Source organism: Mauremys reevesii, unplaced genomic scaffold (assembly GCF_016161935.1).
Source record: "Mauremys reevesii isolate NIE-2019 unplaced genomic scaffold, ASM1616193v1 Contig57, whole genome shotgun sequence".
NCBI lineage: Eukaryota > Metazoa > Chordata > Testudines > Geoemydidae > Mauremys > Mauremys reevesii.
In genome coordinates, this window is record NW_024100870.1 from 499 (window position 1) to 144,677 (window position 144,179).

The window sequence follows — 144,179 nt, forward strand, 5'->3', positions numbered from 1 at the left end:
CAACAATACCATGCATTTACTGACAGGAAATAAAAATTATGTTTTGTGTTCTATGTTCTGTCTTGTGGTGTTTGTCTAAATCGTGGCCAGAATTGTTGTGTTTAATATTTTCATAGGATGGTCTGATTTGAAATCTAGCGGAAGTGTTGGATTGAAATGCAGATACTTGTTTTATTCAACTTAGAATACAAAGTGTTTGGATACATCAGAAAAAATGTGATATACTAAAAGTCTAATACATTTTCTTAAGTAAGAGAAAGAAACTACATTGGCCAAATCTTTTAATTACAAATTGTTGTTAAAATTTGCACACCGACGGTCTTTGGAAGCAAAGACATGAAAAGTTAAACCACTCCCCATATTGTACATGCGATCTTCTGTCTACCTCAGATTTCTAGCCAGAGGGCTGGGGATGGTAGGGAAGCTATTGCTGTTGTTCAATGTACCGCTCACAAGACCCCTCATGATGAAGTTACCCGTGGAAATGCTTTGGCAGACTCTGCAGCCAAGCAGCGGCCCTTCCGTGCCTCAGGCTGAACATACTTGTGTCCTAATTGAGCAGCCTTCACTGGCCTCCCTTGAGGATCTGGCTAAGATCCAGGAGGCTGCATCAGAACCAAAACACTCTTGGAGTGCTGCTGGATGCATTTTACATACTGATCATCTTTGGTGTGCCCCGGATGGTCGCCTGGTGGCACCGAAGATGTTACTGCCCTATCTTGCTCGCATATACCATGGAATGGCACACGTGAGCAAAGGGGTGATGGTTGCTGCAGTTAACATAGATTGGTGTGCACTGAGTTTCCCTTCTGTAGCACATTCCTACTGTCAACACTGTGTGATCTGTCAACAGCACAACATTGGTAAAGCTGTTAAAGCTAAGCGGGCAGCACACCCTCCTCCTTGGGGACCTTTTGTAAATATTCAGATTGATTTTATTCAAATGTCTAAATGTTGTGGTTATGAATATGTATTAGTTTTAGTTGATGTATTTACCAATTGGGTTGAAGCTTTTCCTTGCAGGAAAGCAGATGCCAGTACTGTTGTTGAACTTCTGCTTAAAGATTTTTATACATGTTTTGGCATCCCTGTGAGTATCAACAGTGATCGTGGAACTCATTTTACTGGACAGATTGTAAAGGAGTTATGTGCAGCTCATTGCCCTCACCACCCACAGTCTGCTGGGACAGTGGAACGCCAGAACTGGATTTTAAAGAATAAACTGGCCAAGATTTGTGCTGAGACAAACTTAAAGTGGCCAGATGCCCTTCCTTTGGCACTGATGAGTATGAGAGCCATTCCCAATCGAAAGACTGGACTCAGCCCTCATGAAATTTTGACAGGACGCCCAATGCGACTACCAGCTGCACCCCTACTAACCCCAGCTCAGATGGACATTCATTTGATGGATGACATAATGCTTACGTATTGTCAGGCACTAATGAAATGTAAGTCTTTTATACACAGGTGAAGGAAGCGTTACCGAAGGATCCTGTGCAACCTTGCCATTCGTTGGAACCAGGAGACTGGGTCTACATAAAGATCCATCAACGAAAGACTGCCTTGGCTCCATGCTGGAAAGGCCCTTAAGTCCTGCTGACTACCAACACCGCTGTGAAGTGCCAAAGACTGACTGCCTGGACCCATGATTCTTACTGCAAAAAGACCCCTCCACATCAGGAGAATTCTCCTACTGATGATTAGCCTATTTCTCCTTCTAGCTCCACTGTGCTTCTGGACAGCAGGAAAAAGGACAAGGTGACGTGCTCGTAACCTCTCCCTCATCCACTGACAGACCTACTGTGCTTTTGAACTTTTCTAGAAAAAGCAAAACCATTACAGGGTGATGTACTGGTGACCTCTCCCCTGTAGAATGCTGAACCACAACTGTTTTGGGAAAGGAGATGGAACACTCACTCCACTGACATTGCCAAAGTCCAGGAATTCTGACTGAAAAGAACATTAAGAACTGACCCTGGTGAAGAAACAAAGAATTACACACTGGCGGAAAAAAATTTGTGGGACCCATGCTTGGGAATGTGGTATTGATTGGATTTTGGGGTTTATTCTACAGGCTGCGCCCTGTGTTTTGGATAAATCCTTCAGTATGTATTGCCCTCCCTAATTGGATTTTAAATGACATTGCCCTTATCCAGTTTTCAGATTACTTCTACATACCCAAATTGCTCACAAGGGCTGCCATTAGATTAGCACAACAGAGGGCCTGGGTTATTTCCTCTGGAAAGAAGGGAAAATTGACCAGATCCCTGTGAGCTGAAACCATTGGAATATTTTTAAAAGCCAAAAACATGATAAGAAATTGGGCCAACTAGAAAAGGCCACTAGCCTTATTTTTGAAGCTCAGCTATCTTAAGTACAGGCTGGAGTTGGTGAGTTACATGTCATTTCCACCCTTAGTTCTATGACCCAGAAGTTACTAACAGAGATGGTATTGAATATCACTGAGTCTGGGAAGGCATTGCAGTGGGATCTAGTATGTTTAGAAATCCAGGATTTCCTGAATGACCAGCTGATGGCCATTCCGATTGATCTTGAGCACCAGACTTGGCCCACTGCCCTTACAGACACATCAGGGTACCATCTGATCTATGGTCATGGAAACATGCTTGGGCCTTTCTGGATGGAAGTGTGGACATTTACAGTGCTCCTTCCAAGCATATGGACCGGTTAGGGGGTGTGGGCTCCCACATGCGAATCCTGCCGGGTCCATGGGGAGGATGCATGTGGGACTGAATTATTTACCGAGACATCTGGGAAATTAGACCACCTGGTATACCTAACTGATTTATAGACAGTACCCCTAGAATAACACCTGGCATTTTGGATAAGAATAGAGAGTCAATGGACATTTTGGCCGTTAGAACCACCACAGCTCAGTGTATCTATAAACTGAAGCCAGGGGAAGTTGTCACTGTTTATGACAATATTTGCTGAGAGGGTGGAGGTCAAGGAACTACCCTGATGGGACACCCACTTTTTCAAGCTAATAATAGCTGTGTGTACGTTACAGCCACCACATTGCAAGATATACATATTAATCTTACCACTGCTGCAGGCAATCATATCATTTACTGGCCTGCAGATAGAATATTGTAAGTAGCTCTTAGATTTCAGGTATATTTTAATTGGACTAAAGTAGTGCCTGATCGGTTTCAAAATTTGCTTTCATTGTTACCAGAGGTTTAAAGAATCTCTGAATTGTAAGGGCAAATTCACATGCTTCAGAATATATATCAAGCTGAAAAGAATGCCTTTCATACAGCTTATAGAGTGTCTACTTTATGTACTAAGTATGATGTCTTGTGCTTTGTAACCAAAATTGTACAACAGCCCCATTATATTATTCCTATGGGAATGTTATTGTTTGTAGTGTTGTTAGTTAGCTTAGGATTATGTTATTGTTGTTGTAAAAAAACGTGATAATAGCAATACCTTTCATGTTCATGCTAATCATACATTGTCATTACATCCAATCAAAACCCCTAAGGTTGAAACATCTGATGTATAATCTGAAATCCACAAATTAATGCAAATAGAGATTTGAAAATATTTGTTGTACTAGAAGTACAAAAGGGGGGAGTGTGGAAGCAGGAAAGAATTAATAAGGATTTGGAGGATCTTAATGCATGTCAGTCAGTTGCAAGAGTTAGCCCAGCTGTAACCCTAATGACGTGAGACTTCTAGAAGCAAGGATAGTGTGAGGCAGAGGGAAAGAACTGTGTAAAAGTTATTACGACCTTGTAAGTGATAACCAAATATGCAGCCTAGTGTCTTCTAGGAGTGAGCAAACAAGATAGCAGCATGGCTTATGTATAAACAAAATGAAGTTGTTGCTCTTTATTGTCTGTATTATTGCTAGTTATTGTCTGTAACAAAAGTATAAAGGCTTGCTGTAATTGTTTACCAGTTGAGAGACCTGTCCGGGACTGGGGCGACCCGTGTCCTATGGCACTCTCTCCCTCCATTGTAATTACTGGAGAAATCATAAAGTATTTGATTTTGCTGCACCCAAAGCGAGAACTGAGTTTTTCTCCGACAAGGGTCCATATGAATTTAAAAAGAGAGTGAAACATGGACTGGCATATGTAGAGCAGTGGTGGAAACCGAGGCTCTGAGAAATAGTAATAAAAGTAAAAAAGCAACAATTTTGTAACTCATGTTTATGGCAGTGAGATGGCTTAAACAGCATGCTGGCATGCTGGCCAAACAAGTAACAGAAAAAACAGGAGAAGTAGAAGAGGTAACCCGGGCAGTCGAGCACTGGAAAGCCCAAGCTCTTTCAGCAGGGCAACAGGCAGTCCAGACTCATGATATGCTCAAGCAAGTAAAGCAGGAAAATAAAAAATTGGAGACAGCTGTAGAAAACCTGCAGAAGCAAAAAGTGCCATCCCCTAGTGTTCAACGTACTTCAAGTACTGTTACGGTGCCTGAAGAATGGGGACAGAAGTGGAAAAAGGTGGCCCTAGTAAAATTAAAAGATGAAATGGGGTCCACTGCATTGCAACCATCACCTTATGATAAAAACCAGGTTCCAGTTAAACTTAAACTGGAACCTAGACTGGTGCCTGTCAGAATGAGACAAGTAAGTGCACAAAAGGAAAGAGTAGCAAACAATACTCTCACTGAATTGGTAAATCAAATGAAGGAAAAAATGGAACAATTCACAGAGCACATTAAGAGACAGGAGCTGCGACTCGATTGCAGGGGAGTGAATAAAAAAGAATTTCAAAGTAAAAACTGAAATTAAGCGGGTTAACACCTAAATTGATGCATTAACACATGGAGTTGCCCAAAACAGTTACCTGCAGCAAAAAGGGCACTCCACTATCCATTTGGCATGCACACAAAAGCAGCAGACACTGGGAACAAATTCAGGTTTTACAAGAGCAGAAACTACCCCAATCTCCTCTCAGAGCCAGGATAAAAACCAGGGCACAATTCCCAGCTGTGCAGGTTCCCAATTGCTTTGACCCATGGAACCACACTCTGCGCTCATATCTGAAAATATAATCTTCTTTTTCATGTATTTTTACATACCGGTTAAGTTTTGTCTTTATATGTTTTCTTAATTTGCTAAACTTGCTGCTGCTGCTTGTACTTTCAAATACCTTGAGATAGTTAATCTCTCTTGGCTCAGGTCTCGTTACCTTCCTAGGTTGCTCTTCACAAGCCCCCCTTTCCCCCCCGCTGCCTCTCCTCACAGAGGCTCTCTAATTTTGTTTTATAATTTAAAATTTATAGTTTTTACAGAAACCTCCAAAAAATAAAGCAATTGAAAACAGAACAAAACAAGAAACAAAAAGAAAACAAGGTAAAAACTTTAAACCCAGTAAATTAATTATTTTAACCCTTCAGGAATGCAACAGCTGGAATTATTCCTAACTTTCTTAAAGATATGGTTGCCAAGCAACAGAAATGCACTCTCTGTTTCTAATCCTAACCACTAACTAATATTTGAACATGGCCTTTTCTTATTTCCATATAGCAGAGTTTTAAAATAATGTTAAATATAAAGTAATGCAAAATTCCTTGTTATCAAATTAATAGAATACATCTCGCAAATATTAATATTTTTATCAAATTTATGCTACAAGTTTTAAATAAGGTAATAGCTTGTTTATTCAAATGTTTAACCCTTTTACTTTTTATTTTTGGTTGTGTTATTTTGTATACTTATGAATAGAATTCTGGCGCCATTTGTTTTTAATTGTAAGTTTGTGCTGTATGTCATGTGTGTGTCTTGCATCTATGTTGTGTGTGTCACGTGACTATTTTTAAAATTATTTTTATTTTGTTGCAACAAAAGTCAATTTTATACTCTTTTAAAAAATATATGAGATGTGGTACCACAATATTTTAAAATCATGGTTTGGGTGTAATCATAGTATTATTAGCACCAATTTTTTGTGCAAAGTTCAAAAAGGTTTCAGTTACAAATATATGTACATATATTTCTGCCTCAACAAATAATGCAATTGCAAACAAAATAATTCTCTTTTATCAATCACAGTTTTGTTTTTTAAGTTTTTTTTTAATTTGTTCTTCAAAGAAAAAATGTAAGGTTAAACTTCAACATTAAGGTAAAGATAATATTAACAAAATGTCAATTTCTTGTTTGGGCTTTTTATAAACTTGTTTGCACTTTTAAATATAGTTACAAGAATGTCATAATGTTTTAAAATAACAATTTATGCATAAAGCTAACCAAACAATTTCAATAGGTTTCCACATTTTCAACAGGTTTCCACCGTTGGCTCCCAAACATAGCAGAGCATCATAAAAGTATACTCTCAAATACTCTCAAAGTATTTGCATGTATCGGTATTTAAAATTTATTTTGGTTTAATTTTATAGTTGGTTTAATTTTATATGCTTTTCTTTGATGTTATGTTATGTTAATGGGAAGCAATGGTTGTTAAAGTTTGTGCTTCTAAACAGTTAACAAGAGTAAAATTTGGCATCACAAGCAAATTAACTCTTTTGCTGAAACAAAGTATACAGCAAGGGAAAGCAATATACCTTCTCATGAAAGATTGTAAACATTTATTTTAGCCATTAAGCATTACATTTAGTATTAAATATTAGTAATGCACCCCAAATAAAAATGAATGTCTATTCAACAATTGCAAAAGTATAGGTTGTGTTATAAAAGACTTGGTCCCTATTACATTGTTCTTATTACATTGTAAAGAAACTAAGTTAAAACTGTTTATTAAGTTTGGGTTACTAAAAACAAACAAACAAACAAAACGTTACTATGTTAACTAACAAAAGTTGTTTAAGTTGCATCCCACAGACCAAAGACGCCAAAATATCACACCCTGAAGACACCAGTTCATATCAGTATACAGTGAAGAAACCTCCAAGCATCAAGAAAAGAAAAATGAAGTGCTTTATAAATAAGAGACTGGTCAAATACACCTCTATCTACCATATATGGACAATTAATTTAACAATCAGCTAAAAACCACTAGCTGGACCAGGAAAACTGTCATTTAATTTCAACTTGGTTGTAAAAACAATTGTATTATTGCTGTACTACTGTATTATCATTGTATTGCTATATTATAATGTGCTCAGTCCCCAACCTAAGTCGAAGATCTTCTTCAAACAAGAGTCCCGTGTAGGAAAACAATAGCCATTGTAATAAGTAATACTAGTTCTATCTGTAGGATCAATTGAAAAGAATTTTAAAAAATTAAGAATGTGGAGATGAATCACTGAACCAACTTATTATGGACTGTACTCGGCCAATTGCAGATATTAAGATGGATGGTAATGGGCGACCCTTGATAAATGTAACAATCTAGGATGGACTTGTGGTTACAAAAATGCTAATAAATACAGTAGCGGTACTACAATAATCAATGCACTGAAATCTATGTGGCATTTATTGTGGTCTATCAACAGCTAGAGGCATGCAACAGGCTTCAATGGAGCATCGGAGGTGATCCTGATTATCAAAAACAATTGAGCTACAAGTTGGAGCAGCAACCTTGTATGCAGGGGCGACTCTAGACACCAGCGCCAAGCAGGCGCTTGGCGGCCGTTTCCGGAGGCGGCATTTGGCTCGGTGGAGCTCCGCCCGGCATGCCTGCGGCAGGTCCACGGAGCCGGGGCGGCGGACCTGCGCGGGCATGACTGCGGCGGTCCCGTCTTCCAGCGGCTCGGTTGAGCTCCCACAGGCATGACTGCGGCAGGTCCGCTCGTCCGGGCTCCGGTGGACCTGCGGCGGGAGCTCAACGGGCCAGCGGGAAGACAGGACCGCCGCGGGACCGGGAAGGCGGCGCAGCGCTCCCGCTGCTTGGGGCAGCAGTTTCTAGAGCCGCCCCTGCTTGTATGGGAGGGTTGGAATCATGGATAGAAAAGATTTGGGGTAATTGGCATAGACGTTTTACAGACCTTAAATGCCGTGGTGGATTTGTAGAACAAAAAATTATGGGGAGTGATTGCTTAAACAGTTTATTAGAGAATTCTTTTTTTATTATTTTTTTTATTGCATTAGCAGTTGATGCAGAACAGTTTAATGTGAATTATTTGTTTAATATATAAGACATAATCCTTATGAAAATCAATGTTTAGATTAAAAAGTTTCAGTGATTGGATCTGATTTTAACTTTATATTACCTGAAGCTGAATATAAGGAAGTTAAGGACCAAAAGTATCAAGTGTCAACTCAGTGCCACTGAGTATGGATATCAGTTGAGTTAAACAATTGCTAAACCATTCTCATTTGCAAAGATACTTGCAAAACGCTCAGGAAAATGCATGTAAAATGATGATCACTGTATATCACTCAACTGATGAAATTAAACAAATTGTGGAACAAGTCAAAAGTTACAAAACACAATTGGTGAGAGGTATTTTCGGGATGCTCACTTACTGCCACTGGAATTTTAAATAAAATGCTGCTCCCTATTGTATGGCTAACTGAAACATATTGTTAATGTAATATCTGTAATAAAATAATAAATAATAATAATATGTTGGAGCAGGAAAATTTTATTTAAATTCCAATTTGCCCAGAGAGGATTAGATATTGAAAAGAGTCTGTTAAAAGCTCTAAAAATGGTTCAGGAAATGTTGGAAATTGAAGGCAAACCTGTTAAGAATACTTAAGGAACTGTAAACAAATGCATGTCCCTCTTTTTGTGTGAAAGTTGAAAAGAAAGCAACATAAGCAAACTTACATTTTCAGTAATGATTGTAAAAATGTGTTTATATAATAGTTTCTGTTTAAGATTTAGTTACATAATGTTAAGTTACCATTTATAAGTGTTTGTGTAATGTCATTGTTAAAAGCTTGTGGCAATTGTCTCAGTTTTGGCAAACTGAAGACACCTGTTATAGAAATCAAAGCTGGAATACACACAAGGTTGTGATTACGAAAGAGCTACAATGTAGCATAAAGGCCAACTGCCAGCAACAGTTCAGGAATCCAGAGGCTGAGTCTGAGGTACGTTTATACTACCTGCCGGGTCGGCGGGTGGCGTTCGACTTCTCAGAGTTAGACATATCGCGTCTCATCTGGCGCGATATGTCGAACTCAACGCTGCCTCCGTCGACTCGGAACTCCACCACGCGGCGGCGGTGGCGGAGTCGACAGGAGCCACGGACTTGATCCGCGGCGTCTGGGCGGGTGAGTAGTTCGAACTAAGGTAGTTCGAGTTCAGCTACGCTATTCGCGTAGCTGAACTGCGTCTGCTAGTTCGACCCCCTCCTTAGTGTAGACCAGGCCTGAGAGGAGACAGGCATGCAGGGTGAGCCAGCAGAGAAGCCATACAAAGCTACTGCAAAGAGAGTGGAGCAGAGCTGACTGACCAGGAGCTGAACAGCAGCAGTGATTTGATTTTTAAAAGAAAGCAGTGTAGTTTAAGTGCTGTTCAATTTGTCTTAAGGGATTTTGTGCCTTGTTTAGGATTTTTAGATCATATTGTAGTAGGGATTATTAGTTATTTTAATAAAAAAGATACTTTCTTTTAGAAAGAATACTGCCTGGGTCAATTACTTTATCGGAAAGTTATATCCGTGTCCTTTAGTGTTTCCTTAACAACTCTAGGAAACTTTTATCTTGGGAAGAAGAGACTAAGGGCAATAGGCAGATTATAGCAGTGCCCCAACATCCATTTTGGGAGTAACACTGCCTCTTCAAAAGCATGGTATTAATCGATGTTAGAGCTCACACTGCCTCATTGTCAACATAGGGTGTCCTGTCTGATAAAGATGTCAGCCGGTAGCCAAGCTCAGGGTACAGGAAATGTTGGCTAAGCCTTGCAAATGGTCAAATACCGAAGGTAGTTTCTATGTTTTGTCACACTGCCCCTTGTATATCAGTTTCAAAGAAATATTAAAAGTGCCTACTTGCAAAAGTTCCACCAAACAGAAAGGTCTAGAATATTACACATTCATTTTCTTTTTCTCTACACTTAGCCCATCATTTAATAAAACAACTCTTTCTCTGGTATCTCTGTTTCTTTCTACTGCTGGAGAATCTGCCTTCTTCATTCTACTCCTTCTCAACGTGCTGGTGAGAACCTGTAAGAAGGCATGAGCTTTGGAAGCTGTTCTCATCCTGTATTGTTTCCACTGCACTACAGCTGTGCAGCTCTGCTGTACGCTGGGAGAAGTTGGACCCTCAGCAAAGCACTTTATTCCCTTCGTTGTCCTCTTCTTGAGGTGTTAGTAGTCATAGTAAAGCACAAAGAAGGAACACAAATACTGCAGCAGGAGGTCATTAGCCATCATTTTGCAGAGTAACCATTCTTCAGTTATAAATCTGGCATGAGAGGAACGGGAATGGGGGGCATGCAGAACCTGTGGCCGGGGCCATGCAGAACCTCAGGCCACGGTTCAGCTTCAAAGTGCCTCCCACACATGAGCTCGTTAAACCTCACAACGTACCTCATAAACGCACCCATGAGAACTAAGACAAAGATTTATTCCACTGAAGAGGGAAATACCCACACATGACCTCTTGAGAGGTTCAGGGTGGGAACACGCAGGCTTCAGTTCTCTGAGGCAGAGCACAGGCTCCGCTCTATCTTCTCACTCCACTGCAGGGCAGAGATAGACTGGTGTAAAAATTCAACTGTGCTTCAAAGAGCAGCACTCTGTTCACAGGAAAGTTGAATAAAGGAAACAGCAAGGCCAACATGCTCTCCCAATGAGCATCACTTTTGCTGCCTTCTTGACAAATAAAGACTCATTACCATGGTGCCTGAATCAGCCACTTGGAATGTTCACATTAACTCAGGTTTCCTGGCCAAATTCGAATGTGGATATTTACAAGCTACCTTCCTGAATTTCTGGAAAATTTAAATCTAATGCTTTTCTGCTCTTCTTTCCTACTCCTCTAACCTTCCCATAACATGGGATATTTATTAAGAATCCACAGTGCCACACTTCACACCAAACAGGAAAACAACTCCTAGGAGGGCGTCAGTAAGAATTTTCCCCTCCTCCTTCAGCCTAGTAAATCATCGTCATGCAGTCTACAAAGACACAGTTCAGTGATGGCTCCTTTATGGACGTGATCATCAGGAATTCCCCACCTGGTGGGTAGGTCCATGCATCTTTCTAAAGCAGCTGACCAGACACTTCAAGGCCTGTACAAGAATCCCAGCTGTCTTCTCTGGGCTTACTTGGTTTGTCTGGATTTTACTAGGGCCACCTATTTCCACTTCTGTCCCCATTCTTCAGGCACCGTAACAGTACTTGAAGTACGTTGAACACTAGGGGACAGCACTTTTTCTTCTGCAGGTTTTCTGCAGCAGTCTCCAATTTTTATTTTCCTGCTTTACTTGCTCAGGCATATCATGAGTCTGGACTGCCTGTTGCCCTGCTGAAAGAGCTTGGGCTTTCCAGTGCTCGACTGCCCGGGTTACCTCTTCTACTTCTCCTGTTTTTCTGTTACTTGTTTGGCCAGCATGCCAGCATGCTGTTTAAGCCATCTCACTGCCATAGACATGAGTTGCAAAATTGTTGCTTTTTTACTTTTATTACTATTTCTCAGAGCCTCAGTTTCTACCATTGCTCTACATATGCCAGTCCATGTTTCCCCACTCTCTTTTTTAAATTCATATGGACCCCCTTTACTGGCAATCCAGATGGTCCAGGAGTTAGCAAACTCCGTAGGGAAAAAAAGGGAGGATCAGGGGTTCCCTAGCTCGAGGTTTGCTGCCATGTTGGATTGCGATTCTTACCACGGCAGGTTAAACACTCACCAGATCAGCGGTCGGGGTCACCAGTGTTGTCAGAAGTGTTGTCAGAGTGCTACCAGTGTGGTGCTCTGCTTTCTCCAATGTTGATATCACTCGGCTGTGTGCGTGTGTTCCCTCTGTGTGCTGCCCCAGATCTGTGCAGATAGCTCACACAGCAGACCCGACGAGAACCCCCAATAACCACAGAGTCCAGTAAGATGTAAAGTCACGTCGACTAGGTTTATTGTGACCTCGGACACAACTGCAGTTCCCTGTAGGTTTCTTAGCCTAACTCAGGGCATACTACGAGAAAGTGCCTCTTGGCAATGGACCCGGCTCAGTCAGTGGCGGGACTTTCCACTGCCCCCTCGGCCAGACAAAGACACTGCCCCAGGGATGCATTCTTATACACAGATACAAACAAGATACACATCACACCTGACGTATGAGGTACAATCCCTCCACGTAGCAAGGTACAACCCCTCACGTATTAAGGTGCTGCCTTTCACCTTGTACATGTTAGTACGATCAAAACAACTCTATCCATCATATTACCCTTTTGCCCCGTCATTGGGATGGGCCAGCCTGTTCTTTGTTATCTGTGTGGAATGTGCAAGTATGTGAATGTTCTGATATCTAGTGTTCAGTACCTTTTAGGTGCGTATCTTCTTGCAGCATCAGCCCTTTCCTTGCCAGCTTCTGTGAGCAGGGCCTGCCTCTGGCTCACAGCTTAACTTTGCTTTATGTTAGCAAAGTCTTGACCATTACTTTAGTTTAGGCCTCAGGCCTCATACCAGGCCTCTGATACCAAGGTTTATATCTCAGGGCCTCCTCTTACTACATGGGAAGAGGGGAACATGACAGATGGCTTTGATTACGTATTTTCTTTTTATTTCATTACCTTTATTTAGCATTGAGTGAAGACACTATTGCATGTCTTGTCTCGGCAGCAGAAGAGAGATACTGACGTGGTTAAACCAAAAATTCTGTAACTGCTGCTCACAGCCGGAGATGGGTGTGCACGTGCCACCCAAATAAATATTGCTACTAAAATGTTCTGATTACAATGCAGGGACACAGCTCTATCGACTGCATTAATTATTATTGTTAATTATTATTTATTATTAGGATAGAAATGTACACAGCCTGGTCTATTTGGAGCAATTTTCAAATTTGTCAGGATACTATTGATTTTAAAATCTTATTTTATTCTCTAAATTTTAAAGCATTTAAATGAAGTATAAATCAGCTGAATTCACTTTGGGACAATGGTGCAACAGGACTGGGGCTCCCCTACTACATTCTGAAATTGCTAAAAGAGCTAAAATTACTGAGCTGAGATCACTGAGTGCTCTGTTTACTAGTGGAGGAGCCTGAAGATATATAGCTAAGTGGCTGGCAGAGCGGAGCAGTTTGCAGGAGGTTGGAGCAGCCCACGGGCAGTGAGCAGGCGGAGCAGTTTGCGGGGGCGACTGGAGTGTCTCACGGGACGGCTGGAGGAGGCGGATCGGCTGGTGGGCGGAGCAATTCATGGTGAAGGCTGCAGCAGAACTCCATGGAGAGGTGGGGCAGTCGGCCTCGGACCACGTAAGGTGCCTCTTAACACCTCAGTGCCCCACCCTTCCTTTTCACCCAGGCTGGGGGGGGGGGTAAAACTCTGCAGATGAACTTTTGAACTCTCGGGCGGCACTGACCAGGGACAAAGACTTTTGGCTTGTTGGACATTGGGGTGATTGGACTTAAGACCCTGAGGGGAAAAGGACACTGCCAAAACTTACTTGGAGGTGGGTCTTTTGCTCATGGTTTGTGTTATGAATCTTGTTGTAGTGTTTCCCCAACATGATGCCACATAGTTTCCCTCCTTATTAAAAGGATTTTGCTACACTCAGACTCTGTGCTTGCGAGAGGGGAAGTATTGCCTCCTAGAGGCACTCGGGTAGGGTGGTATATAATTGTCCCAGATCACTGGGTGGGGGCTCAAGCCCATTTTCACTGCATTATTGAAATGGAACCCCTGGATACTGAACCCAGCCTTGTTGCTACTAACTCAGAGGGGCAGAAGGGTTCCATTTATAATAAAAAATAATAATTTGTTTTAAGGCTTGAGTTCTCCTGCAGAGATTAAGTGTGTTATCTTATGCTATCTCCTTACGTGCCCCCCTTTACCAATGGCCACGACCCCCCTGGGGCTGCGAGCAAGGCCACGACTCCTGGGGAGGTGGGGGGTTGGGGGAAGAGGGAGGCGGACAAAGGTAAGGAGGCTGAAACTGTGGCTGCAGCTGGGGAAGGGTCTGGGGCCAGGATTGGGGTTGAGTGCGGAGCCACACCCAGGCTGCGTTTGGGGGCGAGTGCTGGGGGAGAGGCCGGGTGTGGGGCCAGGAGCTGGGGTCGTGGCTGGAGATGAGTAACGTTCCCTCCCAGTGCCCTGTGGGGGCTGGCCTGGGCCCCATTGTGTCCCCCCAAACATTCCACCATGCCCCCTAAGGAGGCATGGCCCCCAGTTTGGGGACCTCTTCCTTAAAGGGTAAAGAAGCTGTAAATTCAGCTTCCTCTCAGTCAGCTAGCTCTTGGAGGAATTCGGCAATGGTCTCTTCCAAGCTAAACTCCACAATAGGGCCAAGGCTTTTTGCTGTCCAGTTTGATGAAGGCTTCAGTGTTGTCCTTTTCCTTTATCTCCCTTGCTGGTCACCTTTTGCCTGAGAACCACTGTCAGAGAAGGTTTCTATGGATACCTTTTCAAGTTTTTTGCTTGAGGGTGGCCACCCTTGCCTCTGTATTTTAGATACAGTTTTATTCATCATGGCGTCTGAATCATTAAACTTTTTTAGTGTTGCCAAACCTGGAAAACAGGACTTTCTGTGAAACGATCTTAAGCAAATGATGTAACAGAAGGGGTTAAATTCCAGGAAATGTTTTTCACCAGACAAAAGACACTATATACACACACGCACAGGCACATCCGCAGTATAAGTTTTAAACAAACAATTTACTACTGGTACACAATGATGATGATTGTGAAGCTTGGTTGAGGTGGAGGAGTAAGAGGGTTGGATATTTCCCTCCCTGCTAAATGCTGAATTAGCAATTGGCTGAGCCCTCAAGGGTTAACTCTCACAACACTCTACAAGGCAGCGGGAAAGGAGGGAGGGCAGAGAGAGCCATGTGTCCCCCCTGCTATATGGAATGTGGGGTAAGTGGGGTGCAGGAGCAGGGAGGAGGGGGAGACACCCTGACATTTGCCTCTCTTTATCCCCCTCGCCCCATACAGCAAGCAGGAGTCTCTGGGAGCAGCTCCAAGGCAGAGGGCAGGAGCAGCACGTGGCAGTGGCGGGAGGGACAGCTGAACTGCTTGCAATTGATAGCCTGTAATTGATAGCCTCCTGGGCAGCTTCAGCACAGGGAAATTAAGGGAGTGGGGAGCTGATAGGCGGGTTGTTGGTCCATTCTGGTTCCAAGCCCCCACCAGCTAGCTGCAACGGGCTGCTCTTTCTGCAAGCAGGGGACAAAACAGGCAGCTGCGAGCGCCATTAGAAGGGAGCATTTCCCAACTTTAAACGAGCATGTTCCCTAATCGATCAGCAACTTAACATTGAAACAACATTAACCAGGATGACTTTAAGTGAGGAGTTCCTGTAAAAGGCCAGACCACAGCCAGACAAATGGGGGAGCAGGTGCTAGCCCAAGAAAAGGCAGACAAAGGGAAGGACTCCAGAGAAGAGGTTCTGAGGTCAGTGACTCAGGGGAGCTGGACCTCTGATGACTCAGCAGTCTATGAAAAGAGCGGGAAAAACTGTGGAACATGGGAGGGGTAGCTGGCGGTGAAACGTTTGTAGAGACTTGAGCTCAAGAATGGTAGAGCTTATGTTCTGTTAATGTGGCTAGTGGAACTAATGACAGGCCCAGGTGGGGTAGAAGATCTTGCTTATTTCTTTTGATTTGTGGGCTATATCATTTGGTTTGGACTTTGGTTACCTCAGAAAGGGGATGGAATTGAATGTGACCTGGCTGGAGGGCCGAGTCCCCATCCTAGACAACCAGAGTGTGAAGGAGGAGATGGGCTGAAGTTGCTGCAGTGCTGGGCCCTGTCATGAGGAGGTGTCTCTGGAAGACTGAGTCTTGTAACAGCACTGCTGTTCTTGAATGTTTCCTTCACATTTTAAAACAGGAGAACAGAGTGAGGAAAACCCTCCTCATAGCCACCTGCTGTTTCAGGGAGCATTGGAAGGCTTCTGACAAGAAGTACTTATACCCTGAGCCTGACAGCGGATATCTCGATCAGATAGGACACCCTGCACTGAAAATGCTGCAGCATGAGTTTGAGCATCAGACAATGCCACCCTGTTAAGATGGGGGGCTGTTCCAGAACTTGGAATAGACAGAGGGCAAACTATACAGGTGGCTGGGTAAGGAGGAGAGGAGTATGTGTAGTGTGGTTATGACCTAAGTTGGGGGTGCTCAAGGAAGTGAACTGTTGGCTCCGTGAGGACAGGCTACTCACTGCAGTGTTGTTACTGAGAACAGTTTTAGCAAAGCCAAGTTTTCTGTCCTAGCAGAGAGAAGCATCTTACAGCATTCCTAGTGCAGAGATTGATTCACTGCAGTTATCCTCAAAAGAACAGGAGAACTTGCGGCACCTCAGAGTAACCAATTTATTTGAGCATAAGCTTTTACATGCTACTTCATGGGATGAATGCAGGGGAAAATACAGGAGGAAGATATCTATCTATCTATCTATGTGTATATACACAGAGAACATGAAACAATGCGTGGAGGGTCAGAAGGGGAGGCCCCGAGATAGGACAGACTCTTCTGCTGGGCTGAGAGAATAGCTGGAAAGATTCACAATATTGCTGGGTGGGTTAAGGATCCACTGTTGTGGCCCCTTGTGGTATGTAGTTAGTTTAGCTAGTTGAGTATCCTTTTCCTCTGTAGAGAAGCAAAGTGTGTGTTGTAAATGGCTTCTCTAGTTTTTGTAAAGTCCAGCCACGAGGAAGTTTGTGTGGAAGGTTGGTTTTTGATGGGAGTATCCAGTTTGGAGAGTTCATTCTTAATCTTTCCCTGTTTGCTGTACAGGATGATGGTCAGGTGGTTCCGCAGTTTCTTTGAGAGTGTGTGGCACAATCTGTCAGCATAGTCTGTGTGATACATCGATTGTAATGGATTTTTTACCTTCAGTCCTTTTGATATGATGTCCATCCATTTGCATTTGGAAAGAAAGATGATATCTGTCTGTATCTGTGCGAGTTTTATGAAGTTGATGGATTTCCACTCCATACGGCTAAATTCAGTGCCTTGCATAATGACAGGTTTCAGAGTAGCAGCCATATTAGTCTATATTTGCAAAAAGTACAGGAGTACTGGTGGTACCTTAGAGACTAACAAATGTATTTGAACATATGCTTTCGTGGACTACAATCCACTTCATCGCATGCATGTAGTGGAAATACAGTAGGAAGATAGATATAGATATATAAACACACAGAACCTGAAATAATGGGTGTTACCATACACACTGTAATGAGAGTGATCTCTCTCCTGCTGGTAATAGCTCATCTTAAGTGAAAAACTTTTTGTAGTGGTAGTCAAATCTTTATGTAATGACTCATACACTCCCGGTTTTTATTTAAGCCTAATGTAATGGTGTCCATTTGGCAAATTAATTCCAATTTAGCAGTCTCTGGCTGGAGTCTGTTTTTAAGTTTTATTGCTGTAATTTTGCGACTTTTAGGTCTGTAATCGAGTGACCAGGGAGACTGAGGTGTTCTCCGACTGGTTTCTGAATGTTATAATGTGACGTCTGATTTGTGTCCATTTCTTCTTTTCCGTAGAGGCTGTCCGGGTTGGCCAATGTACATGGCAGAGGGACATTGCTGGCCCATTATGACATTTATCACATTGGTAGATGTGCAGGTGAATGAGCTTCTGACAGTGTGGCTGATGTGATTAGGTCCAATGATGATGTCCCCTGAATAAATATGTGGACAGAGATGGCAAAGGGCTTTGTTGCAGGGATAGGTTCCTGGGTTAGTGTTTTTGTTGTGTGGTCTGTGGTTGCTGGTGAGAATTTGATTCAGGTTGAGGGGCTGTCCGTAAGCAAGGACTGTCCTCTCTCCCAAGATCTGTGAGAGTGATGGATCATCCTTCAGGAGAGGTTTTAGATCCCCAGAGCAGTGCCGCTGATTGGAAGGGATATGTTGTCCCAAAATGTGAAATAGTTATGGGTGAGGTAAAAGCCACAAAGTTCGGCCCCCATGTTTGCCGTGACTTAGAACAACGCTTCCTCAGCTCTCGTCGCCTAACGCCCCTGCTTTCCTTGAGCTTGTTTCCTTGCTTGGAGAGCATTCCATGAAGATGGCCTGCTGGAAACTGGGAAAAGAGATGATATGAGAGAGAGTTGGAATGTCCCTTGGCTGTGGGTCCCCAGGAAGAAATAGGATCCTGCTTGATCTTTTACATCCTCTCTCCCTCCCCTTGGGCACCAGTCATTGCTACTTACTTTAAAGGCGGGCTGGACCCATGGATTTCCATGAGGAGCCTGAAAGAGAAGGAAAAGCAGAGTTAATGTCACACAACCTAGAAGTATATTAGTCTGCTAAACATCAAGTGTTTTGGGAGAGGGGTTCCTTCTCAAATGTTGACACATTCACTTGGTATCATTCTCTGCCTAGAAGACCTACAGGCGCTCACGCAGCTCCCTTGATTCTAAAGTGGTGTTAGAAAAAGAAATCACCTTAGTGACTGAAGTGCTGAATTCCTCATTCTCATCTTCATTAATGACTGTACATATTTCTCAGTTATCCCTGCCCATAATAACTCAGCAAAAGATGGTTTGCTCTTTCTTATACTATTTACATCTCATGTGTACCAAACACCCTTAGTGATTTGGTAGTAAAGCATCACTTCTCTTTAGAGCAAAAACCAATCCTGGCAGTGTAAGGAAGGAAACAATGCTGAGAAAAGTGAGGCTGGTTTGATACTAATTATGTTGCATCTCCTGCAAGCAGACAGATCTCCCTTGTCTGTCTCCAAATGGCCACTGGTGGTAGCTGCCTAGCATGGGAATAGAGTACTGCTGTGGAGGGCATGTCAAGCTGTGGGGTTGGATGTTTGCAAGCTCTCTTCCACCTCCCCCTATAGTATAATGGCAGTGGGTCACACAGTCAACATTTCATCCTCTTTGTCTTCTCTGAAATATAGTTCTAGTTTATTGTGGCTGCAAATGCAGGATGTGGCCTCCAAAGAGGCACAAGGAGTTTTTAAGAAGCACTAAATGTTTCATAATCGTTCAGCAAACTGAATGCTGCTGCTGCTGCTGCTAAAAAAAAAAAGACATCCTCTGAAAAATGCAAGAAGGTGCAGCAAACTGCACATTCAGTCATCCAGTTCAATCCTCCCCTAGAGAACTGTAGAAATCACTTACCTCCTGACCCTCTGAAAGGAGAGGAAGTAATATGGCTGATCTTTGGCTGTGCAGAGTTGCTGAAAAAAGAGAGAAGGCATTCATTAGATGGGGAAGACAGCTGCTACCGAATTGAGGAGATCGGGGGACATGGTTTGAGCTCAATAGCTTGTCCTTCAGAGGGACTTGAGATTAAGAGTGGACCAAGCTGGGGTGTCTGTAAAATTAACGGCAATTATTGCATTCTCACATGGTGCTGCTGGCCAGTTCCCAGCCCTCTCCATTCTTCTTTCCGAACCCCACCATTCAATGGGCTAAAGTGAGGCATGAGAGGGTGTGAGTCATGGAAAGTCCACACCACATTTAAGAGTTGACATGTTTTTATTTCTGCTCCTCGTCATCTAGAGCTCACTTGCCACATTGTCCCTTTAGGGGCACCCTCTGACTCTGTGCAAATTCGGGGTGATCACAGCTCCCCTCCACCCTCCCTGGCCTGTAGCTACAAGCTCACAGACAATCCTGTAATCTTCCCCAGCGGATATTAATTGAAAGATTCCATAGTTGTTTCTTGGATGCTACCAGTTTTGTTCAAACTCCTCCACCTAACTCTCCTTTTCAGTTCTTAGTTATTCAGGATAGTAAAGAGCAGGGCAGATCCAACTGCAGACATTGGCAGTTAACTTGTTTGCCATAGCAATGACTGAACCATCGAAGCATTGCACAAACGATATAATAAAAAAAAGACATTTCCCACTCAGCAAAGGAAAGGGATAGGAGAGAATAGGACTATCACTACACAGATAGTAGCAGGATGAGGTTGGGGGGGAGGAAAAGGACTGTTTGCATTGCAAGAAGATGTTAAGAGGAGGAAGAATGGTTGGGGCCTGTTGGTGGTCAGAGAAAACCCCATCTTTCTTAAAACAACTGCAGAGAATTTGTCTTGTGAGTGCATTTTTTTAGAAGGGTGGCAACCGTATTCCATGTCTGCACTCAAAACCTTGTACGTATATGTACATCTACCCACTTGCCCTCCCTCTCCATGTGCACACAGACAAAGAATCCTAATGCTCACTCTCTGGCAGAGGTCCACTCTCTTCCAGCAAAGCTCTGTACTGGCTGTAGATCTGTGCCTCTGACAGACCGGGGCAGGAAAAGGAAGGTCACTTCTTAAAGAGGCCCAGGAGGAGCACTCATCCTAAAATAAAATGAGCGGAAAGGAAATATTAGCATGAGGGGAGCAATTCCCTTCTGTATCTTCTGCTTCCCCATATGATATGATCCATGTTAACAACACCACATGATCCCACCTCCCAGTAAGAGCCCTGTTAATCCAATTTCCTTCCATTATCAAAGGAAAGCTGTATTTTATTAACTAGCAGAAATATCAAAGCCTATTTTGGAAACCCATCTCCTAAATATCTCAAAAGTTCATTTCCAATGGCTGCCTAACCCCTCCATGGCCTTCAGCCATCACAGCAGGTGCTTTGTTCCATCACACCTTAGTAACTCAGTCAGAGATTAGGGGTCTATTACAGGAGTGGGTTGCTGCGGTTCTGTGGCCTGCAATGTGCATGAGGTCAGATCACGATGACCCCTTCTGACCTTAAGGTCTGTGTGCTATTGTTGTTGCTCTTGGTCACAAAGGGAGAAAACTCCATCTCATCAGGGAGGAGGGAGGACATTACTCAGAGGCATTGAATCTTAAGGAATATTCTCCTTACAAGTGATTATTAGGCTCTTTAAAGGAACTGTCTGTTGCTCCTTCCCCAGACTGGACAGTAGAAATGGCTTGATAAAGACCCTGACAACATAGTAGTTGTCTTCCTCACCTTGAGCCTGCCCTACAGTCTACAGTGAAACACAGACAGGGAAACTGTCATCAACCTAGAGATGCGAGTACTTCATTTTCTGTCCCTGACTCCTTCTTTCTCCTCTTTGAAGAGGAGCCTCATCACTGAAAAGCAGGTCAATGCTGTGGGCCTGAGCCCTCCCAGAGTATTTTAAACCCAGACTTGACTGGGGTCTAGGCAGAATAGAGACTGCTGCATCCACACTTTCCGAATGGTGGGAGTTCGGCTCCCCGAAGTGCTGGATACTCAGGGGAGGAGGAAGCTGATCCCAGAATTACCTGCTGAATGAGGCTTGATATGCCTTTGTGGCATATAAGGAGCCTTCACTGGGCATAAAGAAGGCAGTGAGGGGCCAGAGGGATGCAGCAAATTTACTGCAGAGATGGTGTCTGGCCCTCGATGGAGCCTTCATCCTAAATAAAATGGAAACAACAAAATATTAGTAAAAGCAACAAAGAATCCTGTGGCACCTTATAGACTAACAGACGTTTTGCAGCATGAGCTTTCGTGGGTGAATACCCACTTCTTCGGATGCAAAATATTAGTAGTGAGTTCCCAATAATAATAAAGTATCAATAAGCACAGAAATTTAGGGACAGTGCTATAAGGAAAACAGGGAAGAGTAGAGGAGCTAAAACATTGCTGACTAATATTGAGCAGGAAACCCCATTGAAAATAGTGGCTTAATGCACCTTTCAGGTTCCTAGAAAAAGGATATTGAGGAATGGGATCTCTGAGAGGAACCCAGACATTCAGCAACACAACAGTCAAGAGATTAAGAAGGAGACAGATTAAGAAGGAGACATGAATCATTCTATACTAAGAGCTGCCTGCAGGGTTATCTGGGAAGCTGTCAGCCTCTGTGCCATTCGGAGACTGTTGGCTTAACTATGCGACTTTAACACTCATCTTTCCCGACCGCCCACACGATATAGTGTGTGCAATGCAAAACTCTTTTCTTACCAAGAATCCAGCATTGATTTGATGTAATCCATCCTCTTCTGATGGTACTCCGATTGTAACTGGATAAAAAGAGACATTCACACTAGACATTAATCAAATTTTCTAGGGAGTTAAACGGCAATCTCTGAGAAAAGGAGTAAATTGCCTAGAAAAGGAATTGAGGTTCCATCACTGGAGATGTTGAGAAATGACTTAAATTAGTGTATTCTCTATTTTCCACACTGTAGATGATCTTGTAAGAGAGTTCCCTTTCATGTACTTTCTCGATACTGCTTTGCTTTGTACTGAGTTTATTTCTTCAAACCATCAGAAAGGGCTGTGTTTACTTCTGATGGTCCATGGAGAATAGATAAAGAAGAACGGAGTTAGTTGAATTGATGGGAGATTCATATAGTGGAGAATCTTAAATGATGTGGGTGGGGGTAGGAGGGGTAGAGTGGATGATCAGCCAAATTCCACCCAAACCTGATCAGCAAGGAAGCTACTCAGGAAAGGGTACATTTCTCATCATGACTGTCATCTTGTTCTAATATGACTATACTCTACAGGAGCAAAATCCATAGATGCTCTGGTGATTGGTAATACATACAAACCTTTGATCACTAGCTAGGAAGGGATTAGAATCGACATTCGAAGGACTTTCCTCCAGGTGATTATCACCTCATAAATGACACAGGTCAGGAATTTATCCAGCAATGATGTGATTTGTGCAGCTGGTCCTGGTAGTCAAACTGTTTCCATATCTCTCATACAACAGAAATATGGAAATCCTTCTCTTCAGAAGCCCCAGTGAGCAAGTGTGACAATGGACTGCTCTGCTAGTTCCTTCAGGAGAAGTCCACAATTAGGCTGGTAGCCCTTGGAAAGGCATGTAGCTTCTTTACCCCACACACCAGCTGCTTTTTCAATTCAGTTAATGTCCCACAAAATAAATGACAAACCAGCATTTTCAACCAAGAGTGAAATAACTCCTCTGCCTCGCTGTGGCCTTTAACTCTCCCAGAGCCCTTATGTAAAGAAACGTCATCATATGCAGCCCTAGGGACTGCATTCCAACATGTGCTCTTTGACCAGTCCTTTCCCAGATGTACCCATCATGCACCACAGAACTGGATAATACACAGGGTGCTGCCCTCGGATCATCTAGGAGCTACTTTAGGTATCTCATGAGTATGTTTGAAATCCCTAACCCAGGAAGCGGGCAGAACTTCTAAAATAGCTACAATTCAGCAACCCACTAATCAGCTCTTCCTGATACAAAGCTGAGAACTGACCTGAGCTGAATGCACTGATGGCTGGTCTTGGGCCAGGGGACTTCATAATGAGGGTGTGCCATGCCAACCAGGTCTGATCTCCATAAAAGGGCAATGGACATACAGCCTAGCCCTGCCTACACAAGCCTTTGTGATCATAGAGCCCTCTCTAGAGACTAGTCCAGTCAAAGCCCAATAGGAACTTACAAAAGGGTTGGTGTCTTTAAGAAAATATTGATAAATGTCCTTAAAGACCGAACTTTTCAAGAATGACTTTTTTGATACTAGGCAAAGTGCCTGCACTCAGCTAGCAACTAACTTGCTTCCAAGATTCTTAAAAGTGGCAACAATTATTAAGCCAGAATGTACACTGTGGAGTAGGTAAAAATGATCTCTGTTTTAAAGATGGATAAACAGAGACTCAGTGATGATATTAGGATATTTATCAGCTATGAAAGAAATCACTTTCTGTTTCTGTGAATAAATATAGATGATATTAATAACATTTTCTACACTAAGGGTGTGATTGAAAGTTCACTGGAGTCCATAGGGTCACCATTGAATGAATGCAATTGGTTTGGAATTAGGCCCTTAGATAACAAAACATTGTGCTTTCAAGGACCTCAAAATGCCAAAGAATAATTAATTCATAACTTTTTAAATACTTACCATTATCCCCGTTTTCAGGATGAATAAAGTGAGACACCTCAAAGGTTGAGGATTGCCAAAATTAAAGTTAATCAATGCCTGAAGTGAGAGAGGAGTTTTGATTAATCCCTAATCTACCCACCAGAGCCAAAATGAGTGAGAATTCCTGCTGAATCTCCAGATGTAGTACAGCCCCACCACAAAGACCCACCATGTGGACATTTTCTGAAAGCCACAATCTGATTAAAGTCAATGGGATTTTGGATTTTATTGTCCAAATGTATCAGTGAGCAGAGAACACTGACTGACTATACTATAGTTTTAAGAACTCCCTAACTAGTCTGAGACCCCTGTGAAACAACAACTCAATTAGTATATAGCTTACACTGCTGTGTTACATTGGCCATCTGAAAAAATTCACTTACTTCTATCACAGGCCTGTCTGCCAAGTCTCACACTGATTGAAATATCCCTCAGCGCCAACCAGTTCTCCCAGAGGCCAAGTTGAGCACTGACTTGAGCTCAGTGCCCCAATAGCTATGTGTGAGCCCGGTGATGCCATAATGAAAGCTGTACCACAATCGCCATGACAACTAGGTGCTAACTCCTACCAGGGGAATATATTGGGTCTTGTGTATGTGTGCATCCCTGCTTGGTCTGCCCACGTTTTTGTCATTATCTTGCCCTCTCTAGCCCAGAAAGAGGATAAAAGCCCAAATGTTAAGGAGATCTGAGAGTGATTCTTCTTTAGTTCAAGTGACCGAGGCCCTTTTTTTGAATTTATGATCCTGAGAGCTTAGCACAGGGAGCATAAAGTATCTGGCTTCTGTTGTGTCTGTCTGCATTTAGCCTCCGATTTAGTAACATCTGGGACCGTAGTTAATTCTAGCGGAGTTTGGAAGAGGAGCTTGAGAATCAGGAGAGCTGGTTTCCCATTGTAGTTATGCTCCTGGTTGTCTGTGACTTGCCAAAGTTACTGAACAACCCTGCCCCAGGGATAGAATGGGGATAAAAGCACCTAGTCTCTTCTTTTTAGGTAAAGCAGTGTGTTTTTCATTCCTAGGATGCTTTGGGGGAGGGCCAAATAATTATTTTGTGCTCTAGAGTGCATTGAGAGCACAGTTAAATTGATTTGGATCACTGGTGAGAAGTAGGGAGAGGGGTTTGGCCCAATCTATGAATCTTCTCTTAATTCTATTGATTACTTCAGAATGCCCAGTTCTCTCTCTGAGGTTTGACAGGTTCTTGTCCCAAGATCAGGCCTAGTATGATTAAAATTACTATTTAGTTGGGAACCCTGATGTGCACAGTTGCAACACTTACATTTTAGGAACCCTTCCGCATTTACAGTAGTTAATACTTTTAGCAAAGTCACAAACACTCTAACCCAGCAAGGTAGATATAGGTGATACAGAATGTACATCTGAACATCCATATACTCACACCATCCTTGGAAAACAACCTGATATGCTAGCCATCACCTTCCTTATCATCACCAGTGGCTATCATCCTAGTATCTCCCAAGGGCTACATTTCTCTTTCCTCCTGCAGGCAGGCTGGGTAACAACTTTGATCATATGTTATGCTGATGCCACTATGTGCCATGTATATTCAGTGGGAGTTTCGTGCCTCTTCCTTATTTGAATGTCCTCACTCTGCTCACGTTGGGTTGCCCTTCTCCTCTAGGTTAGTTTATTAACGATCTCAGCTTTTGTAAAGACATCAATTCATTGCCATGGCACTGTTTTGGTCAGACTTCTGCAGATGTTCTATCCTAAGATATCCAAAAGCTGGTGTTAGCTCATGTTCGTGTGGGTCGCTGGTTTTGTTATGGACCGACTTCTCCCTTCAAACTCTGTTCCCAGTTCCCCCAGACTTAAGGGCAATCCTTCAGCCATTTATCTGAGCCAGACTTTGAAGGCTTCAAGCCTTATGCTAACTGCTGCAGCCAGTGTCTTGTAGGCTAGAGGCCTGTAGGTTTCTTGTGTTACTGCCAAAGAAAATAAATGCTAAAGCTGGTTCTATGGGCTACAAGAGGGAGAGTGAATTTCCTTTTTGTGATTGCGGTGAGTTTGGGGGAGTTGGAGGAGTTGCTTTTTTTAGGAGTGATTTTTTTTTTGTGGGAGGGGAAGTTGAATTAGTTTTGTCTGTTTTGGTGATGAATTGGGTGTGGTTGCTAGGAGAGGCAATGGCATTGTCTTTTGTTACTCCAGTGTGTAGGGCTGGGAGCTGAAATGGATTTAATTGCTAGGACATGTTTGGCTTGCATTAGCCCCAAGAGAAACACACATGAAAAGCTTCGATAATAAAACATCTATAATCAAAGCCTCTACAATAAGCACGTTTTTATGTCCTTTGGGGCTAATGCAAGCCAAACAGTTTGGGGATCCTTCATTTGTTTAGGAAGAAGGGCTGTCAAGAAATTTTAAAAATTAGTTGCGATTAATTGCGGTGTTGAACAATAATAGAATACCATTCATTGAAATATTGTTGGATGTTTTCTACATTTTCAAATATATTGATTTCAGTTACAATGTAGAATACAAAGTGTGCAGTGCTCAGTTGATATTTTCATATTTTCTAACAAATATTTGCATGGTAAAACCCAAAAGAAATAGTAATTTTCAATACCTCATACAAGTACTCCTACAAGTACTGTAGTACAATCTCTTTATCATGAAAGTTAAACGTGCAAATGGCACTGTTGTAGCTCTTTTTAAGGAGTGTCATCAGAATGAAACCATGTCCTCTGGAATGGTGGCTGAAACATGAAGGGGCATACAAATATTTTGGATATCTGGCACGTGACTATCTTGCAACACTGGCTACAATGGTGCCATGCAAATGCCTGTTCTCCCTTTCAGGTGACATTGTAAAAAAGAAGTGGGCAGCATTATCTCCTTTCAATGTAAAAATAATTGTTAGTCTTAGGGATTGGCTGAACAAGAAGTAGGACCGTGTGGACGTGTCGGCTCTAAAGTTTTACATTGTTTTACTTTTGAGTGCAGTTATTTTTTGGAACATGCCTCTACACCTGTAAGGTGCACTTTCATGACAGAGATTGCACTAGAATACTTGTATGAGGTGAATTGAGAAATGCCATTTCTTTTGCTTTTCGTTTTACAGGGTACATATTTGTAATAAAAATATTAATAGAACGCGTGCTGTAATCAAAATCAATCTATTTGAAAATGTAGAAAACATCCAAAATATTTAATAAATTTCAGTTGGTATTCTATTGTTACGAGTGCGATTAAAACTGCGATTAATCACGATTTAATTTTTTTGAGTTAGGATACGAATTTCCCCTTAACAGCACACTAGGATCACCTAGTCCCAACGGTTTATCTGGTATCTTCTGGGTCCTGGCGTGTTCTTCTTTTACCTGTAAAAGAAATAATAGAAAAATCTTCTCACTTCTCTGGGGAGTCCAAACATTCAATTAACAACTAGGTACACAGTTATATTTGCAATTCTTTTCAGAATTTTCCTCCTATTACTTTAGTTGAGAGACGTGAAACCATTTTGATGCCCCCTTTTTCTATCTATCTATCTATAGATAGATAGTGGGACTGGCTTTATTTTATCTGTCACTCTTGTGGGTGCAAGATCCATTTAGTTTTATTCTCTTTTTTAATATTGATCACATTTCTCAGGGCTATTTTATTAGTTTCTTCTTTTTTTTTACCTAGTCTAGCCTAATGAATACATTTTCATTTTTAATTTGATATCTTTCACTTTCAATTGATTGTTAATTTGGGGTAATATTTCTTAACTAAACTAGTATCTTTTAACAATCCCCAAAAAATTTTCTCAAGATGCTTTTGGAGCTGTAATGGTTGTGCTCTTTGTGTTTGTGCCTTGCGTTTTTTTTGTTTGGTTTTTTTTTTTTTTAAATAGGGGGCACGTTATATTCTTGTTGTCCCACTTTTATTCTCTGAATGCTTTGGTTAGTATACAAGGTACATACCTGTACCTATACATGACATTTTCTGTTTTAATTCTTATGTCACTAGGTTTTCTAACATGAAAACACACTTCCGTCTTCCAAATAAACAAAGGTTTTATCCCCTCCTAGTGTAAAAAGTAAATTACATTCCTCTTATTCATCAATTCACATTGGATTTTTGGTATCCCATTCCTCATTTTAAAACAACATTACGCATCTTCTTTTCCAAAACTTTCTTTTATTAAATATAGTTTGTTATTTAAACAAATAATGAAAGAACAATTGTAACAATATACACAACTAGTAAAAATGTGTAACTTTCAAGAGAACCTTTATTTACTAAATCAGTTGTAACATTGAGGTTTTGTTTAATATCAATACTGATAACACCATAGTTTCCTATGCTCTTTAACAAAAATCATCCTTTTAAATCTTTTGTCCCTATTTGGAATCTCATAAAAAGAACTTAAGGGGACTAAACTTCTATATCCATTGATCCCAAATATTGTCTTCCAGGATACTGGGAATCATATCTGGGACACTTCGATGAGAGCAAGTGGCCTCCCTATTCAGATAGCACCACTGGCTATAAACACCTAACTCAGAGACTATGGCGGGAATGCAGATTATAACTCTAGTTCCTATCCTCTCACTTAAAGGATTGTGGTTTTTGGTTCTCGTCATGACCACAATTATGTTTTCCACAAAAACACCCAAACTGTTATCTGTCCCGTTAGAAATCTGCCATGTGTTATACAGATATCGCTTCTCAGGCGGGTCTACCTCTGTTTTCCACAAAAATAGTAAACATTTCTTTTATCCTGGGAACTCTATCTATTTTTAGACTCAGCATTTCATTGGTTATCTGCTATATCATCCTACTTGTTTACATTCTGTTGGCTAGCTGCCTGTCAGCCCATGTGGGCCATTATCTGTCAATCATTGTTTACCACTTTCGTAACCTTTAGCCTAGATTCATTCAGGTTATGACCTTTTTACCTACATTCAGCGGCTGTAACCTTTAGCCTACTTTTGTAATGTATGCGCTCAGCAATATCATGTGACCTGCAGCTTACAATTGTATATGACCTGCAGCTTCCAATGGTGGACTGACTTTTGCTTATTCCAAATAGAAGCTTGGGACACAAAATGGAGTCTGAAGAATGTCATCGGTATCAGATGCGGGGGGGGGGGGGGCCGAATTAATTGGTGGGCCGGGGAAGGGGCAATTTTCAGAAGCGTTCACCCCAGCCAGGGCTGTTGCCTGTAAATATCGTGTGGTCCTGGCTGCTTTTCCTACCTACCTGATCTGAGGGCCCTACAGATATTTTCCAAATCCACTGATTGACAACACCTTTGAGTTCTGGGTTTGAAAAACCACAAAGCTTTTATTCAACCAGATTAAACATGCAGAGTTTCTTATGACGTTAATTTCTTGAACAGTTTCCTATCACAGAAGCCAGTTTCCAAGGTTACCCAGACACAAAGCTTTGTAATATTAGGGGATTGTGTTGAATAGAGGGAAGGAGACAAGGAAACATTAGACAATTAGCAAAATATTTCCAAAGGAGGCAAACGTTAAAGACTTAATTTTCAGAATTGATCCTAGTTACCAACTTGAAAAAAACTGAAAATGTGTGGGGGTTTTGTTTTTAAATTGACAAAATTGTTCGTAATCTGCCTTCTAATGGAACCTGGGTGAAATACTGGATGTTGGGAGGCTACAACACTCCCTAATGCAATGAACCGATAGCTAACTCTGTGAAGATGAAACTGTGAGTAAAAAGCTGCAGTGCACCACTAATCCAGGAGCAGACTGTCCCATATGTTTACTGGGAAATCTCGTGGGATGCCCCTGCCAGCCAACGCCTTTGTCTATTTTTTAAAATTCTCCTCTGTGTATTGAAGGAGAGGTCTGTCTCTTTAAAGCATACAGAACCTCCATTCTCTTCTTCCTGCAGGGAATGTGCCGGGAAGCAAGAGTTGCTGCCCCATATTTATGGCAGCAGCACCTCACGTTACCCCAGAATGCATTTCACGGGCTGGAGCCAGAGAAGGAAGCTGCCTGAGCCCTGTGCAGAGTGGATCCATCCAGCAGCCTGGGGAGGGTGGAGGCAAAGAACTGCCTGTCTCTCACCTGAGTCTTGATGGGGAATGGAGAATTTGAGCCTGGCAGGTGGCTGGGCTCAGAATGTTCCCTCCAACAGTGTCTGTCTTCTGGCTGATGGAGGGTGGGTGACAAGGCTGTGATGGCTGATGAAGCAGTGAAGAGTAGCAAGTAGCCCAGGACCTAGCCATGTAAAGGAGTGCAAATAACTTGAGGAAGGGAGGAAATAAAAATGGATTTTGGTTGCAGGTGACAAGTTCTTTTGGGAGTGTATGGCATTTGTTTTGGTCACTGGGATGTGTTGGGGCTGGAGATTTTGCTGACAGGGTTTCTGATAGCCCCCCTGCTGTGAGCAATCTATTAATGAATCCAGCTGGTGGACCTGACAGGAGGTTTTCAGTCTCACTCTCCTTGTGGCAGTGATTTGGAATGCACACCTCTCCCCATGTAACGGTGGGCAACAGCCTGCTGGGAAGTCCTTCACTCCACTTCCCAGCACTCAGGGAAGGACACTGGAATGTGATGGGGTTCTCTGGCCAGGGCACGTGTGGGGCTTGGTGTCAATGAAAATTCGAGAGATCCAGACAAACCAAGTAAGCCCAGAGAAGACAGCTGGGATTCTTGTACAGGCCTTGAAGTGTCTGGTCAGCTGCTTTAGAAAGATGCATGGACCTACCCACCAGGTGGGGCATTCCTGATGATCATGTCCATAAAGGAGCCATCACTGAACTGTGTCTTTGTAGACTGCATGACGATGATTTAGTAGGTTGAAGAGGGAGGGAAAAATTCTTACTGACGCCCTCCTAGGAGTTGTTTTTCCTGTTTGGTGTGAAGTGTGGCACTGTGGATTCTTAATAAATATCCCATGTTACGGGAAGGTAGGAGGAGTAGGAAAGAAGAGCAGAAAAGCATTAGATTTAAATTTTCCAGAAATTCAGGAAGGTAGCTTGTAAATATCCACATTTGAATTTGGCCAGGAAACCTGAGTTAATGTAAACATTCCAAGTGGCTGATTCAGGAACCATGGTAATGAGTCCTTATTTGTCAAGAAGGCAGCAAAAGGGATGCTCGTTTGGAGAGCATGTTGGCCTGGTAGTTTCCTTTATTCAACTTTCCTGTGAACAGAGTGCTGCTCTTTGAAGCACAGTTGAATTTTACACTAGTCTTTCTCTGCCCTGCAGTGGGTGAGAAGATAGAGCGGAGCCTGTGCTCTGCCTCAGAGAACTGAAGCCTGTGTATTCCCACCTTGAACCTCTCAAGAGGTCACGTGTGGGTATTTCCTTCTTCAGTGGAATAAATCTTTGTCTTAGTTCTCATGGGTGCGTTTATGAGGTACGTTGTGAGGTTTAATGAGCTCATGTGTGGGAGGCACTTTGAAGCTGAACCGTGGCCTGAGGATCTGCATGCCCCCCATTCCCGTTCCTCTCATGCCAGATTTATAACTGAAGAATGGTTACTCTGCAAAACGATGGCTAATGACCTCCTGCTGCAGTATTTGTGTTCCTTCTTTGTGCTTTACTACGACTACTAGCACCTCAAGAAGAGGACAGCCAAGGGAATAAAGTGCTTTGCTGAGGGTCCAACTTCTCCTAGCGTACTGCAGAGCTGCACAGCTGTAGTGCAGTGGAAACAATACAGGATGAGAACAGCTTCCAAAGCTCATGCCTTCTTACAGGTTCTCACCAGCACGTTGAGAAGGAGTAGAATGAAGAAGGCAGATTCTCCAGCAGTAGAAAGAAACAGAGATACCAGAGAAAGAGTTGTTTTATTAAATGATGGGCTAAGTGTAGAGAAAAAGAAAATGAATGTGTAATATTCTAGACCTTTCTGTTTGGTGGAACTTTTTGCAAGTAGGCACTTTTTAATATTTCTTTGAAACTGATATACAAGGGGCAGTGTGACAAAAACATAGAAACTACCTTCGGTATTTGACCATTTGCAAGGCTTAGCCAACATTTCCCTGTACCCTGAGCTTGGCTACCGGCTGACATCTTTATCAGACAGGACACCCTATGTTGACAATGAGGCAGTGTGAGCTCTAACATCGATTAATACCATGCTTTTGAAGAGGCAGTGTTACTCCCAAAATGGATGTTGGGGCACTGCTATAATCTGCCTATTGCCCCCTTAGTCTCTTCTTCCCAAGATAAAAGTTTCCTAGAGTTGTTAAGGAAACACTAAAGGACACGGATATAACTTTCCGATAAAGTAATTGACCCAGGCAGTATTCTTTCTAAAAGAAAGTATCTTTTTTATTTAAATAACTAATAATCCCTACTACAATATGATCTAAAAATCCTAAACAAGGGACAAAATCCCTTAATACAAATTGAACAGCACTTAAACTACACTGCTTTCTTTTAAAAATCAAATCGCTGCTGCTGTTCAGCTCCTGGTCAGTCAGCTCTGCTCCGCTCTCTTTGCAGTAGCTTTTGTATGGCTTCTCTTTCTGGCTCACCCTGCATGCCTGTCTCCCTCTCAGACTCATTTTCTGGATTCCTGAACTGTTGCTGGCAGTTGGCCTTTTATGCTACATTGTAACTCTTTCGTAATCACAACCTTGTGTGTATACCAGCTTTGATTTCTATAACAGGTGTCTTCAGTTTGCCAAAACTGAGACAATTGCCACAAGCTTTTAACAATGACATTACACAAACACTTATAAATGGTAACTTAACATTATGTAACTAAATCTTAAATGGAAGCTATTATATAAACACATTTTTACAATCATTACCGAAAATGTAAGTTTGCTTATGTTGCTTTCTTTTCAACTTTCACACAAAAAGAGGGACATGCATTTGTTTACAGTTCCTTAAGTATTCTTAACAGGTTTGCCTTCAATTTCCAACATTTCCTGAACCATTTTTAGAGCTTTTAACAGGCTCTTTTCAATTTCTAATCCTCTCTGGGCAAATTGGAATTTAAATAAAATTTTCCTGGTCCAACATATTATTATTATTATTATTATTACAGATATTACATAAACAATATATTTCAATTAGCCATACAATACAGACAGCATTTTATTTAAAATTCCAGTGGCAGTAGGTGAGCATCCCAAAAATACCTCTCACCAATTGTGTTTTGTATCTTTTGACTTGTTCCACAATTTGTTTAATTTCATCAGTTGAGTGATATACAGAGATCATCATTTTACATGCATTTTCCTGAGTGTTTTGCAAGTATCTTTGCAAATGAGAATGATTTAGCAATTGTTTAACTCAACTGATATCCATACTCAGTGGCACTGGGTTGACACTTGATACTTTTGGTCCTTAACTTCCTTATATTCAGCTTCAGGTAATATAAAGTTAAAATCACATCCAATCACTGAAACTTTTTAATCTAAACATTGATTTTCATAAGGATTATGTCTTATATATTAAACAAATAATTAACATTAAACTGTTCTGCATCAACTGCTAATACAATACAAAAAATAATAAAAAAGAATTCTCTAATAAACTGTTTAAGCAATCACTCCCCATAATTTTTTGTTCTACAAATCCACCATGGCATTTAAGGTCTGTAAAACGTCTATGCCAATTACCCCAAATCTTTTCTATCCATGATTCCAACCCTCCCATACAAGGTTGCTGCTCCAACTTGTAGCTCAATTGTTTTTCATAATCAAGATCACCTCCGATGCTCCATTGAAGCCTGTTGTATGCCTCTAGACGTTGATAGGCCAAAATAAATGCCACATAGATTTCAGTGCATTGATTATTGTAGTACCGGCTACTGTATTTATTAGCATTTTTGTAACCACAAGTCCATCCTAGATTGTTACATTTATCAAGGGTCGTCCATTACCGTCCATCTTAATATCTGCAATTGGCCGGGAGTACAGTCCATAATAAGTTGGTTCAGTGATTCATCTCCACATTCTTAAGTTTTTTAAAATTCTTTTTCAATTGATCCTACAGATATAACTAGTATTACTTATTACAATGGCTATTGTTTTCCTACACGGGGACTCTTGTTTGAAGAAGATCTTCGACTTAGGGTTGGGGACTGAGCACATTATTCTTCATTATGAAGACAGACTTTTGATTCAAGTCTTTCTTTCTTTCTTTCTTTCTTTCTTTCCGTTCCTTTTTGAATTAGATGTGTGCTCTACGCTTTGGGGCAGCAAATGTATTTTGCAGCATGCATGACTTACCCAGGGAGTGTGGGTGTGACAAGCGTGCCTGTCCCTGATGGGAATGGAATTCCATCAAGAAGGGTATTTTTGAATCGAGAAACCCAGGCATATGCCTGTCTCTTGATATCTCTCCGTCAGAAGAAGAAGAAAGAGGGGAAAGGTTTTTAACATTTTATTATGTGTAATAGGGGAACATGACAGATGGTTTGATTAAGTATTTTTCTTTTTATTTCATTACCTTTATTTAGTATTGAGTGAAGACACTATTGCATGTCTTGTCTCGGTGGCAGTAGAGAGATACTGACGTGGTTAAACCACAAAATTCTGTAACTGCTGCTCACAGCCCGCGATGGGTGTGCACATGCCACCGAAGTAAATATTGCTACTAAAATGTTCTGATTACAATGCAGGGACACAGCTCTATCGACTGCGTTAATTATTATTGTTAATTATTATTTATTATTGGGATAGAAATGTACTATTTCTATGGTCTATTTGGAGCGATTTTCAAATTTGTCAGGATACTATTGATTTTAAAATCCTATTTTATTCTCTAAATTTTTAAGCATTTAAATGAAGTATAAATCAGCTGAATTCACTTTGGGACAATGGTGCACCAGCACTGGGGCTCCCCTAATACATTCTGAAATTGCTAAAAGAGCTAAAATTACTGAGCTGAGATCACTGAGTGCTGTGTTAACTAGTGGGGGAGCCTGAAGATATATTGCTAAGTGGCTGGCAGAGCGGAGCAGTTTGCAGGAGGATTAGAGCAGCCCACGGAACAGTGAGCAGAGCGGAGCAGTTTGCGGGGACGACTGGAGTGTCTCACGGGACGGCTGGAGGAGCGGATCGGCTGGTGGAGCGGAGCCGTTCGTGGTGAAGGCTGTAGCAGAACTCCATGGAGAGGCAGAGCAGTTGGCCTCGGACCACGTAAGGTGCCTCTTAACACCTTGTGTGCCCCACCCCTCCTTTTCACCCAGGCCGGGGGGGTAAAACTCTGCAGATGAACTTTTGGACTCTGGGGCGGCACTGACCAGGGACAAAGACTTTTGGCTTGTTGGACATTGGGGTGATTGGACTTAAGACCCTGAGGGGAAAAGGACACTGCCAAAACTTACTTGGAGGTGGGTCTTTTGCTCATGGTTTGTGTTCTGAATCCTGTTGTACTGTTTCCCCAACATGATGCCACATAGTTTCCCTCCTTATTAAAAGGATTTTGCTACACTCAGACTCTGTGCTTGTGAGAGGGGAAGTATTGCCTCCTAGAGGCACCCGGGTTGGGGTGGTATATAATTGTCCCAGATCACTGGGTGGGGGCTCAAGCCCATTTTCACTGCATTATTGAAATGGAACCCCTGGATACTGAACCCGGCCTTGTTGCTACCAACTCAGAGGGGCAGAAGGGTTCCATTTATAATAAAAAATAATAATTTGTTTTAAGGCTTGAGTTCTCCTGCAGAGATTAAGTGTGTTATCTTATGCTATCTCCTTACGTGCCGCCATTACTCCTGGCCACGACCCCCCTGGGGCTGGGAGTAAGGCCACAACTCCTGGGAAGGTGGGGGGTCGGGGGAAGAGGGAGGCGGACAAAGGTAAGGAGGCTGAAACTGTGTCTGCAGCTCGGGAAGTGTCTGGGGCCAGGATTGGGGTTGAGTGCGGAGCCACACCCAGGCTGCGTTTGGGGGCGAGTGCTGGGGGAGAGGTTGGATGTGGGGCCAGGAGCTGGGTTCGTGGCTGGGGTCGGGCTGGAGCTGAGTGACGTTCCCTCAAAGCCCCCTGTGGGAGCTGGCCTGGGCCCCATTGTGTCCCCCCAAACATTCCACCGTGCCCCCTATGGAGGCATGGCCCCCAGTTTGGGGACCTCTTCCTTAAAGGGTAAAGAAGCTGTAAATTCAGCTTCCTCTCAGTCAGCTAGCTCTTGGAGGAACTTGGCAACCTAATAGTGCAATGGTCTCTTCCAAGCTAATCTCCACAATAGGGCCAAAGCTTTTTGCTGTCTAGTTTGATAGGGGACAACACTGATGCCTTCATTTTCCTTTATCTCTCTTACTGGTCACCTTTTGCCTGAAAACCACTGTCAGAGAAGGTTTCTATGGATACCTTCTCAAGTTTTTTTCTTGAGGGTGGCCACCCTTGCCTCTGTATTTTAGATACAGTTTTATTCATCATGGCATATGAATCATTAAACTTTTTTATTGTTGCCAAACCTGGAAAATGATGTTAAGCAAATGCAATTTCCCCATAAGAATTGATGTAACGGAGGAGGTTAAATTCCAGGGAAATGTTTTTTTCAGCAGACAAAAGACATTATATATACACACACACAGACGCACACCCGCAGTATAAGTTTTAAACAAAGAATTTACTACTGGTACATAGTGATGATGACTGTGAAGCTTGGTTGAGGTGGAGGAGTCAGAGGGTTGGATATTTCCCTTCCTGCTAAATGATGAATTAGCAATTGGCTGAGCCCACAAGGGTTAACTCTCACAACACTCTACAAGGCAGCGGGAAAGGAGGGAGGGCAGAGAGAGCCATGTGTCCCCCCTGCTCTATGGAAGGTGGGGTAAGTGGAGTGCAGGAGCAGGGAGGAGGGGAGACACCTGACACGTGCCCCTCTTTATCCCCCTCGCCCCATACAGCAAGCAGGAGTCTCTGGGAGCAGCTCCAAGGCAGAGGGCAGGAGCAGCACGTGGCAGTGGCGGGAGGGACAGCTGAACTGCTTGCAATTGATAGCCTGTAATTGATAGCCTCCTGGGCAGCTTCAGCACAGGGAAATTAAGGGAGTGGGGAGCTGATAGGCGGGTTGTTGGTCCATTCTGGTTCCAAGCCCCCACCAGCTAGCTGCAACGGGCTGCTCTTTCTGCAAGCAGGGGACAAAACAGGCGGCTGCGAACGCCATTACAAGGGAGCATTTCCCAACTTTAAACAAGCATGTTGCCTAATTGATCAGCAACTTAACATTGAAACAACGTTAACCAGGATGACTTTAAGTGAGGAGTTCCTGTAAAAGGCCAGACCACAGCCAGACAGATGGGGGAGCAGGTGCTAGCCCAAGAAAAGGCAGACAAAGGGGAAGGACTCCAGGGAAGAGGTCCTGAGGGTCAGTGACTCAGGGGGAGCTGGGCCTCTGATGACTCAGCAGTCTATGAAAAGAGCGGGAAAAACTGTGGAACATGGGAGGGGTAGCTGGCGGTGAAACGTTTGTAGAGACTTGAGCTCAAGAATGGTAGAGCTTATGTTCTGTTAATGTGGCTAGTGGAACTAATGACGGGCCCAGGTGGGGTAGAAGATCTTGCTTATTTCTTTTGATTTGTGGGCTATATCATTTGGTTTGGACTTTGGTTACCTCAGAAAGGGGATGGAATTGAATGTGACCTGGCTGGAGGGCCGAGTCCCCATCCTAGACAACCAGAGTGTGAAGGAGGAGATGGGCTGAAGTTGCTGCAGTGCTGGGCCCTGTCATGAGGAGGTGTCTCTGGAAGAGCGAGTCTTGTAACAGCACTGCTGTTCTTGAATGTTTCCTTCACATTTTAAAACAGGAGAACAGAGTGAGGAAAACCCTCCTCATAGCCACCTGCTGTTTCAGGGAGCATTGGAAGGCTTCTGACAAGAAGTACTTATACCCTGACCCTGACAGCGGATATCTCGATCAGATAGGACACCCTGCACTGAAAATGCTGCAGCATGAGTTTGAGCATCAGACAATGCCACCCTGTTAAGATGGTGGGGGGGGGGGTGTTTGCTGACAAGATAACTTACTTCCGTTCCAGAACTTGGAATAGACAGAGGGCAAACTGTACAGGTGGCTGGGGAAGGAGGAGAGGAGTATGTGCAGTGTGGTTATGACCTAAGTTGGGGGTGCTCAAGGAAGTGAACTGTTGGCTCCGTGAGGACAGGCTACTCACTGCAGTGTGGTTACTGAGAACAGTTTTAGCAAAGCCGAGTTTTCTGTCCTAGCAGAGAGAAGCATCTTACAGCATTCCTAGTGCAGAGATTGATTCACTGCAGTTATCCTCAAAAAGAACAGGAGAACTTGTGGCACCTTAGAGTAACAAATTTATTTGAGCATAAGCTTTTGTGGGCTACAGCCTACTTCATGGGATGCATGCAGGGGAAAATACAGGAGGAAGATATCTATCTATCTATCTATCTATATATACACAGAGAACATGAAACAATGCGTGGAGGGTCAGAAGGAGAGTCCCCAAGATAGGACAGACTCTTCTGCTGGGCTAAGACAATAGCTGGAAAGATTAACAATATTGCTGGGTGGGTAAAGGATCCACTGTTGTGTCCCCTTGTGGTGTTTAGCTAGTTGAGTATCCTTTTCCTACGTAGAGGAGCGAAGTATGTGTTGTAAATGGCTTCACTAGTTTTTGTAAAGTCCAGCCACGAGGAAGTTTGTGTGGAAGGTTGGTTTTTGATGAGAGTATCCAGTTTGGAGAGTTCATTCTTAATCTTTCCCTGTTTGCTGTATAGGATGATGGTCAGGTGGTTCCGCAGTCTCTTTGAGAGTGTGTGGCACAATCTGTCAGCATAGTCTGTGTGATATGTCGATTGTAATGGATTTTTTACCTTCAGTCCTTTTGATATGATGTCCATCCGTTTGCATTTGGAAAGAAAGATGATGTCTGTCTGTATCTGTGCGAGTTTTTATGAAGTTGATGGATTTCCACTCCATACGGCTAAATTCAGTGCCTTGCATAATGACAGGTTGCAGAGTAGCAGCCATATTAGTCTATATTCGCAAAAAGAACAGGAGTACTGGTGGTACCTTAGACACTAACAAACTTATTTGAACATAAGCTTTCGTGGACCACAGTCCACTTCATCGCATGCATGTAGTGGAAATACAGTAGGAAGATAGATATAGATATATAAAGACAGAGAACCTGAAACAATGGGTGTTACCATACACACTATAATGACAGTGATCACTTAAGATGAGCTATTACCAGCAGGAGAGAGAAAAACTTTTTGTAGTGGTAATCAAAACTTTATGTAATGACTCATACACTCCCAGTTTTTATTTAAGCCTAATGTAATGGTGTCCATTTGGCAAATTAATTCCAATTCAGCAGCCTCTGGTTGGAGTCTGTTTTTAAGTTTTATTGTTGTAAGATTGCGACTTTTAGGTCTGTAATCGAGTGACCAGGGAGACTGAAGAGTTCTCCGACTGGTTTCTGAATGTTATAATGCTTGATGTCTGGTTTGTGTCCATTTCTTCTTTTCCGTAGAGGCTGTCCGGGTTGGCCAATGTACATGGCAGAGGGACATTGCTGGCCCATGATGACATTTATCACATTGGTAGATGTGCAGGTGAATGAGCCTCATCCAGTTCAATCCTCCCCTAGAGAACTGTAGAAATCACTTACCTCCTGACTCTCTGTAAGCAGAGGAAGAAATATGGCTGCTATTTGGGTGTGCAGAGTTGCTGATAAAAGAGAGAAGGCATCCATTAGATGGGGAAGACAGTTGCTACCGAATTGAGGAGATCGGGGGACATGGTTTCAGCTCAAAAGCTTGTCCTTCAGAGGGACTTGACATTAAGAGTGGACCAAGCTGGGGTGTCTGTAAAATTAACGGCAATTCTTTCATTCTCACATGGTGCTGCTGACCAATTCCCAGCCCTCTCCATTCTTCTTTCAGAACCTCACCATTCAATGAGATAAAGTGAGGCATGGGAGGGTGTGAGTCATGGAAAGTCCACATCACATTTAAGAGTTGACATGTTTTTATTTCTGCTCCTCATCATCTAGAGCTCACTGGCCACATTGTCCCTTTAGGGGCTCCCTCTGACTCTGTGCAAATTCGGGGTGATCACAGCTCCCCTCCACCCTCCCTGGCCTGTAGCTACAAGCTCACAGACAATCCTGTAATCTTCCCCAGCAGATATTTATTGATTCCACAGTTGTTTCTTGGATGCTACCATTTTTGTTGAAACTGCCCCAGGCAGTTCTAGAGTCCTCCCCTCTGCATTGTGGCTCTTGGTGTTACTCCTTGATGGTCCAAAGAGAGAGCAGAGCTGTGCATTTGGGGCATTGACCTCTCTGTTTCACTCATGGGCATCTTCAGGAGACAATAAGACTTGGGTCTGTCTGTTTTATGTAGAACTCCAGGCTCAGCCTTTATGCCAAGGATGGAGTTGATTTCCTCTTCACTGACACTTCAGGGCAGCCCTCCTATTTAATGAGAGCATGGTTGCAGCATACTGGACATTCATGCAACTGAAGTACAGGAGAAGTCTCACATGCTACCTGACACTTTGGCTCACAAGGTAATGAACTTGAGGTCCTGATTGAATGAAATCACATTAGTAACCACGCCGAAGCATTTCCTGCTGCTCATACGCTGCATTGCTAGATACTGTGGGAGCTTCTACAGTTGTGGTACTATCTCTAATGGAAAATCCTATTCCATATCCCTTGGGAGAGAATAAACCTCCAATCAGTGTCTTGCCAGGGAGACTAAACTTCTAACCAGTGTTCAGTGGGGAAGAATAAACCTCCCTTGTGTGATCCATTAGGCATGGAGGTAGAAACATCATCTCTTCTTGGGGCAGAATAGAGTTCTAACAACATAACTTGTTTCTTGAATCTTTACTCTCCATGCTAATGCGGATGATGTAGTCTATCGGTTCCCCTGCTGGTGGTGTGAGAGAAATTGTTGAATCGTTTTGTAAAGCCTTTGCATATGCACCATTTCCAAACAGAGTGTAAATCATTGGGATAATCCTTCTGGTCTTTTAATCCTCTGCATCACTGAATACAGCCAATTGTACTCAAGGAACTACACAGGAGGTTGACTTCAATTGTAATACTAAATAATAATGCTGGAGACTGAACTCCTCCACCTAACTCTCCTTTTCAGTTCTTAGTTATTCAGGATAGTAAGGAGCGGGGCAGATCCAACTCCAGACATTGGCAGTTAACTTGTTTGCCATAGCAATGACTGAGTCATCGAAGCATTGCACAAATGATATAATAAAAAAAGACATTTCCCACTCGGCGAAGGAAAGGGATAGGAGAGAATGGGACTATCACTACACAGATAGTAGCAGGATGAGGTTGGGAGGGAGGAAAAGGACTGTTTGCATTGCAAGAAGATGTTAAGAGGAAGAAGAATGGTTGGGGCCTGTTGGTGGTCAGACAAACCACACCTTTCTTAAAATAACTGCAGAGAATTTGTCTTGTGAGTGCATTTTTTAGAAAGGTGGCAACCGTATTCCATGTCAGCACTCAAAACCCTGTATGTATATGTACATCTACCCACTTGCCCTCCCTCTCCATGTGCACACAGGCAAAGAACCCTAATGCTCACTCTCTGGCAGAAGGTCCACTCTGTTCCAGTAGAGCTCTGTAATGCCTGTAGATCTGAGCCTCTGAGAGATCGGGGGCAGGAAAAGGATGGTCACGTCTTGAAGTGGCCCAGGAGGGAGCACTCATCCTAAAATAAAATGAACGGAAAGCAAATATTAGCATCTGGAGAGCAATTCCCTCCTGTATCTTCTGCTTTCCCATATGATATGATCCATGTTAACAACACCACACGATCCCACCTCCCAGTAAGATCACTGTTAATCCAATTTCCTTCCATTTTCAAATGAAAGCTGTATTTTATTAACTAGAAGAAATATCAAAGCCTATTTTGGAAACCGGTCTCCTAAGTATCCCAAAAGTCTCATATCACGTAATTGGGCAAGACGCTCACCGGTGTTTCTCTCTAATGGCTGCCTAACCCCTCTATGGCCTACAGCTATCACAGCAGGTGCTTTGTTCCATCAGACCTTAATAACTCAGTCAGAGATTAGGGGTCTATTACAGGAGTGGGTTGCTGCAGTTCTGTGGCCTGCAATGTGCATGAGGTCAGACTAGATGATCACGATGATCCCTTCTGACCTTAACATCTGTGAGCTATTGTTGCTTTTGGTCACAAAGGGAGAAAACTCCATCTCATCAGGGAGGAGGTACGATGTTACTCAGAGGCATTGAATCTTAAGGAATATTCTCCTTACAAGTGATTGTTGGGCTCCTCAAAGGAACTGTCAGTTGCTCTTTCCCCGGACTGGACAGTAGAAACGGCTTTATAAAGACCCTGACAACATAGTAGTGGTCTTCCTCACCTTGAGCCTACCCTACAGTCTACAGTGAAATACAGACAGTGAAACTGTCATCAACCTAAAGATGCGAGTACTTCATTTTCTGTCCCTGACTCCCTTCTTTCTCCTCTTTGAAGAGGAGCCTCATCACTTGGAAAGTGGGTCCAATGCTGAGGGCCTGAGCCCTCCCAGAGTATTTTAAACCCAGACTTGACTGGGGTCTAGGCAGGACAGAGATCTCTGGCTGTGGAAGTGTTTTTCAATGACTGCTGCATCCACACTTTCCGAATGGTGAGAGTTCGGCTCCTCGAAGTGCTGGATACTCAGGTGAATAGGAAGCTGATCCCAGAATTACCTGCTGAATGAGGCTTGATATGCCTTTGTGGCATATAAGGAGCCTTCACTGGGCATAAAGAAGGCAGTGAGGGGCCAGAGGATGCATTAAATTTGCTGCGGATATCAGGTCTGGCCCTCGATGGAGCCTTCATCCTAAATAAAATAGAAACAACAAAATATTAGTAGTGAATTCCCGATAATAATAATGTATCAATAAGCACAGCAATTTAGGGACAATGCTATAAGGAAAACAGGGAAGAGTAGAGGAGCTAAATCATTGCTGACTCCAATATTGAACGGGAAACCCCATTGAAAATAGTGGCTTAATGAATCTTTCAGGTACCTAGAAAAGGATATTGAAGAACAGGATTTATGAGAGGAACCCAGACATTCAGCAATACAACAGTCAAGAGATTAAGAAAGAACAGGAGACATGATATGTTCTATACTAAGAGCTGCCTGCAGGGTTATCTGTGAAGATGTCAGCCTATGTGCCATTCGGAGACTGTTGGCTTAACTATGTGACTTTAACACTCATCTTTCCCAACCGCCACACGATGTGTAATGCAAAACTCTTTTCTTACCAAGAATCCAGCATTGATTTGACATAATCTATCCTCTTCTGATGTTACTGGATAAAAACAGATATTCACACGAGACATTAATCAAATTTTCTAGGGAGTTAAACGGCAATGCTCTATCAAAAGGAATAAATTGCCTAGAATAGTAATTGAGGTTTCCTCACTGGAGATGTTGCGAAATGACTTAGATCAGTGTATTCTCTATTGTCCACGCTGTAGATGATTTTGTAAGAGAATTCCTTTTCATGTACTTTCTCAATACTCCTTTCATTTGTACTGAGTTTATTTCTTCAAACCATAAGAAAGGGCTGTGTTTACTTCTGATGGTCCATGGAGGATAGATAAAGAAGAACTGAGTTAGTTGAATTGATGGGAGATTCATATAGTGGAGAATCTGAAATGATGTGGGTGGGGGTAGGAGGGGTAGAGTGGATGATCAGCCAAATTCCACCCAAACCTGATCAGCAAGGAAGCTACTCAGGAGAGGGTATGTTTCTCATCATGACTATCCTCTTGTTTTATTATCACTATACTCTGCAGGAGCAAAATCCATAGATGCTCTGGTGATTGGTAATACATAAAAACCTCTGATCACTAGCTAGAGAAGGGATTAGAATTGACATTCGAAGGACTTTCCCCCAGGTGATTATCACCTCATAAATGACACAGGACAGGAATTTATCCAGCAATGATGTGATTTGTGCAGCTGGGCCTGGTAGTCAAACTGTTTCCATATCTCTCATACAACAGAAATATGGAAATCCTTCTCTTCAGAAGCCCCCAGTGAGCAAGTGTGACAATGGACTGCTCTGCTAGTTCCTTCAGGAGAAGTCCAAAATTAGGCTGGTAGCCCTTGGAAAGGCATGTAGCTTCTTTACCCCACACACCAGCTGCTTTTTCATTTCAGTTAAAGTCAGGGCCGCCCAGAGGGGGGGGCAAGAGGGGCAATTTGCCCCAGGCCCCAAGCCCCACAGGGGCCCCCACGAGAGTTTTTGGGGCCCCTGGAGTGGGGTCCCTCACTCGCTCCAGGGGCCCCGGAAAAGTCTTGCGGGGCCGGGCGCAGGAGCTTCTTCGCTCCCGGTCTTCGCCGGCGGGGAGTCCTTCCGCTCCGGGGTGGAAGGACTCCCCGCTAGCGAATTACCGCCGAAGACGGAGCGGGACCCGCCACCGAAGTTCAGCTCGGTCTTCGGCGGTAATTCGGTGGCGGGGGGGCCCTTCCCTTCCGGGACCCGCCGCCGAAGTGCCCCGAAGACCCGCGGCGGGGGCCCCCCCGCCGCAGAATTACCGCCGAAGACCGGGCTGCACTTCGGCGGCGTGTCCCGCTTCGGCAGTAATTCGGCGGCGGGGGGGGGTCCCCGCCGCGGGTCTTCGGGGCACTTCGGCGGCGGGTCCCGGAAGGGAAGGACCCCCCGCCGCCGAAGACCCCGGGCCCCCGGAATCCTCTGGGCGGCCCTGGTTAAAGTACCACAAAATAAATGACAAACCAGCATTTTCAACCAAGAGTGAAATAACTCCTCTGCCTTGCTGTGGCCGTTAACTCTCCCAGAGCCCTTATGTAAAGAAATGTCATAATATGCAGGCTTGGGTGTTGCATTCCAGCATGTGCTCTTTGACCAGTCCTTTCCCAGATGTACCCATCATGCACCACAGAACTGGATAATACACAGGATGCTGCCCTCGGATCATCTAGGAGCTGCTTTAGGTCCCTCATGAGTATGTATGAAATCCCTAACCCAGGAAGTGGACAGAACTTTTAAAATAGCTGCAATTCAGCAACCCACTTTCTGATACAAAGCTGAGCACTTACCTGAGCTGAATACATCACAGTGGACATTCTGCTAAAATTGCTCACATGCTAAGTTACAACCTTGTATTTATTCCTTGTGTGTTACATGGGAATAGTGTAGCTTGAAAAGAACAGAAGAAATGTTTTAAGAACTCACTAACTAGTCTGAGACCCCTGTGAAACCACAACTCAATTAGTATATAACTTACACTGTTGTGTTACATTGGCCACCTGAAAAAATTCACTTACTTCTATCGCAGGCCTGTCTGCCAAGTCTCGAAATTATGTAAATATCACACAGCGCCAACCAGCTCTCCCAGACGCCAAGCTGACCACTGACTTGAGCTCAGTGCCCCAGTAGGTATGTGTGGGCCAGGTGATGCCATAATGAAAGATGTACCACATTGCCATGACAACTAGGTGCTAACTCCTAAAAAGGGAATACATTGGGTCTTAGGTATGTGTGCGTCCTTCCTTGGTCTGCCCAAGTTTTGTGATTATCTTGCCCTCTCTAGCCCAGAAAGAGAATAAAAGCCCAAATGTTAAGGAGATCTGAGAGTGATTCTTTTTTAGCTGAAGTGACCGAGGCCCTTTTTTTGAATTTATGATCCTGAGAGCTTAGCACAGGGAGCATAAAATACCTGGCTTCTGTTGTGTCTGTCTGCAGTCAGCCTCTGATTTAGTAATAGTAATTTATAACATCTGGGACAGTAGTTAATTCTAGAGGAGTTTAGAAGGAGAGATTGAGACTCAGGAGAGCTGGTTTCCCATTGTAGTTATGCTCCTGTTTGTCTGTGACTTGTCAACAAGGATAGAATGGGGATAATACCATCTAGTCTCTTCTTTTTAGGTAAAGCAGTGTGTTTTTCATTACTAGGATGCTTTGCAGGAGGGGAGCCAAATAATTAGTTTGTGCTATGGGGGTGCATTGAGGGCAGAGTTAAATTGATTTTGAGCACTGGTGAGACGTAGGGAGAGGGTTTGGCCCAATCTATGAATCTTATCTTAATTCTATTGATTACTTCAGAATTCCCAGTTCTCTCGCTGAGGTTTAATAGGTTCTTGTCCCAAAATCAGGCCTAGTATTATTAAAATTCCTATTTAGTTGGGAACCCTGATGTGCACAGTTGCAATACTTACATTTTAGGAACCCTTCCACATTTACAGTAATTAATACATTTCGCAAAGTCACAAACTCTCTAACCCAGCAAGGGTAGATAGAGGTGATACAGAATGCACATCCCAGGGCTCTAAAATCTCACCTCCACAAGGGGCATAGCTGATACTGCTGAGAGCACAGCTCCCAGTGCTGGTGCACTGTCTACATTGGCGCTTTATGGTGCTGAAACTTGCTGCGCTCAGGGGTGTGGGTTTCTTTTTTTTTTTTACACCCCTGAGGGAGAAAGTTGCAGTGCTGTAAATTGCCAGTTTAGATAAGCCCTAAGTCTTTTTCACCTGTTTTTTTAACAATACAGAACAGGCAGAGGGGGGGAAATTAAAGTATTGGAAATGTAAAGTAAACTGTAGTTTGAACATCCCTTGTTCCCTTTCCCTTTAGTTGGAGAGAGATTTTAGAAGGACCCCCCCTACCTGACAGTCTCTTAGATGGTGTTAAAGAGAATTATTCTTTTGGGGGGAAAGTGAATAAGTTAATGGAGATGGGCTGGAGCTATCATTGTTGCCATTGTTAAACTCCAATCCCATTTCTTTAAAACCAAGAGAAACACACATGAAAAGCTTCGATAATAAAGCCTCTATAATCAAAGCTTCTACAATAAGCAAATTTTTGTGTCCTTTGGGGCTAATACAAGCCAAACAGTCTGGGGATCCTTTGTTTGTTTAGGAAGTAGGACTGTCAAGAAATTAAAAAATTTAATCATGATTACTTGCGCTGTTAAACAATAATAGAATACCATTTATTTAAATATTTTTGGATGTTTTCTACATTTTCAAATATATTGATTTCAGTTATAACATAGAATACAGTGTACAGTGCTCAGTTTATATTTTTTATATTTTTAACTAATATTTGCACTGTCAAATCTGCAGTAAAAGTGTTCTTAAAATGAACAACATGCTAGGTCATCATCTGAGACTGCTATAACATGAAATATATGGCAGAATGTGGGTAAAACAGAGAAGGGGCCATATCATTCTCCCCCAAGGAGTTCAGTCACAAATTTAATTAACACATTTTTTTTTAACGAGTGTCATCAGCACGAAAGCATATCCTCTGGAATGGCGGCTGAAGCATAAAGGGGCATACAAATATTTTGCACATCTGGCACGTAAATTTCTTGCAACATTGGCTACAACAGTACCATGCAAATGCCTGGTCTCACTTTCAGGTGACATTGTAAATAAGAAGTGGGCAGCATTATCTCCTTTAAATGTAAAAATACTTGTTAGTCTTAGTGATTGGCTGAACAAGAATTAGGACTGTGTGGACATATCTGCTCTAAAGTTTTACATTGTTTTATTTTTGATTGCAATGTAATTCTACACCAGAAAGTTGCACTTTCATGATAGAGAATGCACTACAATACTTGTATGAGGTGAATTGAAAAATGCCATTTCTTTTATTTATCATTTTACAGGGTAAATATTTTTAATAAAAATAATAATAGAACGTGAGAACTGTATACTTTGTATTCTGTGTTGTAATCAAAATCAGTCTATTTGAAAATGTAGAAAACATCCAAAATATTTAATAAATTTCAGTTGGTATTCTGTTGTTTAAGAGTGCGATTAAATCTGCAATTAATCACGATTTAATTTTTTTGTGTTAGGATAAGAATTTCCCCTTAAGAGAGCACTAGGATCACCGATTCCCAAAGGTTTATCCGGTATCATCTGAGTCCTGGTGTGTTCTTCTTTTACCTACAAAAGAAATACGGTAATAGAAAAATCTTCTCACTTCTCTCTGGAGTCCAAACATTCACTTAACAACTAGGTACACAATTATATTTGCAATTCTTTTCCAGGATTTCCCTCCTATTACTTTAGTTGAGAGGTGTGAAACCATTTTGATGCCCCCTTTTTATATCTATTTATATGTAACTTTAGCGCCCTGGTGGCCAAGATGGAGTCTGCTCTGCAGGCAGTTCTAGCCAAGAGAAGGCGCTCGCAGGAATGCAGCAGGAGAAATCCCTTCCACCCCAGGGGCACTGGTTCCAACCCCCCCAGAGTGAAAACACACACACACAGGAAAAGTACAATGGATATAAGAAAGGGAAATATTTATTTACAGAGGGATGAGAGGAGAAAAACAACAAGGGGAAATATAGGGGGAGCAGTAGAACAGGGCTGCATTCAAACCAAAACCCCACGGGCCCAGTGGTAGCACAGTCTGGAAGGGCAGACACTGAGCAATGTGTCTGCACACAGAGTTCAGGAAGCCTGAGCAAATTTCCAGTCCGGTGGTGAGTCTTGGGTGCTCCTGGTTGTCTTCAGCGCCAGTGAACTCTCCCCAGCAAACCCCTCCGGTGCCCTCTTCTGCCGCGCTCTGCAAAGCCCCACAGAGCGACCACCTCCCCACTTAACCATCTACCAACCTCCCTCCTTGTTCCCAGTGCAGAGTCACCAGCCCCAGTACTCACAGCCCCACGCAGCTCTGGGCAGCCGTGATATTGGGTCCAGCTCCGGCCTGTCCTTCCCTGGCCCAGGGTTCCTACTGGCTCCTGTCCTGGGCTGTGCCCGATCGGTGCCCTGCCTTTCCCAGGCCTCAGGCAGGTGCTCCCTGCTTCCTTTGCGAGGGCCTGCGGGCTGCTGCCTCTCTCCCCCTCCCAGCTCCAGAGGCCCCCTGGAGTTTCCCTCCTTTTTTCTCACTCTCCCCCTCCCCTCTAGGAAAAAGATTTAAAGGGGCCATGCTCTCTAAACCCCACAGGGGTTACATATAGATAGATAGAGGACTGGCTTTACTTTATCTGTCACTCTTGTGCGTGCAAGATCAGTTTGATTTTTTATTCTCTTTTTTAATATTTATCACATTTCTCAGGGCTATTTTATTAGTTTATTCTTTCTTTTTACCTAGTCTATCCTAACGAATACCTTTTCATTTTTAATTCAAATATCGTTCACTTTCAATTGATTGTTAATTTGGGGTAATATTTCTTAACTAAGCTAATATCTTTTAACAGTCCCAGATTTTTTTTCTCAAGATGCTGCTGGAGCTGCAATGGTGGGTTGCTTGTTTGTTTGTTTGTTGTGTGTGTGTGGTTTTATTTATTTATTTATTTAAATAGGGGGCACAGTATATTCTTGTTGTCCCACTTTTATTCCCTGAATGCTTTGATTAGTATACAAGGTATCTACCTATACCTATACATGACATTTTCTGTTTTAATTCTTATGTCACTCTGTTTTCTAACATGAAATCACACTTCCTTCTTCCAAATAAACAAAGGTTTTATCCCCTCCTAGTGTAAAAAGTAAATTACATTCCTCTTATTCATCATTACACATGGGATTTTGGTATCCCATTCCTCATTTTAAAACAACATTATGCATCTTCTTTTCCAAAGTTTTCTTTTATTAAATATAGTTTATTATTTAAACAAATAATGAAAGAACAATTGTAACAATATACACAAGTAGTACAAATGTGTAACTTCCAAGAGAACCTTTATTTACTAAATCAATTGTAACATTGAGGTTTTGTTTAATATCAACACCAATAACACCATAGTTTCCTATGCGCTTTAACAAAAATCCTTTTAAATCTTTTGTCCCTATTTGGAATCTCATGAAAGAACTTAAGGGGACTAAACTTCTATATCCATTGATCCCAAATATTGTCTTCCATAATACTGGAGAATCATTTCTAAACATTCATTGGTTACTATCTGGGACACTTGGATGAGAGCAAGTGGCCTCCCTATTCAGATAGCACCACTGGCTATAAACACCTTCCTCAATGACTACTTGAGTCATTGGCCTTCCCCACTCATCCACTCTGAGCTGTGTTACTATTCCTGGACATAGTTTTAAAGAGGGGATGTTTTTAAATAAACAGAATCCGTAAACTGTACCAATCCTTGCCTTTGCTCCTGGAACTCCTGGTCCATTTTTCAGGTAATTCCTCTATACTAAGTAAAGAAATAGAATTGGGATTACTTACTAGTCTAACTTCAAGACTTCTAATTATAACTAGATAATTTGATTATTCTTTTTAAACAACTATACACTCCACTATTTTAAAATGGAATTTTACTCTCTGCTTTATTAAATCTATGTAATATTTTCCATTAGTAAGCTTCACATCTTTTGTAGGGCTCCCCAGGAATCCTGATCAAAATGTGCCATCAGCATGATCTTGTGTTGACACTGGGGAGATTGGGGGCATCTGGCCTCCGTATGCTACTTCTTTGATGGCGGGGTTCAGCTCCCTTCTGATCTGCTCAGCTTTGAGCAGCTCGACGGTGGATAGATAAACTGTCAGTTTGGTCCCTTCTCTCATATCACAATAGTCGCTTCCAAACCAAACTCCTGAATAAATCAGGGGCTCTCCATTGTCCCCTATTAGAACTTTTACCTCCCCTTTATTTTGTTGGACCCCTCTTTCCTGATGACCATTGTCGGAAACTGATACCTTCTCAATCTTCCTTTTTGGGGATGGCCACCCTTTCTTTTGTATTTTACATACAGCTTTTTCATACACCAACTCCCAAGCCATCCATTGCTCTGTTTTTTCCTTTAACCGCTGTTTCTTTTCTGGATGTCACATCACAGAGTCCCCTCCTGGAAAGAAAGACTTTGCCAATTCCCTTTCCATAGGGGAATTCAGAAAAGTTCTCTGGCTCTGTACCAGGGTTAACCCTCTTCCTCTCTCCCAAATGTATAAACACAGGGGGTTTTCCCCCAATGTTTCCCAAAGCACTGCTTCCCTGAGCCACGCTGCACAGCGTGCAGCTCCTTCTACGAGCAAGCTGCTTCTTGCCAGCAATGTGCATGTCTAATCACAGTCTATTGGGACTCTGAATCCAGAACCACAGCTATTGCTGCCTGTATGGCAGTTTCCCCTAAGCAGCAATCTTGCTCTTTAAATATTTCAGTTTCCTGCCACTGCTTATCACCAGTTTGCTGCAGCTTTTCAACCTGCAGCTTATCCTTTCAGACTTTTCCTTGTAGTGTGGAGTTCTCAGCCTTAAGATGAGCCTTCCTCCTAAGACAGAGCTCTGGTTGCTGCTGGAGCAACTCTCCTCTCTAACTCTTGTATTTTCAACCATGCTCCTTAACCTCAGTTCAGATACCTGTCCCTGTTATCCCAGGCATGCAAGATGACTTAGCCAACCATCAGTTACTGTACTTGCCCAATACCCTCATTTATTTTGGGGTGTAAGGTTTGTGAGGGAACTCCTCAAGATTGTCCCCCTCATAGTACAAATTGGACCCAAGGATTGGTCTCTTCCTCTTTATTGTATAAATCAGGGAAATCACCATCCCAATTCCTCCCTTCTGGCCCCTTTGCTGCCACTCTTGCTCCTTTTCTCACTTGCAACTCATTTTTTCAGAGCATATTTTTACACCGATAGGCCTCATGGCTAAGCTTATTTTCCTCCTTGACATCTGTAAGCACAGCTCTCACTGCAGCTTGCCCATCTAACACTTTTGTTTCCACTCTGCCACTTCCTACCTTATCTTATCCTGGTCTATCTGTGCCTCATTTGCCTCTTTGTGCATGGCTATAGCCTGGGCTTCATGTGTTAAAGCAGTTTTTCTTAGAGTGTCAGCCTCTATCTTTAGGATGTCAGCTTCTCCTTTTAAGTTAGCAGCTTCTGCCTTTGAATTAGCTCATGCCTTTTATTTCTCCTCTAATTCCTTCTCTGAGATAACAATTTGGGTAGTTGGCACTAATATAGTGGCTCTCCACATATCATCAGCCTCCGCTCTTGGATTCTCCAATTCCTTGTCCCTCTTTTCTTCTAGCGCCTGTATTTCTGCCTGAGATTATCTACCAATTTCTTTTCTTCCACTAATCTTTCCTTCTCTAATTTAATAAACTCCTTTTCTAATTTAATTTTTGTTTTTTCTCTCTTGTTCTAAAATGATCAACCTCTTTCTTCAAAACAGCAGTTGCCATTTGTTAACCCTGTAGGGCAGCCTTTTTATTTACCTTTTTGTTTGGGCCTCCTGTACAAATTCCTTTTTTCTTAGGCTTATCCCATTGCTCATATAATTGGCGATATGCATCAGGTCCACTAAAAGCACCAGGCTTCCAAGGGCCATTCTGATATTTTAAAACAAAACCCTCTAACCCCATTTTTCCTAACCTGAATTCATTACCATTTAATTTTCCTTTCTTTGCTGTCATTTTTATGTTATTTTGCATACTTAGCCAGATAATAATACCTGAGTGCTAAGTTCCCTGACTAACTCATAGGTTATGGCAGGAATGTAGATTTTGACTCTAGTTCAGGGGTCAGCAACCTATGGCACATGTGCCAAACACGGCACGCAAGCTGATTTTGAGTGGCACGCTACTGCCTACCGCGGTCTCGGCCCCCAGCCCCACTCAGCCCCCCCACCCACCGCTCTCCCCTGCGGGGGCAGGAGGCAGAAGCTTGGTCCTGTGGCAGCCAAGCTTCACCATCCCCCGCTTCTTTCCCCAGCGTGCTGCTTTGTTGCCCCTCCTCCTCTCCCTCCCTGCGCCAATCAGCTGATGGCCCTTGCGAGGGGGAGGGGGAAGAGTGGCAGCGTGCACGCTGCTCCGTAGAGGAGGCAGAGAAGAGGTAGGGAACGGGCTTGGGGAAGGGGGTGGAACGGCGCATATCCCATCCAGCTCCCTGCCATGAGCCGCTCAGAGCACCCCCATGAGCCAAGCACCCCAACCCTCTGCCCTGACCCCTGAACCCTCCCACAAACCCAGCCTTCTGCCCTGCACCTCCCAGCCCTCTGCCCAGAACCTTGAACCTCTCCACACACCCAGTCTTCTGCCCTGCACCCCTGTTGATGCCACTAGACCTGAGTAAACCAAAGTTGTGACTTTGGGCCTGAAGTGAACCAAAGTTCTTACATGCTGTGAACTTTAACCAGCCTAAGATGCTAACAGACTGTAAGCAAAATGTGTAACTGTCAGCAATCTCAGCTTGCAAATGCAGGAGTTTAAAACAGCAAAAGCGGCGGGGAGGAGGGGGAGAGGGGGAAGGAAAATCTGTATGCGTTTGTTCTGTCAAGGCCAGAGATAAGCTTGTGGATGAGAACCTTTTCTAACACGCTGAAATGTAATGCCTAATGTAGCTGCTGCTGGGAAGGGAGGGGTGAGGGGGAAAACCGAACAAAAGGCTTACACAAACAAGGGGGGTATAAATGTTGGGACCCCGCCTGTGAGCGGGCGTGCAGGATTTGAGAATGCTTTTCTCCCTGGCACCTTTATTTGGGCTCAAATAAACCTGGTTTTGCTTCTCCACCCTGGTGTGATAATTAGTGCGACGCACACCGGGCAACGAACCCTGCTGTTGCTCCGCCTCGGGCTCTTTGAGCCGGCAACAGTTTTGGCGTCCCTGGGTGGGCTCGAGGCAAAATTGTGCCTTGCCCGGACTCCTCCAATGGCCAGTGGACGATGGTCACAGCCGATGCCTAGCCCGCACCGGTGCCTTTACCGGGGGCCTCGGCAGAGACGCGTCAGGCTGACCTTGGAGGACACAACGGTGCAACGCACTCAGATAGTGGAGAAGCAGCTGCGGGCGACGGTGAGGAACCGGTCTCGTGGATAAGGTAGGAACAGTCCAGTGGTGTGGACTTTTGCCCGAGGCTCGGGACGCCCAGCCGTTGTAATTCCCACTAGACGCGAGAGCGTCCGATAGTGGGTCAAGGGCAAGCCCATGGTATGGGGCAAGGACAGGGTAAGGTTAGTAGGGCAAGGTGTACGCCCCTAGAATGCATTCTAGCAAATTGGAAGGTATTTGGTTTGGATCCAATGACTAAGAGTAAACTGAAAAGATTTTGTACAGTAGACTGGCCTCAGTATCAGTTAGAGAGCCAGGAAAGGTGGCCACCAGAAGGATCACTTAATTACAACATGATCCTTCAATTACTTCTGTTTTGTTAGTGAATGGGTAGCTTCTGAAGCTGTTTGTATGTAGAGCTCTTGTAAAAATCCCTCATCATATGCCCCAGAGCTGCACTGGGAGGAGAACTGTCCGTGGGAATGTCTGTCTCTGCTGGGCTCATGCCATTTGAATTTATTGACTGTGCAGCAAGATAAGATGCATCGTGGCAATAGGAAACAATGGCCTTGGTGTGTGTGTGTGTGTGTGTGTGTATGCCTGTGTGAGTGTTCGTTACTGGAAGACGCCCAGATTACCCTGTGAAGCGATTGCTAATGATCAGGAGTAGTCTAACGCAAGCCCAGTAACTAGTGGATCTTTAGGAGATCCGACCCACGGTGGGCTGACTCAGCCTGGCATCGTCCGGCGAGGAAGCTGCCTGGGTCTAGGAATGTGTGAACCCATCTTCCCTCCCCCCCCTTCCTTTCTGTGTGGGCTACTGACAGTCTGATCATCTCATTGGATGCAATCAGATTATGCGGCGCTGTGTCTCCCAGAGACTAGCCGACGCTCTTTGCTGAAAGGGGATGTAGGAGAGTCAGTCATCCTCGTTAGTCTCCCCTGTGTGAATGTTCTGTAGGGAGAGATTCTTAGTTTATGAGCCGCTAGCGCGGACAGGGTACCCTCTCTGTGTGTGTAAGTGGAAAATGGGTAAGGGACAGTCTAAAAATTCTACCTCACCCCCTAAGGGTACCCCAGCATAGTACATGTACGTACATTATGGTCCTAAAACCTGCAGGTATTTAGAGAATTGGAATCTTCACATGTGTGAAAATCCATCTAAACAGTGCCCATTAGAAGGTATCTTCAATCTAGATAAGATCATATATCTCAGAGGAGCTTTTAATCACAAAGAAGAGCCTCTGACACAGTGTGAGCAATTTGTCTAGGAACGGGTTAATTTGAAACTCGGCTAACCCCAGAGATAAAGAGAGAGCTGCTTTATGTTCAAGGTCAAGAACCAGCACACAGACTATGCTAAGTAAAACTGCTTTCAGCCCCAGCTGGTTGTGGAAAATAAAGAGAGGCAAACCAAAGGCAGTACAAGTTACAAAACTGAGATTGCATTTGCAAAGCTTAATTCTCCAGTGAGATCCAACAGTGTGCTCCTGCAACCCTGTAGCTGGTATGGCTCGGTGACACTGGAAAAGCCACAGGCAGCTGACCTGAACTGGAATCTCTGAAAGAGACGCCGCAGGAGAGTCCAGGGTGTAAAAGAACAGCCATCCCAAGAGTGGAAGCATGTTGGAAATTCTGGACGAGCTGTATACAGGATAATCTCCCGTCCACCTATTTCCCTTCTCTGAACATTATACACAGACGTGGCCAGTCTGGATATGTGTAAGTATTAAAGTGGCTTAAGGCTTGGGGCATTCATATTTTTCCTGAGTGATGTGGGAGTGTTCCCAATACTCTCCATTGTTGTTTTATTATTTTTAATGAAGCTTTAACATTTGGTTATATGGTGTGATTTCTCTATCTACCCCCCCCCCCCCCCCCATCCTGCAATGTCAGTTTGATCACCTGACATAAGGGATAATTGGTAACAGAAATGTGTCACAGTTTGGTGAGCAATAGAGAATGGGGGAGCCCTGCAGAATTTACACCATCTATCTGTTTTACCCTTGTTATTTTATGTTTGCTTTGTTTGGTATTGTTGGTGTTATATGATAAGGATTGTATAATTAAAGGTGAGCCCTAATAGAATAAGGACACACTATCTGGTTTTTGGTGTACTATCTGGTTCTGGTTCTATTCTGTTTAACCGGTTACTGTTGGTTTTTCTGCTCTGTTCATTTGGGCGTTAGGTGTGTGGGCGGAACTGAACTTCTCGTTCGTAATTCCTCAGGGTGGAAGCCATGTGTGCGATGAAGCTCTGAGGTTGTATTGAGATCTTTCTGTCCCGCCCCCCCCTGTAACGGACAATGTAATAGAAGTAGGAAAAATCTGGCTTAGACTGTAATTTTCTCTGCTCTCTGTGTAATTTTCTTTTCTGTTTAAGTGTCAGCAGACAAATGGGTGGGTCTCTGGGTAGACCCCCTTTAGGGGTTTGGATTATGTGTTAAGTAAATGGCCTTTACCCAATGGCCATGTATTTTTGCCAGGTGGCAAGCCTTACTAGGGAGGACTCGAGTAGTTTTGGGAGTAAAATGTTTTAGGGAAAAGACCAGAAGGGTGGGGGCTAGCTGTGAAGCCCACCCTCCTAGCTAAACTGGTAGTGGAATAAGTTTGTGTCCAGGATAGGGACGATTCAGCGAGAAAAGCAGGATCGGGCCCAGGCGGACAGGCAACAGAGAGATGGGAAAACAGGTTGGAAACTTTTGAGGGTGTAGTGGAAAGAAGGAGTAAGTGAGTATAAGCATGGAAATTTCAAATACTCAGAAGGATATTTGGAATGGTGATTTGAATTGGTAAGTGGCTGCTGAAGGAAAAAGCAAGTGATTTAAGGAGAGAGCAAGTGATTTTTAAGGGAAAGTGAAAAGTTAACTCTTTAGTTGCTGGAGGGAACAGCAGTTGAACTTTGTAAAAATGCTAAAGAGAGAAGTTTTTGGTGTCTTTCAAATGTTTGTAAATAAATTCAGGCAAAGAAAATATGGGGTAATTCTCCTGAATTAACAAGAGTATTTGTATATTTTAAGTAATGATTGACTGCCCAGAAGGGGTAGACTTTTGTTTTGTCTTTCAGATAATCAAAGAAAACTAATGCCAGCTGAACAGCATTCAACATATCATGCATTTACTGACAGAGTAACAATTATGTTTTGTGTTCTATGTTCTGTCTTGTGGTGTTTGTCTCAAGTGGCCAGAATTGTTGTGTTTAATATTTTTATGGGATGGTCTAATTTAAAATCAAGTGGCAGTGTTAAATTGAAATGCAGATACTGTTTTGTTCAATTTAGAATACAAAGTGTTTGGATATATCAGAAAAATGTGATATACTAAAGTCTAATACATTTTTCTAAGTAAGAGAAAGAAACTTTATTAGCCAAATCTTTTAATTGAGAATTGTTATTAAAATTTGCATACTAACAGTCTTTAAAAGCAAGGACATGGAAAGTTAACCCACTCCCCATATTGTACATGGGATCCTTCTGGCTACCTTAGACTTCTAGCCAGAGGGCTGGGGATGGTGGAAAGCTATTGGACTAGAGGTTATATTAAGTGAACTCATCGAAGTGGGTGTGCTTGTCCTGGCTTGTTGTTCTAAAGCTCTGTAATAAGGTTATTTTAGTGAAAGGGTATATGTGGCATATGTTAAATAAGACTAATGTACTGTGTATGTGTTTGTTGTTAACAAAAGGTGTATAAGTAAAAGTTTCCTTTATAGGTTAAAGAAAAAAATGGGAAAAGGAAAAAGAATGAGTTAACTGAAAAAAAAATAGCTAACATGCTAAAATAAACTGGCCAAGATTTGTGCTGAGACAAACTTAAAGTGGCCAGATGCCCTTCCTTTGGCACTAATAAGTATAAGAACCATTACTTGGCTAAAAACCAGAAAAAGGGGGGACTTAAATTTGCCCATGCAGCTATAACATTTGTAAAATCTGCAAAGACACTAATGCAATGTGTTAGGTTTTTTTTCTCACAGGTAAAGAAGAAACAACCCAAAGATCCTAGCAGCCCTACCACTCCTTGGAACCAGAAGACTGGGTCTACATAAAGATCCATCAACGAAAGACTGCCTTGGCTCCACGCTGGAAAGGCCCTTTCCAAGTCCTGCTGTCTACCAACACTGCTGTGAAGTGCCAAAGACTGACTGCTTGGACCCAGGATTCTCACTGCAAAAAGACCCCTCCACATCAGAAGAATTTTCCTATTGATGATTAGCCTATTCTTTCTTCTAGTTCTACTGTGCTTCTGGACAGCAGGGAAAAAGGACAAGGTGAAGTACTAGCAACCTCTCCCTTGTCCACTGACAGACCAACTGTGCCTTTAGACTTTTCTAGAAAAAGCACAGCTATTACAGGGTGATATGTGCTGGCAACCTCTCCCCTGTAGGATGCTAAACCACAATTGTTTTGGGAAAGAAGAAACACTCACTCCACTGACATTGCCAAAGTCCAGGAATTCCTGACTAAAAGGACATTGAGAACTGACCCTGGTGAAGAAACAAAGAATTGTACACTGGCAAGGAAGAAATTTATGGGACCCATGATTGGGAATGTGGTATTAATTGAATTTTGGGGTTTAATCTACAGGCTGTGCCCTGTGTTTTGGATAAATCCTTCAGTATGTATTGCCCTCCTAATTGGATTTTAAATGACATTGCCCTTATCAAGTTTTCAAATCACTTCTACATACCCAGATTGCTCACAAGGGGCTGCCATTAGATTAGCACAACAGAGGGCCTGGGTTATTTCCTCTGGAAGAAAGAGGATTGAGCAGATCCCTGTGGGCTAGGGCCAATATCTTAAAGACAAGAACATGATAAGAAATTGGGCCAACTAGAAAAGGCTACTAGCCTTATTCTTGAAACTCAGCTATCTTAAGTACAGGCTGGAGTTGGTGAGTTACATGTCATTTCAGCCCTTAGTTCTATGACCCAGAAGTTACTGACAGAGATGGTATTGCATATCACTGAGGCTGGGAAGGTATTGCAGTGGGATCTAGACCAGACTTGGCCCACTGCCCTTACAGATGCATCAGGAGTACCATCTGATCTGTGGTCATGAAGACATACTTGGACACTTTCTGGATGGAAGTGGGGACATTCAGAGTGCTCCTTCCAAGCATATGGACCGGTTAGGGTAGGTGTGGGCTCCACATACCGAATCCTGCTGGGTCCATGGGGAGGATGCATGTAGAACTAAATTATTCACCAAGACATCTGGGAAATTAAACCACTTGGTATACCTACCTGATTTATAGTCAGTGCCCCAATCCCTTAGTTGTTAAATGAACATTCCACTCTTTTGTCCATGCATTCATTCCTGGGTTGGGGGTGACTAAGCTCAAAAGAGCAGTTGTACATATATCTGTAAAGCTTCATTGTTTTTGTTTTTAAAGTTTGAGAAAACTCGCCAAAAGTTTGTTGAGTATTCTCAAAGGGGGGAATTGTTGGTGCCACTAGACCTGAGTAAACCAAAGTTGTGACTTTGGGCCTGAAGTGAACCAAAGTTCTTACATGCTGTGAACTTTAACCAGCCTAAGATGCTAACAGACTGTAAGCAAAATGTGTAACTGTCAGCAATCTCAGCTTGCAAATGCAGGAGTTTAAAACAGCAAAAGCGGCGGGGAGGAGGGGGAGAGGGGGAAGGAAAATCTGTATGCGTTTGTTCTGTCAAGGCCAGAGATAAGCTTGTGGATGAGAACCTTTTCTAACACGCTGAAATGTAATGCCTAATGTAGCTGCTGCTGGGAAGGGAGGGGTGAGGGGGAAAACCGAACAAAAGGCTTACACAAACAAGGGGGGTATAAATGTTGGGACCCCGCCTGTGAGCGGGCGTGCAGGATTTGAGAATGCTTTTCTCCCTGGCACCTTTATTTGGGCTCAAATAAACCTGGTTTTGCTTCTCCACCCTGGTGTGATAATTAGTGCGACGCACACCGGGCAACGAACCCTGCTGTTGCTCCGCCTCGGGCTCTTTGAGCCGGCAACAGTTTTGGCGTCCCTGGGTGGGCTCGAGGCAAAATTGTGCCTTGCCCGGACTCCTCCAATGGCCAGTGGACGAAGGTCACAGCCAATGCCCAGCGCGCACCGGTGCCTTTACCGGGGGCCTTGGCAGAGACGCGTCAGGCTGACCTTGGAGGACACAACGGTGCAATGCACTCAGATAGTGGAGAAGCAGCTGAGGGCGACGGTGAGGAACCGGTCCTGTGGTAAGGTAGGAACAGTCCAGTGGTGTGGACTTTTGCCTGAGGCTGGGGACGCCCAGCCGTTGTAATTCCCACTAGACGAGAGAGCGTCCTATAGTGGGTCAAGGGCAAGCCCATGGTATGGGGCAGGAATAGAGTACAGGCAGTGTATGGTGTACACCCTTAGAATGCATTCTGATGAATTGGAGAGTGTTTGAATCAGATCCAATGACTAAAAGTGAACTGAAAAGATTTTGTACAGTAGACTGGCCTCAGTATCAGCTAGAGAGCCAGGAAAGGTGGCCACCGGAAGGATCACTTAATTACAACATGATCCTTCAATTATTTCTGTTTTGTCAGTAAATGGGTAGCTTCTGAAGCTGTTTGTAAGTAGAGCTCTTGTAAAAATCCCTCATCATATGCCCCAGAGCTGCACTGGGAGGAGAACTGTCCGTGGGAATATCTGTCTCTGCTGGGCTCAGGCCATTTGAATTTATTGACTGTGCAGCAAGATAAGATGCATCGTGGCAATAGGAAACAATGGCCTTGGTGTGTGTGTGTGTGTGTGTATATCTGTGTGAGTGTTCGTTGCTGGAAGACGCCCAGATTACTCTGTGAAGCGATTGCTAATGATCAGGAGTAGTCTAACGCAAGCCCAGTAACTAGTGGATCTTTAGGAGATCCGACCCACGGTGGGCTGACTCAGCCTGGCATCGTCCGGCGAGGAAGCTGCCTGGGTCTAGGAATGTGTGAACCCATCTTCCCTCCCCCCCACTTCCTTTCCGTGTGGGCTACTGACAGTCTGATCATCTCATTGAATGCAATTAGAGTATACGGCGCTGTGTCTCCCAGACACTAGCCGGCGCTCTTTGCTGAAAGGGGATGTAGGAGAGTCAGTCATCCTCGTTAGTCTCCCCTGTGTGAATGTTCTGTAGGGAGAGATTCTTAGTTTATGAGCCGCTAGTGCGGACAGGGTACCCTCTCTGTGTGTGCAAGTGGAAAGTGGGTAAAGGGACAGTCTAAAAATTCTACCTCACCCCCTAAGGGTACCCCAGCATAGTACATGTACGTACATTATGGTCCTAAAACCTGCAGGTATTTAGAGAATTGGAATCTTCACATGTGTAAAAATCCATCTAAACAGTGCCCATTAGAAGGTATCTTCAATCTAGATAAGATCATATATCTCAGAGGAGCTTTTAATCACAAAGAAAGGCTCTGACACAGTGTGAGCAATTTGTCTAGGAACGGGTTAATTTGAAACTCGGCTAACCCCAGAGATAAAGAGAGAGAGCTGCTCTGCATACAAGGTCAAGAGCCAGCACACAGACTATGATAAGTAAAATTGCTTTCAGCCCCAGCTGGTTGTGGAAAATAAAGAGAGGCAAACAAAAAGCAGTATAAGTTACAAAACTGAGATTGCATTTGCAAAGCTTAACGGTTCAGTGAGATCCAACAGTTTTTGCAACCCTGAAGCCGGACAGGCAGCTGACCTGAACTGGAATCTCTGAAAGAGACGCCGCAGGAGATTCCAGGGTGTAAAAGAACAGCCATCCCAAGAGTGGAAGCATGTTGGAAATGCTGGACAAGCTGTATACAGGATAATCTCCCGTCCACCTATTTCCCTTCTCTGAACATTATACACAGACATGCCAGTCTGGATATGTGTAAGTATTAAAGTGGCTTAAGGCTTGGGGCATTCATATTTTTCCTGAGTGATGTGGGAGTGTTCCCAATACTCTCCATTGTTGTTTTATTATTTTTAATGAAGCTTTGAAATTTGGATATATGGTGTGATTTCTCTATCTACCCCGTCCTGCAATGTCAGTTTGATCACCTGACATAAGGGATAATTAGTAACAGAAATTTGTCACAGTTTGGTGAGCAATAGAGAATTGGGGAGCCCTGTAGAATTTACACCATCTGTTTTACCCTTGTTATTTTATGTTTGCTGTGTTTGGTATTGTTTGGTATTATATGATAAGGATTGTATGGTTAAAGGTGAGCCCTAATAGAATAAGGAGACACTATCTGGTTTTGGTGCACTATCTAGTTTTAGCTCTGTTCTGTTTAACCGGTTACTGTTGGTTTTTCTGCTCTGTTTATTTGGGCGTTGGGGTGTGGGCGGAACTGAACTTCTCGTTCGTAATTCCTCAGGGTGGAAGCCATGTGTGCGATGAAGCTCTGAGGTTGTATTGAGATCCTTCTGTCCCCCCACCCGTGACGGACAATGTACTAGAAGTGGAAAAATCTGGCTTAGACTGTAATTTTCTCTGCTCTCTGTGTAATTTTCTTTTCTGTTTAAGTGTCAGCAGACAAATGGGTGGGTCTCTGGGTAGACCCCCTTTAGGAGTTTGGATTGTGTGTTAAGTAAATGGCCTTTACCCAATGGCCGTGTATTTTTGCCAGGTGGCAAGCCTTACTAGGGAGGACTTGAGTAGTTTTGGGAATAAAATGTTTTAGGAAAAGACCAGAAGGGTGGGGGCTAGCTGTGAAGCCCACCCTCCTAGCTAAACTGGTAGTGGAATAAGTTTGTGTCCAGGATAGGAACGATTCAGCGAGAAAAGCAGGATCGGGCCCAGGCAGGCAGGCAACAGAGAGATGGGAAAACAGGTTAGAAACTTTTGAGGGTGTAGTGAGAAGGAGTAAGTGAGTATAAGCATGAAAATTTCAAATACTCAGAAGGATATTTGAAATGATGATTTGAATTGGTAAGTGGCTGCTGAAGGAAAAAGCAAGTGATTTAAGGGAAGAGCATGTGATTTTTAAGGAAAGTGAAAAGTTAACTCTTTAGTTGCTGGAGGAACAGCAGTTGTACTTTGTAAAATGCTAAAGAGAAAAGTTTTAGTGTCTTTGAAATGTTTGTAAATAAATTCAGGCAAAGAAAATATGGGGTAATTCTCCTGAATTAACAAGAGTATTCGTATATTTTAAGTAATGATTGACTGCCCAGAAGGGGTAGACTTCTGTTTTGTCTTTCAGATAATCAAAGAAAACTAATGCCAGCTGAACAGCATTCAACATATCATGCATTTACTGACAGAGTAACAATTATGTTTTGTGTTCTGTGTTCTGTCTTGTGGTGTCTGTCTCAAGTGGCCAGAATTGTTGTGTCTAATATTTTTATGGGATGGTCTAATTTAAAATCAAGTGGCAGTGTTAAATTGAAATGCAGATACTTGTTTTGTTCAATTTAGAATACAAAGTGTTTGGATATATCAGAAAAATGTGATATACTAAAGTCTAATACATTTTCCTAAGTAAGAGAAAGAAACTTTATTAGCCAAATCTTTTAATTAAGAATTGTTATTAAAATTTGCATACTAACAGTCTTTAAAATCAAGGACATGGAAAGTTAACCCACTCCCCATATTGGACATGGGATCCTTCTGGCTACCTCAGACTTCTAGCCAGAGGGCTGGGGATGGTGGAAAGCTATTGGACTAGAGGTTATATTAAGTGAACTCATCAAAGTGGGTGTGCTTGTCCTGGCCTGTTGTTCTAAAGCTCTGTAATAAGGTTATTTTAGTGAAAGGGTATATGTGGCATACATTAAATAAGACTAATGTACTGTGTATGTATTTATTGTTAACAAAAGGTGTATAAGTAAAAGTTTCCTTTATAGGTTAAAGAAAAAAAATGGGAAAAGGAAAAAGAATAAATTAACTGAGAAAAAAAAAAAAGAATAGTTAACATGCTAAAAATGAACTGGCCAAGATTTGTGCTGAGACAAACTTAAAGTGGCCAGATGCCCTTCCTTTGGCACTAATAAGTATAAGAACCATTACTTGGGTAAAAACCAGAAAAAGGGGGGACTTAAATTTGCCCATGCAACTATAAAATTTGTAAAATCTGCAAAGACACTAATGCAATGTGTTAGGTTTCTTTTCTCACAGGTAAAGAAGAAACAACCCAAAGATCCTAGCAGCCCTACCACTCCTAGGAACCAGAAGACTGGGACTACATAAAGATCCATCAACGAAAGACTGCCTTGGCTCCACGCTAGAAAGGCCCTTTCCAAGTCCTCCTGTCTACCAACACTGCTGTGAAGTGCCAAAGACTGACTGCTTGGATCCAGGATTCTCACTGCAAAAAGACCCCTCCACATCAGAAGAATTTTCCTATTGATGATTAGCCTATTCTTTCTTCTAGTTCTACTGTGCTTCTGGACAGCTTCTGGACAACCTCTCCCTTGTCCACTGACAGACCAACTGTGCCTTTAGACTTTTCTAGAAAAAGCAAAGCTATTACAGGGTGATATGTGCTGGAAACCTCTCCCTGTAGGATGCTAAACCACAATTGTTTTGGGAAAGAAGAAGAAACACTCACTCCACTGACATTGCCAAAGTCCAGGAATTCCTGACTAAAAGGACATTGAGAACTGACCCTGGTGAAGAAACAAAGAATTGTACACTGGCAAGGAAGAAATTTATGGGACCCATGACTGGGAATGTGGTATTAATTGACTTTTGGGGTTTAATCTACAGGCTGTGCCCTGTGTTTTGGATAAATCCTTCAGTATGTATTGCCCTCCTAATTGGATTTTAAATGACATTGCCCTTATCAAGTTTTCAAATCACTTCTACATACCCAGATTGCTCACAAGGGGATGCCATTAGATTAGCACAACAAAGGGCCTGGGTTATTTCCTCTGGAAAGAAAGAGAATTGAGCAGATCCCTGTGGGCTAGGGCCAATATCTAAAAGCAAAGAACATGATCAGAAATTGGGCCAACTAGAAAAGGCTACTAGCCTTATTCTTGAAACTCAGCTATTTTAAGTACAGGCTGGAGTTACATGTCATTTCAGCCCTTAGTTCTATGACCCAGAAGTTACTGACAGAGATGGTATTGAATATCACTGAGGCTGGGAAGGTATTGCAGTGGGATCTAGACCAGACTTGGCCCACTGCCCTTACAGATGCATCAGGAGTACCATCTGATCTGTGGTCATGAAGACATACTTGGACACTTTCTGGATGGAAGTGGGGACATTCAGAGTGCTCCTTCCAAGCATATGGACCGGTTAGGGTGGGTGTGGGCTCCCACATACCGAATCCTGCTGGGTCCATGGGGAGCATGCATATGGGACTGAATTATTCACCGAGACATCTGGGAAATTAAACCACTTGGTATACCTACCTGATTTATAGTCAGTGTCCCAATCCCTTAGTTGTTAAATGAACATTCCACTCTTTTGTCCATGCATTCATTCCAGGGTTGGGGGTAACTAAGCTCAAAAGAGCAGTTGTACATATATCTGTAAAGCTTCATTGTTTTTTGTTTTTAAAGTTTGAGAAAACTCGCCAAAAGTTTGTTGAGTATTCTCAAAGGGGGGATTGTTGGTGCCACTAGGCCTGAGTAAACCAAAGTTGTGACTTTGGGCCTGAAGTGAACCAAAGTTCTTACATGCTGTGAACTTTAACCAGCCTAAGATGCTAACAGACTGCAAGCAAAATGTGTAGCTGTCAGCAATCTCCGCTTGCAAATGTAGGAGTTTGAAACAGCAGAAGCGGCGGGGAGGAGGGGGAGAGGGGGAAGGAAAATTTGTATGCGTTTGTTCTGTGAAGGCCAAAAGATAAGCCTGTGGATGAGAACTTTTCTAACACGCTGAAATGTAATGCCTAATGTAGCTGTTGCTGGGAAGGGAGGGGTGAGGGGGAAAACCGAACAAAAGGCTCACACAAACAAGGGGGGTATAAATGTTGGGACCCCGCCTGTGAGCGGGGGTGCAGGATCTGAGAATGCTATTCTCCCTGACACCTTATTTGGGACTCAAATAAACCTGGTTTTGCTTCTCCACCCTGGTGTGATAATTAGTGCGGCCTTTTGCAGACACGAACCCGCTGTTGCTCCGCCTTGGGCTCTTTGAGCTGGCAACACTGCCTTCTTGACAAATAAAGACTCATTACCATGGTTCCTGAATCAGCCACTTGGAATGTTCACATTAACTCAGTAAAAGCAGCAAAGGATCCTGTGGCACCTTATAGACTAACAGACGTTTTGCAGCATGAGCTTTCGTGGGTGAATACCCACTTCGTCGGATGCAAGTAGTGGAAATTTCCAGGGGCAGGTATATATATGCAAGCAAGAAGCAAGCTAGAGATAATGAGGTTAGTTCAATCAGGGAGGATGAGGCCCTGTTCTAGCAGTTGAGGTGTGAAAACCAAGGGAGGAGAAACTGGTTCTGTAGCTGGCAAGCCATTCACAGTCTTTGTTTAATCCTGAGCTGATGGTGTCAAATTTGAAGATGAACTGAAGCTCAGCAGTTTCTCTTTGAAGTCTGGTCCTGAAGTTTTTTTGCTGCAGGATGTCCACCTTAAGATCTGCTATTGTGTGGCCAGGGAGGTTGAAGTGTTCTCCTACAGGTTTTTGTATATTGCCATTCCTAATATCTGATTTGTGTCCATTTATCCTTTTCCGTGGAGACTGTCCAGTTTGGCCGATGTACATAGCAGAGGGGCATTGCTGGCATATGATGGTGTATATTACATTGGTGAACGTGCAGGTGAATAAACCGGTGATGGTGTGGCTGATCTGGTTAGGTCCTGTGATGGTGTCGCCGGTGTAGATATGTGGGCAGAGTTGGCATTGAGGTTTGTTGCATGGATTGGTTCCTGAGTTAGAGTTACTATGGTGCGGTGTGCAATTACTGGTGAGAATATGCTTCAGGTTGGCAGGTTGTCTGTGGGCGAGGACTGGCCTGCCACTCAAGGCCTGTGAAAGTGTGGGATCATTGTCCAGAATGGGTTGTAGATCCCTGATGATGCGTTGGAGGGGTTTTAGCTGGGGACTCTATGTGATGGCCAGTGGAGTCCTGTTGGTTTCTTTCTTGGGTTTGTCTTGCAGTAGGAGGCTTCTGGGTACACGTTTGGCTCTGTTGATCTGTTTCCTTATTTCCTCGTGTGGGTACTGTAGTTTTGAGAATGCTTGGTGGAGATTTTGTAGGTGTTGGTCTCTGTCTGCGGGGTTAGAGAAGATGCGGTTGTACCTCAGTGCTTGGCTGTAGACAATGGATCTTGTGGTGTGCCCGGGATGGAAGCTGGAGGCATGAAGTAGGCATAGCAGTCAGTAGGTTTTCAGTATAGGGTGGTGTTAATGTGACCACACAACTATTTCAAATTTGATGACAATATATATCTCCAGATCAGTGGCACTGCTATGTGCGCCCACATGGCCCCACAATATGCCAATATTTTTATGGCCGACCCGGAACAACGCTTCCTCAGCTCCCGTCCACTCATGCCCCTTCTCTACCTACGCTACATTGATGACATCTTCATCATCTGGACCCATGGGAAGGACACTGTGGAAAAATTCCACCACGATTTCAACAGCTTCCATCCCACCATCAACCTCAGCTTGGACCAATCTACACGGGAGATCCACTTCCTAGACACCACGGTGCAAATAAGTGATGGTCACATTAACACCACCCTATACCGAAAACCTACTGACCGCTATGCCTACCTTCATGCCTCTAGCTTCCATCCCGGGCACACCACAAGATCCATTGTCTATAGCCTTGGGTGGCAGGCCACAGGATTCTTTGCTGCTTTTACAGATCCAGACTAACACAGCTACTCCTCTGATACTTGACACATTAGCTCAGGTTTCCTGGCCAAATTCGAATGTAGATATTTACAAGCTACCTTCCTGAATTTCTGGAAAATTTAAATCTAATGCTTTTCTGCTCTTCTTTCCTACTCCTCCTACCTTCCCGTAACATGGGATATTTATTAAGAATCCACAGTGCCACACTTCACACCTAACAGGAAAAACAACTCCTGGAGGGCGTCAGTAAGAATTTTTCCCTCCCTCTTCAACCTACTAAATCGTCGTCATGCAGTCTACAAAGACACAGTTCAGTGATGGCTCCTTTATGAACATGCAAAGAATCCTGTGGCACCTTATAGACTAACAGATGTTTTGCAGCATGAGCTTTCGTGGGTGAATACCCACTTCTTCGGATGCAAGCATGATCATGATCATTATGAACATGATCATCAGGCATGCCTCACCTGGTGGGTAGGCCCATGCATCTTTCTAGAGCAGCTGACCAGACACTTCAAGTCCTGTACAAGAATCCCAGCTGTCTTCTCTGGGCTTACTTGGTTTGTCTGCATCTCTCGAATCTTCATTGACACCAAGCCCCATACGGGCCCAACCAGAGAACCCCATCACATTCCAGTGTCCCTCCCTGAGTGCTGGGAAGTGGAGTGAAGGACTTCCCAGCAGGCCGGTGTCCACCGTTAAGCATGGGGAGAGGTGTGCATTCCAAATCACTGCCACAAGAAGAGGGAGACTGAAAAACCTCCTGTCAGGTCCCCCAGATGGATTCATGAATAGATTGCTCACTGCAGGGGGGCTATCAGATACCCTGTCAGCAAAATCTCCAGCCTCAACACATCCCAGTGACCAAAATCAATGCAATACCCTCCCCAAAGAATTCATCCCCTGCAACCAAAATCCATTTTTATTTCCTCCCCCCCCCCTCCGCCAAGTTATTTGCACTCCTTTTCATGGCTAGGTCCTGGGCTACTTGCTACTCTTCACTGCTTCATCAGCCATCACAGCCTTGTCACCCACCCTCCATCAGCCAGAAGACAGATACTGTGGCAGGGAACATCCTGAGCCCAGCCACCTGCCAGGCGCAAATTTTCCATTCCCCATCAGGACTCAGATGAGACACAGGCAGCCATTTGCCTCCACCCTCCCCAGGCTGCTGGGAGGATCCACTCTGCACAGAGCTCAAGCAGCTTCCTTCTCTGGCTCCAGCCTGAGGAGAATTTTAAAAAATAGACAAAGGCATTGCCTGGCAGGGGCATCCCACGAGATTTCCCAGTAAACATATGGGACAGTCTGCTGCTGGATTAGTGGTGCACTGCAGCTTTTAACTCACCTTCACAGAGTTAGCTGTCGGTTCATTGCATTAGGGAGTGTTGTAGCCTCCCAACATCCAGTATTTCACCCAGGTTCCATTAGAAGGCAGATTACGAACAATTTTGTCAATTTAAAAACAAAACCCCCACACATTTTCAGTTTTTTTCAAGTTGGTAACTAAGATCAATTCTGAAAATTAAGTCTCTAACGTTTGCCTCCTTTAGAAATATTATACTAATTGTCTAATGTTTCCTTGTCTCCTTCCCTCTATTCAACACAATCCCCTAATATTACAAAGCTTTGTGTCTGGGTAACCTTGGAAACTGGCTTCTGTGATAGGAAACTGTTCAAGAAATTAACCTCATAAGAAACTCTGCATGTTTCGTCTGGTTGAATAAAAGCTTTGTGGTTTTTCAAACCCAGAACTCAAAGGTGTTGTCAATCAGTGGATTTGGAAAATATCTGTAGGGCCCTCAGATCAGCTAGGTAGGAAAAGCAGCCAGGACCACACGATATTTACAGGCAAATAGCCCCTGGCTGGGGAGAAAGCTTCTGAACATTTGCCCATCTCCTGCCCAGCAATTAATTCTGCCCCCCCACCATCTGATACTGGTGAAATTCTTCAGACTCCATTTTGTGTCCCAAGCTTCTATTTGGAATAAGCAAAAGTCAGTCCACCATTGGAAGCTGCAGGTCACATGATATTGCAGAGCGTTGTGACAAAGTTCCTCCTCTACCTTGGTGGGTCCTGCGCTTATTGGCGGATTTCCTCACCTCAGTGATCTTCCCCTCTGGTGGAACCCACAGTCTGGGTCAACTCCTCCTGAGTCTGATCAGGAGTAGCCAGGTTTGGGGGAACCGGGCCCACTCTCTACTCCGGGTTCCAGCCCAGGGCCCTGTGGATTGCAGCAGTCTATAGGGCCTCTTGTAACAGCTGCATGACAGCTACAACTCCTGGGCTACTTCCCCATGGCCTCCTCCAAACACCTTCTTTATCCTCACCACAGGACCTTCCTCCTGGTGTCTGATAATGCTTGATTGTATGACAGTTCCTCAATCCTCCAGTAGCACACCCTCTCAGTCTCAGCTCCTTGTGTCTCTTGCTCCCAGCTCCTCACATGCACTTCTCTCCTCTGGCTCCTCCTCTTCTGACTGGAGTGAGCTCCTTTTTAAACCAGGTGCCCTGATTAGCCTGCCTTGATTGGCTGCAGGTGTTCTAATCAATGTAGCTATCTCCAGTGCCTTCTAGAAAGATCTTAATTGGCCCCAGGTGCCTTGATTAACCTGGAGCAACTGCCATTTGGTTACCATGGTCCTAGGGATTTGTTTAGCCTGGGGCTAACATACCTGTTCCTCAGTACTTTACTGTAGCCATCCGGCCTTGCCCCATCACAGTGTATACATTACAAAAGTAGGCTAAAGGTCACAGAACTGAATGTAGGTAAAAGGGTCATAACTGAATGAATGTAGGCTAAAGGTTATGAAAGTTTTAAACAATGATTGACAGATAATGGCCCACATGGGCTGACAGGCAGCTAGCCAACAGAATGTAAACAAGTAGGATGATATAACAGATAACCAATGAAATGCTGAGTCTAAAAATAGATAGGGTTCCCAGGATAAAAGAAATGTTTACTTTTTTTTGTGGAAAACAGAGGTAGACCGCCTGAGAAGCGATATCTGTATAACACAAGGCAGATTCCCTAATGGGACAGATAACTGTTTGGGTGTTTTTGTGGAAAACATAATTGTGGTCATGACAAGAACCAAAAACCACAATCCTGTAAGTGAGAGGATAGGAACTAGAGTTATAATCTGCATTCCCGCCATAGTCTCCGAGTTAGCCAGGAATTTAGCACTCAGGTATTATTATCTGGCTAAGTGTGCAAAATAACATAAAAAAAGGGCAGCAAAGAAAGGAAAATTGAATGGTAATAAATTTAGGTTAGGAAAAATGGGGTTAGAGGATTTTGTTTTAAAATATCAGAATGGCCCTTGGAAGCCTGGTGCTTTTAGTGGACCGGATGCATATCGCCAATTATATGAGCAATGGGATAAGCCTAATTAAAAAGGGAATTTGTATAGGAGGCCAAAAAAAAAAGGAAAATAAAAAGGCTGCCCTACAGGGTTAACAAAATGCTTTAACACATGAAGCCCAGGCTATAGCCACGCAGAAAGAGGCAAGTGAGGCACACATAGACCAGGACAAGATAAGGTAGGAAGTGGCGGAGTGAAAACAAAAACTGTTAGATGGGCAAGCTGCAGTGAGAGCTGTGCTTACAGATGTCAAGGAGGAAAATAAGCTTAGCCACGAGGCCTGTCAGTGCCAAAATTATGCTCTGAAAAGTGAGTTGCAAGTGAGAAAAGGAGCGAGAGTGGCAGCAAAGGGGCCACAAGGGAGAAATTGGGATGGTGATTTCCCTGGCTTGCACAATAAAGAGGAAGGGACCAATCCTTGGGTTAGGGATTCCTCCAATTTGTACAATGAAGGTGTAGCACTCCTCTCCACCTGGTTACCTCCTTTAATGCCAATCCGCTTACAGGTTTCGATGAACAGGGCTGGGTTCTTTTGGATCCCGCCACCCATTCAGCAGGGTGTATCTTTTCTCTTTTTTTTCCCCTATGAAATTATATGGTGGTGCCTCCACCTCCCTCGCTTCTTCCTGGCAGGGTCACCAGGGCAGCTTGGGCAGAAAACTCCACCTACAGAGTAATCTCCACTTTCTTGCCAGATAGTTGGAGACTTCCAAGAAATAACACAAACACATAAGAATATGTTCCACACAATAATTATCTTAAACAGGAGACAAATACAACATAACAGGGTGAAACACTATTTTTAGGGTCAAATTAGTGTCCTGTTGGTACGCGTACTTTGCTGGGGCCCTTGATGACCTATACAATTCTTCTCTGCAGTGGTTAACCAGTGTGGCTGACTGGGTTCAGTACAGTCCAAAATACAAAAGAAAGAGTGGCCATCCCCGAAAAGGAAGATTGAGAAGGTATCAGTTTCCGACAATGGTCCTCAGCAAAGAGGGGGCCAACAAAATAAAGGGAAGGTCAAAGTTCTAATAGGGGAAAATGGAACGCCCTTGATTCATTCAGGAGTTTGGTTTGGAAGCGACTATTGTGATATGAGAGAAGGGACCAAACTGACAGGTTATCTATCCACTGCCAAGCTGCTCGAAGCTGAGTAGATCAGAAGGGAGCTGAACCCCACCATCAGAGAAGTAGCCTACGGAGGCCAGATGCCCTCAAGCTCCCCAGGGTCAACACAAGATCATGCTGATGGCATATTTTGATCAGGATACCTGGGGAGCCCTACAAAAGATGTGAAGCTTACTAATGGAAAATATTACAAGGATTTAATAAAGCAGAGAGTAAAATTCCATTTAAAAATAGTGGAGTGTATAGTTGTTTAAAAAGAATAATCAAATTATCTAGTTATCATTAGAAGTCTTGCAGTTAGAGTAGTAAGTAATCCCAATTCTATGTCTTTACTTAGGATAGAGGAATTACCAGAAAGAAAAGAATTCAGAAGAATGGACCAGGAGTTCCAGGAGCAGGCAAGGATTGGTACAGTTTACGGATTCTGCTTATTTAAAGAGCCCCCACTCTTTAAAACGATGTCCAGGAATAGTAGCACAGCTCATGGTGGATGAGTGGGAAGGCCAATGACTCAAGTAGTCATTGAGGAAGGTGTTTATAACCAGTGGTGCTATCTGAATAGAGAGGCCACTTGCTCTCATCGAAGTGTCCCAGATAGTAACCAATGAATGTTTAGAAATGATTCCCCAGTATCCTGGAAGACAATATTTGGGATCAATGGATAGAGAAGTTTAGTCCCCTTAAGTTCTTTTATGAGATTCCAGATAGGGACAAAAGATTTAAAAGGATGATTTTTGTTAAAGAGCATAGGAAACTATGGTGTTATCGGTATTGATATTAAACAAAACCTCAATGTTACAATTGATTTAGTAAATAAAGGTTCTCTGGAAAGTTACACATTTTCACTAGTTGTGTATATTGTTACAATTGTTCTTTCATTATTTGTTTAAATAACAAACTATATTTAATAAAAGAAAGCTTTGGAAAGAAGATGCATAATGTTGTTTTACAATGAGGAATGGGATACCAAAAATCCAATGTGTATTGATGAATAAGAGGAATGTAATTTACATTTTTCACTAGGAGGGGATAAAACCTTTGTTTATTTGGAAGACGGAAGTGTGTTTTCATGTTAAAAAACCTAGTGACATAAGAATTAAAACAGAAAATGTCATGTATAGGTACAGGTATGTACCTTGTATACTAACCAAAGCATTCAGAGAATAAAAGTGGGACAACAAGAATATACCGTGCCCCTATTTAAAAAACAAACAAACAAACAAAAAAAACCCAACCAACAAACACAAAGAGCACAACCATTACAGCTCCAGAAGCATCTTGAGAAAAAAATGTTGGGATTGTTAAGAGATACTAGTTTAGTTAAGAAATATTACCCCAAATTAACAATCAATTGAAAGTGAAAGATGTCAAATTAAAAATGAAAATGTATTCATTAGGCTAGACTAGGTGAAAAGAAAGAAGAAACTAATAAAATAGCCCTGAGAAAAGTGATCAATATTAAAAAAGAGAATAAAACTAAAATGGATCTTGCACCCACAAGAGTGACAGATAAAATAAAGCCAGTCCCACTATCTATCTATAGATAGATAGATAGGTAGAAAAAGGGGGCATCAAAATGGTTTCACGTCTCTCAACTAAAGTAATAGGAGGAAGATTCTGAAAAGAATTGCAAATATAACTGTGTACCTAGTTGTTAATTGAATGTTTGGACTCCCGAGAGAAGTGAGAAGATTTTTCTATTATTTCTTTTATAGGTAAAAGAAGAACACGTCCGGACCCAGATGATACCAGATAAACCGCTGGGACTAGGTGATCCTAGTGTGCTGTTAAGGGGAAATTCGTATCCTAACTCAAAAAAATTAAATCGTGATTAATCGCAGTTTTAATCGCACTCGTAACAATAGAATACCAACTGAAATTTATTAAATATTTTAGATGTTTTCTACATTTTCAAATAGATTGATTTTGATCACAACACACGTTCTATTATTATTTTTATTACAAATATGTACCCTGTAAAACGATAAGCAAAAGAAATGGCATTTCTCAATTCACCTCATACAAGTATTCTAGTGCAATCTCTGTCATGAAAGTGCACCTTACAGGTGTAGAGGCATGTTCCAAAAAATAACTGCACTCAAAAATAAAACAATGTAAAACTTTAGAGCCGACACGTCCACACGGTCCTACTTCTTGTTCAGCCAATCCCTAAGACTAACAATTATTTTTACATTGAAAAGAGACAATGCTGCCCACTTCTTATTTACAATGTCACCTGAAAGGGAGAACAGGCATTTGCATGGCACCGTTGTAGCTGGTGTTGCAAGATAGTCACGTGCCAGATATCCGAAATATTTGTATGCCCCTTCATGTTTCAGCCACCATTCCAGAGGACATGGTTTCATTCTGATGACACTCCTTAAAAAGATGTCTTAACTAAATTTGTGACTGAACTCCTTGGGGGAGAATGGTATGTCTCCTCCTCTGTTTTACCCACATTCTGCCCTATGTTTCATGTTCTAGCAGTCTCGGATGGTGACCTAGCATGTTGTTCGTTTTAAGAACACTTTTACTGCAGATTTGACAAAATACAAAGAAGGTACCAATGTGAGATTTCTAAAGATAGCTACAGACCTCAATCCCAAGGTTAAAGAATCTCAAGTGCCTTCCAAAACCTGAGAGGGACAAGGCGTGGAGAATGCTTTCAGAAGTCTTACAAGAGCAACACTCCGATTTAAAAACTACAGAACCCAAACCACCAAAAAAGAAACTCAAACTTCTCCTGGTGGTATCGACTCAGATGGTGAAAATGACCATGCGCCAGTCCTCACTGCTTTGGATCATTATGGAGCAGAACCCGTCATCAATATGGATGTACGTCCTCTGGAATGGTGATTAAAGCATGAAGGCACATATGAATCTTTAGCACATCTGGCATGTAACTATCTTGCGACGCCAGCTACAACAGTGCCATTTGTTAACTTTCATGATAAAGAGATTGTACTACAGTACTTGTAGGAGTACTTGTATATCGTGCAAATATTTGTTAGAAAAATATGAAAAATATCAACTGAGCACTGCACACTTTGTATTCTACATTGTAACTGAAATCAATATATTTGAAAATGTGGAAAACATCCAACAATATTTCAATGAATGGTATTCTATTATTGTTCAACACCGCAATTAATCGCAACTAATTTTTAAAATTTCTTGACAGCCCTACTTCCTAAACAAACGAAGGATCCTGAAACTGTTTGGTTTGCATTAGCCCCAAAGGACATAAAAACATGCTTATTGTAGAGGCTTTGATTATAGAGGCTTTATTATCGAAGCTTTTCATGTGTGTTTCTCTTGGGGCTAATGCAAGCCAAACATGTCCTAGCAATTAAACCCATTTCAGCTCCCAACCCTACACTCTGGAGTAACAAAAGACAATGCCATTGCCTCTCCTAGCAACCACACCCAATTCATCAACAAAACAGACAAAACTAATTCAACTTCCGCTCCCACCAAAAAAAAAAAAAAAATCACTCCTAAAAAAAGCAACTCCTCCAACTCCCCCAAACTCACCCCAATCAAAAAAAGGAAATTCACTCTCCCTCTTGTAGCCCATAGAACCAGCTTTAGAATTTATTTTATTTGGCAGTAACACAAGGAACCTACAGGCCTCTAGCCTACAAGACACTGGCTGCAGCAGTTAGCATAAGGCTTGAAGCCTTCCAAGTCTGGCTCAGATAAATGGCTGAACAGTTTGCCCTTAAGTTTGGGGAACTGGGAACAGAGTTTGAAGGAGAAGTCGGTCCATAACAACACCAGCGACCCACACGAACAGGAGCTAACCCCAGTTTTTGGATATCTTAGGATAGAACATCTGCAGAAGTCTGACCAAAACAGTGCCATAGCAACGAATGTCTCTTACAAAAAGCCAAGATCGTTAATAAACTCACCTAGAGAAGAAGGGCAACCCAACATGAGCAGAGCGAGGACATTCAAATAAGGAAGAGGCACGAAACTCCCAGTGAATATACATGGCACATAGTGGCATCAGCATAACATATGATCAAAGTTGTTACCCAGCCTGCCTGCGGGAGGAAAGAGAAATGTAGCCCTTGGGAGATACTAGGATGATAGCCACTGGTGATGATAAGGAAGGGGATGGCTAGCATATCAGGTTGTTCTCCAAGGATGGTGTGAGTATATGGATGTTCAGATGTACATTCTGTATCACCTCTATCTACCTTGCTGGGTTAGAGTGTTTGTGACTTTGCTAAATGTATTAACTACTGTAAATGCGGAAGGGTTCCTAAAATGTAAGTGTTGCAACTGTGCACATCAGGGTTCCCAACTAAATGGGAATTTTAATCATACTAGGCCTGATCTTGGGACAAGAACCTGTCAAACCTCAGAGAGAGAACTGGGAATTCTGAAGTAATCAATAGAATTAAGAGAAGATTCATAGATTGGGCCAAACCCCTCTCCCTACTTCTCACCAGTGATCCAAATCAATTTAACTCTCCTCTCAATGCACCCCTAGAGCACAAAATAATTATATGGCCCTCCCCCAAAGCATCCTAGGAATGAAAAACACACTGTTTTACCTAAAAAGAAGAGATTAGGTGCTTTTATCCCCATTCTATCCCTGGGGCAGGGTTGTTCAGTAACTTTGGCAAGTCACAGACAACCAGGAGCATAACTACAATGGGAAACCAGCTCTCCTGATTCTCAAGCTCCTCTTCTAAACTTCGCTAGAATTAACTATTGTCCCAGATGTTACTAAATCGGAGGCTGAATGCAGACAGACACAACAGAAGCCAGGTACTTTATGCTCCTGTGCTAAGCTCTCAGGATCATAAATTCAAAAAAAGGGCCTCGGTCACTTGAACTAAAGAAGAATCACTCTCAGATCTCCTTAACATTTGGGCTTTTATCCTCTTTCTGGGCTAGAGAGGGCAAGATAATCACAAAAACTTGGGCAGAACAAGCAGGGATGCACACATACACAAGACCCAATATATTCCCCTGATAGGAGTTAGCACCTAGTTGTCATGGCGATTGTGGTACAGCTTTCATTATGGCATCACCGGGCTCACACATAGCTATTGGGGCACTGAGCTCAAGTCAGTGCTCAACTTGGCCTCTGGGAGAATTGGTTGGCGCTGAGGGATATTTCAATCAGTGTGAGACTTGGCAGACAGGCCTGTGATAGAAGTAAGTGAATTTTTCAGATGGCCAATGTAACACAGCAGTGTAAACTATATACTAATTGAGTTGTGGTTTCACAGGGGTCTCAGACTAGTTAGTGAGTTCTTAAAACATTTCTTCTGTCCTTGTCAAGCTACACTATGCCCATGTAACACACAAGGAATAAATACAAGCTTGTAACTCAGCATGTGAGCAATTTTAGCAGAATGTCCACTGGCATGGTGAGTCCAACTATAGTATAGTCAGTCAGAGTTCTCTGCTCACTGATACATTTGGACAATAAAATCCAAAATCCCATTGACTTTAATCAGATTGTGGCTTTCAGAAAATGTCCACATGGTGGGGCTGTGTGGTGGGGCTGTACTACATCTGGAGATTCAGCAGGAATTTTCACTCATTTGGGCTCTGGTGGGTAGATTAGGGATTAAGCAAAACTCCTCACTCACTTCAGGCATTGATTAACTTTAATTTTGGCAATCCTCGACCTTTGAGGTGTCTCACTTTATTCATCCTGAAAACGGGGATAATGGTAAGTATTTAAAAAGTTATGAATTAATTATTCTTTGGCATTTTGAGGTCCTTGAAAGCACAATGTTTTGTTATCTAAGGGCCTAATTCCAAACCAATTGCATTCATTCAATGGTGACCCTATGGACTCCAGTGAACTTTCAATCACACCCTTACTGTAGAAAATGTTATTAATATCATCTATATTTATTCATATAAACAGAAAGTGATTTCTTTCATAGCTGATAAATATCCTAATATCATCACTGAGTCTCTGTTTATCAATCTTTAAAACAGAGATAATTGTTACCTACTCCACAGTGTACATTCTGGCTTAATAATTGTTGCCACTTTTAAGAATCTTGGAAGCAAGTTAGTTGCTAGCTGAGTGCAGGCACTTTGACTAGTATCAAAAAAGTCATTCTTGAAAAGTTCGGTCTTTAAGGACATTTATCAATATTTCCTTAAAGACACCAACCCTTTTGTAAGTTCCTATTGGGTTTGACTGGACTAGTCTCTAGAGAGGGCACTATGATCACAAAGGCTTGTGTAGGCAGGGCAAGGCTGTATATCCATTGCCCTTTTATGGAGATCAGACCTGGTTGGCATGGCACACCCCTCATTATGAAGTCCCCTGGCCCAAGACCAGCCATCAGTGCATTCAGCTCAGGTCAGTGCTCAGCTTTGTATCAGGAAGAGCTGATTAGTGGGTTGCTGAATTGTAGCTATTTTAGAAGTTCTGCCCTCTTCCTGGGTTAGGGATTTCAAACATACTCGTGAGATACCTAAAGCAGCTCCTAGATGATCCGAGGGCAGCACCCTGTGTATTATCCAGTTCTGTGGTGCATGATGGGTACATGTGGGAAAGGACTGGTCAAAGAGCACATGCTGGAATGCAGCACCTAGGGCTGCATATGATGACGTTTCTTTACATAAGGGCTCTGGGAGAGTTAACGGCCACAGCGAGGCAGAGGAGTTATTTCACACTTGCTTGAAAATGCTGGTTTGTCATTTATTTTGTGGGACATTAACTGAATTGAAAAAGCAGCTGGTGTGTGGGGTAAAGAAGCTACATGCCTTTCCAAGGGTTACCAGCCTAATTTTGGACTTCTCCTGAAGGAACTAGCAGAGCAGTCCATTGTCCCACTTGCTCACTGGGGGCTTCTGAAGAGAAGGATTTCCATATTTCTGTTGTATGAGAGATATGGAAACAGTTTGACTACCAGGCCCTGCTGCACAAATCACATCATTGCTCGAGAAATTCCTGTCCTGTGTCATTTATGAGGTGATAATCACCTGGGGGAAAGTCCTTCTAATGTCGATTCTAATCCCTTCCCTAGCTAGTGATCAAAGGTTTGTATCTATTACCAATCACCAGAGCATCTATGGATTTTGCTCCTGCCGAGTACAGTGATAATAAAACAAGATGACAGTCATGATGAGAAACATACCCTTTCCTGAGTAGCTCCCTTGCTGATCAGGTTTGGGTGGAATTTGGCTGATCATCCACTCTACCCCTCCTACTCCCACCCACATCATTTAAGATTCTCCACTATAGGCATCTCCCATCAATTCAACTAACTCCATGGACCATCAGAAGTAAACACAGCCCTTTCGGATGGTTTGAAGAAATAAACTCAGTACAAAGCAAAGCAGTATCGAGAAAGTACATGAAAGGGAACTCTCTTACAAGATCATCTACAGCGTGGAAAATAGAGAATACACTAATTTAAGTCATTTCTCAACATCTCCAGTGGTGGAACCTCAATTCCTATTCTAGGCAATTTACTCCTTTTCTCAGAGATTGCCGTTTAACTCCCTAGAAAATTTGATTAATGTCTAGTGTGAATGTCTTTTTTATCCAGTTACAATCGGAGTACCATCAGAAGAGGATGGATTACGTCAAATCAATGCTGGATTCTTGGTAAGAAAAGAGTTTTGCATTACACACATTATATCGTGTGGGCGGTCGGGAAAGATGAGTTTTAAAGTCGTATAGTCAAGCCAACAGTCTCCGAATGGCACAGAGGCTGACAGCTTCCCAGATAACCCTGCAGGCAGCTCTTAGTATAGAACGTATCATGTCTCCTTCTTAATCTGTCTCCTTCTTAATCTCTTGACTGTTGTGTTGCTGAATGTCTGGGTTTCTCTCAGAGATCCCGTTCGTCAATATCCTTTTTCTAGGTACCTGAAAGGTGCATTAAGCCACTATTTTCAAAGGGGTTTCCCGTTCAATATTAGAGGCAGCAATGATTTAGCTCCTTTACTCTTCACTCTTTTCCTTCTAGCACTGTTCCTAAATTGCTGTGCTTATTGATACTTTATTATTATCGGGAACTCACTACTAATGTTTTGTTGTTTCCATTTTATTTAGGATGAAGGCTCCATCGAGGGACAGACCCCATCTCCGCAGTAAATTTGCTGCATCCCTCTGGCCCCTCACTGCCTTCTTTATGCCCAGTGAAGGCTCCTTATATGCCACAAAGGCATATCAAACCTCACTCAGCAGGTAATTCTGGGATCAGCTTTCTCCTCACCTGAGTATCCAGCACTTCGGGGAGCCGAACTCCCACCATTCGGAAAGTGTGGATGCAGCAGTCATCGAAAAACACTTCCCACAGGCAGAGATCTCTATCCTGCCTAGACCCCAGTCAAGTCTGGCTTTAAAATACTCTGGGAGGGCTCAGGCTCTCAGCATTGGACTCGCTTTTCAAGTGATGAGGCTCCTCTTCAAAGAGGAGAAGGAAGGGAGTCAGGGACAAAAAATGAAGTACTCGCATCTCTAGGTTGATGACAGTTTCACTGTCTGTGTTTCACTGTAGACTGTAGGGCAGGCTCAAGGTGAGGAAGACAACTACTATATTGTCAGGGTCTTTATCAAGCCATTTCTACTGTCCAGTCTGGGAAGGAGCAACAGACAGTTCCTTTAAAGAGCCCAATAATCACTTGTAAGGAGAATATTCCTTAAGATTCAATGCCTCTGAGTAACGTCCTACCTCCTCCCTGATGAGACGGAGTTTTCTCCTTTGTGACCAAGAGCAACAACAATAGCTCACAGACGTTAAGGTCAGAAGGGATCATCGTGATCTGACCTCATGCACATTGCAGGCCACAGAACCGCAGCAACCCACTCCTCTAATAGACCCTAATCTCTGACTGAGTTACTAAGGTGTGATGGAACAAAGCATTTGCTGTGATGGCTGAAGGCCAGGGAAGGGTTAGGCAGCCACTGGAGAGGAACACCAGTGAGTCTCTCGCCCAATTACGTGATATGAGACTTCTGAGATGCTTAGGAGACGGGTTTCCAAAATATGCTTTGATTTTTCTGCTAGTTAATAAAATACAGCTTTCATTTGAAAATGGAAGGAAATTGGATTAACAGGGATTTTACTGGGAGGTGGGATCATGTGGTGTTGTTAACATGGATCATATCATATGGGGAAGCAGAAGATACAGAAGGGAATTGCTCTCCTGATGCTTATAGTTCCTTTCCGTTCATTTTATTTAAGGATGAGTGCTCCTTCCTGGGCCTCTTTAAGAAGTGACCTTCCTTTTCCTGCCCCCGGTCTGTCAGAGGCACAGATCTACAGCCAGTACAGAGCTTTGCTGGAAGAGAGTGGACCCTCTGCCAGATAGTGAGCATTAGAATTCTTTGTCTGTGTGCACATGGAGAGGAGGGCAAGTGGGTAGATGTACCTATACATACAGGGTTTTGAGTGCAGACATGGAATATGGTTGCCACCCTTCTAAAAAATGCACTCACAAGACAAATTCTCTGCAGTTGTTTTAAGAAAGATGGGGTTTTGTCTGACCACCAACAGGCCCCAACCATTCTTCCTCCTCTTAACATCTTCTTGCAATGCAAACAGTCCTTTTCCTCCCTCCCAACCTCATCCTGCTACTATCTGTGTAGTGATAGTCCTATTTTCTCCTATCCCTTTCCTTTGCTGAGTGGGAAATGTCTTTTTTTATTATATCATTTGTGCAATGCCTCGAAGGCTCAGTCATTGCTATGGCAAACAAGTTAACTGCCAATGTCTGCAGTTGGATCTGCCCTGTTCCTTACTATCCTGAATAACTAAGAACTGAAAAGGAGAGTTAGGTGGAGGAGTTTGAACAAAACTGGTAGCATCCAAGAAACAACTATGGAATCTTTCAATTAATATCCGCTGGGGAAGATTACAGGATTGTCTGTGAGCTTGTAGCTACAGGCCAGGGAGGGTGGAGGGGAGCTGTGAACACCCTGAATTTGCACAGAGTCAGAGGGTGCCCCTAAAAGGACAATGTGGCAAGTGAGCTCTAGATGACGAGGAGCAGAAATAAAAACATGTCAACTCTTAAATGTGGTGTGGACTGTCCATGACTCACACCCTCTCATGCCTCACTTTAGCCCATTGAATGGTCGGGTTCGGAAAGAAGAATGGAGAGGGCTGGGAACTGGCCAGCAGCACCATGGGAGAATGCAATAATTGCCGTTAATATTACAGACAATATTTATTGTCTGTAAAATAATTTTACTGACACCCCAGCTTGGTCCACTCTTAATGTCAAGTCCCTCTGAAGGACAAGCTATTGAGCTCAAACCATGTCCCCCGATCTCCTCAATTCGGTAGCAGCTGTCTTCCCCATCTAATGAATGCCATCTCTCTTTTTTCAGCAACTCTGTGCAGCCAATTAGCAGCCATATTACTTCCTCTCCTTACAGAGGGTCAGGAGGTAAGTGATTTCTACAGTTCTCTAGGGAAGGATTGAACTGGATGACTGAATGTACTGTTTGCTGCACCTTTTTGCATTTTTCAGAGGATGTCTTTTTTTTTAGCAGCAGCAGCAGCAGCAGCAGCATTCAGTTTGCTGAACGATTATGAAACATTTAGTGCTTCTTAAAATCTCCTTGTGTCTCTTTGGAGGCCACATCCTGCATTTCCAGCCACAATAAATTAGAACTATATTTCAGAGAAGACAAAGAGGATGAAATGTTGACTGTGTGACCCACTGCCATTATACTATAGGGGGAGGTGGAAGAGAACTTGCAAACATCCAACCCCACAGCTTGATATGCCCTCCACAGCAGTTCTCTATTCCCATGCTAGGCAGCTATCACCAGTGACCATTTGGAGACAGACAAGGGACATCTGTCTGCTTGCAGGAGATGCAACATAATTAGTATCAAACCAGCCTCACTTTTCTCAGCATTGTTTCCTTTCTTACACTGCCAGGATTGGTTTTTGCTCTAAAGAGAAGTGATGCTATGCAACAAAATCACTAAGGGTGTTTGGTACATATGAGATGTATATAGTATAAGAAAGAGCAAACCATCTTTTGCTGAGTTATTATGGGCAGGGATAACTGAGAAATATGTACAGTCATTAATGAAGATGAGAATGAGGAAATCACTAAGTTGATTTCTTTTTCTAACACCACTTTAGAATCAAGGGACCTGTGTGAGCGCCTGCAGGTCTTCTAGGCGGAGAATTATACCAAGGGAATGTGTCAACATTTGAGAAGGAACCCCTCTCCCAAAACACTTGATGTTTAGCAGACTAATATACTTCTAGGTTGTGTGACATTAACTCTGCTTTCCCTTCTCTTTCAGGCTCCTCATGGAAATCCATGGGTCCAGCCCGCCTTTAAAGTAAGTAGCAATGACTGGTGCCCAAGGGGAGGGAGAGAGGATGTAAAAGATCAAGCAGAATCCTATTTCTTCCTGGGTCCCACAGCCAAGGGATATTCCAACTCTCTCTCAGATCATCTCTTTTCCCAGTTTCCAGCAGGTCATCTTCATGGAATGCTCTCCCCAGTTCATTGAAACACAGGAGAGAGGCTTCCATCGGGGTTTAAATTCCTATCCTTTTCTAAATATTGTCTCAGAGGAGGCTGTTGTACCATAGCTGGTTATAGTTCTATGGGTATCTATACACCACACAATGCTAATACCATGGGGAATGGGCTTTGTACAAAGAAATCCATTTAAAATAGAAGGAAAAAGCCATTTGTCCCTGATGTCTCATCATAGCAAAGACTCTGAAACTTCCTTCTTTTTAAAGCTTTTACTAAGTTCCTGTTTGTTGCTTTTTGTCTTCCCAGCAGTCACCAGATGAGAGACTACACACCACCAGGGATGGTCCCCGTGGCCATGCCGTTTCAAATTCCACCACATGATGTCTGGCAGGGAAACTATACTGCAGTTCTGAGCCTTGCCTGCAAACTCTATACTATACCAGCACAAAGAAACAGCTGCTATCGGGGATCAAAATCCATCTAAATTCTCTTCGTTCAAAACCAGCGCTACTGGACTGCATCAGTCGTGTTACTCTGTATCCGCAAAAAGAACAGGAGTACCTGTGGCACCTTAGAGACTAACAAATTTACTTGAGCATAACCTTTTGTGGGCTACAGCCCACTTCATCGGATGCATGAGGTGGAAAATACAGAAGGAAGATAGAAATAGATATAGATATAGATTCAAAGAGAAGAAAAAACTTTTTGTAGTGTTCTAAGTCACAGCAAACATGGGGGCCTAACTTTGTGGCTTTTTCCTCACCCATAACTAGTTCACATTTTGGGACAACATATCCCTTCCAATCAGCGACACTGCTCTGGGGATCTACAACCTCTCCTGAAGGACGATCCATCACTCTCACAGATCTTGTGAGACAGGACAGTCCTTGCTTACAGACAGCCCCTCAACCTGAAGCAAATTCTCACCAGCAACCACAGACCACACAACAAAAACACTAAGCCAGGAACCTATTCCTGCAACAAAGCCCTTTGCCATATCTGTCCACATATCTCTTCAGGGGACACCATCATTGGACCTAATCACATCGGCCACACTGTCAGAGGTTCATTCACCTGCACATCTACCAATGTGATAAATGTCATCATGGGCCAGCAATGTCCCCCTGCCATGTACATTGGCCAACCCGGACAGCCTCTACGGAAAAGAAGAAATGGACACAAATCAGACGTCAAGCATTCAGAAACCAGTCGGAGAACTCTTCAGTGTCCCTGGTCACTCGATTACAGACCTAAAAGTTGCAATATTACAACAATAAAACTTAAAAACAGACTCCAACCAGAAACTGCTGAATTGGAATTAATTTGCCAAATGGACACCATTACATTAGGCTTAAATAAAGACTGGGAGTGTATGAGTCATTACATAAAGTTTTGATTACCACTACAAAAAGTTTTTCTTTCTTCTGCTGGTAATAGCTCATCTTAAGTGATCACTCTCATTACAGTGTGTATGGTAACACCCATTGTTTCAGGTTCTCTGTCTTTATATATCTATTTCTATCTTCCTACTGTATTTCCACTACATGCATGCAATGAAGTGGACTGTAGTCCACGAAAGCTTATGTTCAAATAAATTTGTTAGTCTCTAAGGTACCACCAGTCCTGTTCTTTTGCGAATATAGACTAATATGGCTGCTACTCTGCAACCTGTCATTATGCAAGGCACTGAATTTAGCCGTATGGAGTGGAAATCGATCAACTTCATAAAAACTCGCACAGATACAGACAGACATCATCTTTCTTTCCAAATGAAAACGGATGGACATCATATCAAAAGGACTGAAGGTAAACAATCCATTACAATCGACATATCACACAGACTATGCTGACAGATTGTGCCACACACTCTCAAAGAAACTGCGGAACCACCTGACCAACATCCTGCACAGCAAACAGGGAAAGATTAAGAATGAACTCTCCAAACTGGATACTCTCATCAAAAACCAACCTTCCACACAAACGTCCTCGTGGCTGGACTTTACAAAAACTAGTGAAGCCATTAACAACACACACTTTGCTTCTCTACAGAGGAAAAGGATACTCAACTAGCTAAACACCACAAGGGGCCACAACAGTGGATCCTTAACCCACCCAGCAATATTGTTAATCTTTCCAGCTATTCTCTTAGCCCAGCAGAAGAGTCTGTCCTATCTCGGGGCCTCTCCTTCTGACCCTCCACGCATTGTTTCATGTTCTCTGTGTATATATAGATAGATAGATATCTTCCTCCTGTATTTTCCCCCGTATGCATCCCATGAAGTGGGCTGTAGCCCACAAAAGCTTATGCTTAAATAAATTTGTTACTCTAAGGTGCCACAAGTTCTCCAGTTCTTTTTGAGGATAACTGCAGTGAATCAATCTCTGCACTAGGAATGCTGTAAGATGTTTCTCTCTGCTAGGACAGAAAACTTGGCTTTGCTAAAACTGTTCTCAGTAACCACACTGCAGTGAGTAGCCTGTCCTCACGGAGCCAACAGTTCACTTCCTTGAGCTCCCCAACTTAGGTCATAACCACATTGCGCATACTCCTCTCCTCCTTACCCAGCCACCTGTACAGTTTGCCCTCTGTCTATTCCAAGTTCTGGAACGGAAGTAAGTTATCTTGTCAGCAAACACACACACCCCTACCTTAACAGGGTGGCATTGTCTGATGCTCAAACTCATGCTGCAGCATTTTCAGTGCAGGGTGTCCTATCTGATTGAGATATCCACTGTCAGGGTCAGGGTATAAGTACTTCTTGTCAGAAGCCTTCCAATGCTCCCTGAAGCAGCCGGTGGCTATGAGGAGGGTTTTCCTCACTCTGTTCTGTTTTAAAATGTGAAGGAAACATTCAAGAACAGCAGTGCTGTTACAAGACTCGCTCTTCCAGAGACAGCTCCTCATGACAGGGCCTAGCACTGCAGCAACTTCAGCCCATCTCCTCCTTCACACTCTGGTTGTCTAGGATGGGGACTCGGCCCTCCAGCCAGGTCACATTTAATTCCATCCCCTTTCTGAGGTAACCAAAGTCCAAACCAAATGATATAGCCCACAAATCAAAAGCAATAAGCAAGATCTTCTACCCCACCTGGGCCCGTCATTAGTTCCACTAGCCACATTAACAGAACATAAGCTCTACCATTCTTGAGCTCAAGTCTCTACAAACGTTTCACCGCCAGCTACCCCTCCCATGTTCCACAGTTTTTCCCGCTCTTTTCATAGACTGCTGAGTCATCAGAGGCCCAGCTCCCCCTGAGTCACTGACCCTCAGGACCTCTTCCCTGGAGTCCTTCCCCTTTTGTCTGCCTTTTCTTGGGCTAGCACCTGCTCCCCCAGCTGTCTGGCTGTGGTCTGGCCTTTTACAGGAACTCCTTACTTAAAGTCATCCTGGTTAACGTTGTTTCAATGTTAAGTTACTGATCAATTAGGGAACATGCTTGTTTAAAGTTGGGAAATGCTCCCTTCTAATGGCGTTCGGTAGCCGCCTGTTTTGTCCCCTGCTTGCAGAAAGAGCAGCTAGTTGCAGCTAGCTGGTGGGAGCTTGGAACCAGAATGGACCAACAACCCGCCTATCAGCTCCCCACTCCCTTAATTTCCCTGTGCTGAAGCTGCCCAGGAGGCTATCAATTACAGGCTATCAATTGCAAGCAGTTCAGTTGTCCCTCCCGCCACTGCCACGTGCTGCTCCTGCTCTCTGTCTTGGAGCTGCTCCCAGAGACTCCTGCTTGCTGTATGGGGCGAGGGGAGTAAAGGGGGGCAAATGTCAGGGTGTCTGCCCCTCCTCCCTGCTCCTGCACCCCACTTACCCCACCTTGCATAGAGCAGGGGGGACACATGGCTCTCTCTGCCCTCCCTCTTTCCCGCTGCCTTGTAGAGTGTTGTGAGAGTTAACCCTTGAGGACTCAGCCAATTGCTAATTCATCATTTAGCAGGAAGGGAAATATCCAACCCTCTGACTCCTCCACCTCAACCAAGCATCACAATCATCATCACTGTGTACCAGTAGTAAATTATTTGTTTAAAACTTATACTGTGGGTGTGCGTCTGTGTGTATGTATATATAATGTCTTTTGTCTGGTGAAAAAACATTTCCCTGGAACCTAACCCCATCCGTTACATTAATTCTTATGGGGAAATTGGATTTGCTTAACATAATTTTGCTTAAAGTCGTGTTTTTCAGGAACATAACTACAACGTTAAGTGAGGAGTTCCTGTACTGCTCTTCAGCAGCCCTCTCTCTTCAAGGAGAGCAACAGAAGACACTCTCCCTCTGGCAGCTCTCATGTCCATTGAGTCCACTCCTGCAACATTTTTTTTAAGGAACACCTGTCCACTTCTCAGTTGCATCTGATTAGTAAACTGGCTGGCAGTCCCCAGGCCTCTGGCCCTTAAAGGGGCAGGCCACCCTTTTACAAGGCCCTAGCTGGAAGAGTCCCAGGGCTGGATTTGTAAAGGTATTTAGGTGCAAAGTAGACTTTTCAAAAGCATGTATGTAACTATCTCCCATTGATTTCAATTGGTTTTAGGCACCTAGGTACTTTTGAAAACCCCACTAAGTGACTAAATAGCTTTAAAAATTTGGGTCTCAGTTCCTCCAAAGTCAGGTCTAGAATATAAAAATGTGGGTAACAATAATGGGGAATCCACATTATAGTAAGGGATGGGGAACCATTTTGAAAAAGGTTTTCACTCTCAAACTACCCAAGCTTCTTTAAAAACACTCAAATATTTACCTAATATTTTTGCCTCCACTAGTTTGAGAATTACAGGAAGTGTTCCTAAAAATGCAAAGTGCACAAGAGACTTTCTCAAGATACTGCTGCCAAAGCTTTTACAAGAAAAAAAGACGGTTACTCACCTTAGTAAGCTTTGTTTTTCGAGATGTGTTGCTCAAATCCATTCTAATTAGGTGTACGCACGCCGCATGCACGTTCGTTGGAAGATTTTTACCCTAGCAACACTTGGTCGGTCGGCTGGTTTGCCCCCTAGAGTGGTGCCACCATGGCGCCGGATATATACCCCTGCCAACCCAACGGCCCTTCAGTTCCTTCTTGCCGGCTACTCCGACAGAGGGGAAGGAGGGCGGGTTTGGAATGGATATGAGCAACACATCTTGAAGAACAACAGTTACAAAGGTGAGTAACCGTCTTTTCTTCTTCGAGTGCTTGCTCATATCGATTCCAATTAGGTGATTCCCAAGCCTTACCTAGGCGGTGGGGTCGGAGTGAGATGTTGCAGAATATCAAACTGCTGAGCCAAAGGCCTCATCATCTCTGGACTGTTGAACCAGTTGATTCATATTGAGTGCCACACGTCTCAGGAGGTCCTGATGGGCCCTTAGGTCAATTGGAGGAGGGCCCGTGGAGGATGTCCCCGCCACCGCCTCATCAGGAGAGGAGGAAGAGGAAAGGCCAGGGACAAGGGGGTCCTACATGGACTCTTGCTCTTGGACGACCTCCTGCTCCAGTGGGATCTGGGAGTCTGGTGGCTGAACAGGTGCTTCCTCCGTACCGGTAGGAAGGGGGTGGCTGACAGTCGCCTCCGGCACCCAGTGCTCCAATGGAGCAGAGCGAGATGGGACTGGAGGTACACCTTGGGCCTGGTGATACGCCCAAGGTGTCCAGAATGACCACTGATGGGGGCTTGATCTTGGGCCTGGGACTCCTGGAAGACTCTGGTGGGCACATCGGAGTCACGGTCCTGTGCATAGGAATTATCCGCATGAGACAACACCGAACCATGTTGAGATGGCCAAGGAGGGGCTGAAAAACCCTGGGAAGAGTCTCCCTCTCTGATTGATCTCGCTCTGTGCGGCTCCGGGGATCAGTACCGGGAGACATACCAGTACAGGGAACGAGATCGGGACCTACGACCGGAGCGGTGCCGGGAGGTCGACCGGGATCTCGAAGCCCAGCGTCTGGAGCGTCTGCGAGGGTCACGGTGCCTGGAACGGTGCCGGGAGCTGAAGCGGTGCCAAGAGTACCGGGCCAGCGAATGGGACGCTGATCAGTGCCGCGAGTGTGACCGGTACGGAGAAGGGGAGTGGTGCCAGGACTGCGAGCGGCGTCGGGACCGGGATCAGTCACGGGACCGAGAACGCCAGCGGGATCGTGAGCGGTGCTGCTCTGTGGTGCCGACAGAGGGTGGTCTCATCAAGGCAGGCTTGCCTATAGATTATATGACCCGCACTGGCAGCGCAGACTCTGTCATTGTGATCAGCTCCCTCACCGTGGAAAATGTCTCCGGCATGGAGGGAATAGTGAGCTCAACCACGGCTCGTGCCAGGGAGCTTTCAGGCACCGGACTCGATGGCTCTTGTGGGACCGGAATTGACGGTGCCAATGTTGTCGGTGCCACGGCAGGTGTAGGCACCATGTGGTCCGACTTAGCCGGGTGCTCTGGTTGTGGTGCAGGTGGCACGGAAGCAGCAGCAGTCTTATGTCTCTTCACCCACGGGGAGAGAAAACGGTGCCGAACAGACACCGGTGCTGGCGATGGTCGATGCCGAGAGGCCTTAGCAGTACCGGTGTGATCCGGTGCTGAAGAAACGCTTCTGCCAGCGGATTGTCCAGCGCTCAGTGCCAAGGGCGGAGGAGTAAGAGCTGCCTCCATCAGGAGCTGTTTGAGACGAAAGTCCCGCTCCTTTTTCGTCCTCGGCTTAAAGGCCTTGCAGATCCAGCACTTATCGGCGAGGTGGGATTCCCCGAGGCACCTAAGGCAGGAGTCGTGGGGATCTCCTGTTGGCATCGGCTTGAGAAAGGCTGAGTACGATTTGAAACCCGGTGAACCGGGCATGGGCCCCAGCACCGGGTGCGGAGAAGGGGCTAATCCCCAAACCCCTCTTAACTACATACACTAACTATGTTATAGAATGAATAAAATTAACTGCAACTACAGAAATTTCAACTATATACACAAGAAATAACGAGAGAACTACGAGGAGCTAGGGAAGTGGAGATCAGCTAAGACGCGCTCCACTGTTCCAACGACTGACACGGGCGGTAAGAAGGAACTGAAGGGCCGTTGGGTCGGCAGCGGTATATATCTGGCACCATACCCAGCCGACCCACCGAGTGTTGCTAGGGTAAAAATCTTCCGACAAACGTGCACGCAGCACCCGCACACCTAATTGGAATCGATATGAGCAAGCACTCGAAGAACACTGTTGGCACTTTGATGACAACTGGAGGGTAACTCCGCTGCAGGGAGATTCTTGGGTGGTATCCTCATGCCATGCTGGCTCATATGCCACTCCTTCCTTGTGGCCAATGGATAGGAGAGTGATTAAGGGAAAAGGAACATGGCTGGAATATCCCAGTGATCCCTGCAGCACAGCAGCCACAGGATGGGGGCAGTGCCCAGGTGCCTGAAACCCATCTGCCTCACGCTTCTCAGCTGGAGCCGAGTATTAGGGCCATTATTTACAAATTAGTTCCAGAAAGAGTCATCTCTCTTAATTTCGTACTCTTCAGTAGCACTGCTATTTCATTTAGCGTAACAGCTGATAGAAGTATCTCCTATATAGAAGATCTATCAATGATATTGATCGTGTATGCTTGATATTTGGACAGTAATTGAAATAGTAGACTCATATAAAGCCTATGCTTTTGTTAAGTGTCTAGGTGACATTGGCTTTAACACAGAATTGACTTTCGTTCTTTCTTTGTATAAGGCCGATGTCCTTGATGTGTGGATGTATGTAACTTTCCTTAGAAATGATACTTCTTCCACTCTTGCCCTGCTGTAGGTGTCATCATTTAATTCTGAGCAGGGCACCTAGCCTTCAGTGTTATCAAAGTCATTCCGCTTTGTAAATAAATGATTTCATGTTTATTATACAGGGGAAAGGAAGAAATTCTTTTGAGGATAGATGCTTTTTGCAGGAGCTATTTTCTTTGTAGTATGTTTGATGACTTACATGCTTTAAATTTAAAGTATGTACATGTGTTTTCAGGATGGGAGGACTATACTATCAATCCATAGCCTGCCTCCTAGAGAGTTGCAGAATGCTGCTCTCTTCTAGGTGTAAAGACTCAAGTACTTCTACACATAGGAGCCAAATCTTCAAAGGTATTTAGGTACCTAACTCCCACTGATTCAAGGTGAGTTAGTTGCTTAAATACCTTTGAGGATCTGGCCCTAGGTGTTTAAGCCATGGCAGTTATAACAGTAGCTCCCTCCTCAGAGGAACTATTCATGTGAGTGAAGGTTGACAGGTGAAGACCCAGGAACTATAAATTTCATTTACTTCAAGAGTGAGTGTTCCCTCTAACAAAGGATCCAGAGACATTAAAAATGGAGTTCTAGCTATGTGTTTTCCTTCAGTGCCACAGAAGGGCAAAAGCACAATAGAGCTGCCACAGTTCTGCTCTGCAAAGGCTCGGGAAGCTGGGAGGCTGCACAGGGAGCACACTGCAGAGCTCACCTTCTTAGCAGTTGTGTATGGACATAGGAAGGGCTTCTGGAAAAGAGACCAAAGAGTCTGACCTTCATGGACCTATTGGACACAAACGCTCATAACTGGTGCCCCCCCATATTGGCATCAATAGGAAACCTGTGCACAGAGGGCTTGTTTGTTAGCGTCTCACAGGACAGTGGCCAGGCATTTCATGCCACCTGGCTGATGTCGTAAACTGACTACACAAAATGTTTGATGCTAAATCTAGCCAAAGCTTGAAGTCCTCTTTATAGGCCAGGACCCTCCATCGTCTACCTTTTCCTTGAGATAAATTCTTGCTATATTATCCATTTCATGAAACACAAGAATCTGGGGGTCCCATTCTTATCTTTCACTTCTCATATCAATTCTGTTCTTAGAGCTTAGAAGGAACTCTACTCCAAGAACTTTGGTCTATGCATGTGATAATCTCTCACAATGGGAATCCTTTCACCAGCCCTCCATTTTATCACAAAAGGTCTGCAGCCAATTCCAGACAGCTCTTCTTCTTTAATTTGTTCTCGTGTGTGCTGGTCTCATTTCCCTCCTGCTCTTTATACAGTTGTGCTGCTGGCTTCAGAAATACAATAAAAGCTGCCAATTCTGTGGTGGTTGCTCACTGTGACAGTGACTTCAGGCTGGACGAGAACAGGGATTTCCATTTGGCTCGGTTCAGCCAAATCCCTTGAGACAGTTCTGTGCATAGTGGATTTATTGCAGTTACAATCATTCAAAGCCAGGAGATTAAAGCTTTTTATTTTCTCTTTACACCCACATTTTGGCCTTGTTTCTACTGCCACAACAAAGACTGAAAGTCTTTGAACTATGGATTTTATTAAAAGCTGGAGGCAGGCAAAGGGGATTTAAACAGATTGTACCAGCACAGGTGAATTTAACTGATCATGAACAGGGACCAGTATGGCAGATTCGGGACAAGTAGGGACATTCTTCAGCTGCTAATAATATTTTGTGTCTATTTCTCTTAGTTTAGGACATTCTGTACATTAGCAGAGAGCACAGATGCTCACTTTCAGTCATTGGCCTCATGAAGTTGGGGCTGGCCATGACATTCCAATCCCTTCCTCCCTCCCTTCAGTGAGTGGTCAAGTTCTCCTGAATTCTAGCTTGTGTGTAGCTTGCGTGGGGAGAGGGTCTATAAGGGTATAAATGCATGTGAGGAAGAGTGCTGTCAGCTTCCTGAAAATGCAAGACAGTGCTCTCATTCCAGCCATTGTAAGAAAGCGCCACATTAGCTCTCTCAGCTTGTGCACTGTCTGACCACTAAATAGCCCCGCCATGACTCCACCTCTTAACATCCATAATTAGAGCAAACTGCCCCGCCCTTTCCTTATTTATATAGTTCCAATGGTGCTTTACAGAGAAGACCAAAGGTAAGGTCTCTACTTGGAGACCCTACAATCTCTCTGGACAAGGGACAGGTGAAACATGTAAAGCCCATTATTCCCCTTCCTTTAGTTCTTTGCCTGCTGCTTCTTCCCCCTTACCCAGATGAAAGATGCTTGTATAGCCTCCTTTCAAGCAATACACATTTTGTTAGAGAAGGGAGGAGGATTGATACAGATATGAGTGAAATACAAACTGGCAGAGCTGATAAAGGGGTTAGCTCTGCAGCAGCTAACAATTCAACTCTCTTTTTCTTTACGGCTGAGCTCTCCACCATCACAGCTATTGCACCATCAATGGCAGCCATTCGAAGGAAGCACCAAACTTTAACTCACTCATAGCATTATCCAACCTATGGCCGGATCCAACAATTCTAATTTCATGGGACTTGTCCATCGTGAGTGAGCCTGCTAGCGCTAACTTATTAATACTATGAAATGTTTACACAGAGTTCCTTAGTTCTGGAGTTTACTGCTGCCCACTGCAATCTTTTACTTGTTACTTCTGCCCTCCTCGAGTAGAGAGGCTTTGCATTTTCTCCTCCAAAACATGATGGAATTTTTTAGGAGTCTGAGGGAAGGAGAGTGGATTCCTATAGCTGTGATGGGCAGATTAGATTTCAGATCTACACAGGGTATGGAATGGGATTTTTCAACTACGCTCGAAAATTTAGTTCTCTATTTCTGTCCTTTTAGGATGTGAAATCCAGCATCAGGCTGTTGCCCAGATCAGTGTTCATTCTCCTAGGAGGCCTCAGTCTCACCATTCTATCTAGAAAGAAGAGACTTTCTTTATTTAAATCAGATCCTCTTCCATTCAGCAAGTATGCGAGATCTACTTTGAAAGGACATAGGGTATTCCTTTCTTTTTGTGTGGGGAGGAGTCTGTAAAGGCTCAAGTTAAATCATGGAATAGAGAGTTGCCATCTACCTGAAAACAAATACATTTTGCCATTCCTGTCCTATCTGCCACTTTCAGGAGTCAGCCCCACAACATTGGCAGAAATGGTTTCTGTCAGCTATCTTCACATGGCAAGTATGGGGATCTCCCCACTTCTGGCAGGTGGCAATTTAAAAGGCAGAGTTTTGGATGCATGCAGAGAAGGATTCTGCCTCTAACTGCAGTTGGTTTCCTTTATCTCAGAAGGTTAGAGAGTTAAAGGGAAAAAATAAGTTTACGGTTCTAGCAATTAATTCCTGTAGTTTTTATTGGTTACTGCCCAACCCATGAATTATTATTTGTACCTAGTTTTCTGATGCCTGAAGAGTTCCATCCATGAGATTCCTTCACCTAATTGGTGATATTTCAGCAGGGATATGTTATCTATTTCAAAAAGCAAAATTCTGATGGTATTATTTAGCTGAATAAAACTGATGGCTCCTGATTGCATTGCTTCATGTGGTCATCAGAGCATAACTGGGAGTTGGGATACCATGCAGGTCAGAACACAGGCTCCCTTCTGAAGAGAATTCATAGGGTGGCATTAATAAACCCATTATGCAGCAGTGGCTGTATGTAAGACCCTCGTCATATTCTAATATTCTCAAAGCACTGTACACTATCAGGATCAGACTAATTATTGAAAAAAGACTGGGAAGCTGCACTGCTACCCTTCTGCAATGGCTCACACAAACCCCTGTGGACATTAGAAGCTGTTTTGATGCAAGAAGAAAACGATGGACCAAAATTTTCACATGGTTCCTGTATGGAGGTAATAGGTGAAATCTTTCTTTCCAGGAAGACATGCTCTCCTGAAAGGAAACAGCAGGTAAAGGGAAAAATCGAAGCCAGGCATAACTTGGGAATCAGTGTCTGGATGTTCAGAGTTAGATCAAAATTTAGAATTAGGTTTGGCAACAGTGAAAAAGTTTAATGATTCAGATGCCACTATGACAAAAACTGCATATAAAATAGAGGAAAGGGTGGCCGCCCTCAAGAAAAAAACTTGAGAGGGAATCAGTAGAAACCTTCTCCGACAGTGGTTCTCAGGCAAAAGGTGACCAGCAAGGGAGAATGAAGGGAAGAGGGATAAAAAGAAAATGAAGGCAACAATGTTGTCTCCTACCAAACTAGACAGCAAAAAGCCTTGGCCCTATTGTGGAGTTTAGCTTGGAAGAGACTATTGCACTATTAGGTTGCCGAATTGCTCCAAGAGCTAGCTGACTGTGAGGAAGCTGAATTTACAGCTTCTTCACCCTTTAAGGAAGAGGTCCCCCAACTGTGCATAGGGAGGCATGGTGGAATATTTGGGGGAACACAATGGGGCCCAGGCCAGCCCCCACAGGGGGCTGTGAGGTAACATCACTCAGCTCCAGCCCGCCCCCAGCCATGACCCCAGCTCCTGGCCCCATACCCAGCCTCTCCCCCAGCATTGGCCCGCAACCGCAGCCTGGGTGTGGCTCCACACTCAACCCCGATCCTGGCCTCAGGATTATTGAATATTTAGCTAGAGTGTTTTAGTCCACAAGTACTGTGAGATTTGAGACTGATTTTCTTAATTGCAGTATTGAAATACAGTTCCATTTTGTTAAATTTCTAAATTTGTTAATTTATAATCTGCTTTGAGGTGATTTCAAAAGCATCCTAGAGAAGCAGAAGTTAGGAAGCAGTGCTGTATAGTTTCTGTTAAGATATGTAGATGATATTCTTATCAGTATTAAAACTAGGGAGAAAAATATGAAAACATTGCAGAAAATGAAAGAAACTGGATTTAAGGCCAATCCAGAGAAAGCGTAGATGTGTCAGCAGCAGGAGTTACATTGGGACAAGAGTGGAGGTCGCTGGTTACTAGCTCCCACAGGTGTTTCTAACTTAAGGTCCTTTGGGGTTTGACTAACTTTTCTTTTGGGGATTTTATTGAAAAATATCCAAAAAAAGGAATGGGGCTGTTCCGTTCTACAAATTGCTTACTAAAAACAGTGAATGGAAAAAGGGGACATGGTGATGTATAAATAAACAAAGAAAAAGCCCATATCCTCAGCCCAGTGTGAGTATGATCTGTCACAATTGCAAGTAAAATTAATCCCATTGTATATCAGTTAACATTTGACGGGGGGAAAGGAGTGTCAAAATAGTTTTGTTCTTCTCAGCTAAAGTTCTGAAAGTGAATTCTGGGGGAGAACCTTACTTGGGTTAGATATGTCATATAGCATAGAAATAGGGAACTGGGTTTTTTAATTATAAGGTTAGTATAATAAGTAGTGTTATGTAACAGAATAAGTGTATTCTTTTAAATTCTAAATGTAAGGGGACTGTTGCCTCCTTACTAACATTCAGTGGAGGTGTTTTGGTTGCTAGCTCCCAGCACTAAAAGGGGAGGGATCGATGGCAAATCAGGACCCTGAGACTGACAGTCCCCAGGAACAAAGGCAAGAGGCCAATGCTCCAGGTCAGCCTGATTGACAGGGCGGGCCAGCTAATCAAGGAGACAGAAGGTCAGGTGGGTCCCGTCCTCCGTGTGAGCAGGAATTTGCCTGGGTCAGACAGAGTGGGGCCGAGGTAAGGAGAAAGCAGAGGCCCAAGCTGAGCTGGAGAGCCGAGCCGTGCCAGATCCAGAGGGGCCAGAGCTGCAGCCAGAGAGCCAGAGGCACAGCCCAGGGAGAGCAGATCCTCTACTGGGAGCAGAGCTGCAGCCAGAGAGCCAGGTGTGGTGAGCAACTGGGGCCAGCCAAGGGGGGAACCTTGGTAAAAGGGCCCAGCGCAGAAAGACGCCCCAGCCAAGGGTCCATGCAGGCCAGGCTGGGAGGGGGATCCTAACCTGACCGGGGGGCTGGCACTGGGAAGAAGGGTCCTACCACCCAAAGACCGGGGGTGTGTGGTCACCACCATTGCAAGTGTCTAACCAGCAGCATACCTGCAGCACAGCCAGGGCCTGAGAAGGAGGCCTGGGATCTACAAGGAACAGAGTGCAAAGTGCCTTGATGTTCAGAGACACTGTTTGTGATGTTCCCTGCCACAGAGCAGGGTGATGTGTTTTCCTGTAACCGTTCCCATTTTTTCTTATTCTTTTCTTTAAATTAATTGTTAAATAAATAACTTGTATTTGCTTTAAATTGTATGGAATAATCAGTGGGTCAGGGAGGTGCCCAGTGCAGAGAGGGTACCGTGGAGTGGGGACACCTTAGCCCCTGTCTTAGGTGACCACAGCAGGGTTGGGGGTCGAGCCTCCCAGGAATCCTGGGCCCAGCCTTGTTGGGGCTACGAGAACTTTGCCAGACAGGAGAGTCTTCAAGGGCAGGGAGGCCTCTGGGTAAAGGAAGTGGGAGCGAGGACTCAGATCCTTTTGCTAGCCCACTTCACCGGGGTAGCACAGAAGCCAGGAAAGTTCCCCACAATATCGGGACCATTGCCCCATTTACATAAATATAGATAAAGAGAAAAGGCAGTGAAGGAGAAAAACTGTCAGGGAAAGAGATGCAGGAGACTCAGGAACAGAATCAGGAGTGGACATTTACTCTCTTAGAACCCTCATTCCTTGAATCACTTCTTCATTGGAACCATATCTTAATTGTGATCTATTCTCTCCTGCTAACTCTTCCTTATCTGAATTTTCTCCTTGTGAATCCTCACTACCTCAGTCTTTTCTCCCTGGTTCCTTGCTGCTAAAACCCTCATCCGTTTGTTAGGCCTGAATAGAGATGTAGCACAAAACCAGTTATTGCAACCTGACTGAAGTCAGGCTAACAGGGGTTTCTGGGTAATCCCTGAGTGGAAAAATACTGAGAAGCAGCATGTCTCACAAAGCGCTGGGAAAAAGTGAGATAAGTGAGGGCTGCATTCCTGGCATATACCAGATGTGCTGGGTTAGGAACAGTTCGTTTGAGGAACTGATAAGGAGCCAGCCTCCCTGTATTCACTCCCTGTTTCTTAGGTTCGTTCTTAACTCCTGTCTTCCAGTTTCTGGTGCTTGGTAACCATGCTGATAAGAAAGTTGCTGGGGCATCACAACTTGCTTACATTATAAAGAAAGATAGATATGCTTTGTTACTAAGTTTTTTTGTTACTAACCAAAGGGGGGAGGGATATGGGTTGTGTGAAATGAATAATCTGTGACGTGTGGAACTGTCTACATAACCTATACTTAGTTGTAAAAGAGTTAGCTGGTTCTCTCTGGAGACGGGCTTCTCTCTATTGGTGTGTGCACTCATCAATAAAGAGCTTTTGATCGGACCTTGCTAGTGTTGCCTGTCTCTCTCTGCGGTCAGACAACGAACCTCGCCGTTTGGGGTGTCGGGGTCCCTAACACCTTGAACCTGTATTACCCACTCTGAAGATCTCAGGATTTGGATTCCCTTCTGTGAAGCATTCAATATCTAAACAACCTCCATCTTTGGAATTGCATCCAAAAATTATACCAAAACGGATGAAAGATGAATGGGGCTGGGGAGAGATCCCAGCAGTGAGGGAGACAGGAGGTGGGAGGGAGCAGAGCAGGGGTACACAGGCTTTAATCAGTCAGCTGTCTTGCTCAATAGATACTGTGAATGATGTACTCTGGAAAATAAGATAAGTTCTTTTATTTTGATAATTCAGGCTAGTATGTATAATAAGGTAACTAGAAGGTAGACTTACGGTTGTATAAGAAGTAATTTTATTATTAGGGAAAACTTACACTAATAGGTAACTTTAGTTATTTTCTTTAATATATGTACAAGAAGCACCAAAAGGAGTAGAGAGGAAACTCTGAATTTGTTAGCTTATGATCTGTTTTAGGGTGTTTTAAAAAGAAGAATAGTGTATCCTCCAAAATGTTTGCCTAACTGAAATTAGCTTAGCTTTACTTGCGACATTGAATGATGTCTGTAACGGAAAAACTGATACAAATAATATTGTAAAGTAACATACGCAGACACAAAATGTGATTTAGTTTATATATAAACATATCAATAAATTAGCATTACAAATAAAGTTCTAAATTCCCATAGTATTAACTGTAAGAATATTCTAAATAACCATTGCCTTCTGTTATGTTTGTCTGATTTATACTTCATTTAAATGCTTAAAAATTTAGATAATAAAATAAGATTTTGCTCCAAATAGACCAGGCTTTCTAGATTTGTATCCTAATAATAAATAATAATTAACAATAATAATTAATACAGTAGATAGAGCTGTGTCCCTGCATTGTAATCAGAAAATTTTAGTAGTAATATGTATTTGGGTGGCACGCACATCCATCTGGGGCTGTGAACAGCAGTTATAGAATTTTGTGGTTTAACCACGTTAGTATCTCTCTTCAGACATGCGATAGGGTCTTTGCTCAACACTAAATAAAAGGTAATGAAATAAAAAGAAAAATACTTAATCAAAGCCACCGGTCCTGTTCCCTCCTTCCCCATAATAAAATTTTAAATAAAACTTTCCCTCTTTCTTCTCCTTCTGAAGGAGAGATGTCAAGAGACAGGCATATGTCTGGGTGTCTGCATTAAAAGATATCCTTCTTGATGGAAGGCCATTCTCATCAGTGACAGGCACGCTTGTCACACCCACACTCCCTGGTAAATCATGCATGCCCCAAAATATATTTGCTGCCCCAAACCACAGAGCACACATCTAATTTAAAAGAGAGAGAGAGAGAGAGAGAAAAGAAAGAAAGACTGAATCACTTTCTTCATAATGAAGAATAATGTGCTTAGTCCCCAAACCTAAGTAGAAGATCTTCTTCAAACAAGAGTCCCCTTGTAGGAAAATAGTAGCCACGCAACTGATGAAATTAAACAAATTGTGGAACAAGTAAAAATTACAAAACACAATTGGTAATAGGTATTTTTGGGATGGTCACCTACTGCCACCGGAATTTTAAATAAAATGCTGCACCCTATTGTATGGCTAACTGAAACATATTGTCTGTGTAATATCTGTAATACTATATTGGACCAGGAAAATTTTATTTAAATTCCAATTTGCCCATAGAGGTTTAGAAATTGAAAACAGTCTGTTAAAAGCTCTAAAAACGGTTCAGGATATGTTGGAAATTGAAGGCAAACCTGTTAAGAATACTTAAAAAACTGTAAACAAATGCATGTCACTGTTTTTGTGTGAAAGTTGAAAAGAAAGCAACATAAGCAATCTTACATTTTTGTAATGATTGTAAAAATGTGTTTATATAATAGTTTAAGTTTAAGATTTAGTGAAACGCTTATTCCGGTGCATGATGTAAGGAGGCTCAGGAGCTTTAAAATAAAGCCAAAGATGATCATCTCATTCTAGTAAGGCAGAATCAGGGGTAGTGAGGGATTGTGCCAACAAGAAGAAATTCATGCTTGGTCCTAAGTAGGAGCCTTGAGCCAGTGTTGGACAAGGTCAAACACCCATTAAACTCACTAGTAAAAGTGAGAGTCAGATAACAGATATTATCACACCCTCAAAAAGGGGAATATTAACAGAGAAAATTCTCCAGTCTGTGTATTTCTGAACTCCATTCTGAATAAATAAAAATCACTCCATCCTGAGATGGATGCTGTGGACCCTGAGCATGCTCAATAAAAAGTTAGGATTTCTCAGGGGGGGTGTGTGGAAAGGTGCCCTTGCAAAAAGCCAAGTGTGGGTGTGGGAGATCAGCAGAATCACAGCTGTGAGGTAAGGACAACAGTAAGAATGTGCAAGATTGGCAACTATTGGGCATGTGCAGTCAGGGGTGACAGTTCAGTCAGTTAAGCAGCTAACTGGTCAGAACCCACTCATACTGGTCACAACTTGTTTTAAAAGCCAGAATTGTCATTTGGAATGCTGAGGTAACGGTCAGGTTTCAGCATGTGTGAGTGAGGTAACTGTCTAAGGCTAGGAAGGTCTGTAAAGAAAGAGCTACAATGCAGCATAAAAGGCCAACTGCCAGCAACAGTTCTGGAATCCAGAAGCTGAGTCTGAGAGGGAGACAGGCATGCAGGGAGAGCCAGCAAGAAAAGCCACACAAAAGCTACAGCAAAGAGAGCGGAGCAGAGCTGACTGACCAGGAGCTGAACACCAGCAGCCATTTGATTTTTAAAAGAAAGCAGCCACAGATTTATAGAATAAGCTTAATAATCTTTTCAGTATAGTTTAGTACAAGTATAGTTTAGGATGCAATGTAGTATTTAATATGTGTGTGAGCATTAACTATATTTTGTCTATGTAATTTTAAAGCAGTAGAAGATCTGCTGTCAGCAATTTGTTGCAAACTGGCCACTTGCAAGAGATCACTTGCTTAGAATCATTTGAACTATATACTATTGTAGTTTAAGTGCTGTTTAATTTCTATTAAGGGATTTTGTGCCTTGTTTAGGATTTTCAGATCATGTTGTAGTAGGGATTATTAGTTATTTTAATAAAAAGATACTTTCTTTTAGAAAGAATACTGCCTGTGTCAATTACTTTATCAGAAGGTTATATCCTGTCCTTTAGAGTTTCCTTAACAACTCCAGGAAACTTTTACCTTGGGAAGAAGAGACTAAGGGGGAAATAGGCAGATTATAGCTGTCATAGGTTTATTCCCCACTTTGAACTTTAGCGTTCACAAGATGGGGACCTGCATGGACTCCTTTAAACTAAAATCTTAGTTTAGATCTGGTTCTCGCTGCCACCAGTCAAGTTTTAAGTGTCTGACACACTCCCTGTTCCCCCAAAAACTTCCCCTGGGGAACACAGATCCAAACACCTTGAATCTCAACACAAAGGGAAATAATCCATTTCCCTCCTCCCCTCTCCTAGTGCTTAGGAGAGATACCTTGATTCAAACTCCTTGAATCAAACAAAGAGGGATTCCCTATCCCCCCCTCCCTTTCCCCTAGTCCTTGGGAAAAATACCTTGATTCAAACTCCTTGAATCAAACAAAGAGGGATTCACTTTTTCCCCCTCCCCTTCCCCTGAAAATCCAAACAAGGGAAGAAATCAATCAAGTTCTAAAAAAGAAAAGATTTTATTAAAGAAAGAAAAAAAGTACACTATTTCTGTATTACCAGGATGCAAAAATACACAGTCTAACTTATAAACCTGGAGAGGCTCTCCCCCCCACCCCGCTCCTCTCTCAGAATAATCAAAGTAACAGCAAACAGAAATAAAGATATTTCTCCAGCAAACACACAATTGCAAATGTAGAAATCAAATTATAAGACTAATTTGCCTTTCTAATACTCACTATACTGGATAGTAGGAAATACTCCAGGAGAACTTGGAGACATGTCTGGCCTCTCTTAGATCCAAAAAGAGCACACAATTCAAACAAAGGACCCAGACAAAGCCTTCCCTCCACAGAGATTTTAAATTATTCTGTCCCTTGATTGGTCCTCTGATCAGGTGTTCATCAGGTTACTGAGTTTGTTAACCCTTTACAGGTAAGAGAGACTTTAACCCTTAACTTTCTGTTTATGACAATAGCCATGCCCCAAAATCCAATTTGGGGGTAACACTGCCTCTTCAACTGCATGGTATTAACCGATGTTAGAGCTCACACTGCATCATTGTCAACATAGAGTGTCCTATCTGATAAAGATGTCAGCTGGTAGCCAAGCTCAGGGTACAGGGAAATGTTGGCTAAGCCTTGCAAACGGTCAAATACCAAAGGTAGTTTCTATGTTTTTGTCACGCTGCCCCTTGTATATTAGTTTCAAAGAAATATTAAATAGTGCCTACTTGCAAAAAGTAGCACCAAACAGAAAGGTCTAAAATATTACACATTTGTTTTCTTTTTCTGTGCACTTAGCCCATCATTTAATAAAACAACTCTTTCTCAGGTATCTCAGTTTCTTTCTACTGCTGGAGAATCTGCCTTCTTCATTATACTCCTTCTCAATGTGCTGGTGAGAGCTTCCAAAGCTCATGCATTCTTACAGGTTATTCTCATCCTGTATTGTTTCCACTGCACTACATCTGTGCAGCACTGCAGTACACTGGGAGAAGTTGGACCCTCAGCAATGCACTTTATTCCTTTGGGTGTCCTCTTGTTGATGCGCTAGTAGTAGTAGTAAAGTTCAAAGAAGGAACACAAATACTGCAACAGGAGGTCATTAGCCATCATTTTGCAGAGTAACCATTCTTCAGTTATAAATCTGGCATGAGAGGAACGAGAATGGGGGGCATGCAGAACCTGTGGCAGGGGGGAGATGCAGGAACCCCTAAAATAGAGGCGGGTGGGAGGATGATACAGAAGGAGCTTGTAGGAGAAAGGAGGGATGAAAGGAGCCATTGTGTGTGCAATGAGCTCGGCCTAGACAAGCTTCAAAGTGTGTGAGGCCCTGGTAATTCTTAGCAGTTACAAACCTCAGGCCACGGTCCGGCTTCAAAGTGCCTCCCACACATGAGCTCGTTAAACCTGACAACATACCTCATAAACGCACACATGAGAAGTAAGACAAAGAGTTATTCCCTTGAAGAGGCAAATACCCACACATGGCCTCTTGAGAGGTTCAGGGTGGGAACACGCAGGCTTCAGTTCTCTGAGGCAGAGCACAGGCTCCGCTCTATGTTCTCACTCCACTGCAGAGAAAGACTGGTGTAAAAATTCAACTGTGCTTCAAAGAGCAGCACTCTGTTCACAGGAAAGTTGAATAAAGGAAACTGCAAGGCCAACACACTCTCCAAATGAGCATCACTTTTGCTGCCTTCTTGACAAATAAGGACTCATTACCATGGTTCCTGAATCAGCCACTTGGAATGTTCACATTAACTCAGGTTTCCTGGCCAAATTCGAATGTGGATATTTACAAGCCACCTTCCTGAATTTCTGGAAAATTTAAATCTAATGCTTTTCTGCTCTTCTTTCCTACTCCTACTTTCCATGAGATATTTATTAAGAATCCACAGTGCCACACTTCAAACCAAACAGGAAAAACAACTCCTAGGAGGGCGTCAGTAAGAATTTTTCCCTCCCCCTTCAACCTAGCAAATCATTGTCATGCAGTCTACAAAGACACAGTTCAGTGATGGCTCCTTTATGGACGTGATAATCAGGAATGCCCACCTGGTGAGTAGGTCCATGCATCTTTCTAGAGCAGCTGACCAGACACTTCAAGTCCTGTACAAGAATCCCAGCTGTCTTCTCTGGGGTTATTGGTTTGTCTGGATCTCTCGAATTCACTGACACCAAATCCCACACGTGCCCTGGTCAGAGAACCCCATCACATTCCAGTGTCCCTCCCTAGTGTTGGGAAGAGGAGTGAAGGATTTCCCAGCAGGCTGGTGCCCGCCGTTAGGCACGAGGAGAGGTGTGCATTCCAAATCACTGCCACAAGAAGAGGGAGACTGAAAAACCTCCTGTCAGATTCCCCAGCTGGATTCATGAATAGATTTCTCACTGCAGAGTAGCTTTCAGATACCCTGTGAGCAAAATCAACAAAACCACCAGCCTCAACACATCCCAGTGACCAAAACCAATGCAATGCCCTCCCCAAAAAACTCATCCCCTGCAAACAAAATCCATTTTTATTCCCCGCCCCAACTTATTTGCAATCCTTTTCATGGCTAAGTCCTGGGCTACTTGCTACTCTTCACTGCTTCACCAGGTCTGAGGGAGCCATCACAGTCTTGTCACCCACCCTCCATCAGACAGAAGCCAGATACTGTGGCAGTGAGCATCCTAAGCCCAGCCACCTGCCAGGCTCAAATTCTCCGTTCCCCATCAGGACTCAGATGAGAGACAGGCAGTCCTTTGCCTCCACCCTCCCCAGGCTGCTGTGAGGATTCACTCTGCACAGGGCTCAGTCACCTTCTTTCTCTGGCTCCAGCTCCTGCAGTACGTTCTGGGGTAAAGTGAGGTACTGCTGCCATGAATATGGGGCAGCAACTCTTGCTTCCCAGTACATTCCCTGCCGGAGGAAGAGAATGGAGGAACTGGTTCTGTATGATTTAAAAAGACAGACCTCCCCTTCAATACACAGAGGAGAATTTAAAAATAGACAAAGGCATTGGCTGGCAGGGGCATCTCACGAGATTTCCCAGTAAACATATGGGACAGTCTGCTCCTGGATTAGTGGGGCACTTCAGCTTTTAACTCACAGTTTCACCTTCATCGAGTTAGCTATCAGTGCATTGCATTAGGGAGTGTTGTAGCCTCCCGACATCCAGTATTTCACCCAGGTTCCATTAGAAGGCAAATTAGGAACAATCTTGTAAATTTAAAAACAAAACCCCCACACATTTTCAGTTTTTTCAAGTTGGTAACTACTATCAGTTCTGAAAATTAAGTCCCTAATGTTTGCCTCCTTTGGAAATATTTTGCTAATTGTCTAATGTTTCCTTGTCTCTGTCCCTCTGCTCAACACAATCCCCTAATACTACAAAGCTTTGTGGCTGGGTAGCCTTTGAAACTGGCTTCTGTGATAGGAAACTGTTCAAGAAATTAACCTTATAAGAAACTCTGCATGTTTCATGTGGTTGAATAAAAGTGTAGTGGTTTTTCAAACCCACAAGTCAAAAGTGTTGTCAATCAGTGGGTTTAGAAAATATCTGTAGGGCCCTCAGATAAGTTAGGTAGGAAAAGCAGCCAAGTTCACTCAATATTTACAGGCAAATAGCCCCTGGCTGGGGTGAGAGCTTCTGAACATCTGCCCATCTCCTGCCCAGCAATTAATTCTGGCCCTCCTGACCTGATACCGGTGAAATTCCTCAGACTCCATTTTGTGTCACAGGCTTCCATTTTGAAAAAGCAAAAGTCAGTCCACCATTGGAAGCTGCAGGTCACATGATATTGCTGAGCGTGTGCATTACAAAAGTAGGCTAAAGGTCACAGCCGCTGAATGTAGGTAAAAAGGTCATAACTGAATGAATCTAAGCTAAACATTACGAAAGTTTTAAACAATGATTGACAGATAATGGCCCACATGGGCTGACAGGCAGCTAGCCAGCAGAATGCAAACAAGTAAGATGATATAACAGATAACCAATGAAATGCTGAGTCTAAAAACAGATAGATTTCCCATGATAAAAGAAATGTTTAATATTTTTGTGGAAAACAGAGGTAGACCCACTTGAGAAGCGATATCTGTATAACACATGGCAGATTCCCTAATGGGACAGATAACAGTTTTGGTGGTTTTTGTAGAAAACATAATTGTGGACAGGAGGAGAACCAAAAAATACAATCCTGCAAATTGAGATGATAGGAACTAGAGTTATAATCTGCATTCCCGCCATAGTCTATGAGTTACTCAGGGAACTTAGCACTCAGCTCTTATTATCTGGCTAAGTGTGCAAAATAACATAAAAAAAGGGCAGCAAAGAAAGGAAAATTGAATGGTAATAAATTTAGGTTAGGAAAAATGGGGTTAGAGGATTTTGTTTTAAAATATCAGAATGGCCCTTGGAAGCCTGGTGCTTTTATTGGACCTGATGCGTATCGCCAATTATATGAGCAATGGGATAAACCTAATTAAAAAGGGAATTTGTACAGGAGGCCAAAAGAAGGCTGCCCTACAGGGTTTACAAATGGTAACTGCTGTTTTGAAGAAAGAGGTTGATCATTTTAGAACAAGAGAGAAAAAACAAGAATTAAATTAGAAAAGGAGTTCATTAAATTAGAGAAGGAAAAATTAGTGGAAGAAAAGAAATTGGTAGATAATCTCAGGCAGAAATACAGGTGCTAGAAGAAAAGAGGGACAAGGAATTTTACAGTCTAAGAGCGGAGGCTGACGATATGTGGAGAGCCACTATGCTAGCACCGACTACCCAAATTGTTATCTCAGAGAAGGAATTAGAGGAGAAATAAAAGGCATGAGCTAATTCAAAGGCAGAAGCTGCTAACTTAAAAGGAGAAGCTGGCATCCTAAAGGTAGAGGCTGACACTCCAAGAAAAACTGCCTTACCACATGAAGCCCAGGCTATAGCCACGCACAAAGAGGCAAATGAGGCACAGATAGACCAGGACAAGTTAAGGTGGAAGTGGCGGAGTGGAAACAAAATGTGTTAGATGGGAAAGCTGCAGTGAGAGCTGTGCTTACAGATGTCAAGGAGGAAAATAAGCTTAGCCACGAGGCCTGTCAGTGCCAAAAATATGCTCTGAAAAGTGAGTTGCAAGTGAGAAAAGGAGCGAGACTGCAGGAAAGAGACCTATACAATTCTTCTCTGCAGTGGTTTAGCAGTGTGGCTGACTGGGTTTAGTACAGCCCAAAGGACTCACAAGTGGGAGGAGGTGGTGAATCCCTCCACAGGTGTAATAAACAGCAGGTTATAAAATCCTCAAACCCTTACTCCCTGGCTTGAGGACACAGTTCAGGGAGTAGGGGGGGGGTCCCCAAAACAAATTCCCTGACTGACTGACTAAGTAACTGAAAGATGGTGCACTCACAATCTCCATGAATGATCCTCAGGTTCGAAGATGACGCAGGATCTCTCAGTCACTGCAGAGGGGCTGCTGTCTGCTGTCAGGGATCCTGCTCAAGCAGGAATCAGGCTGTGTTGGTCCCAGGGTTTCCCTTACCACAAAGGGGTGCAGGGCTCAAGGTAGGTTATACAACTATACTAACATCCACACTGTAGCCTCCTAGCCCAGCCTCCAGCAGGGCCGGCTCCAGACCCCAGCGCGCCAAGCGCGTGCTTGGGGCAGCATGCCGCGGGGGGCTCTCTGCCTGTCGCCGGGAGGGCGGCAGGCGGCTCCGGTGGACCTCCCGCGTCTGCAGGAGGTCCCCTGGAACCGCGGGACCGGCGACCGCCAGCGCGCCCCCGCGGCGTGCCGCCCTGCTTGGGGTGGCGAAATTGCTAGAGCTGCCCCTGGCCTCTAGTCACACACTCAGCAGGCAGCTTCCCTGGACTAGCAGCCAGAGCAGAGCTGAGCACGTGCTGACTACTCTCACTTTGGGAGCTGGAGGGTGAACCCAGCCTGGATGGGGAATATTCCCAGCAAACACTACAAATTGGGAATCCTCAGTGGGGAAGGAAAAACCCACCTAAGGGATCTGCTGGCAGGTCCCTAGAGGCCAGTTCTCAGGGGAGACCCTGCCTGCAGGCCTGGGACTCACCAGCTCCCCACACAGCCAGTCTTGCCCTTACCCTGGCAGGCTCCAGACAGACTCCAAAATGGCTTCTCTCTGGGAGGGCCTGTCACTCCCTATTGGTTGCCGGGCAGACTCTGAGTCTGCCTTGGTGCCCCCTCCCTACCAGGGACAGTGTGCCTCTCCCTGAGCTGTCAGCAGACAGAGTCCCAGGAATCTATGCCATCTGCTTGCAGGTTACAAGGGGGACAACCTTGAGGAGTTCCCTCACAAACCTTACACCCCAGAACAAATTAGGCTCTTGGACAAGTACAGTAACTGATGGTTGGCTAAGTCATCTTGCATGCCTGTGATAACAGGGACAGGTATCTGAACTGTGGTTAAGAAGCCTGGTTGAAAAATATAGGAGTTAGTGGAAGCAAAGACATTAGGAGTTTCCCAAGATCAGACTCAACAGCTCCAGCAGCAACCAGAGCTTTGTCTTAGGAAGAAGGCTCAGCTTAAGGCTGAGAACTCCACACTACAAGGAAAAGTTTGAAAGGATAAGCTGCAGGATGAACAGCTGCAGCAAACAGGTGATAAGCAGTGGCAGGAAACTGAAATATTAAAAAAGCAAGATTGCTGCTTAGGGGAAATTGCCATATAGGCAGCAATAGCTGTGGTTCTGGATTCAGAGTCTCAATAGACTGTGATTAGACATGTACATTGCTGGCAAGAAGCAGCTTGCTCAGGGAAGCGGTGCTTTGGGAAGCATTGGGGGAAAAAACCCTGTGTTTAAACATTTGGGGGAGAGGAAGAGGGTTAACCCTGGTACAGAGCCAGAGAACTTTTCTGAATTTCCCTATGGAAGTAATGCTAATAGCCTAGAAAGGGAAGTGGCAAAGTCTTTCTTTACAGGAGGGGACTCTGTGACATGACTTCCGGAAAAGAAACAGTGATTAAAGGAAAAAACAGAGCCATGGATGCAGGGGCGGCTCTAAGAATTTGGCCGCCCCAAGCGGGGTGGCATGCCACAGGGTGCGCGCTGCCGGGCGCCGGTCCCGCGGCTCCTGGTGTCCTCTTGCAGACGTGCCTGCAGAGGGGCCGCTGGTCCCGCGGCTCCGGTGGAGCTTCCGCGGGCATGCCTGCGGGAGGTCCACCCGAGCCGCGGGACGAACGGACCCTCCGCAGTCATGCCTGCGAGAGGTCCACCCAAGCCGCGGGACCAGCGAACCGTCCGCAGTAATGCCTGCGGGAGGTCTGCTGTCCCATGGCTCCGGTGGACCTCCCACAGGCATAACTGCGGAAGGTCCGCCGGAGCTGCCTGCTGCCCTGCCGGCAAAATGCCGCCCCACGCGCGCGCTAGAGCCAGCCCTGCATGGATGGCTTGGGAGTTGGTGTATAAAAAAGCTGTATGTAAAATACAAAACAAAGGGTGGCCATCCCAAAAAAGGAAGATTGAGAAGGTATCAGTTTCCGACAATGGTCCTCAGCAAAGAGGGGGCCAACAAAATAAAGGGGAGGTAAAATTTCTAATAGGGGAAAATGGAGAGCCCTTGATTCATTCAGGAGTTTGGTTTGGAAGCGACTATTGTGGTATGAGAGAAGGGACCAAATTGACAGGTTATCTATCCACTGCCGAGCTGCTCGAAGCTTAGCAGATCAGAAGGGAGCTGAACCCCATCATCAAAGAAGTAGCGTACAGAGGCCAGATGCCCCCATTCTCCCCAGTGTCAACACAAGATCATGCTGATGGCACATTTTGATCGGGATACCTGGGGAGCCCTACAAAAGATGTGAAGCTTACTAATGGAAAATATTACAAGGATTTAATAAAGCAGAGAGTAAAATTCCATTTAAAAATAGTGGAGTGTATAGTTGTTTAAAAAGAATAATCAAATTATCTAGTTATCATTAGAAGTCTTGCAGTTAGACTAGTAAGTAATCCCAATTCTATTTCTTTACTTAGTATAGAGGAATTACCAGAAAAGAAAAGAATTCAGAAGAATGGACCAGGAGTTCCAGGAGCAGGAAAGGATTGGTACAGTTTACAGATTCTGTTTATTTAAAGAGGCCCCCCTCTTTAAAACTATGTCCAGGAATAGTAGCACAGCTCATAGTGGATGAGTGGGGAAGGCCAATGACTCAAGTAGTCATTGAGGAAGGTGTTTATAGCCAGTGGTGCTATCTGAATAGGAGGCCACTTGCTCTCTTTTAAGTGTTCCAGATGGTAACTAATGAATGTTTAGAAATGATTCCCCAGGATTATGGAAGAAAATATTTGGGATCATTGGATATAGAAGTTTAGTCCCCTTAATTTCTTTTATGAGATTCCAAATAGGGGCAAAAGATTTAAAAGGATGATTTTTGTTAAAGAGCATAGGAAACTATGGTGTTATTGGTATTGATATTAAAGAAAACCTCAACGTTACAACTGATTTAGTAAATAAAGGTTCTCTTGGAAGTTACATATTTTTATTAGTTCATTAGTTATTAAATATTTTGGATGTTTTCTACATTTTCAAATATATTGATTTTAATTACAACACAGAATACAAAGTGTACAGTTGTCACGTTCTATTATTATTTTTATTACAAATATTTACATTGTAAAATGATAAACAAAAGAAATGGCATTTCTCAATTCAACTCCTACAAGTATTGTAGTGCAATTTCTATCATGAAAGTGCAACTTACAGGTGTAGAATTATGTACCAAAAATAACTGGACGCAAAAATAAAACAATGCAAAACTTTAGAGCCGACACATCCACACAGTCCTACTTCTTGTTCAGCCAATCACTAAGACTAACAAATATTTTCACATTTAGAGGAGATAATGCTGCCCACTTCTTATTTACAATATCACCTGAAAGGGAGAACAGGAATTTGCATGGCACCGTTGTAGCCGGTGTTCCAAGAAAATTACGTGCCAGGTGTCCTACATATTTGTATGCCCCTTCATGCTTCAGCCGCCATTCCAGAGGACATGCTTTCATGTTGATGACACTCATTAAAAAAATGTGTTAATTAAATTTGTGACTGAACTCCTTGGAAGACAGTGGCATGTCTCCTTCTCTGTTTTACCCACATTCTGCCCTATGTTTCATGTTCTAGCAGTCTCGGATGATGACCTAGCATGTTGTTCCTTTTAAGAACACTTTTACCGCAGATTTGACAAAACGCAAAGAAGGTACCAATGTGATATTTCTAAAGATAGCTACAGACCTCAACCCAAGGTTGAAGAATCTGAAGTGCCTTCCAAAACCTGAGAGGGACAAGGCATGGAGCATGCTCTCAGTGGTCTTAAAAGAGTAACATCCCGATGCAAAAACTACAGAATCTGAACCACCAAAAAAGAAAATCAAACTTCTCCTGGTCATATCAGCTCAGATGGTGAAAATGAGCATGTGCTGGTCCTCACTGCTTTGGATCATTATGGAGCACAACCCGTCATCAGTATGGATGTACGTCCTCTGGAATGGTGGTCAAAGCATGAAGGCACACATGAATCTTTAGCACATCTGGCATGTAACTATCTTGCGTCGCCAGCTACAACAGTGCCATTTGTAAGTTTAACTTTCATGATAAAGAGATTGTACTACAGTACTTGTAGGAGTACTTGTATGTGGTATTGAAAAATACTATTTCTTTTGGTTTTTACAGTGCTAATATTTGTATGAAAATATAAAAAAAATAAACTGAGCACTGTACACTTTGTATTCTATGTTGTAACTGAAATCAATATATTTGAAAATGTAGAAAACATCCAAAAATATATCAGTTAATGGTGTTCTATTAGTGTTTAACAACACAATTAATCACAATTAATTTTTAAAATTTCTTGACAGTCCTACTTCCTAAACGAACAAAGGATCCCCAAACTGTTTGGCTTGCATTAGCCCCAAAGGACATAAAAACTCGCTTATTGTAGAAGCTTTGATGAAAGAGGCTTTATTATCGAAGCTTTTCATGTGTGTTTCTCTTGGTTTTAAAGAAATGGGATTGGAGTTTAACAACGGCAACAATGATAGCTCCAGCCCATCTCCATTAACTTATTCACTTTCTCCCCAAAGGAATAATTCTCTTTAACATCATCTAAGAGACTGTCACGTACGGGGGGTTCCACCTCAAATCTCTCTCCAACTAAAGGAAAGGGAACAAGGGATGTTCAAATTACAGCTTACTTTACATTTCCAATACTTTAATTTTTTTTCCCCCTGCCTGTACTGTATCATTAAAAAAGGGTGAAAAAGACTTAGGGCTTACTTACACTGGAAATTTACAAAGCTGCAACTTTCTCGCTCAGGAGTGTAAAAAAAACCCAACAACACACCCCTGAGCGCAGCACACAGGTCACGTTAAAGTGCTGCCATGGCAGAGCTTTAGCATTGCCAGTATAGACTAGCGTTTAGAATGGTTTGTTTGCCATGGTACTAAGCAAAGTCTCTATACCAAACCCCAAACCTGGTTTCAAACTGTCTGATATTGGACAGTGACACAGTCATGCTAACACTTTTGGGGCTTTTGGCCCATTTACTCCAGCTAAATTAATACATCACCGTCCCCTGTCAATGCACCTCAGCTAACTGAATTCATTCAGCTCCCCCCTCCACCACAATGCACCCTGGAAACCACATGCCATTCATCTCTTCCACCCCAAACGCATGCCAGAGTCCAAAAGCAATTCAGCTGCCTCCTCTCACAAGGCTTACCAGTGACCACAAAACCAGTCAGTGCCCTTACCCGGTTCCTCCCCAACTAAGCTTGGTGAAAAAATAAAAATTCAGCTCTTTCCTCCACCCGTCAAACTGACCACCTCAGAAACCCAAACCGATTCAACTTCCCTTACAGCAACACCCAAAACCAAAGCCATTTCCCACAAACCCAACATGTCCTAGCAACTAAACCCATTTCAGCTCCCAGCCCTACTCTCTGGAATAACAAAAGACAATGCCACTGCCTCTCCCAGCAACCATACCCAATTCATCACCAAAACAGCCAAAACTAATACAACTTCCCTTCCCACCAAAAAAAAAAATCACTCCTAAAAAAAGCAACTCCTCCAAATTCACCCCAATCACAAAAAAGAAATTCACTCTCCCTCTTGTAGCCCATAGAACTAGCTTTAGCATTTATTTTATTTGGCAGTAACATGAGGAAAGTACAGGCCTCTACCCTACAAGACATTGGCTTCAGCAGTTAGCATAAGGCTTGAAGCCTTCGAACTCTGGCCCAGATAATGGCCTAACTGTTGCCCTTAAGTTTTGGGGAACTGGGAACAGAGTTTAAAGGGAGAAGTCGGTCCATTACAACACCAGCAACCCACATGAACATGAGCTAACACCAGCTTTTGGATATCTTAGGATAGAACATCTGCAGAAGTCTGACCAAAACAGTGCCATGGCAACAAATTGATGTCTCTTACAATAAGAGGAGAAGGGCAACCCAAGAAGAGCAGGGCGAGGACATTCAAATAAAGAAGAGGCAAGAAATCCCCACTAAATATACATGCGACATAGTGGCATCAGCATAACATATGATCAAAGTTGTTACCCAGCCTGCCTGCAGGAGGAAAGAGAAATGTAGCCCTTGGGAGATACTAGGATGATAGCCACTGGTGATGATAAGGAAGATGGCGCAAGACCATCCATCAGTGCATTCAGCTAAGGTCAGTGCTCAGTTTTGTATCAGGAAGTGGGTTGCTGAATTGCAGCTATTTTAGAAGTTCTGCCCACTTCCTGGGTTAGAGATTTCAAACATACTCATGAGGGCCCTAAGGCAGCTCCTAGATGAATCTAGGGCAGCACCCTGTGTATTATCCAGTTCTGTGGTGCATGATGGGTACATCTGGGAAAGGACTGGTCAAAGAGCACATGCTGGAATGCAGCCCCTAGGGCTGCATATTATGACGTTTCTTTACATAAGGGCTCTGGGAGAGTTAACGGCCACAGCGATGCAGAGGAGTTATTTCACTCTTGGTTGAAAATGCTGGTTTGTCATTTATTGTGTGGTACATTAACTGAATTGAAAAAGCAACTGCTGTGCTGGGTAAAGAAGCTACATGCCTTTTCAAGGGCTACCAGCCTAATTTTGGACTTCTCCTGAAGGAACTAGCAGAGCAGTCCATTGTCACACTTGCTCACTGGGGGCTTCTGAAGAGAAGGCCTTTCCATATTTCTGTTGTATGAGATATGGAAATAGCTTGACTCCCAGGTCCAGCTGCAGAAATCACATCATTGCTGGATAAATTCCTGTCCTGTGTCATTTATGAGGTGATAATCACCTGGGGGAAAGTCCTTCGAATGTCAATTATAATCCCTTCTCTAGCTAGTGATAAGAGGTTTTTATGTATTACCAATCACCAGAGAATCTATGGATTTTGCTCCTGCAGAGTATAGTGATAATAAAACAAGAGGATAGTCATGATGAGAAACATACCCTCTCCTGAGTAGCTTCCTTGCTGATCAGGTTTGGGTGGAATTTGGCTCATCATCCACTCTACCACTCCTACCCCCACCCACATCATTTAAGATTTTCCACTAGGTGAATCTCCCATGAATTCCACTAACTCGGTTCTTCTTTATCTATCCTCCATGGACCATCAGAAGTAAACACAGCCCTTTCTGATGGTTTGAAGAAATAAACTCAGTACAAATGAAAGGAGTATTGAGAAAGTACATGAAAAGGGAACTCTCTCAAAATCATCTACAGTGTGAACATTAGAGAATACACTGATTTAAGTCATTTCTCAACATCTCCAATGATGGAACCTCAATTACTATTCTAGGCAATTTACTCCTTTTGTCAGATCATTGCGATTTAACTCCCTAGAAAATTTGACTAATGTCTAGTGTGAATGTCTGTTTTTATCCAGTTAAAATCTGAGTATCATCAGAAGAGGATGGACTACATAAAATCAATTCTGGATTCTTGGTAAGAAAAGAGTTTTGCATTACACATATTATATCGTGTGGGCGGTCGGGAAAGATGAGCGTTAAAGTCGCATAGTTAAGCCAACAGTCTCCGAATGGCACAGAGGCTGACAGCTTCCCAGATAACCCTGCAGGCTGTTCTTAGTGTAGAACATATCATGTCTCCTTCTTAATCTCTTGACTGTTGTGTTGCTGAATGTCTGGGTTCCTCCCAGAGATCCTGCCTCAATATCCATTTTCTAGGTACCTGAAAGATTCATTAAGCCACTATTTTCAATGGGGTTTCCTGTTCAATATTGGATTCAGCAATGATTTAGCTCCTCTACTCTTCCCTGTTTTCCTTATAGCACTATCCCTAAATTGCTGTGCTTATTGATACATTATTATTATCGGGAACTCACTACTAATATTTTGTTGTTTCCATTTTGTTTAGGATGAAGGCCCAATCAAGGGCCAGACCCGATATTCGCAGCAAATTTGCTGCATCCCTGTGGCCCCTCACTGCCTTCTTTATGCCCAGTGAAGGCTCCTTATATGCCACAAAGGCATATCAAGCCTCATTCAGCAGGTATTTCTGGGATCAGCTTCCTCCTCACCTGAGTATCCAGCACTTCGGAGAGCCGACTCCCACCGTTCGGAAAGTGTAGTTGCAGCAGTCACTGAAAAACACTTCCACAGCCAGAGATCTCTATCCTGCCTAGACCCCAGTCAAGTCTGGGTTTAAAATACTCTGGGAGGACTCAGGCCCTCAGCATTGGGCCCGCTTTTCAAGTGATGAGGCTCCTCTTCAAAGAGGAGAAAGAAGGGAGTCAGGGACAGAAAATGAAGTACTCACATCTGTAGTGTGATGACAGTTTCACTGTCTGTATTTCACTGTAGACTGTAGGGCAGGCTCAAGGTGAGGAAGACCACTACTATGTTGTCAGGGTCTTTATAAAGCCATTTCTACTGTCCAGTCTGGGAAAGGAGCAACTGATAGTTCCTTTAAAGAGCCCAATAATCACTTGTAAGGAGAATATTCCTTAAGATTCAATGCCTCTGAGTAACGTCCTACCTCCTCCCTGATGAGATGGAGTTTTCTCCCTTTGTGACCAAGAGCAACAACAATAGCTCACAGATGTTAAGGTCAGAAGGAATCATTGTGATCATCTAGTCTGACCTCATGCACGTTGCAGGCCACAGAACCGCAGCAACCCACTCCTGTAATAGACCCGTAATCTCTGACTGAGTTACTAAGGTCTGACGTAACAAAGCACTTGCTGTGATGGCTGAAGGCCATGGAGGTGTTAGGCAGCCATTAGAGAGGAACACCAGTGAGTCTCTCGCACAATTATGTGATATGAGAATTTTGGGATACTTAGGAGACCGGTTTCCAAAATAGGCTTTGTTATTTCTGCTAGTTAATAAAATACAGCTTTCATTTTAAAATGGAAGGAAATTGGATTAACAGTGATCTTACTGGGAGGTGGGATCGTGTGATATTATTAACATATATCATTGCATATGGGGAAGCAGAAGATACAGGAGGGAATTGCTCTCCTGATGCTAATATTTCCTTTCCGTTCATTTTATTTTAGGATGAGTGCTCCCTCCTGGGCCACTTCAAGACATGACCTTCCTTTTCCTGCCCCCGATCTCTCAGAGGCTCAGATCTACAGGCAGTACAGAACTTTGCTGGAAGAGAGTGGACCCTCTGCCAGAGAGTGAGCATTAGAATTCTAGGAGAATACCAGGTTTGCTGTGACTTAGAACAAGCGCAAGTAAAGCAGGGGAGTTAGGAGACGAGAGCTGAGGAAGTGTTGTTCTCAGTTATGGCAAACCTGGTGGCTGAACTTTGTGACTTTGTCCTCACTCATAACTATTTCACATTTGGGGACAACATATACCTTCCAATCAGCGGCACTGCTATTGGGACCCGCATGACCCCACAGTATGCCAACATTTTTATGGCTGACTTGGAACAACGCTTCCTCAGCTCTTGTCCCCTAATACCCCTGCTCTACTTGCGCCACATTGATGACATCATCATCTGGACCCATGGAAAAGAAGCCCTTGAGGAATTGGTATTGGAGCAGAAAACAGTTTGAAAGAGTTGGAGCAGAGAAAATTGGTGTTGGAGCAGAGAACAGTTTGAAGGGAAGCAGAGGACAGTTTGGAGAAGTGCTGCGGTGGGCTAAGAAATCCTAGACCCTAGGTAAGGGACACCTGGCTTGTGCAGAGGGAGGGCAGGAAGCCCCCCAAGCTGAAGGGTTGGAGAGGGAAGTAGCCCAGGGAAAGGAACCGTCAGTTCAAGTGGTTCACCTCTATCCTCAGGGCCCCTGGGCTGGGACCTGGAGTAGAGGGCGGGCCCATGTCCCTCCCTCTCCACTCCCTTCCTCTAGGACACTAGTGGGGCAATTAATATTCCAATTTAGGGGCAAGAAAAGGCATCCTGAACCTCCCCCCAAAGAAGAGAAAGTGTGAGACCCATCATAATAGTGCCGGCAATTTGCCACATGTGGTGTCAGGGGTGGGCTGTGCACGCTGGGGACTTAAACCAGTGTTAGCCAAAACCCTTCCATCCTTAAGATGGACGACGTGGTCAAAGCCCTAATACAAGCCACCATGGCCCAGCAGGAGGCTACCCGGGTCCAAGCAACTGCCCAACAGGAGGTGACTCAGATGCAGCAGGAGACTAATCATCTGTTGATGAGTCAGGCTGCCCAAGACCGGGCCCTGCTGAAAGACCTGGTGAACCAGATGAAGGCCCTTATGAAACTGAACCGCAACAGTGAAAGGACCTGGACCATACGGGCCAGCCACTGCCTACAGAAAATGATACAGGAGGATGATGTTGAGGTATATCTCCTGGCTTTTGAAAGAGCAGCCCTGGGGGAGGCCTGGCCCTGAGATCAGTGGTCTGGTATCCTCGCCCCATTCCTGTGTGGGGAGGCCCAGAAGGTCTACTACGATATGGCCACAGAGACTGCAGCAGATTACCCCCAGCTGAAGGCAGAGATCCTGGCCAGATCCGGAGTAATGACGGCATTGCGAGCCCAGAGGTTCCAGGAGTGTCAGTACACGGAGGACAAGACACCCCGATCACAACTGTTTGACCTGATCCACCTGACCCAGAAATGGCTACACCCTGAGGCCCTCAGCTCTGAGAAGATGATGGAGGTCCTGGTACTGGACCGGTATATGAGAGGGCTACCACCAGGCCTCCGGGCTTGGGTTGGCCAGAGTGACCCCTCCACATATGATGAGTTGGTCTCCCTCATGGAAAGACAGCTGGCAGCCTGTGAACTGTTCCAGACCCCAGGCGGGGTGACACGGCAATCCAGGAAGCCAACCCCAAACCCAAGGCCCTGGACTGTTGAGAACTACAGGAGAACTGTAACAGGGAGGAAAGACACCGAGGAATGGCCTGAGGCCAAGAAGGGACCTGGGGGTTTGGGAAGAGAGGTGGGGGGGCCGGCCAAATAGCCCCAGGCAGAGGGTGACAACCGGAATAAGGGGGCGGTGTTATGAGTGTGGGGAATTGTGCCCAATGCCCCAACAGGGAAGAACCTATGCAGCGTAATCTGGGTAATTACAGGGAGCAATGTGCCCTAATCGGCCTGATAGAGGTCACAATGACCTCACATGGGTATACAAGATCAGTAAAAATGAATGGTATTAAGACCATAGCATTAATAGATTCCGGGAATGCTGTCATGCTGGTCTCGGGGAAGTTGGTGGGGCGAGACCAACTAACTCGGGCCAAAAACACAGGGGTAACGTGCATTCCTGGCACCGTGAATTTCTACCCCACAATCCCGGTACAGATTGAGATCCAGGGGAATACTATCAGGGTGACTGCAGAGGTGGTCCCCAAGCTCCCCTACTCTGTGTTAATTGGTAGGGACTTCCCTGGGTTTGAGAGCTTACTTACCCCAATAGAGACTGAGATGGAGGCACCTACAGATAGCCTCACCCCAATGTTTGCCGAATTTGCTCCAGAGTTATTCTCATCCCCTGGGAAACCCCGAAAGTCTAGGCGGGAAAGGAGGGCGGATAACAGATTAGGGACCAGGATACTAGCAGAGAATCAAGAAACTTCCCTTGTGGGTAGGCAAACCCGTTCAGGAGGCCAGGAGATAATTCAGGCCAGGGAGGACTCGGAGGAGGTTCCTAGCCCAGTAGGAGCAACCCAGGGGGAAGAATAGAAATAGGCCCCCTAGAATTAGGTCAGATCGGTACTGCACATGAGAATTTCGGGCAGGACCAGGCCAATGATACGCTATATGCGAATGTGAGGGAGGAGGTAGTGGAAGTAAATGGCGTACCTGTGGAAGGAAAGATCAAAGGCCCAAGGCTATATTATGTGCTCAAAAGCGATCTCTTGTACAGGATAGAGCAAATATGAGGGGAAGAAGTAGAGCAACTCTTAGTCCCACCGAAACACACAAGGGCAGTATTAGAGTTAGCTCACAGTCATCTATTTGGGGGACATCTAGGAGTAGATAAGACATTGGATAGAGTCCTCAGAAGGTTTTATTGGCCAGGGATACGCGCAGAAGTCCAGCGCTATTGTGCCTCCTGCCCTGAATGCTAGTTGCATAGCCCCCGACCTTATTTGCGGGCCCCATTAGTACCTTTGCCTATTATTGAAGTCCCTTTCAAGAGGATAGCCATGGACATAGTGGGCCCACTGGAAAGATCGGCACGGGGCCACCCAAACATACTAGTCATCCTTGACTACGTCACGTGATATCCAGAAGCCATTCCTTTAAGAAACCCCATATCCAAGGCAATAGCAAAAGAACTACTAGAGGTTTTTGCCAGAGTGGGCATCCCTAAGGAGATCCTGACAGACCAAGGAACCCCTTTCATGTCAAAATTAATGAAGGACTTATGTGCCCTACTCCGCGCCCAGGCCATTCGGACCTCGGTCTACCATCCACAAACAGATGGACTGGTCGAGCGGTTTAATCGTACTCTTAAAAGTATGTTCCGGAAGGTGGTAGCACAGGACGGAAAAGAGTGGGATGTCCTATCTGATAAAGATATCCACTGTCAGGCTCAGGGTATAAGTACTTGTTGTCAGAAGCCTTCCAATGCTCACTGAAACAGCAGGTGGCTATGAGGAGTGTTTTCCTCACCCTGTTCTCCTGTTTTAAAATGTGAAGGAAACATTCAAGAACAGCAGTGCTGTTACAAGACTCACTCTTCCAGAGACACCTCCTCATGACAGGGCCCAGCACTGCAGCAGCTTCAGCCCATCTCCTCCTTCACACTCTGGTTGTCTAGGATGGGGACTCGGCCCTCCAGCCAGGTCACATTCAATTCCATCCCCTTTCTGAGGTAACCAAAGTCCAAACCAAATGATATATCCCACAAATCAAAACCAATAAGCAAGATCTTCTACCCCACCTGGGCTCGTCATCAGTTCCACTAGCCACATGAACAGAACATAAGCTCTACCATTCTTGAGCTCAAGTCTATACAAATGTTTCACCGCCAGCTACCCTCCCAGGTTCCACAGTTTTTCCCGCTCTTTTCATAGACTGCTGAGTCATCAGAGGCCCAACTCCCCCTGAGTCACTGACCCTCAGGGCCTCTTCCCTGGAGTCCTTCCCCTTTTGTCTGCCTTTTCTTGGGCTAGCGCCTGCTCCCTCAGCTGTCTGGCTGTGGTCTGGCCTTTTACAGGAACTCCTCACTTAAAGTCATCCTGGTTAACATTGTTTCAATGTTAAGTTGCTGATCAATTAGGGAACATGCTCGTTTAAAGTTGGGAAATGCTCCTTCTAATGGCGTTCGGCAGCCGCCTGTTTTGTCCCCTGCTTGCAGGAAGTGCAGCCCGTTGCAGCTAGCTGGTGGGGGCTTGGAACCAGGATGGACCGACCACCCCCCTATCAGCTCCCCACTCCTCTAAGTTCCCTGTGCTGAAGCTGCTCAGCGGGCTATCAATTACAGGCTATCAATTGCAAGCAGTTCACCTGTCCCTCCCGCCACTGCCACGTGCTGCTCCTGCCCTCTGCCTTGGAGCTGCTCCCAGAGACTCCTGCTTGCTGTGTGGGGCGAGGGGAGTAAAGGGGGGCAAATGTCAGTGTGTCTCCCCCTCCCCCCTGCTCCTGCACCCTGCTTACCCCACCTGTCCAATTCTCAGTTGCATCTGATTAGTAAACTGGCTGGCAGTCCCCAGGCCTCTGGCCCTTAAAGGCAGGCCACCCTTTTACAAGGCCCTACCTGGAAGAGTCCCAGGGCTGGATTTGTAAAGGTATTTAGGTGCAAAGTAGACTTTTCAAAAACATGTATGTAACTATCTCCCATTGATTTCAATTGGTTTTAGGCCCCTATGTACTTTTGAAAACCCCACTAGGTGACTAAATAGCTTTAAAAATTTGGGTCTCAGTTCCTCCAAAGGCAGGTCTGAATATAAAAATGTGTGTAACAGTAATGGGGAATCCACATCATAGTAAGGGATGGGGAACCATTTTGAAAAAAGTCTTCACTCTCAAACTACTCAAGCTTCTTTAAAAACACTGAAATACTTGCCTAATATTTTTGCCTCCACTGGTTTGAGAATTAGAGGAAGTGTTCCTAAAAATGCAAAGTGCACAAGAGACTTTCTCAAGATATTGCTGCCAAAGCTTTTACAAGAAAAACTGTTATACTATTTCAAGACAATTGGTCAGATCATGGAAGTTCCAAGTTTGGAAAAGCATAATTTTTAGCATGAAATGAATGGATTCAGAGAACCCTTTTAGCCTCCACTCTGCAATTAGATTTTGTATGTGCTTAGCCTCTAGTTTAAAGGGACTGACCAGTCAAAAGGACTGGTAGAACCTTACTGTACCAAGTGTACCCTGGGCTGCACTCAGAGGAATATTTCTCAGTGTAGCAGGGTGGACCCTGCTCCTGCTGAGAAGGGGCAGTGCAGAGGTGCCTGAAACCCATCTGCCTCACGCTTCTCAGCTGGAGCTGAGTATTAGGGCCATTATTTACAAATTAGTTCCAGAAAGAATCATCTCTCTTAATTTCGTACTCTTCAGTAGCACTGCTATTTCATTTAGTGTAACAGCTGATAGAAGTATCTCCTATATGGAAGATCTATCAATTGATATTGATCGCGTACGTTTGCTATTTGGACAATAATTGAAATAGTAGACTCATATAAAGCCTATGCTTTAAGTGTCTGTGTGACATTGGCTTTAACACAGAATTGACTTTCGTTCTTTCTTTGTATGAGGCCGATGTCCTTGATGTGTGGATGTATGTAACTTTCCTTAGAAATTATACTTCTTCCACTCTTGCCCTGCTGTAGGTGTCATCATTTAATTCTGAGCAGGGCACCTAGCCTTCAGTGTTATCAAAGTCATTCCGCTTTGTAAATAAATGATTTCATGTTTATTATACAGGGGAAAGGAAGAAATTCTTTTGAGGATAGATGCTTTTTGCAGGAGCTATTTTCTTTGTAGTCTGTTTGATGACTTACATGCTTTAAATTGAAAGGATGTACATGTGTTTTCAGGATGGGAAGGCTATACTAACAATCCATAGCCTGCCTCCTAGAGAGTTGCAGAATGCTGCTCTCTTCTAGGTGTAAAGACTCAAGTACTTGTACACATAGGAGCCAAACCTTCAAAGGTATTTAGGTACCTAACTCCCACTGATTCAAGGTGAGTTAGGTGCTTAAATACCTTTGAGGATCTGGCCCTAGGTGTTTAAGCCATGGCAGTCATAACAATAGCTCCCTCCTCAGGGGAACTATTCATGTGAATGAGGGTTGACAGGTGAAGACCCAAGAACTATAAATATCATTTACTTCAAGAGTGAGTGTTCCCTCTAACAAAGGATCCAGAGACATTAAAAATGGAGTTCTAGCTATGTGTTTTCCTTCAGTGCCACAGAAGGGCAAAAGCACAATGGAGCTGCCACAGTTCTGCTCTGCAAAGGTTCAGGAAGCTGGGAGGCTACACAGGGAGCACACTGCAGAGCTCACCTTCTTAGCAGTTGTGTATGGACATAGGAAGGGCTTCTGGAAAAGTGGCCAAAGAGTCTGACCTTCATGGACCTATTGGACACAAATGCTCATAACTGGTGCCCCCACATATTGGCATCAATATGAAACCTGTGCACAGAAGACTAGTGTGTTAGCGTCTCACAGGACAGTGGCCAGGCATTTCACGCCACCTGTCTGATGTCGTAAACTGACTACACAAAATATTTGATGCTAAATCTTGCCAAAGCTTGAAGTCCTCTTTATAGGCCAGGACCCTCCATCGTCTACTCTTTCTCCTTGAGATTAAATTCTTGTTATATTATCCATTTCATGAAACAGAAGAATCCGGGGGTCCCATACTTGTCCTTCACTTCTCATATCAATTCTGTTCTTAGATGTTAGAAAGAACTGTGCTCCAAGAACTTTGGTCTATGCACCTTGTAGCAGGGTGAACCCCTGCTCCTTCCCTGAAGGGGTTAAAAACAGCCCTGGGAAGGGGCCGAGGTTTGAGAAAGCAGCTTTTAAAGCTGGGCTGTTTGGGGAAGTGCCTGCAGCTGGGGCCACGCCCCAATGAGCCACAGGGCCTTATAAAAAGGCCAGGGAAGCCAGAAGCAAAACACAGTCTCTCTCTCTCTCTCTGTAGAGAGAGAAGGGCCTGGCTGCAGGGAGCTAGAGACTGGATACCTGAATGAAGCAGGGCTGGGGACAGGCTGGGGAGCTCCAGCCTGGAAAACCTCAGGCTGTGGCCTAGCAGAGGGCTGACAGGTACTGGGGGTTGCAGAGGGCAGCCCAGGGGTAGGCCAAGGCAGCAGGTCCAAACCCTCCTTGCCAGTGATGAATAGGCTGATACTGCAGTCTGCCCCAGGACGTGGGGCTAGACAATGATTGGCAGTAGCCATACACTGAGGCAAGGTGGGGATAGAGGGTGGGGGTTCCCTGAGGAGGGGAGACCCAGAGAGAAAGGGGTTACTGCCAGGGGCAGCATCCCCATGTAAAAGGGCACCAGGTCCAGGGAGGGACACGGAGGCCAGAGGACAGGCGGATCACCGGCCTGCAGAGGGCGCTCCAGTGCTGGAATGAGCTGATTCCCGGAGTCACCAGCAGGAGGCGCCGCAGGGGTGAGTCTGACCCGTCTACACACCTGATAATCTCTCACAATGGGAATCTTCTCACCAGCCCTCCATTTTATCACAAAAGGTCTGCAGCCAATTCCAGATGGCTCTTCTTTAATTTGTTGTCGTGTGTGCTGATCTCATTTCCCTCCTGCTCTTTGTACAGTTGTGCAGCTGGCTTCAGAAATACAATAAAAGCTGCCAATTCTGTGGTGGTTGCTCACTGTGACAGTGACTTCAGGCTGGACGAGAACAGGGATTTCCATTTGGCTGGGATCAGCCAAATCCCTTGAGACAGTTCTGTGCATAGTGGATTTATTGCAGTTACAATCATTCAAAGCCAGGAGATTAAAGCTTTTTATTTTCTCTCCACACCCGCATTTTGGCCTTGTTTCTGCCAGAACAAAGACTGAAAGTCTTTGAACTATGGATTTTATTAAAAGGTGGAGGCAGGCAAAGGGGGTTTAAACAGTTTGTACCGGCACAGGTGAATTTAACTGATCATGAACAGGGACCAGTATGGCAGATTCGGGACAAGTAGGGACATTCTTCAGCTGCTAATAATATTTTGTGTCTATTTCTCTTATTTTAGGACATTCTGTACATTAGCAGAGAGCTCAGACACTCACATTCAGTCATTGGCCCATGAAGTTTGGGCTGGCCATGAAATTCCAATCCCTTCCTCCTCCCTTCAGTGAGTGGTCAAGTTCTCCTGAATTCTAGCTTGTGTGTAGCTTGTGTGTCGGAGAGGGTCTGTAAGGGTATAAATGCATGTGAGGAATAGTGCTGCCAGCTTCCTGAAAATGCAAGGCAGTTCTCTCATTCCAGCCATTGTAAGAAAGCTCCACATTCGCTTTCTCAGCTTGTGCACTGTCTGACCACTAAATAGCCCCGGCCATGACTCCACCTCTTAACATCCATAATTAGAGCAAACTGCCCCACCCTTTCCTTATTTATATAGTTCCAATGGTGCTTTACAGAGAAGACCAAAGGCAAGGTCTCTACTTGGAGACCTTACAATCTCTCTGGACAAGGGACAAGTGGAACATGTAAAGCCCATTATTCCCCTTCCTTTAGTTCTTTGCCTGCTGCTTCTTCCCCCTTACCCAGATGAAAGATGCTTGTATAGCCTCCTTTCAAGCAATACACATTTTGTTAGAGAAGGGAGGAGGATTGATACAGATATGAGTGAAATACAGACTGGCAGAGCTGATAAAAGGGTTAGCTCTGCAGCAGCTAACAATGCAACTCTCTTTTTCTTTACGGCTGAGCTCTCCACCATCACAGCTATTGCACCATCACTGGCAGCTGAAGACCTTTATTTTACCCCAGACCAACCTCACATTCTAGCCTGGGGCTTTCCTGAATCACAACTGACCATCTTCCCTGCAGTGAGTATTCAGCGTCTCAGCCATTCTTCCCTGAGTGTACATCAGAAACTGGTTTGCTATTTGCCAATTTGTACAGGGCTTTGGCTGCTGAAAATGAAACTTCAGAACTACAGCCTACAGCCATTCCAAGGAAGCACCAAACTTTGATTCACTCAGGGCATTATCCAACCTATGGCCGGTTCCAACAATTCTAATTTCATGGGACTTGTCCATTGTGAGTGAGCCTGCTAGCGCTGACTTATTAATATCTATGCAATGTTTACACAGAGTTCCTTAGTTCTGGAGTTTACTGCTGTCTACTGCGATCTTTTACTTGTTACTTCTGCCCTCCTTGGGCAGAGAGGCTTTGCATTTTCTCCTCTAAAACATGATAGAATTCGTTAGGAGTCTGAGGGAAGGAGAGTGGATTCCTATAGCTGTGAAGGGCAGATTAGATTTCAGATCTATACAGGGTATGAAATGGGATTTCTCAACTTTGGCTGAAAATTTAGTTCTCTATTTCTGTCCTTTTAGGATGTGGAATCCAGCATCAGGCTGTTGCCCAGCCTGATTCATTCCCTCAGGAGGCCTCAGTCTAACCATTCTAACTAGAAAGAAGATACTTTCTTTATTTAAAGCAGATCCTCTTCCATTCAGCAAGTACACGAGATCTACTTTGCAAGTACATAGGGCAGGGGTAGTCAACCTATGACACGCGTGCCAAAGGCGGCACACTAGCTGATTTTCAATGGCACTCACACTGCTCATGTCCTGGCCACCGGTCCGGGGGACTCTGCATTTTAATTTAATTTTAAATGAAACTTCTTAAACATTTTAAAAACCTTATTTCCTTTACTTTAGTAATATATTATAGACTTAAAGAAAGAGATCTTCTATAAATGTTAAAATGTATTACATGCATGCAAAACCTTAAATCAGAGTGAATAAATGAAGACTCGCACACCACTTCTGAAAGGTTGCCGACGTGCTCTAACACCGCCATGCTCTGGTGAAGGGACTTGAAATTTGGCAGGAATGTTGCCCTGGTGCCAGGAATACACCTTTTGCCATCCTTATGAAATTCTGCCCAAATATGGCCAAGTTATAAACATCTGAGAAATCAGTTTGCACATACTCAGTAAAGACTTGTTAGAGTCTGGCAGCTAAATGCCCCGAAAATTCCATCTGCACTGAGCATGCTTCAGCATATGGCTGCAGGGGACTGAGCAAGTCTTTCCGTGCAATTGCTCCTCCAAGGTGCTACAAATTGCTGTGGCACAAGGTACAGGGATTGAGAGCAGGGAGACAGTCTCTTGTCCGCTCAGTGCTGCTGTTGCCCAGGCAGCCTGGAGGAGGAGAAGGAGCAGCCTGATTGGAATGCAGAGGGCAAGGAATGGGTGAACAATAGGAGCAGAGGGGATTGCAGGAGACAGAGTGCAGAGCTAGCGGTATAGACACACACATATGGAGGGACACACGATTGGCTCAAAGGGAGACTGTAGTGAGGCGGCCTGGCTCCCAGCCACCCCAGAGAGGGACGAGCCCTTACGGATGCCAAAGTGGGCGGAGTCACTGGAGCCTGCACCTGCCCCTCAGAGGTCAAGGCGCAGGGCAGGAAGTATAAAAGCCCAGCCCCAAGGCTCAGAAGCTGCCTGGCCTCCGGAGAGGCCAGATGCTGATGCCCTAGCTCCCGCTGGGGAGACTCCTGCCACCTGCGACCGACCCAAGGACTGCCCATACCTGCGGAGACTGGACGCCGACCAGACGCTGGAAGGGCCCCTAAGCTGACCGGTACAAAGGGACGCCGAGGAGCTGCCCAGTTTACCCCTCACTCAGTATCCCGAGGAGCCCATGGTGTGGGACGCTGTGGAAGACACCGCTGAGACACAGGTACCAGTAGAGGGGGAGGTCAGAAGTAGCCCGGGGGCAGCTGACCCTAGTCTGGCTGCAGCACACCCAGAGCCAATGTCAGTGTGTTGCAGCCAGGATCCCCACTGACACATCAGCAGGCTGCCTGCCGCTGTTAGGGCCCTGGGCTTGGAGGCAGAGGAGTGGGCGAGCCTGCATCCCCCCTGCCACCCCACTCACGGGTGGCAGTCTCCCCCCTCGCCCTGATGCTCAGGCCCAGGAGCCTGGGCTTAAACTACTGAACTGCTTTGCTCAGCCCCTGCCTGAGGGTCTGAGCCCTGAACTATTGTTTGCTGCCCTGCCCTGACTTAGGGCCTGGGCTTAAACTGCTAACTGTTTGCTTAGCCCCTGGCTGAGGGTCTGAGCCCTTAACTGTGGTTCGTTGTCCCACCCTGACCTAGGGCCTGGGCTTCCAATACGAGAATGTTTGCTCAGCCCCTGACTGAGGGCCTGAGCTCCTGGCTGTTCCCTACCCCACCAGGCTAATTCGCCGGTGCACTGGACCCGTGTAATGAGGTGGCCCAGCTCCCAGCTGCCCCAAAGAGGGGCAAACCCCAACAGCAGACGTTTACAGGGACAAAGACAGACTGCATCATAACACATCTATGCAAAGGGCCCAAATTAAGGTTGCATGGAAAAATTTAATTCTGATCTTTCCTAACGTAAAAGTGCTTGACTCTGCAACTTTAATGCAGTTTTTCAGTGTAATATATATGGAGGTGTGTGTAATGGCAATTGTGAGTAAAGCACAGAATAACAAGCTCAGAGTGGCAGTTAAAGAGGTTTCTGGGGAAGAGAGAAGAGCAAGTGAAGGACCCATCGCTGAAGACTCAGAGTGCCACCCGGTGAGTACAAGCCCCAAGTGTTTTTTTTTATTTTTTTATTTTTTTTGTCATCCCTGCCGGGGCCCCGTCGAAACTGTTCGAATCGGGCCCCACGCTTCCTAAAGCCAGCCCTGCCCTATTGATCCTTCTGGTCAGGTGCCAACTAGGTTAATTAAACTGATTAACCCCTTACAGGTAAAGCAATTCAGTACAGCTACTTAGGAGGGATTGTATGTTTCCCTTAGCTGTATGTTTATGACATTAGCCACGACTCTGTGCCCTTCCTGTTTTGCAGTATATAGTTGGTTGCGTAAATCAAGCAATGTTTGTAAAGGAGTTAAATTCATTCCAAGGGACACAGGTTCTACAACAGAATACAAAGCATAAGACACTTTTAACTGACTATATTTAAATTCGGGTACATGAACTTCAAAATCACTTCCCCTAATTGCTATAATTTGACAAACATTTATCCTCATAAAGATTGATTTACTTTATGCACAAAATTAACAAGAAGCATAGGACACCAACTTCTAAGATGTACACAATGATAGCTCAGTGGTTTGAGCATTGGTCTGCTTAAACCCAGGGTTGTAAGTTTTTGATTCTTGAGAGGGCCACCCAGGGATCTGGGGCAAAATTAGTACTTAGTCCTACTAGTGAAAGCAGGGGGCTGGACTTAATGCTCGTTCAGGGTCCCTTCCAGCTCTATGAGATAGGTATTTTTCCTAAATACACAGGCACAGAATTGTTACTTACAAATGGGTTAATAGCGTAATGGCATTTTCCTTCAGTTATTTCCAATCTCCAACCTCAGGATGTATGGGCATGTTTGTTACATTCATATCCAATTCCAAACAGCCTCCCAATTCTACTGTGTTCCATTTTTGATCATCTTTCACCACCCACACTCTGTTATTGATAGGTTCCATTACGGTCTGATTAATATTGAGACCTAAAGCCACAATGGGAGAAACCCACTTTATTTCTGCTTGGGACATTAGCAAAACAAAGACTGTGATTTCCTCTGACTCTTGATTATAGGTGAAATTTACCATTTTCCCCCAGGCCTGCAACTCTCTCTGTTTGGGTGGAATTTTTCCAAATGACGCTTCTGATTTCTACTGGGAGCACCCCATTCATACAATCGTGAATCATGTCTTTTACTACATCAATCCTCCATACTTGTATTTGCATACATGACATAGCTAAAGAAGTGTTAACTTGCAGAGTGCCAACAGCCTGCAAGAGGCGGCAATGGTCTTCCTCTTGGGTTTTTCCCCATTCCTCTAATATATCTGCTACTTGGTATTGCAGAGAACTTAATTGATGGAATGATACCATAATAGGTGTAGCCAATTTTATGTGAGCTCCCACTTCATTCATCTTATTTGCAAGCACCTCCTCATTAACTCTGTTAAGGACACCTCCTCCCATTCCAATTGCTCCCCATAAGTTTCTCTTTACCCGCCCATGTCCCCTGCTAGAATGTTTTGGTTTGGGAATATTGTGTTTCTAGCCAATATTTCCAACCATCAAATAAGGGAAGAACAAATTGCTTACACCTGGGCTCCAAGACCTTTGTCAAGCTAAGGTCTAGAATGACCTTTTTGAGGGAGTGAGTAGGGTCAGTTACCAAATTGCTTTTTGACATTGGTTTGGACAACATAGGGACCGATTTAAATTGGTGACTGGTGGGCCCAGAACCCAAACATTGCAATTTTTTATATCATGAGGCCCTCACAGAAGCCATTTTCTTGTCATGCTAACCCACATGTTGATTTTTTCACTAGCACACCAGATCAACTGATGTGCCTCTCCACATTGTGAAGAGAGGAGCTCCTCTTTGAGCGGCCACTGGTTCAGGAGGATGTTCCATTCCCCTCCTGGTGTGACTATTTGCAATTCCATTTTTTCCAAATTTGTCTACTTCACTGGGAAGTGAGCAGCATATTCTAATTTAAATCAGACTGTTTTGTCTCCAGGGGCTGTTTCCTCAGGCAGGCCAGTCCATAGTGGCGCACATCTAGATTGGCTACAATTATGATGCAGCCTGTTCGTTCCCACCCAGTGACAGCCTAATATATCTGGGTAGTATCCTCCAATTCCTCCCACCAATAAATCTGCTCTCCCAAACCAACGAGGGGATATTACGGTATGCATGAGGATAGTGATGTTTCTATCAATCATTCTGGGATTCTTTAGCTGCCAAAGTGGAGTACCATTTACAGTCCAAACTATTATACATGTTGATTCCCCACTCATTCAGACAGTGACGTTTATTTTGTTCAAACCTTTTAACTTCACGGAAGTGGGGTTGTATCCATCTGTAGGTCCTAGGAGGTGGAGACCTTCTCCTGAGACACATGTGGGATTTGGAGCAATGTCAAGGGTATTGTTTATGTCATACTCGTATCTTCCATGCATGGTTCTCCCATGTCTCTGTCACGATGGCTTTTGGTGCACCAACATCAGAAGCATAGACCCACAAATACAAGACTCTAGATAGCAACATACACAGCCTGGACCACATCGCAGGGAGGGCTGTTGGCCATCTGCTGACATAGGACTGTGCAACACAAAACACACATAGACTGGTCCCCTCCCCTTCACGGGGGAGGGAGCGGTAAAACCTTTTAAAGCTAGAATTTATTCAGACTCACTGATGTCTGAATCATGTTTCTCCCAATCTGGGAGTACGTAGGCCTGATGCTGGGCCCGACGCTGGGCACCGAGCATTTCCCATGACTACTAGGGTAGTTTATTGCACCTACTTAACCTTCTGTTTTAATCTCAACAATTAGTTGGGTTACATTTATATTTTCATCTGGGATCACTTGAGCATTCTTTATTTCCTCCAGCTCTGAACTTAACTCCTCCTCTTCTGACTCCGAGTGATTAGTTGTCAGGTCACTATTTGTTTCTACTTCAGATTCCCATTTCTCGTGAATAATTATGCTCTCCTTCTCCAGGAACCAAAAATAGGCATCCATCTTGTCTAAAACTGACTGGGACAGTTTCCTTCCATAGTTTTAGCTGTGAGGAGTGAAACCACTTCAGTATATTTTTCTTTCCTGACTGAATTTCTAGTTGATAAACAGTGGACGAGCCCTGTTACAGATTCTAACAGGTCCTGCCCAAAGAGGACTGAGATTATGTGCTTTTTCCCTTACTTGTCGATACATAACCATGTCTCCTACCTGCCATTCTTAGGGATTTAGGACTGGACCCATTCTTTTGTCCATTTTCTGAATGTTAGTTCCCAAGGCTATTGCAACCTGCCGATGGGTGTCAGCAACAACTTTTAACAGCTGCTGCATCCATTGATCCGTGAGGATGTGGGGTTGTAGGTTGTCAGGTGGCGTTCCATCCACCCACCACTTCTTCTGGGAAAACACACATCTCTGCAAGTCATTGCCTTTGTCATAGGTCTCACCCCCACTTAGAGCTGTTGGGTTCCAATATGGGGACCTGCATGGACTCCTCTAAACTAAAATCCTAGTTTAGATCTGGTAAAAGCTGCCACCACCCAATAATGTACATGTATTGGGACAGTCCTTCCCCAAAATCCTTGGGGATCCCAAGAGCCCCAAATCCATGGAGTTCTTACACCTAGAAGAAGTAAACCATTCCCCCCTGCTTCCTCCCCCCTCCCTTCTCCTAGGAGAGATACTGGGATTCAACTACAGAGGGATGCCGTCCTCCTCCCTCCTCCCCTTTCCCTGAGAATTCACCCAAGGAAAGATCAACCAAGTCCTTAACAGAAAAGATTTATTAAAGAATAAAAAGAAAGTAACTGTCTCTGTAATACCAAGATGGAACAATACACAGGGTCTAAACTTATCAATCTCTGGAGAGAATTCCCCCTCCCTTCTTTCTCAGTAAAAGCAATAACAGTACAGAATTAAAGAAATTCTATAGCAAAACACAGAATTGCAAATACAGAAATAAAAGTATAAGAATACTAGTTCCTTGCTAATACTCACTAGCTTGAATAGAAGAATTTATTGCAGAAACCTGGGAGGACTTGATTAAGATGTCTGGACTCCCTTCTCTCCCAAGAGAGACTCACTCAAAACAAAGGATATAGGGGAAAAAAAAACTTCCCTCCACAGGGATTTCAAATTATCTTGTCCCTGATTGGTCCTCTGGTCAGGTGTTCACAGGTACTGCTTGTTAACCCTTTACAGGTAAAAAACAAACCTTAACCCTTAACTAACTGTTTATGACAGCCTTGAATGAAATTACTCCATGCGATGCTATGGATCCCCTGATAGCCATCAGGATAAATGGAAGTCTTTGGTCCCAGTCTTTCCCTTGCTGGTTTACTAGTTTTCTGAGAGCTGTTTTTAGAGTACAATTAGTTCGCTCCACTTGGCCTGAACTTTGGGGAGTGTCCAGCTATATGTAGCCTTTGTTTAATTCCAAACACTTGGCAGATTGCTTTTGTGATTTCCCCAATAAAGTGAGGCCCTTGATCTGAATCAATATCCCTCAGGTTGCTCCATCTGGTTATTACTTGTTCAGTGAGCACGTGAGCTGTAGTTTGAGCACTGTTATTTTGAGTAGGGATCGCCTCAATCCATTTAGTAAAGGGATTAACAAGTGGTAATCAGAATTGTCTGGTGATTGTTGTCCTGGGTGTCCCCCATTGTGAGCTAGGAAAATCATTTCTGTTCTTAATGCTGCAGGAACCACACACACTGCTTCTGGTTCCCCTTTCTTAGATATTAGATTTAATTTTGATTCATTCTGTCACACCTTCCACTCCTGGTGCTTTCCCTTTTTCGCTAACTCTGTCAGGCTAGGATCCTGGCTTTGGAGGGTTATTAAATCTATTTGAGCTAAGGGTATGTCTACACTCTGAGATTACTCTGATTTTACAGACATCGATTTTTGGAAATAGATTGTATAAAGTCAAATGCATGTGGCCACACTAAGCATATCAATTCAGTGGTGTGCATCAATAGTACCGAGGCTAGCGTCGACTTCCAGAGTGTTGCACTGTGGATAGCTATCCCATAGTTCCCATAGTCTCCCCCACCCATTGGAATTCTGGGTTGAGATCCCAGTGCCTGATGGGGCAAAAAACATTGTTGTGGATGGTTCTGGGTACATGTCATCAGGCCCCCTCCTCCCTCCCTCCCTCCCTCTGTGAAAACAACAGCAGACAACTGTTTCACGCCTTTTTTCCTGGTTAGCTGTGCGGACGCCATACCATGGCAAGCATGGAGCCTGCTCAGCTCAACGCAGCAGCCAAGAACATTGTAAACACCTCGCCCATTATTGTGCAGTTCATGCTGAACCAGAACCTGCAAAACCAGGCGAGGAGGAGGCAGCTACACAGTGCGGCAACGAGAGTGATGAGGACATGGACATGGCCACAGAATTCTCTCAAACTGCGGGCCCCGGCGCTTTGGAGATCATGGTGTTAATGGGGCAGGTTCATGCCATGGAACACTGATTCTGGGCCCGGGAAACAAGCACAGACTGGTGGGACCGCATAGTGTTGCAGGTTTGGGATGATTCTCAGTGGCTGCAAAACTTTCGGATGCGTAGGGCCACTTTCATGGAACTTTGTGACTTGCTTTCCCTGCCCTGAAGCACAAGGACACCAAAATGAGAGCAGCCCTCACAGTTGAGAAGCGAATGGTGATAGCCGTGTGGAAATTTGCAATCAGTCAGGAATCAATTTGGAGTGGGCAAATCTACTGTGGGGGCTGCTGTGATGCAAGTAGCCAAAGCAACCACTGAGGTGCTGCTACCAAAGGTAGTGTCTCTGGGACATGTGCAGGTCATATTGGATTGCTTTGCTGCAATGGGGTTCCCTAACTGTGGTGGGGCGATGGATGGATATCCCCATCTTGGCACCAGGGCAGCCAGTACATAAACCGCAGGGTACTTTTCAATGATGCTGCAAGCACTGGTGGATCACAAGGGACGTTTCACCAACATCAACATGGGATGGCTGGGAAGGGTTCATGACGCCGCATCTTCAGGAACACTAATCTGTTTAAAAGGCTGCAGCAAGGGATTTACTTTCCAGACCAGAAAATAACTGTTGGGTATGTTGAAATGCCTATAATTAGCCTTGGGGACCCAGTCTACCCCTTAATGCCATGGCTCATGAAGCCATACACAGGCAGCCTGGACAGTAGTCAGGAGCTGTTCAACTATAGGCTGAACAAGTGCAGAATGGTGGTAGAATGTGTATTTGGAGGTTTAAAGGGTCGGTGGCGCACCATACTGACTCGCTCAGACCTCAGCCAAACCAATATTCCCATTGTTATTGCTGCTTGCTGTGTGCGCCACAATCTCTGTGAGAGTAAGGGGGAGACGTTTATGGCGGGGTTGGAGGTTGAGGCAAATTGCCTGGCCACTGATTACACACAGCCAGACACCAGGGCAGTTAGAAGAGCACACCAGGAAGTGCTGCGCATCAGAGAAGCTTTGAAAACCAGTTTCATGACTGGCCAGGCTACGGTGTGAGAGTTCTGTTTGTTTCTCCTTGATGAAAGCCTGCCCCCTTGATTGACTCATTCCCTGTAAACCAACCACCCTCCCCCAATTCGATCACAGCTTGCTTTCAAAGGAGATAAAGTCACTATCATTTAAAAAACATATATTATTTATTAATTGATTATAAAAATAGGGAGAGAACAGACAAGGTAGCCTGGGTGGGGTGTGGGAGGAGGGAAGGAAGGAAAAGGCCACTTCAAAACTTGTTGAATGACAGCCTTTTGCTTGGGCTGTCCACTGGGGTGGAGTGGCAGGGTGCACAGAGCCTCCCCCAACCCTGCATTCTTGGGCATCTGGGTGAGGAGGCCATGGAACATGGGGAGTGGGGAGGGTGGTTATACAGGGGCTGTAGCGGCACTCTGTGATTCTGCTGCCATTCTTGAAGCTCCATCAGACACCGGCGCATGTCCGTTTGATCCCACAGGAGCTGCAGCATTGCATCCTGTCTCCTCTGATCTTCCTGCCACCACCTCTCATCCCAAGCATCCCTCCTGTCCTCACATTTGTTGGCTGCTTTCCTGTATGTTGATACTGTGTCCTTCCCCTCTTTCAAATGAGCTCTTTCACTGCAGGTTGATTGCATGATCTCAGAGAACATTTCATCTCTCGTGCGTTTTTTTTTGCCACCTTATCTGAGATAGCCTTTGGGACGGAGAAAGGAGGCTTGAAAAATTTGCAGCTGCGGGAGGGAGGGAAAAAAGAGAGAGAAGTATTTAAAAAGATACATTTTACAGAACAATGTGTGTACTCTTTCATGGTGAACAACACTATTCACATTACATAGCACATGTGATTTCGGTACAAGGACACATTTTCCATCTTAATATTGAATGCCTGCGGCTTTGGTGTTAGAGATCACAGACGCAGGCAACAGAATTTGGCTTGCATGTGTCCATGGTAAGCCATTGTCTTTCGGCTTCTGCAATCCTCATAAAAGCAGCACTTTCCTTTCCAACACCAAAGCCAGTTGAGTGCTGCAGTTTTCGTGTTAATGTGCAGCCCAGAAACCAAACTAACCCCCCTCCCCCGATCCAATTCTCTGGGATGATCACTTTACCCCTGCCCCCACCGCGGGGCTGGTATCAGGGAAGATCCCTGCTAGCTAAACACAAACAACTCAATACAAATGCCCCCCACCCCCTAACGCTTGGCTAACTGCAGGGAAGGATTTCTTTTCAGCCACAGGCAAACAGCCACGTAGGAACGGCCACCTCTGTCCCCTTAATTAAATTCCTGTATTTCAACCAGGTTACCATGAACGAGATCACTCTCCTGAGGATAACACAGCGAGATAAAGAATGGATGTTGCTTGAATGCCAGCAAACACCGGGACCATACGCAGCTAGGCTTTGTCATGCAATGATACCAGATTACTTGCTACTAGCATGGTGTGGTAAAGTGTCCTACCATGGAGGACAGAATAAGGTTGCCCTGCCCAGAAACCTTCTGCAAAGGCTTTTGGGGTACCTCCAGGAGAGCTTCATGGAGATGTCCCAGGAGGTTTTCTGCTACATCCCCAGACATAGTAACAGACTTTTCCAGTAGCTGTACTGGCTGTGAATGCATCCCAAGTCCTCAGCGCAGATTAATCATTACAAAAACGTTTGCTTTTAAACCATGTTTTATATTTCCAAAGGTACACTCATCAGAGGTGCTTTCTATGGCTTCATGGTCTGGGATACCACCTTGGGAGGGTTGGGAGGCTACTTCAGTCAGGCTGAGAAAAAGATCTGTCTGTTGGGGAGAACGGTGTGCTGTGTGCTCTCCGCAAGTCCGTCATCCTCCTCGTCATCATCTTCCCCATCCGCAAAATTCTCAGGCATGGCTGAGAGTACCCCCTCCTCGGAATCCACAGTCGGGGTGGGTGGCCCCCCCCAGAATTGCATGCAGCTCAGTGTAGAAGCAGCACGTCTGTGGCTCTGCACCGGACCATCCATTTACTTCTTTGGTTTTCTGGTACACTTGTCTGAGCTCCTTAACTTTCACACGGCACTGTAGTGAGTCCCTATTGTGTCCTCTCTCCATCATGCCCTTGGAGACTTTTTCAAATGTTTTAGCATTCCGTCTTTTGGAATGTAGTTCTGATAGCATGGAATCCTCTTCCCATACAGCGATCAGATCAAGTATCTCCCCTACAGTCCATGCTGGAGCTCTTTTTTGATTCTCGGACTGCATGGTTACCTGTGCTGATGAGCTCTGCATGGTCACCTGTGCTGATCAGCTCTCCTGGCTGGGCAAACAGGAAATGAAATTCAAAAGTTCCTGGGGCTTTTCCTGTCTATCTGACCAGTGCATCCGAGTTCTGATTGCTGCCCAGAGCGGTCACAATGGTGCACTGTGTGATAGCTCCTGGAGGCCAATACCATCTAATTGTGTCCACACTAACCCTAATTCGAACCGGCAATGTCAATTTCAGCACTACTGCCCTCATTGGGGAGGAGTACAGAAGCTTGTTTGAAATCTGGTCAGAAGACACAGGGAGACCCTTACTTTCTGGAAACCTGTATTAAAGGATAAATACCCCAACATCAGAGGTGCAGCTCTAAAATTAATCTCAATGTTTGACTGGACCTATCTTTGCAAGTTTGTCTCGACAATCAAACATGTGAAATCCAAGCACCGATCTGTTTTGACAGACAGCCACTTAAGACAGCCAGACTTCAAGGGAATTGTTGAAAGCAAAGATTGCCAGAAGAGAGAGAGAGAGAGAGAGAGAGAGAGACACACACACAAAATCATTACATATTACTGTGATTCTTTGGCAATGCACATTGGTAAATTCTGGCTCTTTCTCAGGCTCAGGTTGGCCACCCATGCCCTATCCAATACAGAAAATTGTGCATACTTGTCCTACAGTGTTCATGAGCAGTCCTTCTTTAGAGTGTTACTGCTGAATGACTCTTGCTAGTGTGTAAAATCCATGCAATGCATTGCATGATGGCGCTGGGAGGGTCTAGGGAGCCTCTTTGTCCCTCTGCCCCTGTTCAGGAGTGAAGGTGGATAGACTCTAGAGTTTTAGGAGGGGGCTAGCTGATATACCTCCACACAACCCCATGGCCTCAAGGGGGTTTGAGTCGATGGCTCGATGGCTGCTCCACCTTTCCTCTATCCTGGCACACTCTTGGTGAGCTTAGCCAGGATTTTGCTGTCTGTTTAAAAAAAAAAAAAGTTGAATGGCCTGTGCTTACTGAGCATGTGACAACTCTACACCATCCCTAGGTGGCTGAGGAATGGAAACTGCTCTAACAGGATGAGATCCTCTCAGGAATAAATCTTAGTGTTGCAGAAAGTGCCCCAATGCTTTGAAGATTAGAGAGCTTTAATTTACGGGAAACCGATTTCCAGCTCATCATATTTATAACCATGACTGGAGAATGAGGAAATGTCTCGCCACCGTGTGAAGCGTTGAAATCTTCAGAAGAGAAGTATTGTCACAACCAAATATTAGAACAATTGATGTAAATGGATGAAATCTCAGTTGCAGTTTAATATATAAATCTATAAGCAATGTGGCTAGTTAATTAATTTAACTTTATCTTATAAATGAGAGGGTTTTCTGCACTATTGCATCATTCCTAAAACTGAGCAGCCATTGTCATCCATCATAATTGGATGCATCAGCCTTTATTAAAAAAACAAAACACTGAATCCACCTTTAAAAAAAGAATATCTTGAAATCTTTCTTTGCCCAGCACTGTTATTTTTCCTGGATCATAAGAGCCTTGTTTCTGTATAAAATGTCTTTCTTTAAACATTATAAATACAGGTCTACCAGCAGTACATTTAAATTAATCTTTTTGTTCAAGTAATGGAAAAATATTGGGGTGTCAGCACTGATTTAAACCTGTCCCTAAGTGATTTCCATATGTTAACAGTGGAGAATTACAAATAAAAGAACAAAGGCATGAAAAGAAAGAAATCCTGGTACTTTTAACTATCAAGTCACATCCCTGTTTCCAACGCATCTGAGTTTGAATCCTTCCTGGTCATAAACAGTTTCTGTCAGAACTAGGCTGTCCACAAACAGAGGGAGTTTCATTTTAACTAGAGATCATAATTCAAAAACACCTATTATTATAAAATCTGGAATAACCTTAATCATAAAACCTTAAAACTCAGTATTTTAACTTCACACAGATTAGAAGAAATAGTAGAAATCTTCTAAGTAGTCATTGGAATTGATAAAATGAAATAAAAATATTGGACCAGCATGGTTCTTACAGAATTTCAATATAATTTGTTGTCACAGAGAGTTCTTTACAAGAGGATTTTCAGAATCAGGGCCAATCCTATGTGGTTGAGATCTAGCGACACCATCATAGGACCTAACCACACCAGCCACACCATCAGGGGCTCATTCACCTGCATATCTACTAATGTGATATATGCCATCATGTGCCAGCAATGCCCTTCTGCCATGTACATTGGCCAAACCAGACAGTCTCTATGTAAAAGGATAAATGGACACAAATCACATATCAGGAATGGTAACATACAAAAGCCAGTAGGAGAACAATTCAATCTCCCTGGACACTCAAGAACAGATTTAAAGTAGCCATTCTTCAACAAAAAATCTTCAGAAACAGACTTCAAAGAGAAACTGCAGAGCTACAATTCATTTGCAAACTTAACACCATCAAATTGTGCTTGACTAGGGCCTGGGAGTGGTTGGCTCACTACAAAAGCAATTTTCCCTCTCTTGGTATTGACACCTCCTTATCAATTATTGGGGATGGACCACATCCACCCTCATTGAATTGGCCTTCAACATTGGTTCTCCACTTGTAAGAGAACTCCCTTCTCTGCATGTGCCATTATATATTTATGCCTATATCTGTAATTTTCACTCCATGTATCTGAAGAAGTGGGTTTTTTACCCATGAAAGCTTATGCCCAAATACATCTGTTAGTCTTTAAGGTGCCACCAGACTCCTTGTTGTTTTTCTATATTTATAAGAATGTCAGTAAAACAAAGGATATTACAATAACGATTTCCCTTCGATTTACTGGGCCAAATTCTCTGTGGATGGGTAACTTTACTGGAGTTAAAGCAGCAGAGAATTTGGCCCATACGTATTTGCTTCCAGTGTTAAATTATGTGGAATAATAATTCAGGAGTAGAAAGCTGAGGATCTACCTTCCCTGCAAAAAGATAAGTGTGTTTTTACATGGAGATAGCTAACTTAAGAAAGCTCTCTCAGGGTACATCTACATGGGGATAAAAGCCCTGTGGCATGGCTGCTGCTGGCTCAGGTCAGCTGACTTGAGTGTAGGGCTAAAAATTGCTGTGTAGCTGTTTGGGCTCAGGCTTGAGTCTGAGCTCTGGGACACTGTGAGGCTGGAGAATCCCACAACTGGGGCTCCAGCCCAAGCCCAAATGTCTACATGGCAATTTTTCAGCCTCAGAGCCCAAGCCACCTGAGCTGACTCAAACCAGCCACAGGTTTTTTATCCCTGTGAGTCATACCCTCATTGTAAATCAGAGTACAGACAAGGCACAGGTAATTTTTACTTCAGTGTAGTTAGCTGATATAAACCCTGGAGGGGGTTCTAAGTACTAGCCATATTGAGGTGTAAATCTACCCTGGGTTTATGTCCTTTAAAATTTTACATTGAGTCCGCTATCTTGATGTAAAACCCCCACATTTTGTGCAGTAAAGCCATAGCTCTTTGAGACTCTTGGCTTTAATGAGTCTGATCATAGCTGAATGTGAGGTTTGGGCTATTTCTGCAGCTGGTATGTAGGAGGAGTTTGGTAAATTTACTAACATAGTGCATGCAGCATTTCCCCAATGTTATGATTTTCAAAATGTTATCATTAAAATATGATATTGTGCACTTTTCTGGGTCTGGCATATCAGTTATGCCAACTATTTATATTACCATTAAGCATTAATCCTAAACAGATTTAAAAAATCAACTGATCCATTGGAGAAGGAACATTTGTTTTGTATTGTGCCACTGTAAAATATACTGCAGATGTTCTGAACCTAGAGAATTTTAATGAAAAATATAGACCTTGTCTGTAAACCTACCTACTTTAGTAGAAAACTTTTCATTTTTAAACCTTATGGCTGCAGTTCTTCTAGCAGTATATTCAAGTTAATGCTATTGTTCAGGTAATGGAACAATAATTAACTTTCCTCCTTGATTTAAATTTGTCTCTTTTATGACCTGTACACAATCCTGATGCTTTTACCTATCGTTGTTGCTAAAGTGTGACAGTTGGAATCCTCCATCATCATTAGCAGGTCTCATTAGAACAGAACAGCCTTTAGTATGCAGTTTTCCAAGTATTTCATAAACATTAATGAATTAAAGCTCCCAACAAGCCTTTGAAAGGCAGGTAAAGAATATATGATATCAAACTAAAATGTAAAAATGTGGATCACTGGCGCATGACTACCGATGTGATGGGGAAAATATGATCAAGTATTAGTAACAACTTACATTTATGTTATAACTTTCATCCTGAGGTATTCCACAGTGCCTTACCAAACAGTATTCTGGAATCATGTTACCTGCCACTGAAAGGAACCCACCTCCAGTGTAGAGTTGGTCAGAACCTGAAAGATTTTGAATTGGAATAATAATAAATAAAAAAAATAGAAAATTTGAAATGTATTGCAAAACTAGAAAAATAGAAACATTTTGATTCAACCTTACCAAAATATTTTCATTTTAATAAGGTCAAAGTAGTTTCATTTTTACTTTATCAACTTGAGTATATAAGAATATAATTTAATTAATTAATTATAGTTAATATGTCCTCAATATAAGCTCTCGGTGCAGTGCTGTGGCTAAAAGGACTAATGCAATCCTTGCTTGTATAAAAAGGGGAATACTAAGTAGAAGCAGGGAAGGTAATCTTGTCTCTTTACACAGCATGGATACGACCACTACTAGAATACTGTGTCCAGTTCTGGTGTCCACAAACTTCAAGAAGGATGAGGGAATACTGGAGAGAGGGCAAAGAATAGCCACACCAGTGATCCAGAGGCTAGAAAACAAGTTTTATGATGTAAGACTTAAAGGGCTCAACTTATCACCTTATCCAAGAAAAGGCTGAGAGGTGATTTGATCCCTGTGCATAGATACTTACACATGGAAAAGATAGGATAGTAGGGGACTTTTCAACCTTGTTGATAAAGGCAAAACAAGATCCAACAGCTGGAAACTGAAGTTAGACAAATTCAACCTTGAAATAAATGCAATTGCCTAGTAGTGATGGCAATGAAACATTGGACCAAATTTCCAGGAGAGGTTGTGTATTCACCATCACCATTAAAACCAGATGAGGGAGCTTTCTAAAAATATGCTTTAAGCCAGCATCGGGCTAGGTGGTTGCAGTGGTTCCTTCTAGCCTTAGAATCTATGAGTCTGCAAATTTATGAATTTCACTGATCATCCCCTTCCTTCATTGGCGAGGGATAGAACAGAATTGATTGCCTACATTCTCCATTCACCATGCTCATTACACTTGCAATTCTGCATTATGTCAGTGATTGTAATCAAATCTCCTTTACGGCTTCAACCGGTCGCATGCAGGAGTCAGAAAGGATTATGGTTTTAGGCTGTAAACCTAAATATTTTGATTGAAAAATGCTGCTGTGGTGCCTCATGGGAGTGGATATTTGGTTACCTTATGTCTCCATTCTCCTTTGTGTGCCTGACTCCTCAGCCCAACTTCATCTCCTCTGATGCATCATGGGCATGTTACTCCCACAGTGTACTGCCTCTCCACACCAAGACTCTCCACACCAAAATGTGGTGCCTTGTGGGAGATGATCAGGCAGCCTGGTATATAAAGGAGAAAGGAAGCATGAGGAACCTGAACTACAAATCTCATGAAACATCGCAGCTGCTTTTACAAATTGAAACCATTTTCCGACCAGCCTCAGTTACTATGTACAAAATAAATGAGTCTTTCCACATATCACAAATGGAAGGAAAAATAACTAGGTGTTTTGAACCAACAGAGCATTCCAAACCATTCTCAGCACTTGAATGGTATGTGTGGAGGTGGAGGAAGAAAAATGTGCATCCATCTGGCTGACCAATGCACAACTAATTCTTGGAATACTGAAACACACACTTATTTAATGATAGACATGGGGATTACCACTGACAGCTTAGACAAGAAGATTCATAGACAGTGTTATTTAGGGTCATAAGAGGGTTGGGGCCTTCTATAATGAATGAGAGTTCTTTTACTAGAATTGTTGTGCTTTAGAAGCATTAACAGTAGAGCTCATTCCAAATTTTCCAATAAAACATTTTTTTGTTGGAAAATACCGATTTCTCAAAACTGATACTATTCATGGGACAGGTTCAATTTTGCTAACTCTCCCAATTTGAAAAATTGTGAAAGAAAAAGTTTTGAAAATATCAAAATGGCCTGTTTTGACATTTTCAAAATGAAAAGTTTTGGTTTTAGGATCAAAATGACTTTTTGTTTTGAAAGAAAAAAAGGCTAAAAAAAGTTGAAATTAAAGTGAAACCTTTCAAAATGATCAAAACAAAAGGTTTTGATTGACCCAATCCATTTTTGTGTGGGGGAGAGATTATTGTTTCATGAAAACTTCCAACATTTCATTTTTCTTTCATCTGGATTCAGGATGGGAATTTTTTTGTCAAATCTCAAAAGCTCTCATGGGATGGGAAAACAATTACTGTCCCATCTTTAATCAGCATGTTTATTGAGATAGTGAGTATAGCTGATACGTTTTGATTAATGAAATAATTAATATGATGTAACAATTTTACAGGATTGTTTGGGACCAATTAGATCTCTATAAATAATTAAAAATTCATATTTATATACAGATAAATAACTCATTGAATTCAGTGGGTCATAGTATTCGTTATGTATAACATGTAGAGATGACCTTGGAATTATATGTGAGTACCCAGAAAGCTTCTCAAAGTTTTACCAAAAAAGTGTGATGTTTGCTCTTCATTCTCCTTCTTGGTTATCACTTCATTGACCAATCAAAAGAGCAAAAATAATACCATGTGACCAATCACACACCAGTAATTGTGAATAATCAATGGCACATAATTATAGTGAATAGTTTATGAATAGATCACAAACCAGCCATTGTCTGACAATTATTCATCCAAGCAAGCTGGTAATACTTGTGAACAGTGACTACATGTACAGCATACAGTGCTGGGACTGTCGCATGCATATGTGCAGTTCTAGAATAACGTGGATGTAATCCCATTTGGGTTCCCTAGGTGGTACCATAATATAAATTAAATAATAATAGAAAAGACCTTGGGAACGATTTCTGTATCGTGAACCCCAAATGGCCTAAATATGGCAAAATTTTGGTTTGGCAAATAGTATTTGGCCAAGTATAGACCCTGCAAGCTGGAGACTGCCCTCAAAGCTGATTAGTTTAATCAGGAGCCGAGGGCACTACACCGCACAGCAGGTACTCTATAGTTTGAAGAACTGATCCCTTACTGTACAGCGCTCATATTAATCTCCCAAATCCTGTTCAATGCCAATTAAAATTAATTAAAATCCTATGTGTGTTGCTTGTGCTCTGATGGATTATTTAACTAGCCATGTGAAAAATGCTCGCTCCATGCCATGAAAACAAACAAAACCAAATTCACTGTACAAATCTTAAAAG

At 43.8% G+C, this 144,179-nt stretch overlaps 4 long non-coding RNA genes across 4 annotated transcripts; 1 reads left to right on the plus strand and 3 right to left on the minus strand.

The window, feature by feature from the left end:
- Nucleotides 1-17,682: 17,682 nt before the first annotated feature.
- LOC120394415 lies at nt 17,683-19,199 on the minus strand. The gene is made up of 3 exons (XR_005592278.1): nt 19,141-19,199; nt 18,217-18,255; nt 17,683-18,086 (listed from the first exon to the last, which is right to left on the minus strand). It is a non-coding gene; the product is annotated as an uncharacterized LOC120394415 (long non-coding RNA).
- Nucleotides 19,200-21,236: 2,037 nt separating this feature from the next.
- Nucleotides 21,237-24,722, minus strand: LOC120394423. Its single transcript, XR_005592287.1, has 3 exons — nt 23,855-24,722; nt 21,933-21,991; nt 21,237-21,382 (listed from the first exon to the last, which is right to left on the minus strand). It is a non-coding gene; the product is annotated as an uncharacterized LOC120394423 (long non-coding RNA).
- Nucleotides 24,723-27,091: 2,369 nt separating this feature from the next.
- Nucleotides 27,092-42,590, minus strand: LOC120394422. The gene is made up of 3 exons (XR_005592286.1): nt 42,493-42,590; nt 41,360-41,485; nt 27,092-27,218 (listed from the first exon to the last, which is right to left on the minus strand). It is a non-coding gene; the product is annotated as an uncharacterized LOC120394422 (long non-coding RNA).
- Nucleotides 42,591-76,858: 34,268 nt separating this feature from the next.
- On the plus strand, nt 76,859-80,953 carry LOC120394421. Its single transcript, XR_005592285.1, has 4 exons — nt 76,859-76,904; nt 79,271-79,329; nt 79,780-79,914; nt 80,915-80,953. It is a non-coding gene; the product is annotated as an uncharacterized LOC120394421 (long non-coding RNA).
- Nucleotides 80,954-144,179: the final 63,226 nt, after the last annotated feature.